The 144,179-nt window shown below is 37.4% G+C and overlaps 6 protein-coding genes, 3 long non-coding RNA genes and 2 pseudogenes across 13 annotated transcripts; 3 read left to right on the top strand and 8 right to left on the bottom strand.

Annotated features, from left to right (window-relative positions):
• The first annotated feature begins 10,790 nt into the window (after positions 1-10,790).
• LOC147483750 (uncharacterized) lies at positions 10,791-12,428 on the top strand. Its single transcript, XM_086579634.1, has 5 exons — positions 10,791-11,392; positions 11,535-11,679; positions 11,882-12,010; positions 12,285-12,292; positions 12,407-12,428. Exons 1-5 carry the CDS (start codon positions 10,791-10,793, stop codon positions 12,426-12,428), a joined length of 906 nt encoding a protein of 301 aa, XP_086435760.1.
• A 1,727-nt stretch (positions 12,429-14,155) lies between these two features.
• On the bottom strand, positions 14,156-15,459 carry LOC147483751 (uncharacterized). The gene is made up of 3 exons (XR_015205609.1): positions 15,269-15,459; positions 14,907-15,184; positions 14,156-14,456 (listed from the first exon to the last, which is right to left on the bottom strand). It is a non-coding gene; the product is annotated as an uncharacterized LOC147483751 (long non-coding RNA).
• Positions 15,460-46,474: 31,015 nt separating this feature from the next.
• Positions 46,475-55,258, bottom strand: NAP7 (non-intrinsic ABC protein 7). Its single transcript, XM_086575687.1, has 7 exons — positions 54,924-55,258; positions 54,752-54,802; positions 50,068-50,289; positions 49,306-49,428; positions 48,378-48,554; positions 47,277-47,372; positions 46,475-46,845 (listed from the first exon to the last, which is right to left on the bottom strand). The coding sequence occupies exons 1-6, from the start codon at positions 55,227-55,229 to the stop codon at positions 47,286-47,288; spliced, it is 966 nt and encodes a 321-aa protein (XP_086431813.1). The 5' UTR covers positions 55,230-55,258; the 3' UTR covers positions 46,475-46,845; positions 47,277-47,285.
• LOC147483753 (uncharacterized) lies at positions 50,525-54,742 on the top strand (annotated as a pseudogene).
• A 7,784-nt stretch (positions 55,259-63,042) lies between the features above and the next one.
• LOC147483754 (uncharacterized) lies at positions 63,043-65,634 on the bottom strand. The gene is made up of 3 exons (XR_015206992.1): positions 65,429-65,634; positions 65,255-65,326; positions 63,043-63,365 (listed from the first exon to the last, which is right to left on the bottom strand). It is a non-coding gene; the product is annotated as an uncharacterized LOC147483754 (long non-coding RNA).
• Positions 65,635-68,341: 2,707 nt separating this feature from the next.
• LOC147483755 (uncharacterized) lies at positions 68,342-75,812 on the top strand. Of its 4 annotated transcripts, none has more exons than XM_086575688.1 (11): positions 68,342-68,505; positions 69,084-69,285; positions 70,176-70,361; positions 70,497-70,608; positions 70,696-70,729; positions 71,784-71,821; positions 71,943-71,965; positions 72,063-72,215; positions 72,388-74,957; positions 75,190-75,276; positions 75,364-75,812. In XM_086575688.1, the coding sequence occupies exons 2-11, from the start codon at positions 69,215-69,217 to the stop codon at positions 75,429-75,431; spliced, it is 3,342 nt and encodes a 1,113-aa protein (XP_086431814.1). In that variant the 5' UTR covers positions 68,342-68,505; positions 69,084-69,214; the 3' UTR covers positions 75,432-75,812. The 4 variants fall into 4 exon arrangements, with proteins under 4 accessions (XP_086431814.1, XP_086431817.1, XP_086431816.1 ...); XM_086575691.1 differs by having other exon boundaries at positions 68,359-68,505; positions 69,156-69,285; positions 71,784-71,809; XM_086575690.1 differs by having other exon boundaries at positions 68,360-68,505; positions 71,784-71,809.
• A 6-nt stretch (positions 75,813-75,818) lies between these two features.
• On the bottom strand, positions 75,819-78,129 carry LOC147483756 (serine/threonine-protein phosphatase PP1 isozyme 2-like). The gene is made up of 3 exons (XM_086575693.1): positions 77,664-78,129; positions 76,369-76,928; positions 75,819-76,188 (listed from the first exon to the last, which is right to left on the bottom strand). The coding sequence occupies exons 1-3, from the start codon at positions 77,836-77,838 to the stop codon at positions 76,012-76,014; spliced, it is 912 nt and encodes a 303-aa protein (XP_086431819.1). The 5' UTR covers positions 77,839-78,129; the 3' UTR covers positions 75,819-76,011.
• A 1,166-nt stretch (positions 78,130-79,295) lies between these two features.
• LOC147483757 (2,3-bisphosphoglycerate-independent phosphoglycerate mutase) lies at positions 79,296-83,122 on the bottom strand. The gene is made up of 10 exons (XM_086575692.1): positions 82,993-83,122; positions 82,726-82,904; positions 82,506-82,633; positions 82,227-82,377; positions 81,884-82,087; positions 81,128-81,552; positions 80,243-80,435; positions 80,046-80,141; positions 79,755-79,910; positions 79,296-79,610 (listed from the first exon to the last, which is right to left on the bottom strand). The coding sequence occupies exons 2-10, from the start codon at positions 82,885-82,887 to the stop codon at positions 79,446-79,448; spliced, it is 1,680 nt and encodes a 559-aa protein (XP_086431818.1). The 5' UTR covers positions 82,888-82,904; positions 82,993-83,122; the 3' UTR covers positions 79,296-79,445.
• A 1,407-nt stretch (positions 83,123-84,529) lies between these two features.
• On the bottom strand, positions 84,530-93,689 carry LOC147483758 (putative receptor-like protein kinase At3g47110 pseudogene; annotated as a pseudogene). Its single transcript, XR_015205534.1, has 3 exons — positions 92,710-93,689; positions 85,184-86,946; positions 84,530-85,038 (listed from the first exon to the last, which is right to left on the bottom strand). The product of XR_015205534.1 is annotated as a putative receptor-like protein kinase At3g47110 pseudogene (transcript).
• A 2,172-nt stretch (positions 93,690-95,861) lies between these two features.
• Positions 95,862-97,144, bottom strand: LOC147483759 (tRNA-specific adenosine deaminase TAD2-like). Its single transcript, XM_086577960.1, has 2 exons — positions 97,110-97,144; positions 95,862-96,690 (listed from the first exon to the last, which is right to left on the bottom strand). The coding sequence occupies exon 2, from the start codon at positions 96,688-96,690 to the stop codon at positions 96,127-96,129; it is 564 nt and encodes a 187-aa protein (XP_086434086.1). The 5' UTR covers positions 97,110-97,144; the 3' UTR covers positions 95,862-96,126.
• Positions 97,145-136,928: 39,784 nt separating this feature from the next.
• LOC147483760 (uncharacterized) lies at positions 136,929-141,304 on the bottom strand. The gene is made up of 2 exons (XR_015206522.1): positions 141,117-141,304; positions 136,929-137,064 (listed from the first exon to the last, which is right to left on the bottom strand). It is a non-coding gene; the product is annotated as an uncharacterized LOC147483760 (long non-coding RNA).
• Between the last annotated feature and the right edge of the window lie 2,875 nt (positions 141,305-144,179).

Here is a 144,179-nt window from a genome sequence, read left to right on the forward strand (position 1 = left end):
TGCATCTCGGACGTGTAGATGACTGGACTATGTTCCGATAGCTCAAATTTTCCCTTGTCGGCAAGCCATTTCTTACGACTTTCCATAAGAAGAGCTTCACCCGTTGAGCAATATTGAGGTGCCAGATGTAATTCCAGAATAAAGGTTAATTTTCTTGGTGATCACTACTAAGATACTTACACCAACTTAACTGTGAGTTCACCATTTTTCTCTCCTAACCATCTGATAGTGTCGTCATGAACATTCTGGCCAAGCGGGATCTTAAGGATTTCGTCTCCCACTACGACAATGAATAACTCGTTTATAATATCCAAGTTCCATACTCTGTTAATGGGATCAATAAGATCAGATCAACACAAACCTAAACTGGTTTGGCCTCAGTGGTGGCCCAAAGGGTTTATGGTCACGAATGGTAGGAATTCACAGATCCAACCAAATGTCAATGTTTGCACCATTTCCAACATGCCAACACAAGTTTGGAAGGATATCATTACGAGCTTTTATAATGTCATTCCAACTCTTGGAAGAATTAGTCAAGCTTTTTGCTCTAAGAATGGGTGTTCTAGGAGAATACTTTTTGATAAGGCTAGATGCCCACTTTTTTTCAGGTTCTTTGATCAATCTCCTGAAAAGCTTAGCCAGTAAAGTTGTGTTGTGGTTTGGGGCAAGTCTGATGCCTAGCCCGCCATGTGATTTGGGTTGACAAACTTTATTCTAGCAGATGAAATGGGTTTTGTTTGCATTGTTCTCGTTCTGGCCCCAAAAAAAATTTGCATTCATTGTGTCCAGTCTGGAACATGTGGCAACTGGTATATCAAATGTCGGCATAAGATAAGACGGTATGGCTAACGTGACTGATTTGATGATAGTGACTTTCCCTGCCTGGGAGAGGATCTTAATTAGCTCTCCAACCTTCCATCCTCTGAAAAACTCGAGTAGTGACTTCATTGAAGTTTTGTGTGCTTCGTCTGCTTAATACCAAGGGTGCCTGTAAGACCCCTATTTTCTATTTACATTATTTTTTGTAACAATATTTAGTATGTATGTATTTGATTGTATTTTTCTGGTCAACATGCTAATATGTGAGTTTGACTTTTGATAAAAAGAGAAATGAGGGAATACCAAATAGTAATTTCGAATAATGTTAATATAGGAAACAAGGTATTAACCTAAGGAACATAATCTATATAATACTTTTAATAGAAATAATATTCCATAATTATGATGTAAAAATATTTAGTAAAAATTGGAAGTTAAGCAGAATATAGGGTGTCTCCGGAGAAACTAGTTTTTCCTGAAAACCACAAACAACACACACAAGCAAAAAACAGAGAAGAACGCGGATTTCACGAGCTAGCTGGGATTGGTTCTCACATTAGTTTCTTCGATAGTTTTCTTTTCACGGTAACAGGAAGTGTGTAGTTTATTTTTTTCGTATTTTTTCCCATATATAGACACAGTTAACTGTACGTCCAAAACCATGTTATGTTCATTTTTCATTTTCTGCTATTTTATCTTCAAAGAGTATTCTTATTGTGAATGTTTAAAACTTAGTAGATTTGTTAGGACTGTCAACACCATTAGGTGGTGGTAAAGGGAGGCGCGAGCCCCCAAACCTCCTCCCCCAAAAAAGCATGCATTCTTTGGATAATCGAGGGATTTGATATATGTATTTATTTTCGTGTTTGAACTACTATTTTGTATTGTGGGTTGGTGGTTTGATGTATGGTGGTGGTGGGGAGTTTGTAGGGGTTTGAAAGCTCCAAGAACATTAATGGTGGTCGGATCTAAGAATTTCGAGGTGATTTTTCTAACTGGAAATCTGGGGTTGCTTGGTGAAGTAAAGTTGTGGGGTTTTTCACCCACCCCAATTTCTCTTAGTTAGTTTTGGGTGGTGTGTGAAGGTTGGGTGGCCGGAATTTGGGGTTGGAGCGCTGGAGAAGATGAAAAGATCGGCCATTGTTCCTGGTGTTTTGTTTTGGTACTATTTTAGTTGGGCCGGACCACAGTAGTTGGGTTACCTTGGGCCGGACCACATCAGTTTTGTTTTGGCCCAATTCTTTAGTCTTTTATTTTGGGCCAGTTTAATATGTTTATGTGGGCTGGTCCCTAAAATTTTAAGTGGGTCGCATGAGAACTATTTAGTTTCGAAATTTTCAAGTTCGGCCAAATCAGTTTATGGGCCGGGTTAAACCGGGTCAGTTTAGCCAGTCGCTTAGGACCAGGGTTTGAACTCTTTTTAAATATGGGTTTGGGTGAGGACCGGGTGGAATGACCACCGGTTAGGACCGTTGACTCTTGACTTTTTTCCAAAAATGTTATAGATTGAATTTATGGACCAATCCGATGATAGGATGTGGGTGAGACTTGTATAAACTTGTTTGTCAGTATCTAATATAGATTTGACGTTGATCTTGTGTAAATATTGACACGTGAAGATAAGGAAATTTTAAGATGCATAGATATATACATTTGAATAATTTACGTAACGAAAATTCTAGAACCTAGCTACCACAACTCATGTGATTTGCCCTGTGTGGGCGTGTGTAATTTGATTGGCCCTTCGGGCATTTCAGTAAATCTGAATGGCCCTTCTGGCGTAGTCGAATAGTGGCTTGATTATCTCGTTCGCAAAACTTTAGAATGAGACACGCATTACTTTTATGCCGAATAGTGGCATTACTTACATGATGGCTTTCGTGTGAGGGTTACCTGGCGCGGCGCATCCATCCGCCTTAGGTAGTTACGCACGGAGTGATACATTATGTAAGGGGAGGCATGTGGATGTACATATTCGGCGTTGGGAAGCGATTGTGGTAGCCAGGAAAACTAGGTAAAACATAGAGACGACGGGTTACTAGGGACACTTGATAAATGTTACTGCCATGATATTTTCCTCAGGTGTGGTTATTGATTTAAGACTTTAAAGTTAAGTTTCATTTTTGTTATGATTATTACAAATTGCTGGCAGGAGAGTGGGTTCAACTAATTATTCTTGCAGAGATAACTCACTCTGCGATATAGCATGCATAAAGGTAAGTACTAGGCTGACATAAGTTATTTACTCTTAGTTAGAAGCTAAGGTGCTTTTACTAAGGACACTTGATAAATGTTACTGCCATGATATTTTCCTCAGGTGTGGTTATTGATTTAAGACTTTCAAGTTAAGTTTCATTTTTGTTATGATTATTACAAATTGCTGGCAGGAGAGTGGGTTCAACTAATTATTCTTGCAGAGAGAACCCACTCTGCGATAGAGCATGCATAAAGGTAAGTACTAGGCTGACATAAGTTATTTACTCTTAGTTAGAAGCTAAGGTGCCTTTACTAGGGACACTTGATAAATGTTACTGCCATGATATTTTCCTCAGGTGTGGTTATTGATTTAAGACTTTCAAGTTAAGTTTCATTTTTGTTATGATTATTACAAATTGCTGGTAGGAGAGTGGGTTCAACTAATTATTCTTGCAGAGAGAACCCACTCTGCGATAGAGCATGCATAAAGGTAAGTATTAGGCTGACATAAGTTATTTACTCTAAGTTAGAAGCTAAGGTGTCTTTATGAAGGAACTAACTACCTTAAGCTAAGGCGCCTCGATGGAGGAACTACCTGCCATGTAAAGAATGAAATATTTTGTATGTCTAAATGGTTTTACTAAGGCTACTCATACCAGCATTATTTATAATGCTTACCCGATTTGCATGTTTGCTAATCGGGTGTGTTCTTATATGAACATAGTCGATCAGCCTGGACAAGGTTAGCTGATGTTCGAGAAGGGTATGCGTCTTCGTCGTGATTGATGTTAGCATTTATTTTTAATAAGATGTCGTTTCATTTTTCCTCAGAGATGTAGTGGAATTTGTTGGGGACATATGTTTAATTTATTTTTCCGAATTCTTAAGTGAAGAAGTTTGTAACTTAATTTTTTGATCACAAATTTTCTTAATGATGAGTGAATTGTTTTGAGTATTTTATTGTTAGTTTTTCCGCATGTGTTATTATTCATTAGGGTTATGATATAGATTGGGTTGTGAGGTTGTTGTCACATCTCGGATATCGAGGAGTTGGATATCATTATTATTATTTGATTTATCGAAATTCGGGGTGTGACAGTGCCCCCAGGTACTTATCTAAAGTGATACTTTTGCCAATCTTAAGAATCCGTTTCACCAATCTCTGGTGTTTGCGGTGAGTGTTCTTACTGAAGAAAATGCCAGATTTTTGAAAATTTATTTTCTGGCCAGAGACATTCTTGAAAACGTCGAGGATATCTCTAAGCTTGTGAGACTCGTCGATGTTAGCCCTGCAGAAAATAAAATTGTCATTAGAAAAAAAAAATAAGTGGGATATGGGAGTATCCGATCGGCTTATTTTGATCCCATGGATTTGCTTGTTGATTTCGGCCTTGTCAAGGAGTCTAGAGAGGACTTCCGCGCATATGATGAACAGGAAAGGCGAAAGAGGATCTCCTTGTCTAATATCTCGCTCTGGTTTAAGGAACCCAGTAGGAAAAAAATTCAATTTGAAAGAGAAATAAGTAGTTGAGATGCACTGTTTAACCCAATTTCTCCATTTTTCACGTGAAGCCAAAACTTCTAATGTTTCCAGGAAAAAACTCCATTCAACTCTGTCGAAAGTTTTGCTCATATCTAGCTTTATGGCCATACAACCAGAGACACCCTTCTTCCGCTTGAGTGTCTTGATAATCTCATGGGCCAGCATGATATTGTCTTCCCTTGACAAAAGCACTCTGGGATGGTAATCTTATGGTAAAAAATTTGTCTTCCCTTGACAAAAGCACTATGGGATGGAGATATGATCTTCTCAAGAATTGGTTTGAGGCGGTTTGCAAGAATCTTGGTGATAATTCTAAGACTGACATTGCAAAGACTGATGGGCCGAAATTGATTGAGATTTTCTGAGCCCTGGACTTTGCGTATGAGGGTAATGCTTATGTGGTTTAGCTCAACCAGAAGATGGTTAGAAGTCATAAAACTTTGCACAGTATGCAAGAGATCTAGGTGGATGATATCCAAATATTTTTGGTAGAATAAGGCAGTAAAACCGTTCGGTCCGGTGCTTTATGTGGGTCCATGGAGAAACGATCTCGAATCTCATCGATAGTAACAGCCTCGAAAGTGAGATCAAGATTTTTCTTCATTAGTGATCGTATGCTCAATTATGTTTAAGTCAGCGACATGGATGTCAGGGTTTGAAGATGTGAAGAGGTTTTGAAAGTACTCAACAATGGTGTTGCTTATTTGATCTCTTTCTTCTACCCAATTGCCATTTGCGTCTTTGATCTTATTTATTATTGCTATGCGATTTCTTCGCATCACTGTAGACATGTGGAAAAATCGAGAATGGGTGCCATCACAATGAAGCATGGTATCTCATGATTTATCCCTCCAAAAATTTTCTTCATGTTTCAGAGCTTGACTCAAGTCTTCTTGTAGCTTGTTCACTTCTTCGAGATCATAATTAATATTCTGCTGACAAATATTTATATCTTCTCTTAGTTTTCTAATGCGGGAGTGAATGTTGCAGAACACATTACGATTCCAGACTTTGAGGTTCTTCTTCACCCGTTTAAGCTTTTAAGAGAAACAATATGCGTGCGAGCCTTTAAAGCGTGCTTTCCAAGATTTATCAATGATAATTTTGCACTCGAGGGAGGATGTCCACATAGACTGGATATAAAATGGTTTCGGGGTCGAAGCCAAAGGTGGCTTTAGGTGGACAATAATGGGTCCATGTTCCGATCTAATGATAGGAAGGTTGATAGTGCGAGCATCGGGGGACATAGTTCTCCAATCATAGTTCACAATAGCTCTATCAAATCATGCTCTTTAAGATCATCTTTGAGAGCTCCAAACAAGAGTTTAAAGCTAAGGTTTACATATAGTCATAAAAGAATTCTATATTGTCGTTCTTGCTCTTTAATTAAGATCGTCTTTGAGAGCTCCAAACTAGTTGCCTTGCCATCAGTTGTCGCTTTGATGAATACACTAGACAACCTGCGGCCCTTCTCCGATCCACAAGACCCATGATTAATATCCCCAGTGTAGCCTATGAATCTCAGTTGGACGTACGAGATTGTATACTTCCCGGTCGATCACGTACCAAGCCCAAAGTAACTGCTGCAAAGGAAAATAGAAAAAGAAAAAAGTGAGCAGTAACAAAAAATACAAAAACCCTTTACACCTCTACTACTCAACCACCTTTAAAAGACTGACAAAACAACAACAAAGGATAACATAAAAACTGTGAAATGGGGGGAGAAAGTAGAGAATCACATGTCAATTTCATGGTGTGTGGAGAGCTTAAGCGTCAAGCACTCAAGCCTTTTACACAATTGTAAGATGTGTCCTATAGCTCCAAAAATTCCAGATTTGCAAGTAGTATATGGACAGTGATATCTCGAAGACTTGTAGGGGCATTGAGGATGACATGGGCTTTAGGAGTTGGGAACCTCAAACACAAGCTAACTAGGTTAGAAGTAGATATCATAAGATCTTCTGCCATATCAATATCCAACTTCAAGTGGTTTAGTGAAGGACTACGAATGTGGAATTCAGTTAAGCCCACAAGATTGGAAAATGTGACATTTGTTAGATAAAGAGAAGTGCACAAGGTATAGAGTGAAGTTGGTTGAGAGAACTCGGTGTTTATAATCTCCACATGATTTAGCAGTTCAAGAATATCATGAGAAAAATGTTCAAGATTTCCACCATGAAGGTATAGGTAAAGGGTTTTAAGCTTACAATTAGACCATTTGCGGGGAAGACAAAATGGGTATTTGGCATCAGGTACAATGTCTAAATGGAGTTCGGTGAGATTAGTAAGACCTTGTTTAAGTATCCACATAAGGTACTTTATTATATCGGTAACCATGGTGGATACCATGCTTTGAATAGCAAGCCTTTGTAATGTCTTAGTATCATACCTATTGACAGGGACAGAGCCAGGACTCTAAGTCAGGGGGTGCGAGATTATGTGCCCACCCTACCCCACCCAAAAAAAAACGTATGCAATTTTTTTTGTCAGAATGTCTACACAATAAAGATTAACAAAATTATGCATTCATTTTAATTCACAAAACTAGAGTGTGTTGACTACTAAGAATTTAATATGGATTGATGAAGTTAACTACTTAAGTACTTACGCCCATTAATTGATACTACTATGTCTATATATATCTACATAATCTAGTTCACAAGTCTACAACAATTCAACAAATTGTTAACTTCCTATAATGTTATAAGTCTATATAACCCTACTATCATGTGGAGAAAACTATAAAAGATTAACATTGAAAGTATTTTTTTTAAGCGAAAATTTTATTGATAATGATAACGAGTTTTATAAATAATTATGACAAGTGTGCAACAAGCTGCTGCAAGTCATTTCTGAATTTGTTTTTTGTTTTTTGTTTTTTGTTTTTTGTTTTTTGTTTTTTTTAGTTGAGGTCTGACATTTGTTTAAGAATTGAGAGTGAAAGAAATGAGGGAGAATTTACAGGTTTTGGTGATTAGAATTATACAAACTGGCCTGTTGGGCGGCCTTTGGCTATTTGTTTTAGTCTGGTGATCTCATGATCTCATCAACCCATCAAACATTTAAAAATATATTTGTCCCTGTTTAATAGTTTTGGACTCAAAATAAATGGTAAATGCTAATTTTGTAAAGACAAAAAAAGAAGTAAAAAAAAAATTGGTTTATTGGAATGTTTTTATTAGTTTTTTTTTATAATATTTTTTTTTATGAATTCTATAGTTGTGAAAATTTTGGAGGTGCGGTTGTGGAAGTTTGCTAAAAAAAATATTATAATGTTATAAGTCTATATAACGGAATGACAGTTTTTGTTGCTACAAAAGATTGAAATTTAGGAAGAATCAAACTTAATCACTAATACTAGAAAAGATTAAAATTGCAATGCGAAAGATAAATTCAAACATTTAAAGTATTAGTCATAACTCATATAAGTGATACTGTAATAATGAAGCTAACTACAAGGTATAATGGAAAATTTGTGTTTATTATTAGGGGGTGTTTGGATCCGATTTATTTATTGCTAAAAAGTGTTTATTAGTGAAAAAATATTTTTTGAAAAAATAAATGTGTTTGGTCTCTATTTAAAAAAATATATAGTTTTTCATCCAAAAAACACTTTTTGGTCCCAAAAACTAGTTTTATGATAATTAGGTAAAACTTGTTTTTCAAGTTAAAAAACTATTTTTCTTTGAGGGAAACACTTTTGGGGCAAGGCAAATGAATTGTCAGGATATTTTAGACTTTAGTATTTTATGCCGCGATATGCCAAAATATATTGAGAAATGTAGTGTGAAATCTAATTTGATAAAATAACTTTTAAGAAAAATCATAACCAAACATGTTTATTCAAAAACTGTTTTTAGAATACATATTTTTTCATAAAAATATTTTTTAAGAAAAAATGATTTTTTGAAAAAATGAGACCCAAACACCCGCTTAAACTAAATAAACTAAATAAAATTGTACACTACCCACTTTTCCTTACCTCCACAAAAGAAACTTCTTAGGCCAACAACGAGAATAAACACAACACTGCCAATATGTCAGATTGCTATATACCCTCCTTGTTTAGGTTCAGACCTCAAAAAATTAAGTTTGTAAATGACAGTTTTGTTGGTAAGGGCAGGAAATAACTAAAACGTACCCACAAATACGTACTCCTCACTAATAGAATAGGAAGAATGAAAATGTTTTTCATTCCTGAAAACATAATGTTTACAATTATTTTTCCTGCTAATCTAATCAAGCTTAACTAACCTAACAAAATACAATTTCTTGAATCTTGATAATGAAGGTTCCGGGCTGTTCAAATTTAAACCCAGAGAGCCGTTGGAGATGTTTTGAGTACTGTTTTCTCCTTCTAATATTTTCTTCTTTTGAAAGGCTATTTGTTGCGTTATTTATGTCCAAACTCCAAACCAGCACTTCCCGTCCAAGCAGTGCCGGCTCATCCATTAGGCGACTTAGGCGGCCGCCTAAGGCCTCAAATTTGGAAGGCCTCAAAATTTCCTTGTTTCTCCTTGCACATGTTTGATATTACCATTTTTTTAAAAGGCAAACAAAACACAAAAAAAGACAATGTCGTCTATTTGTTTTCTTCAATTCTCCCCACCGCACTAAATTTCGGGAATTGAATTGGTTTAAAGGAAATAATATCTAGTGGTCCACTACATAATTTGTATCTCAAAACTATATATAAACAAATGGATGGCTAGAAACGCAGTAGTAGTAGTCTAATTTTTGTGGGAGTGTCCTCATCTAGTTAGACCTTTTAACTGGAAAGAATAAATGAAAATGGAAAATCTCACGGTTAATGCAAAATCTCCACATTCTATGGCCTTTCCTACTTCTTCTAAGTTAATTAAAGACAAATTTACCAATTTCTATATCAATTATCTCTTTTCTCAGACTCTCTCTCTCACTACTTCCATATTTCACTCCCAACCATTGATATCTTAAAATCCGTTCTCACAATCTCACAAATTGGTATTTAATACTTTTGTATTTGGAAGGTAATCAATTTATACTCTTTAATGTGAAATTGATAATTTCTTTTTTGATATGAATCTATTATTTACATATTATTCTCTGTTGTCAATTTCAGAAATGTTTTGCATTTTGGCGCATATTGACAGAGTTACACACTAAAAATATTAAAAGGGCGCTAATTTTCTCGTAAAAATCAGGTGATTTTGTTCTTTTCTCTTGTTTATTTTTTTTTATGTCCTTTTATTGTAAGTATGTCAAGAAAATTTGATTCTGGATATACCAAACTCAAAAGAAAGAGAAAAGAGGAAGAATTGATTCAATCGCAAAAAGGGGCTCTTCTTAAGTATGTCACTAAAACTAAAGAAAATGTGACAACTAGTTCTACTGAAAAGTTAGCAAATGAGCCACCAAGCAATTTAACACAATTAGAAAATAACGAAAGACCGGAACAAATTGATGGAGATGAAAATATTACTGATAATGAAATGCATAGTTCACATATTCGTGAAGAAAATGAAGGTCTTAATGACAATTTAGAATTTGGACCTTCAAATATATATGATCCAAAGCACTGGGAAAATGTTAGTACAAACTTAAGAGATTTTTTGGTTGAAAGAGCTCCAATTAGGGAGGAGTCGGTTTTAATTATCCTAAAATGAGAATGCTAGGCATTTTCCATGAGACATTAGCTCAAAAACCAAATAGTCGAGGGGCACCTTTGAGAGGACATGGCTTGTCTACTCAAAAGACTTAGATAAAGTGTTTTGTTTTTGTTGCAAATTGTTTAGTTCTAACAGTAGCATGAGTCAATTAGCTAGTAAAGGAAGTAAAGATTGAAAAAATATTAGTAGTAGTCTCCAAAGACATGAGTTAAATACGGAACATGTTAACTGTATGATTGCTTGGGCAGATTTAAAAGAGAGATTGAAAAAAGGTAAAACAATTGATAAAAAGGTACAAGAGCAAATTGAAATAGAGAGGCAACATTAGAGGTGTGCTATTGAGAATTATTGCCTTAGTGAAAACTCTTGCAACAAACAACTTGGCTTTCCGTGGTACAAACGAGAAGCTTTATGAAGAAAATAATGGAATTTTTTTAGGCATAATTGAAATGATTGCAGAGTTTGATCGTGTAATAAAAGAACATATTAAATTAAGTTTTCAACATGGTGAAATTCATACTCATTATCTTGGTCACAATATACAAAATGAATTGATAAGTCTATTGGCACTTGAGGTTAAAACCATGATAGTTAAAAAAGTTAAGGAAGCAAAGTACTTTTCAGTAATCCTTGATTGTACTCTTGATGTAAGCCATCAAGAACAGATGTCTCTTGTGCTACGGTGTGTGGATATTTCATCAATCCCGATAAAAGTTGAAGAACACTTTTTAGAATTTTTAATCGTAGATGATACATCAGGGAAAAGACTTTTTGATGAACTTACAAATGCAATAAAGAATCTTGAGCTCGATATTAATGATGTAAGAGGGCAAGGCTATGATAATGGAGCTAATATGAAAGGGAAAGAACGAGGAGTACAAAAAAGACTATTAGAAGTAAATCCTAGAGCATTGTATACGCCTTGTGGTTGTCACAGTCTTAATCTAGTGCTTTATGATATGGGTAACTCTTGTCCAAAAGCAATTTCATTTTTCGGAGTTGTGCAACGTATTTATACAAGTTTCTCTTCTTCGACAAAGCGTTGGAAAATCTTAGAAGAAAATTTAGGAAAAGACAATGTACCAGGCTTCACACTTAAGTCATGGTCTCCAACACGATGGGAAAGTCGTGTTAATAGTGTTAAAGCAATAAAATACCAAGCTCCTCAGTTAAGAAATGCTTTATTGTAATTAGCAAAAACTAGTGAAGATCCTAAAACAAAAAGTGAAGTTGAGTGTCTAGCAACTTATGAACTTGAAAACTTTGAGTTTTTATTGGGCATGATCATTTGGTATTATATTATTTGCTGTTAATTCTGTTTCGAAAAGCTTGCAATCTAAAGACATGCAAATTGATATTACTATAGCTCAGTTAAAGGGTCTTATTTCATTTTTTGAAAAATATAGGGAAAATGGTTTTACTTCTGCTATGATTTCAGCTAAAGAGATTGCACTTGAAATGGAAGTAGAACATGTATTTCGTGAAAAGCGTAAGATTCGTAGGAAAAAACAATTTGATGAAAATGACAATGATGATGCAACAAAATCAGCAGAAGAAGCTTTTAGAATTGATTTTTTTTCTATATATAATTGATCGAGCTCTTTCTTCCATTGAAACTAGGTTTGAACAATTTCAAATGTATGAAGATGTATTTGGTTTTTTGTATGATTTAAAGAAGTTGAAAGCATTGGATGAGACTAGTTTGAAAAAATATTGTCTAAATCTTGAAAGTTCTTTAAGACATGATATGGTTTCTGATATTAATGGCCTAGATTTGTTTCATGAGTTAAACATTGCGAAAGAGGTTTTACAAACTAAAATTAATTTGCCCATTGAGACTTTAAGTTTTTTTCAAAGAATTAATTGTTTTCCGAATGATTGCATAGCATATAGAATATTATTGACGATACCCGTAACTGTTGCTTCTGGTGAAAGGAGCTTTTCAAAACTAAAATTGATAAAATCTTACTTGAGATCCACTATGTCACAAGAAAGACTTAATGGTTTAGCTATGTTATCTATTGAAAAGAATATGTTTGAAAAACTTGACTATGATAATTTAATTGATGTCTTTGCAGCTCAAAAGGTGAGAAAAATAAACTTTAAATGATGCCTTGATTTGCTTGGGTTGGTTCATATTTATTTCCCTCTTCTGTTTTACTACTAGTGCTATGATATGTTTATTTTTTCCATTTTGCAGTTGTGTTGTTGTTGTATGTTGAGACTTTTAAATGATTCGAAAGTCTTTTATCTCAAAATGATGGGTGATTACCATCGTTATCTCGTTGAGTTTAAAATTGGTGTTGAACGTAAAGAAGCAATTGCAGAGCTGGATACCCTAGGGAGGAGTCATACAAGGACAACACTTTAATTATGCAGCTCTTGAGAGATAACCTCACTTTGTGGACCTCTGACATGTGGGATGATGGGCCAGACGAGATCAAGGGGTAGTTTGTTGTTTTTATGTGCTTTGATTGTTAGAAATATAAAGCATATGTCTAGCTGAGCTTGTTGCTGCTTCATTCTTTCAAGCTATTGCTCATCAATACTTGTCTTTTATTGGAATTATTTGTGAATGTATTGAGACTGTGAAATCAGCTTATTATGATTGATTTATGGTGTTTGTATGAATTGGATATGAAATGTTGGAATCAAAAAAAAAACTTGCCAATGAACTTCGAAAAAAAGGCCTCACTTTGGATCGTTGCCTAAGGCCACATCCACCCTTGAGCCGGCCCTGCGTCCAACTCTCCCGGTCCTGGTGTCCAGCCCAACCTCTAAACTCTAATAATGCACCATCAAATTCTTATCATCTTATGTACATCAAAACAGTTTATCGAAGAAAAAAAAATGTACATCAAAACCAAATTAAATGGAAAAAATATCGAGAAAAAAAATATATAATTGCCGAGAAGAATAAACTCATACACAAAAACCACACGAGATGAACGCGAGTACACACTAACTAGTTCATAAGAATAATGGGATACGATTCCAGTTAAAAAAGTATTAGGTAACCTGCTCAAGTCTTCTGATGTTTAGCCCAATGAGCGAGATCATGAGCATCACTATTGCACTCTCTGTTAATACATTGACACTTTTACAATACACAAAAGAGCTGAAAATAAACTTGAAAATAATTTCTTGGGCCTAGTTCAAGCCTTCAAGGGACGTTCCTAATCTGCTAATGCAGTGATGATCATGAATTCGTGGTGTTATCTCCTTGAAATATGTACTTTGTTTAGAATGGATGCATGAAAATGAAGTATGATTATACTTGGAGAGGAGAAGAGGACTGAGGAGTAGGACCAGGGCCACGCCCTGAGCGCCTCATACAGTCATTTCTTTCTTTTTGATGAAGAGCGCCTCATAAATTCGCTCCGAGTTTGGCAATTATATCAAGCATTAGTGCACAACATTTTTTTTTTGGATAATAAGTGCACAACATATTAAGTTTTCATACATGGATTCATGCTCATCGACTCCAATATCAGGTATAGGTTGAAGATCATTCAACTGAATGTGTACGAGTATATCCCCTTCTTCGAAATCCATTAAGCAAATGGCATAGGTTAATTACTTGTGAAACAGAGACACTCAATTCTCATGCAGCGCGCTAAGAAGGTTTAGATTTCGAGAGTTAATAATGTGTTTTTTAAAGTCAGAGGACCAAACTGAGATTATTTGAGAGTGCGAATCTGGCAATCCGCCAACAGAACGGTAAATAAGATCAGACGCCGATAGCTTATTCCACAGACTGAAAATTGAATGAGCCAAACACAGCATCGAACTTTTCCCTCAAGTCACACTATAAAATGCATGAAAGTTGAAATTTCAGCAACTCGTGGAAGTTAAAATTATAAAAAGATCTTGTACAACTCATGAAGTACAGAGTAAAACAAAACCTTTAGAAAGAAAAATGCACTATGCAATATTTGAGAAAACGCGATTGCTAAAAAAGTAATTGCCTATATTAATGTGACAATTATCAACACAAGGATCACGTGCAAGCACGTCCATGGCCGCATATAGACTCAGACCAAATATTCAGTCAAGCTTGATCACAAAGTACCGCAAATGCAAGCTCCAACAACCAGTGTAAACCTAAGTTGTATCTTATGTAAAAAAGCAGAGCAAAAACTGAGAATTTACAACTAAAACAATCATAAGCGATTCCCTCAACTGCGGTAACCGACCCATGTATTTGCCCAAGGAGATGCTTCCCAACTTGAAGATCAAGCTCTCATGGCCTGCAGAAAGAAAAGTTTAATTTGGAGGATTAGTTTTACATCATTCCAGTACAAAAGTTTGAAAACATCAGGTGAATAGAAAAACAGAAGATAAAAATCATAACAGGCATTAAAAATCAGCTCAATAAAAACCTGACATTGTCTAAAGTTCTGCTAGAAAGTAAACATTATCTTAAATATGGCATATTGTATGTGTATCTGTGCGTGTGACAAATTAGGACTGGTTATTTGTGAAGACAATCTCAATCATGCAGTTCTCCCTCACGGGAAAATAAGATTTTAATTTTTATTAGTTCTTGTGACCCCTTAGTGACAAATTTAAAATTTCTTAAATAAATATTCTAAAAACACGTTTTGACAAGTTCAGAAACGTATGGAATTAGGGAGAAAGAGTCAAAATAAAATGACAAAACCAAAACAGAGGATGGGACGAAGAGAAGGTTTACATACCTTGAGCAGTAACAAAGTCCTACTCTGGAGAATCCACTTTCTTCTTTGATTTTACGAACCCTTTCTACAACTCTTTCTCGGCCCCACATTCTTTCTGAGTAACCAACAACAAGTAATTGCAATTTTCTTCCATTGCAGATCAAATACTTCATTAATTCAAAGGCATTCTCTCCAGGGCAGCACACACTGATTTCTGTACACTCCAACTGATGAATAAATTCCAGATTTTGAGATCTCCAATATGAATTGGACACACTTGAAATGGGACAATTTGTGCACTGAAAAAAGAATTAGTATCTGTTAATAAAATGCAAGCCTGAATACAATAAAAGAGAATATCCTTTTAAATATATATTACTCACATCATTGCGGCATGATTGATTAACAGAGAGATACTTCAGATGCGGGGACCTCCCAAGAAGGAATGCTAAGAATTGCATTTCAAAGTCTGAGAAATGCATATATAGCTTCAAGAACTCGAAATTACAAAACGGTACTGTTGATATATCACCACACGATTTGCTTGACAGGCTGCACAAGTTATATCATGCTTAAAAACACCAAAACTACTAAGGAGATCATATAGGGGGAAGAAAAAAAGACTAGTGAGCCCAGGCGATCATAGGCGCTAGGCGATGCTGGAGAGGCTTGATGCAGGCACTCGTTAGAGGTTCTAATAAAAAAATGAGCCTAGGTGACTGGCCAGTTTTTCTTTCTTTCTTAATAAAAGGGTTTTTTAGACATTGGTCCTAGTCTTAATTATGGTAATTAGATTTTGGTCAAGAAATGCCGAAATATTAGGTTTTTAGTCCTATTTCTACTACTTGACTGTCAGTCAGCTGAGTTGATTGCAGTCATGCTGCTTGGTTTTGTGATATCTAAAATACTTTAAAGAACGCGACTGTTAGCTACAGTCCCGCAACAGTAGTTTATTAATTTTTTATGTAACTCTTGGTTACTTCGTCATTTGTTATTTGCCCCTCTATTTTTTATTTATTTACCTAATTTACCCCTATCTAAAAGAGAGAAAAGTTGTTGGGGGCTTTTGATGGACACGTGGAAGAGAGAGAAATGGTAGGATGAGAGGAGATAGAAAAACGTGCATAGCACGTGCACCATTCTAGTGTCCATAATACCCCTGCGTGTGACTCTCATACGTTTACTAGATAATACGGAGTGTTCATTTGGACCCAAAACCCGAAACCGATTTGAAAAATAGACCAAAAACCGACCCGTACCCCCCAAAACCCAAACCACCAAACATATTTTTCAGGTATATGTTTTCACATTGTATCAAATCAGAAAAGGGAGAGGGTCCGCTATACTCAAGCCCATTTTCAACAAAAACATCAAATTGAACAAGATCAGACTGTCCTCGATCTCAACAAGGTGAGAGAAGCCCATAACCCGAAGAGTGGAGAGTAGGAGCACCGATCTCAGGTTACATCAAGGTCTCTGCCGGTCTCAATGTCAGGTCTTATATGGCATCACACAGGGCGGCGCTGAGTTTCAATGGGCCCAATGCAAGGTCCACCAAATGAGGCCTTTATTTCCTTTTTCTTTATCTGAGAATGGACTTTTGTTTGGGCTTTTAACACTATAGTGGGGTTTTTATAGCTAAACGGGGCCTTTTGTTTTGCTTTATTTTTGGGGCCCTATGCAAAGGCTTAGACTACATAGCCTTAGGGCCGGCCCTAGCATCACATGCTGGAGCAATCCAAGCTAGTCGAGATCTTCAATCAGATAGTCTCATAATTGGATCTACTTTGCTTCTCTGGCCACTTTAATAACATTTCCAACGCTATTTCCCATTTATCAAATGTTTGGTTTCGGGTATTGTAGTGTCTATTTATAGGAGTTCATCATTTTTTATTTATTTTTTGATATGGGAGAATTGGAATTCTTTTTATTTTGATAATGGGTTTGGTGGTTTCTTGTTTGTTTTTAGTTGGAGAATTGGAAGAGTGTACTTTGGTCTTTTTCGGTGTTTGATTGTCTTGATTTACAATTGTAATTGTGATGAAACGGGTCCAAGAAAAGGCATAAAGTAAAATGGGTTTGTTTAAGTTATTGGAATTTTACTTGTTATTGGGCCGAAATTGAGTTGTTGTTAGATCACATTGATCTAATTACGGACCAACAAGTGGCAAAATCAACATTTCCCATGAATACATTGGTCCTACGCATACTATGATAATTAGACTAGTAAGCACATGAGACGTATGTTCAGGGGCATTCTTGCCATTTCAAAAGAGCAAGTAGCATGACTACAGTCAACTGAGTTGACTAACGGTCAAGTAGCAGAAATAGGACTAAAACCTAATATTTCAACATTTCTATACCAAAGTCTAATTATCATAGTAAGACTAGAACCAATGTCTAAAAAACCTTTAAGAAAATAATGATAATAATTTGTGCACGTATTTGGCTCAAGATACGTCACACATTAGGCGACACGTTGAGATAAAAATCCCATATCTACTATCTACTATCTATATATTAAAGTAGAGACCTCCAATGGAGAATTTTCTCTCTCCTAGGTGGCACTCTAATATAAGAGTTAGCCTTTTCTAATATCCCCTACAATATCACCATGTAGACTTCTCTCTCAATTAAAACTCTTGACTTCTTCAGAAACCTAAAGACCTCCAAATTGGCAAAGCTTTCTATACTGCCTCCGCTTATCTCTCTCTCGAGTCTTGACTTATATATATTTTCTTGATGGGGCATAAAATATTTAATACGTTGATAGAATTAATCCGTTGGAAAATAACAGCCGACAATTAAAGACGGGAAATTGGTGTGGTTACATTTTTTTTTAAGAAGCAATGTTTATGGGTTGGGAACTTTTTGATATAAACTTTTATATGGGACAACATGCATAAACGTCTTCTATTGGGATCTTCATAAATTGTTGACATTTAACTCTTCTAATTTTTTTTTTTAATCTTCACCACTGGTAATGCATAACCGATGACAAAGAAAAATTCATCAATATTAGTGATGATTATTAAAGATTTGCATTGTTTCAATTATTAGTTTGTTTGTTTACTTAAATATACACAACACAAGAGTCAATTAAAAAAATTATATTGTACGTTCAAAAATAGTCTAGACATTATGTTCTCTTCATTAATTTTTGCTTAACATGTTATTATTCCACTCAATCCGACATTACATGAATCACACATTATAAAAATGATATTTGAGGAGAGAGATTATGCAGATGAAGCAAATTGTTAGTAATGTTAGTAGTGGGTCATTGGGTTTAGTAGTTTATACTCCTAGGAAACTTCGGTGAAAGAGCCATATAATTTAAATTTTTTCCATCAAAAAGTGCTAGACCAAAACCACAACCGGAAATGGATGCCTTATCTAGACTGCATAGGACACATGTGATAGATTGATAGAGTACGCATTGGAGCATATAACACATTTGATCTTAATAGTGTTTCAGGGCATAAACAATGTTCGAATATTGCGATTTACCCAAAATACCTAAAAGATCTCGGGCGTATGCCCGAGCTCAAAATCTAGTCTATATACTAAAGTAGAGACTTCTAATGAAAGATTTTCTCTCTCCTATGTGGCACTCTAATATGAGAGTTAATTTTTTCTATTTCTTATGTGGCACTCTTATATGAAAAATAGTCTTTTCTAATAACCTACAATCTCATATACATGGAACCTCTTTGGAGAGTTTGAGTGTATTTATAATTCTTATATTTGAAGAGCTTGAGTTTATTTCCAATTCTTATATATTTTATCAAATAAAAAAATGGCTAAAAAATAGGTGATTTGTAAAAGGTAATTTCCTCTTACGAATCAAACACTTTTAGTGTTCCAATTCTGATATATTTGATCAAATAAAAAAAAAAATTGCTAAAAAATATGTGATTTGTATAAACTAATTCTCTATTACAAATCATACAATTTTAGTGTCTATGATAAAGCACCGACTTATTTCAAATATATCCTTAACACGACATCATAAAATATATAATAGAAAATAGAAAAAAAAAATAATAAATAATGGCAAAACAATAATGACAAATATTTTATAAAATATATAATACTAAATGAAACTAACGTCAAAAAACAATTAATGGGGAACCGAAAATTGGATGCAAATGCATCGAACTAACCTCAAATAATATTTAACGGGAAATCGAAAACTGAATGCAAATGCAAGCATTAAACTAATCTTAAAAATTAATTAATAGAAAATTGGAATATGGATACAACTGCATTAAACTAACATCAAAGAATAATTAACGAAAAATCAAAATTTGGATGCAAATACATCAAACTAACATAAAAATAATAATTGTTGGAAAATCGAAAACTGGATGGAAATGCATTGAGCTAACCCTCAAAGATTAAATTAACGGGAAATCGAAAACTATATGCAACTGCATTGAACTAACTTCAAAGAAAAATTAATTATAAATTTGAAACATGATGCAAATGCGTGGAACTAATCTTAAAAAATAATTAACGAAAAATCAGAAACCGGATGTAATTGCACTGAACTAATCTCAAAAAATAAACTGGATGCAAATACATTAAACTAACTTCAAGAATTATTAACGGTAAATCGAAAACTGGATGCAAATTCATTGAACTAATCTCAAACAATAATTAACGAGAAATCGGAGACTAGATGCAAATGCAACTTTATCAAATAATAAATGAGAAATCGAAAACTGGATGCAAATGCATTAAACTAATCTCACAGAATAATTAACGGGAAATCAAAAACTAGATGCAAATGCATTGCACTTACCTCAAAGAACAATTAACATGAAATTGCAAATTAGATGCAAATGTATTGAACAAACCGAAAAGAATAATCAACGAGAAATCATAAACTAACTGGATGCAACTGCATAGAACTGATCTCAAAAAATAAATAATGGGAATTGGAAATTGGATGCAACTGCATTGAACTAACCTCAAAATATAAATAACGAAAAATCATAAACTATAAGCAAATGCATTGAACTAACCGGCTTCAAAACATAGTTGGGTTATATGTTGTGGGAATGTCTCGATAAGTATAATTTTGTATTTAAAATGATATATATCTTATCTCTTTCCATATGATTGGGAACTCCTTGCTATTCAAGTAACTTCAATATATATGAACTTCACCTTATTAAGCAATCTTACAAAACTTCAATCAAACTTCTATTATTAAACAACAAAATGAAGTTGAAGGGTTTTATCAAATGTGAGTTATTTTTTTTTTAATGGAGAGTGAGGTTTTCACGTTATAAGAAATTTGGTTGAGTAATCAATATACTATTAATATATAATAGTTCTGCATATTTGCAAATATTTTTAAGAATAATTAATATAACAACACCCTATCGTAGATAATCTTTGAAGATTCCACATAGTGAGTCATGCATAATTTAAAGAATAATTAATGGAAAATCAGGAACTGGATAATCTTCGATGATCCCACATAGGAAATCAAATATAATTTATTTTTTATATCATGTTTGCAAGGACACTACAGATGGATCAGTAGAAGTTGGTATTACACACCACATTGGATAATTAAAAGAAAATCGGAAACTGGATTCAAATACATAACTGAGCTCAAAAAGTAATTAATGGGAAATCAAAAATTTTATGCAAATGCAATAAACTAAACTCAAAAAGTAATTAACTAGAAATCAGAAACTGGATGCAATTGCATTAAACTAACGTCAGATAATAACTAACATAAAATTATAAATTGGATGCAAATCCTTGAAAAATATTTAACGGGAAATTGGAAACGGTATGCAAATGCATCAAACAAACCTGAGATAATTAATTAATGAGAAATCAAAAACTAGATGCAAATGCATTAAACTAAACTCAAAAAATAATTAACATAAAATCAAAAACCGAATGCAACTGCATTGAACTAAACTCATAGAATAATTGGTGGGAAATCAGAATCTAAATGCAAATGTATTGAAATAATCTCAAAGGATAATTAACGGGAAATAAAAAATCGGATATAATTGCATTGAGCTAACCTCAAAGCATAAATAATCAGAAACTAGATGCAAATGTATTGAACTAACCTTAAAGAGTTATTAACGGAAAATCTGAAACTAGATCCAAATGTAACGAACTAATCTCAAAGACTAATTAATGAAACATTAAAAAATGGATGAAACTGCACTGAACTAACCTAAATGAATAATTAACGGAGAATTATAAATTTGATGTAACTGCATTGAACTAACCTCAAAAAATAATTAATGGGAAATTGAAAACTTGATGCAAGTTCATTGAACTAACCTCAAAGAACAATTAACATAAAATCGGAAATTGGATGCAACTGCATTGAACTAACCTCCAAGAATAATTAATGAAAAATTAAAAACTAGATGCAACTGCATTAAACTAAAATTAGGGATTAACTAACGGGAAATCAGAAATTGGATGCAAATGCATTGAAATAACCTAAAAAAAATAGTTAACTGGAAAATCGGAAGTCGGATGTAACTACATCGCACTGACCTCAAAGCATAAATATCTGCTTTTTTAGCCTTCTCACATGAGTAATTAGGAACCTAAAACGAAAGTGAGTTTATAAAAACAGACTCTTACATGTATGCAAACTGTATAGAAATTGTAAACTATCGAGCTAACCTAAAAAAACAATTAACGTGAAATCAGAAACAAGATGCAGATGTATTGAACTAACCTCAAAGAGTAATTAACGGGAGATTGGAACCTAGATACAAATGCAATGAACTAATCTCAAATACTAATTAACCAAACATCAAAAACTGGATGCAACTGTACTGAATTAACCTTAATGAATAACTAACGGGAAATCATAAAGTGGATGCAATTGCACTGAACTAACCTCAAACGATAACTAACGGAAAATCGAAAACTTGATGCAACTATATTAAACTAACCTCAAAGAATAATTAATGAGAAATTGGAAACTGGATACAACGTACTACATTAAACTAAACTCAAAGAATAATTAATGGAAAATCAGAAACTTGATGCAAATGCATTGAACTAATAACCCTAAAATATTTTTGTATTATATGTAGGGGGAATAAATGTCTCGACAAATATAGTTTTGCATTTTAAGTAGTGTTTATCACAATTCTTTTATTGTGATTGAGAATGTCTTGCTATTCAAGTAGCTTCAATATTATCTTCACCACATTGGACATTCTCACAAAAGTTCAATCAAACTTCTATTGTTAAACCTAACAATAAAAAGAAGTCGATGAGTTTTATCAAGGTTTGATGTTTCCTTTTTATAGAGAGTGGTGCAAGAAATTTAAATGAGTAATTAATATAATTTTCATATCTCATAGCTATGTATAGTTGCTAATATTCTTTATAATAATTTAATATAATGACACCCATTCGTAGGACACGTTCATGTGATAAATCTTTTCAAGTGGGAGTAGTATATTCTTTGAGGATATGAAAACAATCAATCTATTTTAGTGATTTGTACACATTAGTACGTAAGCCGAGCGGTGATGATTTACCGCTAAATCACCATAAATCTAATAAAAATATTATACAAACTAAGCTAGATCGAGTTTAAGATAATTCCATTTGAAAATTACGGATTAATATCCTAAACCACAAAGTGAAGAGGCTATCTCAATTTGATCCATTAGTTTCCAAGTACTTATGCACCATAATCGCTACTCATTAACGTATTTCGGTTTATTTTCAATAAAAATATATTATGATTTGAAAATTTGCCGCTAAATCACCATAAATCTAGGAAAACTATTATACAAGCTAGATCGAGTTTAAGATAATTCTATTTGAAAATTACGGATTAATATCCTAAACCACAAAGTGAAGAGACTATCTCAATTTGATCACTTAGTTTCCAAGTACTTATGTACCATAATCGCTACTCATTAACGTATTTCAGTTTATTTTCAATAAAAATATATTCTGATTCGAAAATTTGCCGCTAAATCACTATAAATATAAGAAAACTATTATACAAGCTAGATCGAGTTTAACATAATTTTATTTGAAAATTATGGATTAATATCCTAAACCACAAAGTGAATAGGCTATCTCAATTTGATTCCTTAGTTTCCAAGTATTTATGCACCATAATCAATGCTCATTAACGTATTTCGGTTTATTTTCAATAAAAATATATTCTGATTCGAAAATTTGTGTGAGACATTTTGTAAAGCCTTTTCAGCACACAAAATATTTAATAGATCCCGGGCATATGCCCGGATCCAAAATCTAGTTGGGCATCTAAAGTCTTGACATATTGCGAATCGGTTTTAAGTTGGACAGTCATAAATTTAATACATAATAAGTAAATAAATGAGCAACCACATTTATTAGTAACTAAAGTAGAAATTTCTAACCTTAATACGCAGCTTAGGGTTGGCACGTCTAGTCAGGTTGTGTTGCAATGTCAAGCCTCACAAAAGGACTAGTGTAGCACAGGTTTCTCCACAGTTTGGAAGCAACTCTCATCCTAGCCAAGTCTCTCATCGAGAGAAATGAGGCGATGTGACCAATAATGACTTCAGGAAGTTCAATGATTGTGAATTGACGACCAACATTTTCTTCATCCAACGTGTTTCTTTGTATCCCGGACATGGCCTCTAGTCTTTCCTAACCAATACACGCAAGGTATTAGAAAACCTGCAGATCTCAGACTTTTAGAAATAATAACACAGCTTAAATATTTAACGTGAAAGCAGGTTCCAACTAGCAAACTCTGTAAAACCACCAAAAAACTATTAGTGTTCAGTTTTTAACTTTTCATCTAATGGTATATATAGATAGATCTTACAAGCATCTCGGGGGAATTTGAAATAGGTTTTGGATGAGACCGAAGTTAGACTTGAGGAGCGAAGCGCCTCACGTATCTTACTCTTGGGTTTTGTGTGGGAGAGTAGAATCAGTGTGAGTTCATAGGAGAGGTATTTATAGAGATTGAGAGTGTATCCTTGCTCTCCACGTGTAAGGATGTCCTAAGCGAGGGGTGGAGATTAGGATTGCACGTGTGAACCGTTCTCATGGGTCGATGTAATGATGTGGAGTGGCGAAATTGTATAAGTAACTGCGGCCATGACCCGGTGGTACGACGGTCGATATGTACAAGTACATCTTTAGTCATGATTGCTTATGGATAGGGGGTCTGTGTCACTTCCTAGCGTAGTTCGCATGATATTGCGATCTGTCTGTAGCGTTCTACTGGCTCGTGAGTGCGACCTGTGTACATAGGTCGATGTGTTATTTCCACCATGTTAAAAGCGTGTTGGATAGAATATCACTCCCCTACCGCGCCCCCTCTCGATGGGGTTGTGATAGCGACTTGTGAGAGAGATCGGTAGTCTTGGCGTGGACTATGTGAGAGGTGGAAATCTCCAATGATCTGTGAGGAACGGCTCGTGTTAACCATGTGAGCTAGTGGGTGCGAAAGTTTGACGTGTGCGCGACGTGGCGAGGATACGGCGATTCATGAGAGAAGAAAACGTGGCGCCCGTTTTTCGGGATGTGAAAAACGGAGCCGGTTGGTTGGAAGTCGTGGGCGGCTAAGGCTAGGGTGTAATCATGATGCCTTGGAAACCGGAGGGCGGTTGTTTAAAAATTTTACTTTGCTGTTGAAACTTCATTTGGTTTGCCGATGCGGTAAAGCGGGGAACTTCACTACCGCATCATCCATCAGGTTAGTTCTCTGCCATTTTTGAACCTCTTCTTCTTGTTTGGTGCTAAGCCTCTGTGCTAGAGTTGTTAGGATACGCTGTTAGATACTAGTAGCTAGATTTGTTAGGTTTAGAAGAGAAAATGTCTGACTCCGATGACACTTGATCTAATGAGGTTCGTGAAGTGTCTCTTGGTTGGGATGACGACGGTGATGAGAAAGATGAGTCTGTGTGTGGGATGGGTGAGAGTGATGATGAAGGCGCGGGCGGTGAAATTTGGCGATGAGGAAGATGTGGCTCGATCGTATGAGCTCTTTGAAGCTAACTTGGTCGCGGTGGGGGTCGTCGTCTTCTAGCGGTCCGCGCCCTTTAGAAATTTTGGGATAGATATCTTTGCTAGAAGTTCCCATATCGAGAGAAAGAAATATGGGATAACCATGTTTATCGGAGATCCATGAGCTTGATCGAACGCTCACGGTTTTAGCGAGAGGTATACCCCTCCACATAATGGGGTGATCATCTGTGAGGGGACACCGGTATACATGGCGATACCGATTCTCCAAGCTCGTTTGCGAGTTCCGAACGGCCCGTGGCAAGCGCTGTTTTCAGTTTGTGGGGGAACCATTGGCGACTATTTAAGGTTTTGATCTCTTGAGCGCCCGATTGGTGAGTACGGATCGAGGTCATTTGATGTAATTGAAAGCACTACCGTAAAGCGATCTAGGTCAGCTGAACTTTAGCTTGCAAACCACGAGCTCTGTTGTCGGGCGTTACGGGCCGGTAAAAGAGTAGCGAGTCGTGGGACAAGCGACCATTTGCTCCTTGGGGACGCTCTTGTGCGGCTACGGGTTCGGTGTGAACCATAAAGTATGCAACTTCATGGTGGGTGGAAGCGTTAGCGTTGGCTGATTAGGCTATCTTGATTTTGTAGAACTTTTCTTTGAATTTGTTGTCTTGTTGGTTATGCACGGATATCCGCACGAAAAGGAGTCAAGTCGACAAATTGATCGAAGTTAAGCTTGTTTGTCGCGGGAGGAAAAAAAGGCTAAGCTACCAGAAGTTGCGCATTTCTTTGAAGAGCGTGGAGGACCTGCCATCCAGGAAAAAAGAGTAGAACAGAAGGCCCGAGCGCGGGGTAACTTGAGTGGGAATACGTCGAAGAAAGCTGTGATTGGGAGTATAGGTCCTCAACTTAGCGAGATTCGGAGAGGATTTGTAGGCTCTGGGAGGCTCGAGCGTTACGCGCGCATGAGAGCATGTATAGCCCCGAGGGCGTTTTATCTCGAGGCGTCCCGGCGTAGTTGATCCTAGGAGTATAGGTCCTCAACTTAGCGAGATTGGGAGAAGCGATCTTTGTAAGCTCCTAAGAGCGTCGCGCAAGCCAGGCGTATGTAGCCCCTGAGGGCGTATGTGTGATGCTTGTGGTGCCAATGGCTTAGCAGTTTATGATAACAATCTTGTTAGTTTTACACTTGAGCTTGTAGTACATGTGGACATGAATTACAATACCTAATGCTACTCTTGGTAAAACTGTTTTTAGTAAGTATGTGTTCCAAGGTCGTGGCGAACTTCCCTTCACGGGTTTTAATCAATACGGCTCCATTGCTTGCGACACGTTCTATTATGTAAGGGCCTCCCACGTTGGTGCTAGTTTAGAGTCATCTTGAGTTTTCTTCAACACGAGATCACCGGGTTGAAAAGATCGAGGATGTACTCATTTGTTGTAGGATCGCTTTAGGACTTGTTGGTAGAATGCTACTCGGATGGCTGCTAGATCACGCCGTTCCTCAAGGAGGTCGACCTCTCGAGCTAAGACTGAGTCATTCAGGCCTGACTCGACAAGCTCAGATCGGGTTGCCGTGATTGTCAGCTCGGTGGGGATGACAGCTTCTGTACCATAACATAGGGAAAATGGTGATTCGCCGGTGCTGGAGCGAGCTATAGTGCGATGAGCCCATAGTATGTTCTCGAGCTGATTTGGCCATTGGCTCTTCTTCTTTTCAATCTTTTTCTTCAGATTCTCTAGAATGGCTTTGTTGCTGGCCTCTGCTTGTCCATTGTTTTGGGCGCATCTTGGAGTAGAAGGCATGAGCGATCTTCCACTTGGCGAGAAATTCTTTGGTCGTTTTGCCTTTGAACCGGGAGCCATTGTCCATCACCCGATTGTGTGTGGTAGGCCAAACCGGGTGATGATATGAGTCCAAATGAAATTCGACATGTGATTCTTTGGCGTGGGCCAACGGAATTGCCGACCCACTTTAGTGAAATAATCTGTGGCAGCAAGGACGAAGTCGGAAGTGGTGCTTCCGAGGGATGAATGGTCCCATAATGTCCATACCCCACATGTGGAGCGGCCGAGGGCTCGCTCGATGATGTTGATCAATTCGCGGGTCGGTTGGATGATGTTCATGACAAATGTTTGACATTTGACACACTTGAGGACATCTGACTTGGCATCGATCCGCATACGAGGCGAAGTATCCTTGGGAGATCGCTTTGTGGGCCAATGAGCGACCTCCGGCATGATTGCCACACTCTCCTTCATGGATCTCGGCGAAAATTAACTGACCTTGCTCTGGACTAATGCACCTCAGATGAGGTCCTCCTGCGGACTTGCGGAATAACCTGTCATTTAACAAACAATAGCTACGTGCCTGGTGAGGGACCTTTCTGGCTTTGGAACGCTCATCTAGAAGGGTGCGTGTTAGAATATCTTGTATAATAGGCTGCATCCATGTTTGACTCATCGATCTTGAGAGTGGGCGCAATTGATTGCCAAGACATGGTCGCTTGGTAAGCTGGTCGATCGACCACTTCAATGGTCGATTGTCTCAGGGGGCACAATTGATTAATGCGAGTGTATGCTAAGCTATCTGCGTGACGGTTCTCGTCACGCAAAGAATGGTGTATCGTAGCTCTGCTAAAGGAAGGAAGCAAATCATTAACAACTTGAAGGTACTTGGAAAGGTTACCTTCACTGGTAGTGTACTCTTTTGCGACCTGGCGAACGACCAGTTGCGAGTCACTAAAGATTTGGATCTCCTTTACACCGAGCTGGATTGCCGCACGCATTCCCATTATTAGTGCTTCGTACTCCGCTTCGTTATTAGAAGTTGCGAAGTTGATGCGGACTGCTTTCTCTACCATAGTTCCCTCGGGGGAAACTAAAACGATTTCGATACCACTGCCGCCTGGGTTGTTGGAACCATCGACGTAGAGGGACCAGACTGTTTTTATGTTCGCTTTGGTGGGTGCGACCTCTGTTTCTGATTCCCAATTGGGGTCGTCGACTGGAAAATCTGCTAGGAAATCTGCGACGACCTGACCCTTCTGCGACGTGCGGAGGACGAAGTCCATGTGGTGCTCGCCCAGTTCTTCTGCCCATATTTCCATCCTAGTGGTCTTATTTTCTTTGTGAAGGATCCTCTTCAACGGGAGATCGCTGAGTACTTTGATTGGATGAGCTTGAAAGTAAGGTCTGAATTTTCGTCGTGCGAGTATAACAAAGCAAGGGATCGCTCTCTCTATGTGGGAGTAATTTCTCTCTATTTGGGTGAGTGTCTTACTTGTGAAGTAGATCGGCTTTTCCGAAGGGTGTTCTTCTTTGAATAGGACCGAGGCCCGATGGCGAAATCCGATCTTGCTAGATAAAGGCCGAGTTTCTCCGTCTGTCGGCTTTAGCTAAGGCGGGGGTGTTGTCGGTATTCCTTAAGAGTGGAGAATGCTTGGTGGCATTGATCGTTCCATGAAAACTGCTTTCGCCTTTCTTTAGTATCAGAAGAAGCGATCGGCATTTGTCGATGCTCTCGATATGAATTGGTTGAGTGCCGCGACCATACGACAACTTTTGTATCTGTTTCTTTGTTTTGCTTGGTCGGGCATGAGGAGGCAATTTGAAGTGCGGATTTGCCGATACCTCGCTGCGAGACACGATAACCGAGAAATTTTCGGATGACGCTCGAAAAAAGACACTTCTCGGGTTCGGCTTCATTCGGTTAAATGCGTAGTTTGGAGAACGCTGCTTTCGAGGTGAGTGAGAGGTGGTCGCTGCTTTCTTGCTTTTGACAACCATATCGTCGATGTAGACCTCCATGGTATCTCCTAACATGTCCTAGAACATGTCAGTTACAAGTCGTTGATATGTCGCCCCTGCATTTTTTAATCCGAATGGGAGAACGTTGTAACAATAAATTCATTACTCAGTGGTGAATGAGGTCTTCTCGATCTTCTTGACCAAGTGGTATTTGGTTGTACCCACTATATGCATCCATGAATGAGAGTAGCTCGTGCCCGCAAGTCCTGGTCGACTAGTTGGTCGGTTCGGGTAGTGGAAGTTTGTCTTTTGGAGTTTCTTGGTTGGCGTTGGTGAAGTCGGCCACGCGCCGGGTGTACCATTCTTTTTGGATTGCTACTATGTTTGCGACCCGCTCCGGGTAATCGACCTTCGGATGAAGCCTACTTGTTTGAGTTTATCTACCTCATCGTTGATTGCTTTTTGAAAGCGTAATGTGATCTCCTAGGTCATTTGTCGAATTGGTTTGGCACCGGGATTGACGTTTAACCGGTGGCATGCCACGTTAGGTCTATGCCGAGCACGCGTCGATATCGACCAAGCGAACACATCTTTATTCATGGATGAGAAAAATTTATAAGATGAGCTTTAAGTGTGGGGTCGAGGTTAGCCCGACATATAAGCGAGTTTAGTGGTAGATCTACGTTTCCCAATTCACTTTGCGCTTTTTCCGGAGTCGGTGTTTGGTTCCCCGCGTTACGAGTGCTCATTTGGAGGATTGCTCTTTGCCAATCTTTGGGCTGGTCCGATAACTGGTTGGAGTGGTCGTATTAGGAACTGGAGCGTCTTACGTGGTTCACGACAACGAGGTCGAAGTGGATCTTGCTGTTGCCGTGACAATGGCTGGGGTAGTTCATTTGCAACTCCAGCTGGTTGTATGGGGGGTGGTGGTGCGGGAACTTCGAGACTTTGTTTGCATGTGACGTTCGCCACTAGGGCGACCTCATGGGTTTACCTTCTGGCGATACGTCTGGCGCTTTGGTAGTGGTTGGGATCGGGGCTGGTGAGCGGAAGTTCTTGTTAGAGCCCCCAGCGTTCTGTTTTGGTGCGCTGGCTCTCACTTCAGCCACTAAGTCTTTGGCCATTGTATAGCTGGTGGGCTCGTTGCTGACGGCGATAGGAGGTTCAGCGGTCTTGTTTGCTGCGATGATCTGGTTACAATGATGGGCCTCGGTGGTTTGCTTGAAGTTCCATCATTCCCCTTGGGCCAGGAAAATGGATGACTTGTTACAACGTGGACGGTACGGCCTGCATCTGATGTATCCACCGTCGTCCTAGAATGGCGTTGTAGGACGACTTGGTATCTAGAACGCTGAAATGCGTGTTGAAGGTGACCTTTGTCTTCCACGGAAGCCATTTGAGAGGCGGGGAGTATGATGTCTCCTATTGGATCGACCCTGGAGCCATTGAATCCGAAAGAGGGTGCGATGGGGTCTATGAAGACCGACCGGCAAGTTCATCTCTTGGATCGTGTGGTAGAACAAAATATCGCAAGAGCTGCGGGATCGATCAAAACTTCGCTTGGCCGGTCCAGTCACCGATTTTGATGTGGACCCGCGAGTGCGTCGTTATCGCGGGGAGGCAAACCTTGTTGAAGGTCGGCCTCGAGAAGGTGATGTCTCCGTGTTTGCATACGAAGCTGCGTGGGCGGGTGCGGCTTGTGACGAAAAGTTGTACACTTCATGGAGGGCACCGAGCGCCTTTTTTCCCCGCAAACTCGAGGCGGAATCGTCACGGGTGTGATCATGTGGATGGTTACATGCGTGCTCGCGACCTCTTGATGGCGACGGCGATCTTGACGGACGCGTTCTGGAACGTCCTCGCTATGAAGGCGACTTTGAGACCGCAGGTCGCTCCGTCGGGGTGGGGACTGCCGTGATTCTGCGGGCCATGAGTTTGTCGCGAATTCGCCGTCATATATTGTAATCTTGCTTGATGCCCGGCCGACCGGAGTCTTGCAAATAATGCTTGAGCCCCCAAAGATATCACGTCGGTCTCATGGCAATTGGCACGATGGAACAGCGAGTAGGGCTGTTGGTCGGGGCGATCTGCCGTTGCGATCTCGGGTCGGTAAAAGTAAATTTCGCTTGATCTTCTCTAGTATGTAACTAGGAGATCTGGTGAGCCTGGCCGAATTCTCGATCATTTCTTGGTTTGGGTTTGGGGGGTTGCCCTTGTTGTCGGGGTCGTTTCCTAGAGGATGATGCTACCTCGTAAACCTCTCCTTCTTCTATTTCTTCTTCTTCTTGGTTCTGCTTTTGCAGACCCTCCTGCAGCTTGATGTATTTATCTACTCGAAATACCATTTCGGCGGCGTTTACATTTGGTCTTTCGGGGCGATGATCCGGTTAGGTCGGTGTTCGCGGGTCGCGGTGCGGTTGTGAAAGCCACTGCGGCAAATGATTCTTTGAGGCCGCTCTCCATGTCCAAGAGTTCTGTTTTGAACCGGCTTAGGAAGGAGCTGTAGGTTTCCTCCTTGCCAAGAGCGAGCTGGAAGAGTGAATTGAGATCACCCTTCTTACGTCTGTTTTGGTATGCGTCTTGGCTTGCGAGCAGTCGGTGGAGTTTGTTGAAGTTGTTATGGAGTCTGCCTCGAGGGAGAAGAACCAATCGAGTGGGCCATCTTTTAGACTCGCCGGAAATAGTCTGCAACGAAGATGGTCGAACTCTGGTGCGCTGTAGAGTGCAAGACTTTGAGCATATCGTGCTATATGCTGGCCTGGGCATGTGCGACCATCATACATCGGAAGCGTGGTTGGACAAAGTCCGGAGGAGAGACTTTGTGAAGTACTTCGGCTGAAGAAAATGGAGATCTTGCGGTAGATTTTCAACATCTTTTGCACTATCTGGGTGGAATCTTTCTTAACCGCATTTTTGTCGAGCCTTTGGTTCAACTCGGTGATCAGTTGACTGACGTTGATGACGTCGTCGTCTGCGGTGACTCGATGGGTCTCGGTGTCCACTTGTGCGCTGGAGTGTGATGTTTTCTTGCTGAGCTCACCGATCCGCTTCGTTCACCGTCCCTAGTTGGCTGCTAGAAGGTGGAGTTGAGAGCCGAGGCTTGCCATGCCCGTGGGCTTGAGAGTTTTGGCTAAAGATTTTTGTTGAAATGGTGTGGTTACTCAAGTAATCGATCCCCACAGACGACGCCAATGTAAAGGTGTGATTTGGTTTTCCCTTACAAACAGTCTCTGGGGGACTGAAATAGGTTTTTGGATGAGACCGAGTTCGACTTGAGAGCGAACTGCCTACGTATCTTACTCTTAGGTTTTTGTGTGGGAGAGTAGAATCAGGTCTGGCGTAGTTCATAGGAGAGGTATTTATAGAGATTGAGAGTGTATCCTTGCTCTCCACGTGTAAAGGATGTCCTAAACGAGGGGTGGAGATTAGGATTGCCGCGTGAAGAACTGTTCTCATAGTCTGCTGTAATGATGTGGAGTGGCGATCAGCCTACAAGTAGCTTGCATGACCATGACCGATATCGACGGTCAGGATATGTACAAGTACATCTTTAGTCATGATTGCTTATGGATAGGGGGTCTGTGTCACTTCCTGGCGTAGTTCGCATGATATTGCGATAAATGCGTAGCGTTCTCATCGGGCTCGTGAGATTAAGCTTTGTGTACATAGGTCGATGTGTTATTTCCACCATGTTAAGCGCGTGTTGGATAGAGAATATCACTCCCCTACAATAGATATTAAATTAGATTTGGGGTCCCATTAGATTTCCTAATTACAAGTTACTCTCTGTTTTCTAATAAAAATCGAACAAGTTGAAAACAGAAAAAGTGAAGAGAAGAAGATGTTGATTCTTTATAACTTATTTTATGATCCCCGGATCAGCTGGTCCTCCGGCCATCTGCTTTTGGATGGAAACCACCGATATTTTACGGATTGCTTTTGGTATATATTATCTATCAAAAATTTATCCGATATATCAATCATATATTTTGGTATCGGGCAACCCGAAATATACAAGATTTTCTTTTACTTTTATCTCTACAATCTTAAAAATTCTGAGCTACAGTCCTACAATGTGAAATATTAATTAAAAATGTGACTCTTGGTCACTTTTTTCTAGACGGTTTTGTCTCTTATTTCTATTTTAAAATTTCAATATTTGTCATGTAAAAACAATTAAAGTATTTTGAAGGTAGTTGGGGCATAATTATAACTACAAAAAAATTTCTTTTGTTGTTTAGTGAGTGGAGAGTGGGTCCATGAGTGTAATTTAATTTATTTTTGAGGTCGTTTACTCCGAGAATATCCTCATAGGGACAAGATCGAGACCGTTGGATGTGTGATCCAACGGTCCGAAAATAAAAAAACAAACTCACATTCTCTCTCTTTCTTTTTGTTTTTTATTTTCGGACCGTTAGATCACACATCCAACGGTCTCGAAACCCTCATCCCTATGAGGATATCCTCGGGGTATCCCAGACCTTTATTTTTTAATGAATTAGGTGTGGGTTATATACATGTGCGTAGCACGTGCACCATACTAGTATATATAACTATTAACTAGAGATAGGTTTGACCTCGTTGTACCACTCTTTTTACGCGTTGCCATTAATATATACTAGCATGATGCATGTGCTCCATACATGATGTTTTGGTGTTTTTCATGACTAATTCGTAAATAAACAAAACTATAGGGACAATTTAGTAATTGTTATATGGGCCACACGTTGGAGCCAAATACTGTGGGAAAAGTGTGTTGAGTCTAAATGACATAATTGTCTTTATTATTATTTCAAATTTACTTTAACATTTTGATTGGGTGTTTTGTAATTTAATCAATTGGGTATGGGCAATTCCGTCCAAACAAAATGGTTGAAGAGACCAAGAGTTACATAAAAAAATAAAAAAATATTGTTGTGGGACTGTAGCTAACAGCCGCGTTCTTTAAAGTATTTTAGATATGTTAGGAAACTACTTATTTAGGTAGACTCCTAAATCCTAATGGCTTATTTTCAAGATGGCCAACTTGTGTGAAGATCTCGTTGAAGAAATCCTTCAACATCTTCCCATCATACAACTCATGAGGATCAAGTGTGTAGCAAAGGGTTGGTGTAGTTTAATTTCACATATTCGAAAATCAAGGCACTCAGCTCACACACTTTGTTAGTAATTCGGGATACGGCAAAAATTCGGTACAGGGAATAATCCGAGAATTATTCGGTGATTCAAAAAAATGGTACACTCAAATATTAGGTAAAAATTAAGCAATCGGCAATTATCGCGGTGTTTAATTAATAACGCATTTTTAAGCGTTTTATTTGCGAAAATTTGGAAGTCAAAAATTTGTGATATTATGTTAGTAAATATTAATAATAGTTGTCATTCTTTACAACATAACAAACATATCTAAACAATTTAGATACAAAAACATTGAAACCAATTGAATTGTCCACATAGGTATCTTAATTTATTTGTTCTTGGATTGAAATTACTGTTCAAATCTTAAAATACACACACACCATGACATGACAATTTAAATATTGCCCAAAAAGTGTAAAAGCAAAGCTTTTGGGATTAATTTATCACTAAAAATGTAAGAATTGGAGACTTAAAGTAAGAGTGAGAACACGTACATAAAAAATAATAAAAACGCAACCGAATTTTCATTCATTTTTTTTTAAGCCGAATTTTTCAGCAAAATCCGTATTATTCGTTTCAAGGCAAAAAATCGCTGAATTATTGCGAATCTTTCAAACATTCAAAAGTATTATACATTTTGCCCTTCAAAAATTCGATTCGCGAAAGGCTGAAATGCTAACAAGGCTCGCACAAGTGTTCAGTGCTCCTTTGCCAATCCAATTTCTCAGACGATGGGCATATACGAATAGACCTACAGGTAATGTTTATCCATGCAAAAGAACAAGATGAAGAAATAACAACGTTTTGAAAACATATAAAATATATTTTGGGTCTTGGATTTAAGGGTTTGTGGGCTGAAAAATAGAAGGCAGGAGAGAAGTCTCGCAGGGGTTCCCTCTCTCGGGATCAGTCTCTCTCTTGATTTCTTTTCTCCCTCTCCCTCTCGGTTTTTTTCAAGCTTTCTCTCTCGGGTTCAGAGGGAGAATCTCAGAGAATAAATTGGGTTTGAACAAAGGGTAGGTTAATTTGGTTATGGAAAATTAGTGGGTATTGATTGTTTGAAGGAATTGGGGTTTTCGCTTAATTTGATTTCAATTGAAATCAACTTGGGATTGGAGCTATTATCTACAGTGGAGGCAGAGCCAACCAAAGATATTTGATACCAAGAAGTTTAATTTGTTAATACTACTAAAGGAGTTGATGGAGTCGTAACCTTGTACTCTAGAAGGTACACTCTCGAGTAAGCCTTGTTGTGGCAAATCTAGTTATGTCATGAACGCTACAGTTTAGTTATGCAATATATATTGTTTGTCATAATGTTTGTTTGATAGATGTTGAACTGTTGAGTTCTAATATTGAATTGTCGAGTTTTAATTGAAGAACTACGTATGACTTGATCCCTTGAAGGGTACGTAGGCAGCCACCCGGCACAACCGCTTCCTTAGGTAGATACCCACCCCGTAGAGTTCTTTGTTTATAATGTTTGATCGTTGTTTTATTTCGTAACTATATATGTTAGAGTATGCTTAGTGTGATCTGTTTAATATTGAATTCTTACGTATTTTTGCTTAGAAGAACTGAAATTAAATGATTCAAGTTTAATGTTTTACGTATGTCATTTGATTACAAATAGACATGCAGAAATGACACTAAGACCCCTTAAATATTTATTACTATGAGTGTCATTATTTCTAGTTGTGTTTGTGTCTACCCGGTTGTTATATTACATATATCTTTATTTGTTTAATTTGTTTAGTCGATATTAGTTTAGTACTTAAGTGATTTGGTACTTGTCAAGACGCTTTAGTATTTTTCTTTTTTAGAAAGTTTTATAGAAAGTACTTATTGTTAAGGGCATAAACTTTTTGATAGTTATGTGACTTGGATGTATGTATTTAACTTGTGTTTTCGATAATGACTTTGTACGAGGTGCTTGGATGATCTAGCATTAGTCCAGACATTCAAGGACTTTGGCGTATTAAGTCCCAATGTTGAAGTGTTCTCATTTTTGAAAGCCGGTTACTTAACTGTTTTGGCATTGGTCGAGACAGTTAAATAGCTGAATTAACCAATGTGATATATATATTATTGTAATTTTTAGGTTATGACAGATTATTATATTTATAAATGTTGGATACAGAAGAGACTCTCTCGAATTTTTTCTAAAAAAGTCATGTATCTTAGTTATTTAATTGTTTTTTTTTTTCTGCAAATTTAGTGAGTTCCCACTAGAAGTTTTTATCCATGTTTGTAATCCCATGCCTAAGGCTGAGTCCAATGGCTCCCTATATCCTTTAAATTTGTTAAAAGTCAATAAAAGAGCTAAAATCAACAAAATAGAGGCTAAAAGTCAATAAAATAGAGCTAAAGTCAATAAAGTAGGGCTAAAATCAAAGGATTTTTTTCATCTCTATTTTACTCTCTATAAAGAGTAAAATAGAGAGATAGAGAAAAAAATCATTTGATTTTAGCTCTCTACTATTGATTTTTTAGCTCTACTTTATTGACTTTTAGCTCTATTTTGTTGATTTTAGCTCTACTTTTATGACTTTAACACTACTTTTAAAATCCCATGACTCCTAATCAATGGATTTCCCTTCCTCTAGTATCTCACCAACTCAGCTTTCGAGAAAATGTCCAGGACTAGGCTATGATGGTGTACCACATCACCATTATAAAGTGGTATACTATGCTCTTAATAGAAAAGAAATATGTTCCTCAGGGTACGTGGAAGTCGGAATATTTTCTTCTGACACTGGAAAATATAGAATACATCCAACAACATTCTTGAACTCTTCACTTCTAGCCGACAATAGAATATACATTTATACTCCTATTTCAGACTAGTTATGGAAAGGATAGATGATTTGGATACTGAATGACTGCTTGTTGGTATATAGTATATACCATATTCAAAAGAATGTATTCAGGCTCACGAAATTTGCCCAAGATAAGTGGAGATGACAAAGTTAAACCTCGGTTTTATGGATTATTGTGGGAGTCAAAAGAATGTTTACATTATTGTTACTACTACAAAGATGGTATTCGTATTTGGAAATATATCCATGACAAATTGACAATCCATATATTGGAAATGGATCATACTACTAACGGAAAGTGGAAGTTAAAGCACACGGCAAAGCTTGTGAAGTTCATAAAAGAACACCCCGAAGCCTTTGGTCCCACTGAATTGGATTTCGGTATATATACTCCTTGATCCTGGTGGTTTTGATAAAGACTTGCAAGCTTTGTACATTCAACTCCCAAGAACTATTCTTTGTTACAATCTCGAAACCCAGAGGTTAAGAAAAGTATAGACATCAAGAGAGGATTTGTCTCCTTTTCAACGATCTTCTTTCTTGTATACAATTCAGTGGACTGAATGTACTCTTAGGAGGTGATTGCAAGTTTATAAAATGTTAAATTCTATGTTTGTGGTGATGCTAGAAGAGTTGTAACATTGATATATTAGAGAAACAAAAAAAAAGAATAATAGAGAAGACTAGAGATTAATTAGGATTAGAGTTCAGAGTTCTTAGATATGAGAGTTTTTGTTTTCTACCTAGAGTTACATATTTATACTAACCTAAAATATGATAATAGAAACTACTAGATATGGATGTCCACACTTATAGAATCGTGGGACTTTATATATATGGGATATTCTAATACTCCCTTTCAAGCTGTAATTACACAAACTATGCAAATTACAACTTGGAGTGAAAATAAAATAAAATATAAGAATATTGCTCCCCCTTTCACATAGAACTGTCTTTAGTTGAAGAACTTGAACAACTGTTGAGACGTTCTGGAAAGTGAAACAGTCGGTGTAGGCAATGGCCTAACCTAAATACTGAAGGTGTACCACAGTTACAAACTGAAATCATAACACCGGTTTACTGGCGCGCTGCTTGGCTACTACTCACTCCATTCGCTGTTATGGTTGTTATAATATAAATTGAAAACAATAACACTAATTTGATGTACACTTCTTAGCTGCTACTATCAATATCACTGTTAATGTCAACAAAATATTATTATGGGTACTCCTAAATACTGAATACTGGTGCAGTTATAACTTGACTGCTACCTGAAACATACGTGCAGTTTATGTTTGACTGCTACCTAAAACATACGTGCAGTTTAGGCGTGACTGCTATCTAAAACATACTTGCAGTTTAGGCTTGACTGCTACCTAAATACTGATGAGTGCATTTTAAATTTGACTGCTACTTGAAACATACTTACAATTTAGGCTTTACTACTACCTGAATACTAAAGACTAAATGGTGGATATGCCTTGTCATGAAGAGTTCGCCAAGGCATGCTGGAATATGGAGACATGAGTACTCTTTCTCATACGTCTCCATATTCTCCTTCCCTCATATACTACTGAATGTCTTCATATCTACCTATTCCCCCTCTCAAGTTGGAATATACAAGGCGAAGGTGAAACATACCAAGACTTGTCTATTCCGGCTTGAACTTGGAACTAAGAAAACCAAATACCAACTTATACAACCAACCAATGCCCACTTAAAAAAAAACAATATTTCATACTCCATTACAAAAAAAAAAATTCTAACAGAACATGTATCAAACAATACTCACTATGGAGGGTGGAGGGTGGGTTGCGCTTTTTATGACTGCGAACCTCTGGAGCAATGGAAGATATAAAGAATAATTCCTCGTAAGATAGAGGTCGTGTGCTCCTATAATACTTCAAAAATCTTGGAACCTGATGTGTGGAGGCTAGAGCGCGTGCGCACCTTGGGCAAGATATATTGGGCGCGCGCGCCCTCTACTTTTCCAACTTCTAGTACTATTGTTTTGCGAAAGCTGGAAAAAAAAACTAACTTTTTTTTCACGCATGGGTGCATACGGCCTAGCTATAATTGGAGCGCTTGCGCACCTCCTTTGAATGAAAAATGAACAATACAAAGAAAACTTACTTTTTTTTCACGGCATGGGCGCGTGCGCCCCTTGGGCCTGGCTATAGTTGAGTGCGTGCGCGCCTCGTCCAATACTAACTGTAGAGACTGCGAGATATAGAGAGATTGTACCCCTCTTATCAATACTAAGACAGAGAGATTGTGGAAGACATAAACTGCAGAAGCGAAACAATACTAAGAAATCAATACTGAGAAACTTCGAATATCTCTCCTAGCATTCTTCAAACAAACTTTAAACACCAGCGAAATCTTGAAAAGAGCCTTGAACATGACAATGAACAGTACCGGTGAACAATTAACCTGTCCAGAGAAAGATTGAAACTTGAATCGAGATATAAACACTTCTTCTTGTGAGAAAGATTAAAACTTGAATTGAATATTATACTGAAAACTAAAAAGGATTGATTTTTTTATTGTTAGTGAGGGATTCCTCTCCTAGCATACCACTAAACTTTGATTTGAACCTGATGCTCTGATACCATGTTAAATTTTATATTAGTGGTGATGCTAAGAGAGTTGTGACATTGATATATTAGAGAAACCAAAAAAAAAACAATGAAGAAGACTAGAGATTGATTAGGGTTAGAGTTCAAAGTTTTTAGATATGAGAATTTTTATTCTCTATCCAGAATTACATATTTATACTAACCTAAAATATGATAATATAAACTACTAGATATGAATGCCCACACTTATAGAAACACTTAATTGGCATAGTATACAACGTACTATACATGTTTTTGCACTTTGGATACTATACAATTTTCTAGGCATTAAACTACATTGTACTATCAAAAAAAATTCAAGTTGCGACCTGGGCAAATATTCTGGCCAAAATCTACTGACGTGGCCAAATTTGGAGGTTTTATAATCCTATGTGGAGACATGTCATTTTATTTATTATAAAAAACGTGTGTTGACATTTGCCACACAAAATTGAATAGCCAACAAGTTGAATGTCATTTCGTGATTTTCCCTCTCCAACTTTTCCCTCTCTTTTTGATTAGCCAAAAATTGGAGATTTCATCAAAACCCTAATTGACCAAAATTTGTTGTCTTTAAGATTAAATTGCCTAATTCACACAAACCCTAATCTATATAAAACACTAATCCATAGGAATCTAGTCCAGATTAAAGTAAGTTAATGTTTTTTATTCTTAAGTTAATGTTTTTTATATTGTTTTTTGTCATATTGTTGTCAGCTATTATACATGAATATTATACTATGATTGTTGTTATATTATTGATATATTGTTGCTAAATTACTGCATTGGAAACAGTTGTAATTAATCTCCATCATGGGGGTTCATTTGTTACTAGTCCAGACCTTCATTACCTTGGTGGTAGGATATAGTGCTTGGACAATATTGATCCAGATAGGTTTGGATATTTTGATTTAAAATCAATGGTGGAAGAGTTGGGGTATTATAATGTGAGTAAAATGCACTATGGTCAAGCCAGCAGTAAGGGTTATATGTTAATTTTTGATGATACTAGTATTATGAAAATGCTGCAAGAAGCTAGGGCTGGGAATAGAATTGAGGTATACATTGAACATGATGTTGAGGTGGATTCAAGTGAACAAAATGTTGCGCATGATATTGAAGTAGTTAAGTTAGAGAATGGAGAAGACATCGAGATACAAACTCCGTTACAGAGTGATAAGGTTTGTATTTCATATGATAATGAGTCAGATGAGGAAGATTTTAGGTTTGAGGATTTGCCTGAATTGTCTGATAATGATGAGGAGCTTATTGAAGTTAGGAAAATGATAGAAGAAAGGAAAAAACGAAAAAAAACTTGAAAGAATGAAATCAATTTGGGATGATGGTGATCATGAACCTGAAGTGAATGGTACTAGAGCTGAGCAAGCAATGAATGCTGAAGGTGATGATGATGTTGAAGCAATGAACGCTAGTAATCGGTGTGTGTAGATGGATGGGCTTTATGTTGATGAAGGCAACAATGTGTTTATTAGTGATGATGAAGTTGACCATGGGGATGTTGATAGTGACTATATAGATTCAAGTGATTATGAAAGTCCGTGATAATCGATGAGGATGATGGTATTAGAAAAACCAAGAAGTTTAGGTACCCTAGTTTTGATCCCAAGATCGATGTATTTCATGTGCAACCAAGACTAGGGATGGTGTTTGCATCCCCTAATCAGCTCAAAGATTGTTTGAAGGATTTTGCAGTTGCTCATGGGTACCAACTTTGGTTGAAGTTAAACAACCGAGAAAAGAATCCTTGCATTATGCGGCCGAGGATTGCCCATTTAGACTATATGCTAGTTGGATGACAAGCAAGAGAAGCTTCCGGATAAAGTCCTATATAGAAGAACATAAGTGTTCAAGGATATTTGATGTCCAGTTGCTAACCGTGTAAAATGGATTGCTAGGATATATGGAGAGAAGATCTTGAAGTATCCTAAAATGAAATTGAAGGATTTGAAAGAACATATTATGCACAAGTTTAAGCTTGATGTGACATTGTGTCGGTGTAGCAGAAGAGCTAAAGCATAAAAGTTCTAGATGCACGATGGAAAATAGGTTACCGGTGTATATGCAAAGTTGTGGGACTACCAATTTGAACTAAAAGGAGTAATCCAGGGAGTACTATTGAGATAGAATTATTTCATCCTACACCTAATGAACCCTGCAGGTGTTCAAAGCGCATGTATATAGGGTTTTTTGCACTTATAAATGCATGGAAGAGTGGTTCTGGAGACCAATTATTGGAGTTGATGGATGTTTCTTGAAGGGGGTATTGCAAGTGGGGAGCTACTAGCGACCATTGGTAGAGATGCAAACAATCAAATGTTCCCAATAGCATGGGCAAGTTGTAGAAGTGGAAAACTTCGGATAGTTGGATGTGGTTTTGGATTTCTTTGATGCAAGACTTGGGTTATAGTGAGGTCGAGGGTCTTGGGTTGACTATTATTAGTGACGATTACAAAGGGTCTTGTACAAGTGATAAAAGACTATTTGCCTTTTCTTTGAGCACGAAATTGTGCCGGACATGTATATGCCAATTTCAAGAAGACATTCCCGGTTTACGGTATAAGTTTACATTTTTGGAAGGCTAGCAAATGTGGGACTCCTCAAGAGTTTGAACAAAACATGGATGAAATGAAAAAGTATTACGAGGATGCATATCACCCTTTGCATGGTGAAGCAAAACCCAAGACGATTGGTCAAGAGCTTTTTTTAGCATGTTTCCTTGTTAGGATTCTATTGACAACAACATATCGCGAGACATTTAACTCAACAATAGTGGAAGCAAGGGAAAAGAACATCATAGAAATGCTTGAGGATATCATATTGCAAAGTAATGGCTAGAATGCAAAAGAAGATTGCAAAGAATGGCTAATGGAAGACTGCCTTTTGTCCTTTTATAATGCAAAAGTTAGAAAAAAAATAAAAAGATCATAGGTTTTGGGCTGCACATTACAATGGAAGCAACTCATTTGAGGCCAGGAAGAACAAATATGAGGCCTTTACTGTGGATGCAACTGCTATGAGATGCAGCTGTAGAATGTGGGAAATGAATGGCATCCCATGTCCACATGCCATTTCAGTTATGTATTATCTCAACATTGATCCATTGCAGTATGTATCTAGTTGGTATAGTGTGGCAGAGTACAAGAAGATATATAGTCATGTGTTACAACCTTTGAATGGTCAAAACATGTGGCATAGGACAAAAAGGCCTGCTATTTTGCCTCCCATAGCAAGGAGGATGCCTGGCAGACCCAAGAAGAATAGAAGGAAGGAAGGAGTAGCAGTGGGAACTGGAAGAGTGACACAAGTGGGAACTGGAAGAGGAGAAGACAAGGCTTCTCACCAACTATCACGAGGAAGGGTAGGAAAATGCATTGTTCTAGATGCAATAGTGAGAAACACAACATAAGGTCATGCAAGTCTACGGACCCACCACTTAGAAAGAAACAAGTGAGTATGCATTTGTCTTTTACTTTTATAAGTTATTTTTACAACTGGTTTTGATTGTATTTAAATATGTTAATATAATATTAGGTGAGGAAGAAGAAAGGAGAAGTGAATAATGTCCCAGCTGAGGATGCAACTAATGAAGGGCCAACTAATGTAACAGTTGAGAATGCCAGTAATGAAGGTAGGTGTACAAAAGGCAGAGGTACAAGGGGTAGAGGTCAAAGAGGGAGAGGAAGAAGGGAACCAGTCCCTATAGGCTTTGGAGTATACACTAGTCCTGAAGGAGAAACTTACATCAATGTGAGTCTTCTAATATATTTAATGTATTTTTCATTTATTATATTTTGTGCATTATCTTATTCATAGTGTATTATGTGTAGACTGCTTCAAGATTGACACCCTTGAATTCAAATGAACCATCTCCAAGTAATGAAGGGCCAAGTACTTTAATAGATGAGAGTGCAACTAATCAGCAACCAAGTACAAGGGGTAAAGGTACAAGGGGTAAAGGTACAAGGGCTAGGGGTGAAAGAGGAAGAGGAAGAGGAAGAGGAAGCAATGAGCCAATTACTGTTCCACTTGGTGTAAACACTAATACTATTGAAAGAGAAGCTAACATCAATGTAAGTGTTTTAGTTTAGTTTTTTCAATAAATTAGTTTGAGTGCATTGACTTATTCATTGTGCATGACTGTGTGAAGGCTTCGCTTCAAGATTTTGTTCCACTTGCACCAAGAGTAAGCTGTGTCAATGGGTGATGGAGTACACATATTACCTCCAACTGGAAGAAAATATTTTCATGTAAGTTATTACTTTAAGTTTTTTATTCATTTAAGTGTCTACAATTTAAAATTTAGTTTAGTTTATGTCTTTATTCTTTAGTTTAGTTTGGTAAGTTTTTATTAATTATGCTTTATTTCTTATATAGCCACCACAAGAAAGGAGAGTTGTACAAAGGAAGACTTCAAGTGCAAGTGATCAAGTTGGAAGTAGTCAAGGGTCAAATAATACACCACTTGGAACTCATGAATCAAGTACTGCAAAGAGTACAGCATAAGGCATCCCATGAATTATTTGGTAAAATTGATCTAGCTCATTTTGGTGTTTTAAGAGTGTATTAATGGTTTCAAATTTGTTGCTTTAATGAACAAGTGTCACGTTTTGTATGTTTCTCTCAAACATGGTCATGCAAAGAACAAGTGTCATATTTTGAATGTAAGAAAATAGTTTTTTTTTTTTTTTTTTTTGTCAAAGAGAATGCTTTAATGAACATATTGAAAACTGATTTGACTAATGTCTTGTAAATAGTGTTATAGTTTTAATTTTGGACTTTATAGTTGGTGATAATTAATGGTGTTTGGTATGCAATCTATAAAACCATCCTAGAAGGGTAGAGGTTGTATGCAATAGGTTTAGATTCGAAAAAACAATGCCCAAGGGTCAGATGATCCATGTTGAGGGTAAGGGAGAACCCAAAACTTTTGAAAGAGCATTGGTTGCAGTTTGGGACCTCATCAAAACAAAGGAGGGGAAGAGAGTGTTCATGGAGGTTGTTTATGAGAATGATGCCATTAATTTGAAGCCTTGTGACGACCGTGGAAGGGTGTGCATCATTGAAATGCATTGGAAGAGGGAGAGTCAAGTCGACCTAAAGAACCAAGTCCGAAGTTCCACCGGATTGAACATAAGCTCGAGGAAATCTCCAAGGTTACCGGTAGTGATAAATGAAGCAAATGAGGGAATCGGACCAACACCATCCAAGCAAAGAAGTTCAAGAGGTTATCCTGGTCTTTGCTGGCTGGCCGCAGCCTTATCCCGGTTTTGTATGAAGTCCAAGAAGTCTAAGAAGTGAACTGATGTTTGATGTGTTGTTTGATGTGTTGAAGTGTTGAAGTGAACTGATGTTAGGTTTATCTAGGCAGTGTCTTGTGTCTTGTTCTTGTTTCTATGTTTTGATGTTTTTTTAGCTTGGTTGTCTTGTTCTATGTTAAATTATCAAGTCATGATGTAGTGTAGTGATGTTTAATGTTTGCTTTTGCTATGTTAAATTATCAAATGCATTTTTCATTACATACATACAGTGACATAAACACAGAAACTAGAGAACTCTACAATTTCATTCCATTTTTATTTTCATTCAACTCATTACATTATAAAACCATGTTCGTAACATTACTGTAAACACGTAAAACCAGATAACTCTACAACTTCATTCCATTTTCATTTTCATTCAACTCATTACATTACAAAAACCATGTTACAGAACATTACAGAAACACAGAAACCAGAGATTCAACTCATTACATTACAAAAACCATGTTACAGAACATTACAGAAACACAAAAATCAGAGAACTCTATAATTTCATTCCATTTTTATTCAACTCATTACATTACAAAAACCATGTTACAGAACATTACGTAAACACAATGCACTTCACTTATTAACCAAACAAATACTTGTAAAGCAAGAATACAATGACCAAAATCAAACAAGTTTTCTTCATCTTATAATTTCGCATTCCAAAGTCATGCCACCTTTTTCTTCAACTCGTTCTCTTCTTCTTCCGAGTGAACAATTACATTCAATTTTCCTTGCAACTTCACCTTTTTCATGTTAGCTTCCTCCAAACTTTCTTTCAATTGTCAAATCTCTTTGTACAAATCAATGAACATTTGCTTTGTTGATTTTGGAACTTTGTCCTCCCAATCAAAGTAGCCACAATCGTGAGTTTTGTAATTTGTACAACCAAAAATCTTCTTCCCAAATTTCCAAATGTCTTTGACATTACCAAAGGAGAGCTCTCCACAAAAGCATGAATGATTGAATTGATAGAGGTGGGCGACATTTTGAACTATTCAAATTGAGAGTTAGGGTTTCAAATTGAGAGTTATGGTTTTCAAATTGAGAGTTAGGGTTTTCAAATTGAGGGAAGAAGGTTAAACTTGCAATTGAGAGTTAGTGTTTCAAGTTTTCAAATTAAGGTACCAGGTCACGTGTATTTCAAAAATGTCACATGTCTAGATGGCCGGACACGTGGCATAGGCCGGTGGCCACATCAGCAAAAATTGACCGGAAATACTTCCAAGTCGCAAAGTGATAATTTTTTGATAGTACAATGTAGTTTAGTGCCTAGAAAATTGTATAGTATCCAAAGTGCAAAAACATGTATAGTACATTGTATACTATGCCAATAAAGTGTTATAGAAACGTAAGACTTTACACATATGACATTCTAATACTGACATATTCTAATATATATAAAAAAAGAGGTGATTGCAAACTGTTGCTTCCTAAAATGGAGTTTATGAAAAGCAGCCGAGGAAGACCTCATCTTTTACTTGAAGATGATAGTTCTGATGTTTTACTTTAATTATATGATCATTCTATCTTTGTCTGAGTTATCCAGTGCATCTGCTACAAATCAAGTCACCTGTCAGTCTGTAACAAAAGTTTCTGTTGGGGCGTGTTGGGTGCCGATATGGAAAGTCACAATATAATTGCGACAAGATTCACTAGATATGAATTATTGGTCCCAGTGCATCAGTAGAAGAAATTATTTTCATTGTAAATTCTACTGGCAGCTAGTAAATAAATCAATAAATTCCATGGATCAGTGCTGCTCACCAGTATCTCAAGTCAACTTCAAAATATGGAGTCTATTTCTTCCTTAAAATGTTATTTCACTTGTGTCATCCTTGCCGCAACTTCCTTAAAAAAGCACTGTATATGAGTTTACAGCTCAATGTTGAACCATATCAGCCCCAATCTCCTGAAAGGTGGGCACTTGTTTAAACGGTGAGGGCAAAAAGGATCTAGAAAGTGTTCTGAATTGTGATTGACTAAACTGATAAAGAAATCCATCATGTGCAGAACAATGTACAACACGATCTTAGTAAAACTGTTTAAACAGTTATTTTACAAGGACTTAATAATATGGTCTATCACAACGAAGTAAATGTTTTTGCAGGGAACGGTGCGAAGTTTAATTAACTTGAAGCCATGTCAGTTGATATCTATTCTCGTTCCCTAAACTGAGTGGCAGTGTTTAGCATCCCGCAAAAAAGAAAGGAATAAATAAATGAATCTTTTGCCCCTCAGTGCTCTCTCCTAGTGTCTGGGTATTGCATACAGCCAACAGCCACCAGATGTCCTTTGTCAAGGTTCAATGATGTCCTTTTAACTGCAAAGCCACAACATAAACATTATGTGTTTATACAATCATTTAAGTTTAATCACATACCTGGCAAAATCTTATAAGCAGGTTCCCTCTGCAAAAGAACATTTGCGTGTCTAATATATTTGCATGGCTAGAGGTAACTACAAACTTGATCGTGCAGGGTTCACAAAATTGAGACTAATTCTCTGTTTTAGGTTTTAATTAGGTTTGCATCTAGGTATGCATTATCATGTTCTCTTTTGATATTTTAATAAACTGGTAGGGGTCTGCCTAACCTTGATCGTGCAAGGTTCACACATACAAAAACAAAAAAAAAATGTAATGTTATTTGCATTTGTTATTATGTTTACGACTGACATGTCTGAGGGACACAGACCTCTACATACTTCAGATAACAAAATATAATGTAAAACCAGAATAAAAGGTCTACATACTGGTTCTTGCTATGCGCTAGAAATTGCTTTGTATCCCTCCTTCTCAAGGAGTTCTGCTATTGAGATGTCACCAGTCTTTATGATTCTGCCATCGTCCTGAACCAATATTAAGCTTCGGTTAAAGGAAATCAATCTCTAGACTTACAAATTAAAATGCAAGATTCACAGTCAGACTCTCGGGCAAAGAGTCTTTCTGGTAATTTAACAATTATTGGAGTATCTCCAAGTAAAATTACAACGTCCAGTTCTAGTATGGACAATTTCAGGAATCAAATCATAGGATATTCTTAATGAATCCATAGTAATATAATAATTACATTTGTAACATGGGCTAGTTGTAAAAAGAATAACACGGAAAAAACCTAGAAGTACAAGGTTTATTTATTTATTTGATGATAAAAGTACAAGATTCAAACACATTTACAAATGGAAAAGTTATTAACAAAAACAATTTTAAAATATCAAATAATAAATGGATAGTAATGGCACCAAAAAATATTTACATTATCTGAGATGGTGGGGGATTCTGTAGATGAAGGCAAAAAAAAGAGCATTGATGGAAATTTACTGCCATTGTGGCATGTATACAAGTTAAAAAAATAAAGGTTAACTAGTATTACCCCCCTACTAGATGAGCCAATTAGGATTTCCCCCAACTAGATGGAGAAATTAGGGTCTCCCCCCTGAGTACACACAAAAAAAAACACGGTCAACCTAATTGACTTTTTTTGTGTGTATTCAGGGGGGAGACCCTAATTTCCCCATCTAGTTGGGGTAAATCCTAATTGGCTCATCTAGTAGGGGGGTAATACTAAAAGATCCAAAAAATAATATAGGTGGATGTGCATTTTATATTATGCCATACAAACAGGATCCTTTTCTACAATTATAGAGGTTTAAATTCATATTGGGATACATGTCGACAATCTAAAGGCATAGTGATTAGCTAACTGAAAATATAAAAATAAACGTTGTAAACTCAAGAATCCAATCAATATCCTACCAAGGAATTATTTAAAAAGTATTTCTTACAATATTTCAAGTTACAAGTGTATCCTTTCAAAAATTCGATTTTTTATTAATCATCTCAAAATTACTCACCATGATATGGACATACTTGGGCTTGATATAATCCAAAAGCCGCTGGTAATGAGTTACCATTAAAACAGAATTCTTGGAAGTCAAAAGCCCGTTGACTGCTTGTGCTACAACTTGAAGTGCGTCAACATCTAACCCAGAATCTATCTCATCTAAAATACCCACATCTGCGCCAAGTACCTGAAGTAACAGGAAGGTTGTATTTAGAGGGAAAAAAAGCGTAAGAAAAGTTGTGGGATAAAAAATATATGGAAGCTTTTCGAACTCATAAAACATCATCAAAGGAGCATAAGCATATTTCCGCGATAACAAAACCTAGAATGTATGATGAAAAGTGTGTGAAAGTGAAATCAACTTGAAAAGTTAGCGATCTCTGGTTCTTGGAAAATTCAATAAATGGATTGGATATAGAGCTATAAGAACTTTCATGCTTGGAGAAGCAAAATTTCACGAATTACACCAATTACACCAATTGTCATTCCTTGAAGGTGTCAGTGGCCTACTGGTAAAAAAAAAAAAAAAAAAAAAAAAACTTTCATTCCTTGAGAACTCTTATCTTATTATGAGATGTAAAAACTCTTAAAAGCATTCTGATGTATTAAGTTGACAATTTTATCTCTGTCATGCAGGTTGGCTGGAATCACCATGTCAGTATTCCATTTAGGACAAAGATTGCAATGGACTTGATTAAGATCATAAAAATCTTTGGTTCAACAAAATTCTAGCTTTGAATTACTAAGCGTACACATTCACAGCTATAAGAGAAAAATGATTGCAACAGAGAAACCCCAACTTCTCCTTGCTTTTTCAAAACTATGCACATACTAGTGTTATGCTAGATAAAATCATAAAAACAAAATGCACTTACATAACCTTGAGCAGAATTAGTTTAATATGTGAATAAAATAATCAAAGTTAACAAGACAAATACCGCAAGCTGCAAAATCTCATTGCGCTTCCTTTCACCACCACTGAATCCTACATTCACATTTCGGTCCAAAAAGGTCGGATCCATCTTCACAACTCCAAGCTTGGTAGAAACGATTTGATAGAACTGCAAACAAAGTGGGGCCAATGATACTGTAAAACACAACATAGTTTGCCTTTGCAAAACTACCTTGAGCAAGAGTAAATATCAATGCATCAGACCAAATAATTTGGAGGGGAAAGAAAATAATTGTTAAGCTACTGCACAATAGATGAATAATTTAAGTAACTACTCTTTTTAAACAAAGGCCCTACATAACATTCCAATTAGAACTTAGAAGCACTAATCTCAACTCCTTACAACATTATTCCAGTTGCTTTTATTTATCATGTATATTTTGTATCCATTCGAAATATGCTTTCATAATGAAATCTAATTAATAAAAACCTAGATCATACAGATGGTTGGACACTGTTGAGCACCGAATGCCAGCTGTCAACTAACTCAACTAACCTCCAAGGACTTGAGCCCGAGGGACCGAGCATATATTCATGCACTTGTTCTTACGATCTCATGAGAATGGTAACTAACCCATGCCTCAACTAAATATATCGCTTAAGATAAAGTTCATTGGGGAAAGAGGATGTGCATTGTCAACGGCACAACATCAAACATAGACAATATACATGCAAGCAATAATGAAAACCCATCATCAAATTGATAAAGTCCAGGCAATAAACAGAAATTCAGCCACCGGATTCATACCTCTAAAGTACCAAGCTCTGGAAGACCTTGTTTTTCTTGTCGAGCATTGTAGGCCATATGCAGAAAATCAAAGTTACTCACACCAGGGATTTCAACTGGGGATTGAAAGCTCATAAAAATCCCCGCAAGAGACCTTTCCTCAGGTTCCATGTCAAGTAGATTTTCCCCTTTGAATATAACAGTACCTCCTGTAACCTCATAATCGGGATGGCCAACAAGAACCTGAAGACAACAAATACAACTTTAGGATTTCTAACAAGAAAGTAGGGTTCGCCTAAATTAATTAGGTTTATGTAAATAAGGAAAGTCAATTCCAGAATATAAGGTCTCATCTCTATAGGTGCTTCGGGAGAGCTTGAAGTGAATGGCAGGACCACAGGAGCATTTGAAAATCATCGTTTTATGAAATTGGCAGAAAACTATTTGACAAAGTTATGTGCATGGTCAAAAAGTTGCTTTCTTTGTACCTCTTTTATGTTTTTGATCCTTGTAATTTGTTACGTAGTAGTTTTACGGCTTATTACATACTGGCAACTAACAATGAACTCATTTGTTGGTCTGAACTCCAGATCACGTCAGCTGATGCTACAAAGTATGCTCCAACAACCCTGTTTATATTCTATGGGCAACACTTCTATTTTTTCTTATTTTCTAACTACGCAATGTACTTCCAGAAATGAGCTGCTAAGAGCAATGGACTTCAGACTTGCAGCGTTAAGAGATGAGTTGGTTGGTGCTTTTAACCAGGTGTCAGATGGTACATTCTCCTATAATCAGATCACTGATTTGGTCTCTTCTCCTCAGTTCTTTGAAGCAGTAGATTTAAGGTATCTTTTTTGGGACATAGAATTTTCAGTCCGTTTCTGTTATTATCTTTCCAGAAAAAAAAAATATCAATTCATTTTAAGATCATTTTATTACCTTAGCTATTGGGGACTGTAAACGCTAAGACGATTTTCTGCCGTTTGACATCTATTTTCTCAGGAATTCTCTGTCCAAGTATTTAGAGCTAAGCCATAAGAACCAGGATGCTTATCCCCATAACGTAGAAACAAAGTTTTCACAAGGTTTAGGGAATGAAAATCGGAAACTGAATGAAGGAACAGCTCAGGTGTGTTTGCCTGTAGTCAAACCTACAAGTTATGGTGCCTCCCCAGCCAAGGCTGCACAAGCTGAGTGCCAGAGTTCCACTGAAAGTGAGGATTCTTCTAACTCAAGTTCTGAAGATCAACCATATATAGAAAGAAGTCGCTCCCTGATAAGATTAGCATCCCATAGACAATCAGCTTCTCCAATGTGGAGGATTCAAATTGGTAAATCTGGATCTCGCAGGGCTACTACACTAACCTTAAGAGCCTAAGCTTTATTCCTGCCATCAAAAGGATATCTTCCAACGAAGATCCTGCTGAATACAGCATTGATGAAGGATCTGCTCGGCCATTCAAGAAACCTGTAAGCAATGCAAGCATCATGAGTGTTAAAGATGCAATCAGTCTTTTTGAGAAGAAGCAGAGCGATCAACGTCCCGATCTACAGAAAAAGAGGTTTCCAGCTGATAACAATGTTAGTACGAATAAATCTGTCTTGAGAAGATGGAGTGCAGGTATGGGGGATTCGTCCACCCAATGACCACCGGAGAGTTCTAGTCAAAATGCTCGTGAGATAAGTAATAACGATATAGTGGGTGGAGAAATTCAGAATACACCAGTGAAGGTGAAGCAGGATTGTGATTCGACCGGTGAAAGTACAAATGTTGCAAAAACTGCTGATGAGAGTGCATCACTAACAACGGGGGAAGAAAAGTCATCTTATTCAACGGGCAATCTGAGCGATAGTGGTTCAGCCCAAGCAGTTGATACTACGAACAGAGTAACGGTCTCTGCAGATTGGACTCAGCAGAAGGAAGATGAACTGAACCTTATGATGATGAAAATGATGGAGAGTAAGCCTGTAAGGAATCGTAGCACGGCAACTGGAGTTAGTAAAAGCCAAGAGCTTCATAGTGGGCAGAGGGGTGGTTTTTATGATCACTACAGGAAGAAGAGAGATGAGAAACTTACCAAACAAAAAAAAAAAATTCTGGGAAGGGGCGGGTAGAGAAGGAAGAAAAAAATTCAAAACATTGCAGGGCATCCTTGACCAAAGAAAGGTCGAGGTGGCTTCCAAGAAAGTGGGTATTGCAGGAAAGCAAGATTCTATTGGCAGGCCAAAGAAACCTCAGAAAAATCCATCTCCACCTTTGCAACCTAAAAAAGAATCTTCAAGAAATTCATCTCCACTTATGCAACCCAAAAAGGATATCTCCAGACCAGCTGCTCCAAAGAAGAGTTCACCCAAAGCATCTCCTCTACCTGCAACTCGCAAGTCATGGCCATCGGCACCATCCCCCAAAATTTCTTCTATCACCCCAAATAAAATATCTAGTGTAGTCTCCTCTTCTGGCACTACACCAACTCGTCGGAAGTCCAAGCCCACACCATCTCCAATTCAGTCAAACGGTGGAAAGATCCCAGCTGAAGCATAAGGGTGACAAAGGAACCACAACTGAGACTAAGCTGGTCTCGAAAGGCGTGGAAGGGAAGAAGCAGCGGGTAGTCGGAAGAAGCGGTGACGTTTCAGAAGCAAAAGCTCTGCATGCTTCTGGGGACAGTCCAGCTAAACCGAGTTTCTACAACAAGGTCACTAAAAAGGGTTCTGTGGTGCCTTTGGAGACAAAGCCGTTTCTACGTAAGAAATCAGGAACTGTCCTTGGTGCTATCCCAGTCAAGACAAAAGTTTCTCAGATTGATGAATCTTTAAACTGCGAGAATCTGATCCAACCTGAAGAGGCTGTTACTGAAACTTCCGAGCCAGTCAGTCAGAAACAAGAGAGGGATTCGGTCTCACCAATAGATAATGTTACTAATTTAGAAGCAGAAGATCCCGTAATTAGCAACCAGAAGTATGAATGCATAGAGAATGATGATCAATTTGTTTCTAAAAGTGATAATAGCTTCAAAAAGACAGTGGAGTTTCCTGTAGAGATTCAACCTGAAATTGAATTGTCCATCTCTCTGACTGCCTGGGTGGAAATAGGAGAGCATCAAGAACTGCCTGTTTCTAATGACAGCCTCTCTCATAAGTCAAATAAATGTTGAACCTGTAGCATTGTCAAGCCCACGTGTTCGACATTCATTATCACAAATGCTGCAAGAAGATAGTGGTGAACCTGAGATTATTGAGTGGGGAAATGCTGAAAATCCTCTAGCTATGGTATATCAGAAGGATGTAGCGAAGGGATTAAAGGAGACTTCTAAAATTCACTAGAAAGAGCAAGGGAGAGGCTGATGCAACTGGTTGGTCCAGCCCATCAGTCTTCTCTGATGGGGAAGAGGATGCCGAAGAACCTAAAGCAAGTAGTAAGAGGCACGCAGATGCTATATTGAGAAAGTCTTCTCATCAAGCAAAAGGCTTTGGTCATCTGAAGGCTTCGCTCGGGGCCAGCTGTGATGGTGGAAATTCAAGCAAGAATACAGACTCCACAGCTGTTCAAGATCTCCATTCAGGTAATTTTTGGTCCTTCATAGGATAAAAGATCTTGTGACTAGCTTGGATTCCATGTGCAATTAACTGTAAATTAATTAGATTTATGTAAATAGGGAAAGTCAATTCTAGAATATAAGGTCTCATCTCTATAGGTGCTTCGGGAGAGCTTGAAGTGAATGGCAGGACCGCAGGAGCATTTGAAAATCATCATTTTATAAAATTGGCAGCAAACTATTTGACCAAGCTACGTGCACGTATCAATGTTAGAGTACTGAAACTGACATATAGTGGCACAAAATAAACCCCCACCCACACACATAAAAAAAAATTCAAAAACAGGTACACCAATATGGCCTAGGAAGAGTTTCAACCAACTACTCTACACCAAAAGCCCAAGCTGATGGAGAGAAGACAACAATGTATGTCAAAGGGACTATAAGTCGACCAAGTGGTATTACAAACACACACCAGAACACGCTCCACAAAGCTAAAGCCGGACTACTCTGTTGCGGGGTACCTACATATTTTGTGCCACATTCCGTGTCTGTGTTTGACTTGAACACTAGACTCAGATACAACATTGACACTTCTAGATGAAGAGGTGGATGATAATGTAGTGTACCTTAAATAAGATATGACCCAATAAAACACAACATATTAGAGTTATGTTATGTTTATCTCGGACACTTGTACCCGTACCATGCAACACAACCAGACTTGCACTAAAACCAACAACCTCATAGGATCTACCACTTTGAACTGATGGATGAAGACAACAATGTATATCAAAAGGGCCACGATTTGTATGTAGAAGTAAGCAACAAAAGTGTAACAACACATGAAGATAAGAGGCGAACTCCAAAAAGAGGAATCGAACATTTATTGACCGATGTTAGGAAGTCTCTTGGGATTAGGGCGCCAAAATGCATTTGGGAGCCAGCCTCCATAGCCCACAACAACAAATTTCCATCCCCTTTATCGACCAAATAAAAGCTTTCGCTTCTGTCGGGCCTAACTCTGGTTTACACCACTAGCCGGTTTTCTAGTTTGTATTACTATTTAGTAGTGTAATAAAACAAAAATATCACACAACAATTAACATGTCCTCCCTATCTTTGTTGCTTATATCACACTTGTCTGCAATAAATGTATTACTAACCTTAGAAAACGTGCTCTTTCCAGAACCATTCTTCCCCATCACTGCATGAACCTACATAAACACAATATAACTAAATAAATCCTTTGCCTCAAATTAACTAATAATTCAGTTAAATTTTTATGAACTAAGCTAAAAAAACCAATATTTAATAGTTATAAAAAGTGGCCATCACCTCTCCTTCACGCATGATGAGGTTAATGCCATTAAGAATAGGTTGGTTTGTTTCTTTAACCACAGCTGTCAAATCTCTAACTTCTAGAAGTATCTTAGGAGATTCATCTTCGTTTTCTTTAGTGTAACTAGACGTTTGTACTGAGTCAACGGTTAAGCTTGACTTATTTGTTGTTAAAACTTGACGTTTGTGGTGATTCAAGTGTAATGAAGAAGAATGGGTTGTAAATAAAGTTGAAGTTGAGGGTAATGCTTTGAATGTAGAGATACGAGGTGGAGGAGTTTGGAAGTGGAGAGAGAAAGCCATTGGAAGAAGAAATGAGGTTAATCCTCTGTAAGAGGTTTAGTGTTTGACTTATGAAACGAAGATCAACAGATCAGTGGGACCGGGTCATGGGCAATTTGTAAGTATTATGGGCTTTTTTATGGACTACCCGATGAATAATTAAACAGTAACGGATCGGTTTTTTTTGCCTGAGGGAGGTTTTCTAATTATTTTAAAATAATATTAAAACTAATTCTAATTTTAGGGAGAAGAGGAGAATGCCATGTCAGCACTCCTTTATATAAGACTCCTTTCTTTGAAACTTTCTAATTAACAGTCCCCGTACAACTCTAATTAACAAGGAATCAACATCGGTAAGTAAAAATGTATATTCTCTCGTTATCTCATTAAGGAAATCTTAGTATGTCTGTTGCTTTTTAATGAACACCTTATGTTTTTTGTAAATATGTATCGATGTGCATGTATATGAATATTTCTTCTTAAGAAGTCAATCCAAAATAGTATATAAATGTTTCCAATTACATTATTGGAGATCTTTTGAATAGAAGTGGGAGGAGCAATTCGTTCTTAACAAGATTCCTACCAACTTTTTTAAAAACTTTGATCAATCAACCATCAACGTTAAGTAGAATACGTATGTATATGGCACTGACTTCTCAACAATGTTCAATCAACAATGTTCTCTAATCAATTGTAGTGATTTTTTTCCCCCAACGAGGATGTCTATCTCTAACTTCAATGTATGTGTTCAAAGTGAAATAGAGGACAAAATTGAGATGGAAGATCATTATCTCTTTCGTCATGTAAGATCACGAAGCATTACTCACTTTGATACAAGCATACAATGAGGTCTTAAGAAAAGTGGCATGTACATCTTCCCACCATGTAAAACCATGTGCATCAGTCCATTGAACTCTTGCTTGAGCACATGCAACCATGCAAGTTGTATATATTTGAGTAACGTAGATTTAAGATGTGAACAATAAAAAGAATTAGTATCTTAATTTCAATTTTAGTTAGATAGATTCAATGCCTATGAGCAATCAAAATGATGTTTATCCTATTTAATTCCACTTTCTGTTGCATATATACTAACTCTCTATGAATTAGAAACTTAGCGTAAAGTTTGTTTTCTGAATTTCTTCAGGTGCACATTTGCGTTTGCTGAGATCTTTTAATTATCCTTTCATTCATATGAGTGGTGTAGTTGCGTTAGTCATCCCTGATTGTATTACTCTTGCGGTCTCTTGCCAATCCGTTGGAGGTGTATCACAAAATAGAAAGCATTCACGGTGGTGCTGCCCTTGAGCACTAAATAAAGTACGTTAGGACAAACAAAAGTATGTAAATGTTAGAACGATAACATGTTTTAAAACATATATGATTGCCTAATTGATTTGGTAATGAATCTTCAATGGTACAACTTAGATAGCACACACTATATTTGCTCCAGTGTTGGCGTTTTGTAAAGAGTTTTATTAGGAATTTCTAATACTTGTTAATATATATGATATTTCAGGTTCAAGAACTGGGGTGGTAAAGACCCTCATAGGACTGCTGAGGATGTCAAATATGCAGTTGCGCGCTTCTTTCAATGTGGTGGCACATTCCAAAATTACTACATGGTTTGTACAAAAGCAATGAATTATAATCAACTGTACCAACCTTATTTGATAATTTTTATAAAATGTTTGTTCTTATTTTTAAAATACAATCTTTTTGGTATGTTAGTATCATGGTGGAACAAACTTTGACTGAACTACAGGTGGTCCATTATATCGCTACATCTTATGACTATGATGCACCTCTTGATGAATATGGTAATTAAGGAACCTCCAAACATCTTTTTTTTTTTTTTTTTTTTTTTTTGTAAGGTCCTTAGTTGCATAAAAAACATGTATGAAATTTTATAGGTAATTTGAATCAACCGAAATGGGGACATCTAAAGGAGCTCCATCTTCTACTTAAATCAATGGAGAAGGTTCTCGCCTATGGTGAACTATCAACCCAAATCTTCAATAGCAATGTGAGTTTTTGTTCTATTACATATACTAATTTTCGTAAACATGGATACTACTATTCTAGTATTGAAATTTATTTAACTTGCATCAATTTTTTTCTTTATTTAGGTGACAACATATTATGATAAAAAAAAATTGAAACTTCTAGTTGCTTCATTAGCAATGCCAATGAAACAAGTAATGCTACTATCACTCTCAATGACACTTTATATAAAGTTCTTGCTTGGTCTGTCAGTATTATTCCCGATTGCAATAAAGTAGCCTACAATACAGCTAAAATGAGATCCTTCTTTTGTCTTTGTTTTTTAGTTTTACATCATAATGTTGTTTATTGGTTTGATAAATTATAATAAATTATAAGTATTGCATCAATATACTAAACCGTGATTCATGTTATTATTTCCAGGTTAATAATGAAGGTGTGGAATAAGAAGGAATTTGGTAATGTTGCTTTGGAGATCATAAATGTTAAAAAACAACTAGAGAAACTTATGTTAGGAGAGATGGATAAACTTAAGTACAAGAGAATACAAGTTTTAAAGGATAAGTTAGCAAATTCATATTGTAGAAGAGACCAAGTATTGCTTACTCATATTTCTTTTTGATAAACACAACAAATTCATAACTTAAGACCAATTTTCAGCTCCACTCCCACCATATGTACACCATGCATTTTTGACAGTTAAAGCAGACTGGACAATGCACTTTCTTCCTACATAACCAAAAAATGGTATAAGAAATGCGGTAGAAATGTATTATAAATGTATATATTAGAAACATAACACGTACCTAGATTTTTTGGGAATATGTTCGCAATTTTTGTAACTTCATTTTATGTGACATCCTTTGCATATTAGAGGATATTCGTCTACTTCATCGATCTAAATATCGTGCCCCGGTTTTAACTTCATCTACACCACTCATGATAATGATTGACCTAATACCTCCACAATGTGGATCCCTTACTCTCGCGAGGTTCACTCCTAATACAACCCTTTCAATTAATTTGTTTATCTCTATGTTAGGAAAAAATTCAACATCTTCAATATACTTACTTCCTGAACCCATCACTTTATGATATACAATTTCCTCAACCTTAACATTCCCCAAAGTCACAAAAAAAAAACTTGTACTCAGAAGCTTCATGCCATATCAAAAGTATGGAACATGTAACTACCAAAAATTTGATTTTCCCTAACAGTCGAGATAGAGCTTCCTTGATACTCATCTATCGTTGCTACCTAGTAACGCTTTAAGACTGCAAGTACTACTAAATGATCATCACATTTTATAATTGCAACTCTTTGACATTCATTTTTTTGTCGAGGGAATAGTATCACATCATAGATGTCGGTAATAAAAACTGATGCATTGTTATCCTCGATAGTTTTTTTAAGTTTCCTTGATATACTTTAGTCGTCAGAGTTAGTAATTGTTCCAAATTGTTATGGAAACTACCGCAAATATTCTATTATCATATTGTTTTCTCTCAATTTCTTTTAATTGAAATTAAAACCTTTTTCATTATTATTATTATTATTATTGTTTTTCGAATAGAAAAAACATAATTATAATAATTTTGAAAATGGGACAAGATTTAAGATGACAAACATTATTATTGAGACTACAAATACAACATTAGACTCTTTTAAATATATTCAACCAAATTAACACTACAACAACTTTATGATATGACAACACTTTTTTAACATTACAAAAAACATATATATTTTTTAAATAAGATCCAAACACCCGTTAGACTAGAAAGAAAAGTTATTTGACGCCATTTTCACATTTAACGTTAACGTGTGCGAACTTAACCCCTTACATATGAGAGCATGTGATCAAGCACTTGCTTGACTCTCTTATATAAATATAAGGACATGTGTGGGTCAAAGAGTGTAATTTTAGATAGCTGAGAATAATGGGCAAATTAGTCTTTATGCTGTAAAAGTTGTTGGTCCGAGTAGAACGAACAGTAACAAACCATTTCCTTTTTCTCGCCAGTAGCTTATGCCAATTAAGAGAAATGGGATTTGTCTAATCAACCATCACTCCACCTTCAATTAAGAGATGAATTGAAGATTGAATAGAGAAGAAATACGCTACTGTGACAAATACATGCATATGCATATTTTTGGACAAGTATACATGATTCTTATTTTGTTTTGGCCGTTTCATATCTCATGTATAAAGTTACAAAGTTTTAGTAAATGACTATATACTGGAAGATGTTTTAGAAAAACAAGTTGAAGGTAGAGAATAGCTAAAGAAGAAGATAGTTGTGGAAAAACCTGGTAATCAATGAGGCTGATCTACTTTTTTTCCCCCTAACTACATGTACAAGTTAAAGTAAGATGAAAAGGCAAATTCTATGATATTTTCAGATTATCATTTACCAATAGTATCTTATATTCCAATATGTGTAAACATGGTTTCTCAGTAGAGGCGAAGTTTCAACATTAACATACAAGCTGGAAGCAGTATTTTACAATATGCAAATTAAAATGAGACCTTTAAGCACTTGTACCAAGTGCTGATCAATTATTGTTTTGAGAGTACCTTTACAATAGGGGACCATAAAAAGGGAAAAAACATGCTCTTTTTGCTACAATTCTTACCATCCATTTGCTATATATGTGCTTTAGAATTACATTCATCAGATTCATACAATCCACAGGTGATAACGACTCTATCCGTTTGTTAGTAGTTGTGCATGTATATTTTTTTTCATTAATCATGGAAATCCAGTTTTATCACGGCCTATTGAACTATTCAAACAGGTAAGCTTCTTATGCCATGGATATGTTTTAGATTAATTGAGATTCTCATACCCATACTAGACTAAATTATCTGATTGTGTTTATTTTTTTTTGCGTGTGTTTAATATAAGCTGGAAGCCTTATATCCTGATGTATATGAAAATTCCTTCCACGAATATGGAAACCAATTCTGCAAGGGTGTAAGTAGAATTCCTCTCTCTTTTTGAATTACTATCAATATATACTAATCAATTGTTTACTTTGTAGAAGGTAATTCTTTTGGTCTTGTTATAATGAATTTTTCCATGGTATATTTGGGGAATACCAAGGTGCAAGTAACCATGAAGAGATGCATAATTTAATGAAAGCAACAGTAATGATCCGTAGGCTTAAGAAGGATGTTCTTTCCTACCTTCCTGTAAAGTGCAGACAACAGATAGTACTATTGACTACTTCTGCTATATTTTGGTTGGTTTGCTATGTGTTTGAGCCTTGTTGTCTAATCATTAAAGGATGTGAGTTAAATTGGAAAAAACATTTAGTTTGTATGTATATAATTTGTTTTCCTGTAAAATTATATGTATTCTTTCCTCATGTACAATTTAGTTCAATTTTTCTCTCTTTGAGATGGAACAAAGCAACTATAGCCATTAGGGCCCTATAGACAAGCCAATAGGTCAATTGGTTGGTTGGTCTCTCAGATATGCCATTTGTTAACTATTGATAAAGTGTAAAACAATAGTTTTACCTACTCTTAACTATTTATATTACGAATAAGTAAAACTAAAGCTAGTTACTGTTATGAGCAAAGTTATCTACTATCGGTTATCGTGAAATATGTGGAGTAGAAATTCATTCCACTCCTAGTTGTTTAGGCGTAAGTTTTCAAGGTTTAAACGATTCTAACAAAACGTAATAAGAGTAATGGAATTTAATTATACTGATATGGTGATTGTAATTATGATAATTAGATTATACTAACGGTAATTTAATACTAATATGTGAATATGGATAAGGGATGAAGGGGATTTGATTTCACTTAAATAAATTCATAATATGCTAGTGTAGATTATTGCAATCCTAACCAAATAAGATTAAGTAATTGATTCCTAATTATTCATGGCAGTCTCTGCCAACTAACAATTAGCATGTAAGAAAGTTCAACCCATTCTCATGGCGAATCAACTAACCTACTAGAGTGAAACTCTTAAATGCAATAATTCTAACTAACACATTAAATCTTCATCAAACCCCTCTAATGGAGGTTTAGCTAGAAGTCAGTAGACTATCATTAATATATAAATAAAAAGAAGACATAATGAAAAACAATAACTTGGATTTTATTAATCTAATGGAATAATGAAGAACAAACAACTAACTTTAAAACTAATGAAAAACTATATGAATTAAAACCTAGATAGTCTAAACTAAATAATAACTAAGTACTTCAAAGTTATACCTTAGTCCTTTATATATAAGAGAGGGCTAGGTTTACAATTTCGTGCATGGGCTTTGGAGCCATGTTTTGGGGTATGAAATCAAGCCCAAAACCTAATTATTTAAGTTCAAAAAGGGTTTTTATGCTGAAAATTACTACAATAGTCTTTTTGTCCAATTCTGCTCCTTTGATTGGGTTAAGACGTGGACCATTAGAAAGCTCTTTTCAACCCGATCGTTTTGACATATAATAGGCCTAATTCCGAGGTCTGAGTCTAAAGATACGACCTGCAGAAGTTCTATTGACTTTTCTGCTGTATTTTTGCCCGCGTTGACTTTGATTTTTTAGTTTTGATCAGGCTTTAAAAAGACCTTTTCTCCTTGAATTTTGGCCTTTAATCATAGAACTTCTTAGAAACCAACCCTTGCTCCTTTATCTCGCAAAAGTGACATATTTCTTCACATATTTGACTCAATAACTGAAATACACAAAAACACGTAAACATTACTAACTCTTATTTATTATACACATAATTGGTCTAAATGTAATATTATTAAGGGGTTAAAACTACAGTTTTGGGCTTTTATCAACTATACTAAAACAATTTTTCATTGATAACTATAAATAGATAGCATGCTGCATACATACATGAACTGCATACATATTTGAATCTATTACCCAACACTTGGAAAGTGAAAAACTTATAAAGTTATAAACCAATTTGCATATGCTACTTAGATCTAATCACTTATCGTTTACACTTTTGTGCATGCTATTTCCAAACAAATGTGGAGGAAATGAAGTAGGTTTTTGACAGGTTCAATGCATGGTTGGTAAAATATTTAAGGAAAAATACTACCACATATAGTGTTGAGGCCATTAGAGAAGCAAATTTTGGAAATGGAAGTGACTAAAGCATTCGATGCAGATGGAGATGGTTTTATTGACTTCAAAAAGTTGAAAATTTTGCATGAGAAAGGATACGGGACTTTTCACAACATTTGATTTTGATATAAGGACAATATGTAATCATACTATAATTTTGGTTTATTGAAGTCAATAAATTATGTTCAACAACGATTGTCTTGGTGCAAAATCACCAATCTCTTACTTTTCTAACTTGGTGTCTTTAGATGGATTAATGCTCAAATTAAAATATTGTTGCCATTAATATATATTATGTTCAAAAGATACAACAGAATAATGACGGTTCAAAGACTTTAAAGTAATGGTGCGTAGCAGAGAGTTCACATACTAGTCAAGAATTCAAGATGTAGTAAGTAGTAACAACTTGTAAGTTATCGTGGGATTTCAACCAGTCCACACGGCCGTAGGCCATAGCCATTTATATTTTTTCCCGGGTCAGATTGGATTTGCCGGTTTAAATTGATATAATATAAGCTAGGTCCAGTTCATCTATTAATGTCTTGATTGTTAGTTACTCGCCTATATGAATTTTGCGTGTTGGGCTTTTTTACTTTTTGTCACGCCCCGAGACCCAACACACATCCCGAGGACGAGGAGTGAATCTCGAGGCCGACACCATCCCAATTCTAACGAAATTTCAGCAGAGTTTCCTTTGTTCTATCGACGTTCGTATACAAAAAACACTGTCATAACCTGGAAATCATATACTACAACCTTCCAACAACCATATCTATATAAAACCAACCTTATACACAACAGTATATACATCCACCAAATGTTTAAGTGTAACTGCTACTCAAATACATCAAGTATTACATCAAAATGAGCGAAGCTCTCTCTATACAACCAAAAGATACTATACTCCCTCTATACAACAAAATGAGCTAAAATTCAACCTATACGACAAAATAACTTGACTTTGCCCCTCGTCAAGCATAAAGGAAACCATCCAAATCCCCATAACTATCATCCTCGGTGGTAGGGAAAGTCTCCTCCGCAACTGGATCGGCTGAAATGTTAATGTAGGATGAGCAAAACAACTATGCCCAGTAGAAACGCACATAACCAATAAATAGTCTACTTATAGAAAACATTTAAAATATGCAGGGTTTCCATAATAATATCTAAATATCGTGACTATATAATACATCACTAACTAGTAGAAATCATTTCGACATGCTTCGTTAATATTCAAAATATAGTTTTCACAATCATCATACAACTATTGTGGCCGCTACATCCTATTAGAATGGTGAGGGAATGCGGTATTACTTCGGCCCGATCCCGGGCATATTTCGGTTCAGTACTTTTCAGTGTGAACCATGCACCGTTGTTTTCCTGATTTTACCGGCACGAAGCTGAAATATCGTTATTGTGTTCGTACACACACAAAATCCCCAAAGCTTTTAGGGCTCAGGTGGGCCCTGTGACCACGACCCCCATACGGGCTGTCACCTAACTTACGGTGGTCAACCGTTCGGACGATCCGCAGCTTTCGGGATCGACACACATCCAAGAGTGGACTAAACTCTCACTCCTCGCGTCTAAACCTCATCGAGGTAACATGTAACCTCACACAAGCTAAGCACCATCTGGTGACATTGCATTACAAGCATGGTTATCTAGAAAAGTAGGAAGGGAATTCCCGGACTACATCCGTGATGCATCCCTTTAAAATGACCCATCACCTCGAAGGTGTACACCACGGTTGGAATCCTAGAAGCTGAACCGGCCGTCTCGAAAATCGACAATAGTTCCTTCTTTATAGGAATTCACAATTCATTTTCTAAATTATTGATAATCGTATATATATATTATATATTATATATAATATATATATATATATATATATACGAATATATATATATATATATATTATTTCCAAATACTATAGATACATATTTAGTTTTTTTCTTTTAAAACTGTTGGTTCTGTATGTGTGAGTTCCTGGATTTCCAACAATCGAGTAATGCAACCTATGACTCTCTTATGGGCCAGTCATAGTAAATGATAACCGATGATTCCCAAACGGCGAATCATCGTAAATAACAACGAACCATCCGTGGAACAATCCAGAACCTCACACATAGTTACAAACAACTGGGTAATCCTTACCTGCATTACAAAATTCATCTCTCTGTCTCCTTACTGAGACAAGAGACGATAACCCCCCAAACCAGTTTTACTCTTTTAACAAAGAAAATAATCCCCGCTACCCAGATTTCGCAAAACTATTTCACATGAAAGCTATCCATATACTTAATTTATATCGAGGTAAACTATCATGCAAAACATGAATATCATATATATACATACATGGTTGATACGCAAACTATATTTTCCAATTTAAAACAATCAAATCATGCATGAAAATAAGCATGCTATATATTGGTATGTAAGTTCCTACCTTAGCAAACTCCGTTCTCCTCAAGCCCACTTAACCGAATCGAGCCCGCTTAACCGAATCCACTCTTATTTAACTCTTATAACAGCATATACACGTAGGTTATTAGAATTTATCGAACGAACGCGAAATTCTTATCTAACGTCGAGAAGAATCTCGACGCTAAGAATTCAGTTTAAGGTAATTGTTCCTTTAACTACAGTTAACAAAGCTATAGGCCATTTCTAGCACTGTACCTCTGACAGGTCTCCGCAGGCTATTTCCAGCCACTGCAGGCCCTCACATCAACGCCAATCATATCACTTCCATTAACAAGTGAGATTTTTCCCAACTCCAACAACAACCAAGTTCCACACCTTTCCATTCACATTAAATCTAGTAATAAAATAGGTGTGCGTTCATTCTCATTCAACCCATAATCAACATAATCTTAAACAAGGTATAGAACCATCTTGACTTCTCAAAAATGGAGTGAATGTATATATGATTCTTACCAAGTCAGTAAGATTAGCTCCTTAGCTATCTGCTCCACCAATTTCGCTAAGCTGTCTCTCCTCCAACAGCTACTGTCGAATTTAAAAACCTCCAATTCAATTAGTTTTCATCAATATATCCAATTCCATCTAAATCGAGTTTAAACTATCTAATTGAGAATAAAACTAACTCACCTTTCACTTTGGTATGACGGAAATTATGGGAAATTCGAATCTCCCGTTGTCGCGAGAAGAAAACCCGATAGCCACTCCAGCACGTCCACAATTTCTAAACTTCACACTTTACTTTAGTGTTTACAAGAGATGGGTGCGAAAACTGAAGGTTTTAATCGCTTGAAATTGGGCGAATTGGTTTTCTCTCTCCTAGGTTTTCAGTAGTGGGTGAAATGAAGAAGAAGAAGAACTTGGGTGCGATAGTTTGGTTTTTTTTTTTTACTTGTTTAAGTTATTAAGGCCCAAGCCCAATATGCCCAAATTAGGCTTAAAGTATAATTAGACTTCTAATCACTAACTAATTTGACTTAGCGTCGTGATTATTTTTTGGCCCATCCAGCTTAATTTAATCTCCTACATTCTATTCCACCGCAGGCTATAACGATAACCCACTCATGCGTGTAAGCTGTTAACTTGTGCCAGCTTCGAACGCAGAAAAGCCGTTAACCGATATTTTTGTCAAATTTTCGTATGTGAGTTGCTTACTTAACGTGGCTTATGAGTCGGAGTTAAGTTTCATTAATTTATGCCGACCGACCAATTATATAAATGTCCATTGGTTTGCTATACAATTTATGAAAATACCCTTAATGAGAATTTGAGTCTTTACACTTTTTTACATGTATGCAAACTGTGCTGTGCATCAGTTTTTTTTCAAATATTTAAACATGTCGCTCTAACATATTTAAAAAATAATATAAAAACATTAGAAGGGGTTAATTATAATTTCAGTGTGACGTGAATGATGTTTTCTAAATTATTTTAAATAACATGAAAGCTAATTATAATTTCAATGAGATGACGGAGTTTTTTTTATAAATTACTTAAAACAAAAGAGCTTATTAAAATAATTGAGAAAGGTATTTATAAATTGTAAAACATGAGATATTAGAAATAGCCTATTTAATTGAGAAATGTGGTTCCTAATTGAGTGTAGATAACTAGAGATATAGTATAGAGATAGATCTAAAGACTAATTCTCTATCTAATCAACCAACAGATTATCCAGCAATTGCGGCGAGGAGTTCATTAGTTATTAAATATTTAAATCAGTGTACTAATAGGACAGCTTCAATCACAGACATTTGTAGTGGACTTTTCTATGTAGACCCAGTGTGATTTGACACTAATTAAAAGGTCCCTAATGATATTATTATAATGAATTGACCATGTAACTCCCCTTCCCCCCATGAAGCCAGAAGACTGGAGGTCGCTACTGAATTACAGATTAGCTTCTTGGAACTTGGAAGTTCGAATCATATCAAGGCGTTCATTCCTTCGAGGCTTCAAGGGTAACCTGGAATCTAAAGCATTATGAATTTGTGGCTCATGTACCTTGGAAGGAAAGCTTGTTGTCAGTGGAAGTGGTGTTAACACAGTTGGAAAAGTTTGTAGCATAAGGCTGCATTGACTTTAAAGACACTTCTCTGTTACTGCAAAAGAATAATGCCCATACGGTGGCTCATCATTCTCAAATGATGCTTTCTCTAATAACTGTTTCGTGACTTTCAGGGCGGCTATAGCAAGAATAGATATATTCTACCATGTGAAATGTTGTCGTTCACAAGTTTCACAGCTAACGCCACCGACTTTGATTGTCATAATCAGTATTAAGTCACAAAATTCTTTCCATTTTCTGATGTTGGCCGGTGTATAACCATGCAACACTGTAACTACCTACCATAACAAACTTTTCGTTCTTTTGCTGTAAATGTAATCCCATTTTATAAATTTAATTTGTTCTTCGAATAGACAAGCTGATCTATTTTATGTTTTAGTTATATATTTTCATTTTATTCGTTTATTTTCTCTAAAGTTATTTAAGCTTCGGGTCCAAAGACAAAAGCTGATGCCCAAGCAATGCCACAGTATCCTCAATGATGTATCCACTGAACCACAATGGAACTTGAACCCACATCTTTTTTTGTCTTCCCAGTTCCCACAACGTCTCTTCATGTCCTTCTAGTGGTCCTCTGGCTGCCCTTCTCTACCTCAGTGCTCTAGCTAGGTACGATTGAGGATGTACCATAACCTGCAACATCACAATGGATATGGAGTTTTTGTTTTCTCGGGTACAACAACCATACAAGAAAAAGAATAAGTACCACATGGATATATAAAGGAAAAAAAACGGATTACCAAATATAACTCAAGTTGTGACATTTGAATAACAGACGACTGATATCATTTCCATACGAGGATAACGGTATTTCTGTAATTTAAACCTAAACCATACCAGATTAGAACAATCTAACGGGAAAATAAAAGCGGCAGACCGGCAGTCGCAATATGTATAATTGAGAATGAAAATGATACTGTCAAAGTCTCTAAAGAGTTGCACCGTACAGTTCCAAAATTAGTAAAATGTGCCAATAAATATATATATATATTATTGGCAATAAAGTGAGATAAATAATTTTTTGATCATGTCGAGATTTAAGTTTCTAGTCAAGTGAGCACAAACGTTTTGGGGCGAAGAGTGAAATATGTAGTTAAAATGTGATTTGGTTGGTTTCTGTCTATGTGTCTATCATTATTTTTCTTTTTTCTTTTTATGTCTTTTTCATTTTTTTTCTCCCTCTCCGCTTACGCTCCTACTGCTATGAATATACTAATATCATCACCTAAATACTCGTTCTTTCAATAATCACTTCACAAAAAAGAACTTGAAAAATGCATATCATTCTAAGTATCTAACTGCTGAAAAATGTATAAAATGGTCGAAGAAAATAACGACTTACACCGTACAACTCTATAAAAGAGGTCGCTTGTAGACAACTCTATTATAAAAAAGACTTTTCATTTCAAAGTGAGGGGCAATAACGTAATCTAAAACTTATATGTAGATGACTGTTTTTAACTTCACTGCCACCCACCCAACTCACTCACTCACACACACTCTCTCTCTTTGAAAAAAAAAAAAAACATTTCGTTTACACTTGAAGCTCCATCCACTTTTTGGCAAAAAGAGAGAAACCCCAAGCTCACTCACCACAATCTATTTACAAAAGTTATATTCTTTGAAAGATTTTAATAAGGTACATCTATGTTTCCAGCTTGTTTTTTGATCTACATTATGTTGTTTTTTACAAATCAAACAATGCATGTTAGATTTGTTACATGTTTGGTTACTTTTCTAGATTGTTTTGTTAATATTTGAGCTTTTTTCTCCACTTGGGTGTTGGTTAAATGTTGTTTTCAAATTAAACAATGCGTGTAAATATTGGTTTTTTTTTTTATGATAGATTTTTGAGCTGAATTGTTTAGATTTAATATGATGCTTACTTGAAAGTTGTAAGGGGAAAAAAAAACAAAATTTGATATGTGTTATGTGTTTTTTTGCAATTTTTTAATCCATATTTTTATTTGAAAAGATTTGTTTATTGTCCAAAGTTTTGAGTGGCATTTCTGTACTATACTGAATTTTCTCGTGCGGGATATTGTCTGTTCCACCTAATGATTTGTTTTTTGAGAACTTGCATATTTCTAGTAACATATGTTCTTTAATAGTTGCTATCTTGTGAAACTTTGTCTTGATGTAGTTCCCTTCATTACATTTCTAGTTCTATTATTTGACATATAAAATCGAGATTACAGTATGGTGATATCGGTGCAGATTTGACCTTGTTCAGCTATGACTGTTTTACGGATGTGTGGAAGTAACATCTAAGTGAGCCACTTACTGCAGGAATCGTGTGAAAACGACTAGTTATCGGGTTCATGTGCGTCTGAGTCGTAGAAATTAAGATGGAGGGGGGATTATCTGCTGATGTGCTGTTGGAGTATGCTTCATTTCGGATTTTGCCAACTCAAAATAGGTATGGAACTTGAAATCACCCAGATTAGATTATTCCATGAGTTATATTTATGTTATTTGCACTGGTAAAATGAATTTTGTTGAAACAGAGGAAGAACAATGTTGAAATTCGATATGATTACAACAAAGAAACAAAAATTGAATGAGAAATAAATTTTTATTGAATAAGAAATTATACCTGGATCCTGCATAAGGTGCTTTGTACAGAGGAGGTAATATTTTCAGCTTAAAATTTAGATTTATTGAAGCTGGCGAACATCTGACTGGACAATCTGAACTGGTGACCTCCAGAACGCAAGGTTTCATTTGACTATACTGTCTCAGTTTTTACTATAATAAGAGTCAAATCACATTGGGTACCTCTGCATAAAAAAATCCATTACAATTGTTTTTGATTGTATTGGTCCTTAGTGTAAAGATTTGATAAAGAGAGAATTCCTCGGGAAGATTTGACTTTACCTTAAGCTCATCACCTGCTGGGATTTTTATGTTATCACGAAAGGAATAGTTCCTTATCGTTCTTGGTTGGATACTATTTGTTTAGTGACCCTTACCAATCACAGAAATACCATAAAACAGTTCCCCCTACTAGTTATGAATGGATTCCACATATTAAGACATCACAGTAAAAAGAACAGAATTATTTGAGTTCCCCAACGGAAGTTTTGGGTCTGTGTCCACCCTATGTTCAAATGAGTGACATACTAAAAATCACATATTCATAAAAAAATAATAGGCAAAGCATGGTGTCAGAGCTCAAACACGATGCATTTGCCATACTTTTTCATGTCTTCGTACTGATTACTGATGTTATCTTCTCAGTTATCTTTAGGAGGTTTGGATGCTACTCTTTCGATTGCTTCTGACTTTTACTTTTTTATATATCTTCAGGTTTGAAGCATCTGTATGTTACAACAACAAAGTAGAGAAATTGGCCTCTGGTCTTCTGGAACAGCTTGTGTTACAATTGCCCCAAGTGAAAGGTTTTCACCCTAAGGAATTGGGTGACTGTTTCAAACTCCAACTACCTGAAAATCTGAAGGGATCGACCTGGTTCAGCAAATCCACTCTGTTGAGGTTTTCTTCCCACGAAAGCATGGACCTTTTTTTATTTCTCAGATGTTTCGCTCCTCTTATATAGACAATAACGATTTAGTTTTACTAATATTATCATATTCTTATCAAAAAAATTATCATATTCTTTCGATGCAGTTTTTTGCACATTGTTGGTGTGCCTGAATTATTGAAAAAAGCCAATGCAATTGGAGATGAGATTTCTCAGTTAGAAGAAGCCAGGAAGTTTCATCTTGCTTTATATACCCAGGTATGATCTAGTGTTCTTCTTTGAGAATTTAACCTTTGTAAACCAGGTTTGTTTTTTAGCTGCAACATAAATCTTCTCTTTTCTCAGGGTCATCAGGTTGAAGCTCAAAGCAAAGAAGCAGGTATGGAACATGAATTATAACCTTTCAAAGCTTTATGAAAATGAAGTACTAAATAACCTAAGTTAAATGTTGACAAGGACACGTGTGTCACAAAGTGTCTGACATGGCGAAATATTACAAATCGAGGTATATTACTTACAATATGTGTCCGTTTGTGTCCGACACGGACACGTGGATACGCATCTGCCACGGATTATTTTTGAAATATAGTGTGTCCATGTAACATAAATATAAATCAAATTTGTGATTGTACAGTGAGATAAGCCACAATATTTGCCTTCTCTTCATCATTTAAGCTTTTTTGCATGTAAATTAATTGTCAATATTTGCATGCTGAAGGTGTTTTCTTCATCACTTACTATCTTCGGGGGGAAATGCTGCACAGCATCACAGCATGTTCTAGTAATACCTTGGCATGGGGCAGGTTCCACATTTTACATGCTAAGGGCTTTACTGGATATGCTACATCCACATGATGAATCCTGTCCGCTTCATTTGTCTCTACCAACAGTTATCTAAATGATTAACTGTTAATGGTTTTAGTTGGGCACGGCCACACATGCATAACCAGCAAAGATACTCCAAAGAATACAAGTGCTTGAAAAAACCATCCCACAAAATTAATTTGGTAGTTTCTACCACACCATCATTTCTAGAAACAGTTTGCCTATAATTTAACTATCCCTATATTGAGCGCTTATGGTGTTAGATATAGAATTCTTTCTTCTTACATTATGTTAGCCGAAGATAATTATTCAGGAAAATGATCACTGGCAGTCCATCAAATATGTGGCACACCTTTCCTGAAGCCTGAGAACTTGAAAACTATGTCACTTATGAAATTTGTGCCAATGGCAAGCACACATCTCATTTTGTTTTTATGCACTCTAATTTGTGTGTTTTTCAGTTATCACTTTTAAGTATAATAAAGAAAATCACTTGTAAAATGTATGCCAATTGGGCAATTGTCTGTTCGTACCTACTTTCTGCTAGCACATATATAAGTGGACACTCTTGGCAGAAACTAATAGTTTCTTTTGTTCCTTTCCAACAGATGGCCACAACTCAAAAGACCTAGAGGTAACCACAAAAGTAATTGCTTTCTCTGTACCTCTTTTATATTTTTGATCTTTGTAATTTGTTATGTAGTAGTTTTGTGGCTTATTACATACTGGCAACTAACAATGAGCTCATTTTTTGGTCTGAACTCCAGATCACGTCAGCTGATGCTACAAAGTATGCTCCAACAACCTTGTTTATATTCTATGGGCAACACTTCTATTTTTTATTTTTATTTCCTTCTACTTATGTTCTAACTACGCAATACTTCCAGAAATGAGCTGCTAAGAGCAATGGACTTCAGACTTGCAGCGTTAAGAGATGAGTTGGTTGGTGCTTTTAACCAGGTGTCAGATGGTGCATTCTCCTATAATCAGATCACCAATTTGGTCTCATTTTCTCAGTTCTTTGGAGCAGTAGATTTAAGGTATCTTTTTTAGGACATAGAATTTTCAGTCCGTTTCTGTTATTATCTTTCCAGAAAAAAAATAATCAATGCACTCACACATACATTCATTTTAAGATCATTTTATTACCTTAGCTATTGGGGACTGTAAACGCTAAGACGATTTTTTGCCATTTGACATCTATTTTCTCAGGAATTCTCTGTCCAAGTATTTAGAGCTAAGCCATAAGAACCAGGATGCTTATCCCCAGAACGTAGAAATGAAGTTTTCACAAGATTTAGGGAATGAAAATCTGAAACTGAATGAAGGGACAGCTCAGGCGTGTTTGCCTGTAGTCAAACCTATAAGTTATGGTGCCTCCCCAGCCAAGGCTGCACAAGCTGAGCGCCAGAGTTCCACTGAAAGTGAGAATTCTTGCAACTCAAGTTCTGAAGATCAACCATATATAGAAAGAAGCCGCTCCCTGATAAGATCAGCATCCCCTAGACGATCAGCTTCTCCAATGCGGAGGATTCAAATTGGTAAATCTGGATCTCGCAGGGCTACTGCACTAACCATTAAGAGCCTAAGCTTTATTCCTGCCAGGGAAAGGATATCTTCCAACGAAGATCCTGCTGAATGCAGCAGTGATGAAGGATCTGCTCGGCCATTCAAGAAACCTTTAAGCAATGCAAGCAGCATGAGTGTTAAAGATGCAATCAGTCTTTTTGAGAAGAAGCAGAGCGATCAACGTCCCGATCTACAGAAAAAGAGGTTTCCAGCTGATAACTCTGTTAGTACGAATAAATCTGTCTTGAGAAGATGGAGTGCAGGTATGGGGGATTCGTCCACCCAATGCCCACCAGAGAGTTCTAGTGAAAATGCTCGTGAGATGAGTAATAACGATATAGTGGGTGGAGAAATTCAGAATACACCAGTGAAGGTGAAGCAGGATTGTGATTCGACCGGTGAAAGTACAAATGTTGCAAAAACTGCTGATGAAAGTGCATCACTAACAGCAGGGGAAGAAAAGACATCATATTCAATGGGCAATCTGAGCGATAGTGGTTCAGCCCAAGCAGTTGATACTACGAACAGAGTAACGGTCTCTGCAGACTGGACTCGGCAGAAGGAAGATGAACTGAACCTTATGATGATGAAAATGATGGAGAGTAAGCCTGTAAGGAATCGTAGCACGGCAACTGGAGTTAGTAAAAGCCAAGAGCTTCATAGTGGGCAGAGGGGTGGTTTTTATGATCACTACAAGAAGAAGAGAGATGAGAAACTCCGAATAGAAAATTCTGGGAAGCGAGTAGAGAAGGAAGAAAAATTCAAAACATTGCAGGGCATCCTTGACCAAAGAAAGGTCGAGGTGGCTTCCAAGAAAGTGGGTATTGCAGGAAAGCAAGATTCTATTGGCAGGCCAAAGAAACCTCAGAAAAATCCATCTCCACCTTTGCAACCTAAAAAAGAATCTTCAAGAAATTCATCTCCACTTATGCAACCCAAAAAGGATATCTCCAGACCAGCTGCTCCAAAGAAGAGTTCACCCAAAGCATCTCCTCTACCTGCAACTCGCAAGTCATGGCCATCGGCACCATCCCCCAAAATTTCTTCTATCACCCCAAATAAAATATCTAGTGTAGTCTCCTCTTCTGGCACTACACCAACTCGTCGGAAGTCTAAGCCCACACCATCTCCAATTCAGTCAAACCCAAAGGTGGAAAGATCCCAGCTGAAGCATAAGGGTGACAAAGGAACCACAACTGAGACTAAGCTGGTCTTGAAAGGCGTGGAAGGGAAGAAGCAGCGGGCAGTCGGAAGAAGCGGTGACGTTTCAGAAGCAAAAGCTCTGCATGCTTCTGGGGACAGTTCTGGTGCCATTCTAGCTAAACCGAGTTTCTACAACAAGGTCACTAAAAAGGGTTCTGTGGTGCCTTTGGAGACAAAGCCGTTTCTACGTAAGAAATCGGGAAATGTCCCTGGTGCTATCCCAGTCAAGACAAAAGTTTCTCAGATTGATGAATCTTTAAACTGCGAGAATCTGATCCAACCTGAAGAGGCTGTTACTGAAACTTCCAAGCCAGCGAGTGAGAAACAAGAGGGGGATTCGGTCTTACCAAGAGATAATGTTACTAATTTAGAAGCAGAAGATCCAGTAATTAGCAACCAGGAGAATGAACACATAGAGAATGATGATCAATTTGTTTCTGAAAGTGATAATAGCTTCAAAAAGACAGTGGAGTTTCCTGTAGAGATTCAACCTGAAATCGAATTGTCCATCTCTCCTACTGCGTGGGTGGAAATAGAAGAGCATGAAGAACTGCCTGTTTCTAATGACAGCCGCTCTCATAATGCAAGTCCAATAAATGTTGAACCTGTAGCATTGTCAAGCCCACGTGTTCGACATTCATTGTCGCAAATGCTGCAGGAAGATAGTGGTGAACCTGAGATTATTGAGTGGGGAAATGCTGAAAATCCTCCAGCTATGGTATATCAGAAGGATGTAGCGAAGGGATTAAAGAGGCTTCTAAAATTCGCTAGAAAGAGCAAGGGAGAGGCTAATGCAACTGGTTGGTCCAGCCCATCAGTCTTCTCTGATGGGGAAGAGGATGCCGAAGAATCTAAAGCTAGTAGTAAGAGGCACGCAGATGCTATATTGAGAAAGTCTTCTCATCAAGCAAAAGGCTTTGGTCATCTGAAGGCTTCGCTCGGGGCCAGCTATGATGGTGGAAATTCAAGCAAGAATACAGACTCCACAGCTGTTCATGATCTCCATTCAGGTAATTTTTGGTCCTGTATAGGATAAAAGATCTTGTGACTAGCTTGGGTTCCATGTGCAATTAACTGAAACTTACATTCACAGAGCTTCCTAATTCCCAACTTGAGTTTAATTATAGTATTGCACTACTAGTATGATATGTTTTGTTCACTGAAAAAGAAAAATAGATGTCACATAATCAACTTACCGTCCGAGCACATTTCATTCTAATACTTGATTCTTGATTGGAGCAGGCCAAACAAATACGAGAAAGTTTTCAATTCAGGGTTCTGAGAAATTACCAGAGGGACACATCTCCAATGCAGCCTCCTCAACTAAAGGTTAATTTTCTCTTGTTCCAACATCCCATACTCCAAATCCTGAAAATTTCTTACTAACGGCCGTCGTCATATTCTTTACACTTTCAGCAACTAGATCATTCTTCTCTCTTTCAACATTTAGAAGCAGCAAATCACAGGAGACAAAGCTTCGTTGATGCAGGAAAGCTTTGAAGGCGATGTGCATTTATTCTCCTCCCCGGCGATGTTTGTTTTGAAGCTAATTGTGCTTTTATACTTTTTCCTATTTTATTGTTTTTTTAGTAATTTTGTCTAATCATCCCCGGCGATGTTTGTTTTGAAGCTAATTGTGCTTTTATACTTTTTCCTATTTTATTGTTTTTTTAGTAATTTTGTCTAATCATTTACGGTAATGGTTATGTTTGTTGTGTCAGAGAGTTCTTGTAAATGTAATGTGATCAGAAGAAAGATAGTTCTGTGTCAAACATTTAGAACGTTGTATGTAACTGTGATACTAGAACTGACATACACTTTCTTTACATAGTCTGTTTACTAAATGCATGGCATTTTTGGTTGAATGGACATCGAATCAACTGGTCTTTTTTATTCACTGAGATACAAAGCAACTGCACAGTTTCTTTCCCCAATTTCAAATGATTTAAACTTTACCGAGGAGGAATTATGTACAGAGTGGCTACGTTATGACCCGCCATAAAACAAAAACAAAGGGATTCTGATGCGTGGAAATGAGAATTTCTTATGTCCACTTATCAATGTCTATTCCAGCTGAGTTGGTTTTGCTCTCCATGGTTTGAGGATCTGGAAAGAGCAAAGTAGACTTGCATCCACGCTCATTAGTGCACCAGCATTGTTGAATTCTCCACAATAGTTGGGAGCAGAGAATATTGTAACCAACTGCCTATCTGCGAAGAACTCGTATCCGTCTTCGACTACCTGCTCAACATTTTCAATAGAAGAAGTTATACTGGAGTGGTAACAACCGAGTTAAATGGTGTCGAAGCAGACATATCACTGATTTCAGTTATCAAACAGGTAATTTCTTGCAGGGGATGAGGAGTCCAAAATACTAGTCACGGAAACTGTATGCAATACAGGGATGAGCAAGTATTATACCTGGTGAGCACGGCATATGAGATCAAGATCGTGTTTCTTCAAAAACTCGGCAACTTTATCAGGGCCAAAAGTAAATGAAACACCTCTATCATTCTCACCCCATCCTTTAATGTCTCTATCAGGATCTGCCCAAAGTAAATCACATAATAGACCTTGATCAGGTACATCAACTGGTCTCTCAATAGCTCTAATTTGATTCAGACTATCCATCTCAGGTGAAAGTCCACCATGCATGCATAGTATTTTATCATCTATGACAGCCGCAACTGGCAGACAATTGAAGCAGTCGGTGAAGATTTTCCACAGACGAACACTGAAACGACGCTTGCATTCGTCGTAGAATCCATAGATTCTGTTTATTGAGGCACATTCATGGTTCCCTCTGAGGAGGAAAAAATTGTCTGGGAATTTGATCTTGTAGCAAAGGAGAAGGCATATGGTTTCTATACTTTGTTTCCCTCTATCTACATAATCTCCAAGGAACAAGTAGTTTGCATCTGGTGGGAATCCCCCGTATTCAAATAGTCTTAGTAGGTCTGAGAACTGTCCATGTATATCGCCTGGTCAAATGCAATGGGCAAGTTGTTAGTGACTTAAATTATGATGTTGCATTGCAAAGTCTTGTCGACTCGATTATTTTACTGTTAAAAAAATTTTAATTTAAAAAAAATTAATGAATAAGTTACAAATCATGCTAATATATGCTTTCATTTTGGTTTTCGCAAAACTCCACACATTCTTTCTCTAGGACCACTATGATCCCTAGTTTCTCAGGGGTCTCCAAATGTAATTCACATGTAGTAGTCTCCCAAACTTTTTTGTATAGACACAATAATCCAAAGACAACCAAACTCCTCCTTGATTGTAATAGATGTGCAAAAATACAGAGTACTTCTATGCACATACATGAACAGATATTACAAATAATCTCAATTTAACATCATTTATTTTGAACTTCTGACTCAAAGATTCCTCTATCAATTTTCAACTGTTTAATTTCATACCGCTCGACTAAAAAGCCAATCTGCGCTGTAGAGAGGGTCGACATTGGTCAAACGATAAGATTGCTCATGTGACCAGCCACATCTCATGCGTGCTAAGGTCGAGGACAATTGACCCTCCCCCTAGACCCTGCACTGGCTATGATTGTATCGACGTTAATCATCTCCATAACAATTTTTTTCATTATCTAATGCACAACCTATGATTAAAATCATCAAGATGATTAGGATGGACAAAATAATTCAAGTGCCATGAAAAAGGAAATGAAGAACATGACAATATATAGGACATACCACAGACATTAATGGGTGCTTCTAGCTCCAAAAGATTAGGTTGACGTAGGAAGATCTCTTTAGAAACAATACAAAGTTGACGGATCTCAGCTTCTTGAAGCTGAATTCTTTTACCTTTGGTTTTCCTACCTTCTAATAACCTCTCGATCAAGTTATCCAATGCACTTCCATCCATATTATGCCTATGATCTATGTTTCTTTTTTTCTTGTCACAAAATCCCACCTCCACAATAACAATATCTCTGAAAAATCCTAAGTGGGCACTGAAGAAAAAAACGAACAAGATTAATCAAGCAAGAAAGTTGGACAATGGAGAAATGGAGAAAAATCTTGTTGTTTTGGCGGAATGATAGTTTGTTTGTGTGTATGTATGCGATGGATATGTTTAGAGTCTTCCTAGGCCTTTCATTTCATCCGTAATATTCGTGTTTACCAAGTTTTGAACGCATGTACTCCCAAAACTTGCGGTTTGGACTTTTAGACTATTCTGAGATGAGTTTGAAGAGAATTTAAGATTGACAAAAATGACTCAAACCCATCATCATCTTGTCTACTTTGTGGGAACGGTCGAACGGAAGAGAATAATTCAATTTTTCTAAGACATGTGGCACATTTCTTAACCTTTTTTCTTTTTTCTTTTTTTATAGAAAAAATAGGAAGACACTTCCAAAGCTATGAAAAAAGCTCCATACATTTTAAAATCTTAGTGGACACCCATGCTAGTTTCTACAACCATAACAATGCAAATTTTTCTTCCCAAGTTTTATTTTTGGATATTTTTCCCCATGAACTTTCGGAAAGTGTAGATATTTTATCCTTGCGTGGGCAAATTGCAACTTTAGACTCCCGAGTCCCGACGAGCTGCGGGTTTGTGGCTATGGTTTCAGTTGTTTTCCAATGCCATTTTGCACAATTCTATAGAGGCCACGTACCTTAACAATTTGCATCAGTACGTTATTGGCAAGTGGCAACTCTAACGTCTAATCATCTTTGAAGGTGATTACGACATTGTGGCGCTAAAAATTAGAAACCTCGAGTAAATTCTCCGTGCCATTTTAGCCAGCCTCAAGTGTAAAGTGCTCTATTTGGCAGATGCAGGCGTGCAGCTGGCAGCATACTCAGTTAACGATCCCATGCACGCCTAAGGCTGCCCAAGGGGCCAAGAAGAGAGTTCGTTGCTGTTGTCCTCCTACTAATGGAACCACCAAGCTTGCTTTCCTATCAAGGCATTCTACTAAGGTCACCCCCAGTCCATCTTCGTGCCCTGTTCTTGATAGTCCCCATTGTTCCCCTGTGAAGGGGTCTGATCAGAACTTCTAGTTTTTGCAACACAAGTGGTTGTTCTCATCCAAAACTATTGCAAATTGCAATGACTATATGCTGACTCCCAAAAGCCACCCTGACTAACTAGCATCTCCAATGTACTTCGGGAGTTGGCTTTTGGGGAGTTTATTATACAATAGGGTAAACATAAGATGGATGTGTAAAGGAGATCCAAAAGCATGTTTCTAAAATTTCCGATAAATTCCTGTTAACCTACAACAGCTTAGAGTGGGATTATAAATTCCTTGTAGCACATGCCCAACACCCAGGTCCTTTTATCAAAGAAACTGTCATCACAATACATCCATCTACAAAATTATATTCCAATACTCAATTTCAACAAAATTTTAACGTCAACTTGTAATTTCTGACATGGCAGACTCAATGTCACAATAATTATTTCAATATTCATTAAATCCTCAAACTGCACGTGCAGTAGCAAATCAGGGTTAACAACACCTAATTATCAACAACCTCTATTAAGGTTGTCTCATAGTCATCTGGAGCAACAAATCCATGGAGATTCATCACAGTCGCTGCAACGTTGGCGAGACCACCAGTTGGGACGTCGTTCCTGAATCTGACACCAGAAGCCAAACCAGGGCCTCCAATTGCAACAGGAACCTGTTTAAGAAAAGGAAAAAAATTACCAATATAAGTAACTTCAAATTTTTGTTGGGGAACATTACAAAACTTATGATTGGTATTTGCATAACCACATTACTACCACTACAACTTCTAAAGAAGTGTAAAACACTATTCACTTACAGGTTGAAGAGTGTGTGAAGTGAGGATTTGAATGTTGCCTTCTTTATCTAGAAGAGGAGTGCCTTTTTTGTTTCTCTTCACCATATCCTCGGCATTTCCGTGATCAGCAGTGACAACATAAATTCCACCAACCTGTTCTATTGCATCAAGAATCATCTGCATGATACAGAACAGGAAAAAAACCAATTGTTAGTTTGAGCTTAGAAGAACCATAGAACAAGAAAAATGAAATTAGAACTAGTCAAGTCTTGAAAACTGGGAAATGTCTTGTTTTCAGGCCCAAATGGTTACCTTGACAGCTTGATCAGCAGCCTTACAAGCAACGACTGTTGCTTCAATATCACCAGTATGTCCCACCATGTCACTGTTCGGTAGGTTCACACGAATCTGTCGTGCATGGGAAAAAGTAAGTTAGAGACTGAAGGGGATCCAACAAATGTATTGCCAAAATTGATTGCAGGAATAACAAATTAACATTGTGATGTTACCTGGTCAAACTTGCGACTAAGAATAGCATCCCTGGCTTTCTCAGCAATCTCTAGTGCCTTCATCTTTGGCTTGACATTAAATGTAATTCCACTATCACTTGGAACTTCCACATATTCTTCCAGTTCTTGGTTGAAATATCCAGAACGGTTCCCATTCCAGAAGAAAGTGACATGGCCGAATTTGACAGTTTCACTGTTGAACAGAAGAAATTAAATATGAGTCTAAATGCTGTACAAGTCAACAGATGGCCAGATGGGATGTAAATGCTGCACAAAATGGATGGGTCAAGGACAGCACCCCAGGAGACAATTGGGTCATATTAATGTGCTCAACAGGATAAAGAAAATAGTTCTATAGCTGATTATATACCATAAAGTATCATCTCTCTCACACTTTATCCTCAATCCCCCATCAAATCATATATAGCCTAAAAGCTATGGTGAGACATGAAGTTCCTAGATCAAGGAAGTCTTTGGATTAAATGGTAGGCAACCAAAATATAACTTTAGGTCATTTCCTTAACAAGCTGTACATATAAGTAGCCAAAATATAGTACATGTTCGAAAAGTTAACGAGTAAAAACACAAGGAAAGTCTCTAGCTAAGACAGTAAATGAGTTTCTTTAAACTCCAATGAAGCCTCTAGGCACTTAAAACCAAGGAAACAAACTCCACAAGGCTAGATAAGTAATATGATGATTTCAGAATTTTTTCTCCACAACTCTATCAAGTACTTCAAGTATCAAGTTATCATTATTCAGTATGTTTAAAATAAAATTTGTCTTCCTGATTGATTAATACAGATAATTCCACGACAAGCTGAAGTTCTACTAAAAATATAAATAATTTAAATGAAGATATGAAAAAGATGGCACGCCACTTCACCTGCATGCAAAAGTACGAACTCCATTGTGCACTAGATATTCACCAGATGTTCTCTCAATTAAAGGAGGAGAAACAAGGTACTTCTTTGGAAGCAACAATTCACCATCATACTGGAGCATTCCAGCATAGCGAATCTTTGGGACACGAACACGATCAAATTTATCGAAGTCTTCATACTCCAGAGCCTTTGCAAGCATTGTCATGCGATCTGCTCGAAAGTTGATTGTCACAACAGCATCACCATCCACTATAGGACCCACTGGTTTTCCACTGTCATCAACTATAACAAATGGGGGTAAGTACTGATCGCTGGTGTTTGGAATCTCCCTGAGCTTCTTCACAGCTTCCAAGGCGCTCTTAAACTTATATGGTGCTTCACCAAGAACTTGAGCATCCCACCCACGTTTCACTACACCCCAGTCATTCTACAAGATATAATCAGGCAAAATCTTTAACTCTATAACTTGATATATATGATGATATGTTTCACTAATCTAGTCTACGTTTGTACCCTGATAATCAGTCTACATTTGTACCCTGATAATCATCCAAAATTCAAAATAATGTAGCATTCCAAAACAGTATAACACATGTTGAGCCACATATAGGAGATGTACATCATGGGACCAACGAAATGCTGGTCACCACTCACTGGATGTAGCCATGTAGTGTGCCACATTTCACATGGAAACTTAGAATTCCAATTTTCATTTATTTGATAACAAACTCCAATATGGATAAATCATCATCAGATACCTCATAACGATCCATGGTGACATACATACGACCTCCACCAGATGCAATTTGAGCATCAACGCCTTTCGCCCGTAACTCTGCAAGGTCCTTCTCAAGAGTCTCCACAAACCCTACACTTGAACCATCGAGAACATCACGCCCATCCGTGAGCGCATGGATACGGATTCTTTTGGCACCCCTCTCACTAGCTCCTTTAATAAGCAACTGCAGAGACAAAAATAGAAATAATAATTTAAGGACAATTGCCATTGGCACAATTGACAAACCAATATTTTGTTTTTGTTTTTAATTTATTATTCATTTAAAAACGAAACAAAATTGACTTCAAGAAAATCGAACATACCTGCAATTGATCGAGCCTGGAGTGAACACCTCCATCACTCAATAACCCTATGAGGTGCAAAGTTCCAGTAGAAAAGCACTCTTTAATGTAGTTAAAACCTTCTCCATCATAGATGCTTCCCGTGGCAAGCGCAAGGTCTACAAGCTTGGCACTGTATTGATCATATATAGGTATCACCATATTTAATCAGACCATAGTCACCGTATTTTTTCATCAAAAGTTGTAATTCATCCCTAATCAGATCACTAATCAAGTATGCGTTGACAAAAATAATCTTACCCCTGAGCGTAAATCCTTCCGGCACCAAGTGCATTATGACCTACTTCACTGTTACCCATATCATCCTCAGTTGGAAGCCCAACAGCTTTACCATGTGCCCTAACCAATCTCCATTTTTCTGGTGCACCCTTTAGTATAGACAAAATGCAAAACTCAATAACAGAAAATACAATTACTCAAATCAGTAGTAAAAATCTACTAAATCAGACAAATCATCTACCAGCTTTAGGGAATCCATGGTAGGAGTTTCAGCAACATGAATACAATTATATTTATCAGGATTAGCTTCACCCCAACCATCAAGAACAATCAATGCAATATGTTTTCCCTTTGGCAACTTTGGGTGATCCGCCAATTTCCATGAAAACTCAGAACTTCCCATTCTCTCTCTCAACAATTCTGAAAAAAACAAACAGAGCCCACGTATTAGAATCAATAAAGTTACAATCTTAGATGTTTAGAATAGAGTTCTGAGATCTTTTCTTACCGAGTTACGAACGATTTTTGGAGTGAGTCAGATCGGTTGTTAGAAGTCGTGAAAGAGTTGGTTATGAGGATGGTTGGGTGTATTTAACTATTTTATAATAGATTTTTTTTCCACTGTTCACTAGATATTTTAAATTAGGGTAAGACTGTTTTATTCTATAATAAGCGTGGTTAGTGATGTTAAATAAGTACATTCTAGATTTTTATTTTTATTTTTCTTCTTTTCCAAGTCAAAAAAATAAAAATAGTTACTATTGTTCTTGAAGAATCCATGGGTTTTAGATTTGTTACCTATTATTTTTAAGTCACCCAATATAGGTGTAAATAAAAAAAATAAAAATCAACTAGGATTCTTACATTTTTGCATAAAAATAAATAAAGCTAAAGTAATACTGAATGTATAAAGTATAGTTATTGTGGTAAATAAGAGCATTTGAGTTCATGTCACAGGAATCATTATTTCAGCAACAGCCCACGGTAATGAGATTATGAAAGCTATGTAAATCTGTAAAAGTGTTACTTGCATACTCATGAATCACGGAGGAATGAACAGTGTATATGTATATAGATCAAAGATCTATATGTAGAAATGAAATGACAAATGCCCACAGTTTATATGTATATATAGATCTTTGATCTTTCTTCCGTGGTATAAACCAATGGGATATTCCTCTAGTTAACTCCACACATGCACTATGACCTCGTATCTGACAACAAAAACAAATGACCCAATACGCTGAGCTAGTTGCCTAGTTGTGGTTGGAGGTCATGGGTTCCAATTGTGGAAACAACCTCTTGCGGAATTAAGACTGCGTAAATCTGACCTTCCTCAGGACCCTGCATTGACAGGAATCTCGTACACTGGCTGACATTTTTTTTTTCTTTCCCTCACATATTCAACTAGTTGGTAGAAATGACTGCTACTGTGCTATATATGCCTACATCACGGCATTTTAGTCTAAGGTGTCAATAATGCTTATTTGCTTTCAAGTTTGAATGAAGAACACAGTGTGGGCAAGACTAATCACAAGCATATTGTTGAAGACTTGTAGCACGTACTTCTGTAATTTCCCAGTACGCATGTTTTTGTTAAAGTCAACTCGCGCATGAACTGAGGCGTCAACTTCCAAAGGATGGGAGTTAAAATAATGCATCCCTTTGAGCATCTAAATGGCACGTAAGTGTAGACTCATACAGGCATGAATAATGTACATTCAAAATAAAGCCGATTCCTGCCCAGGATATATATGTCATCATATTTCTTACCAGAGTTGACCTTAAGATCATTGATTAATACAGTAGTTCAGTTCAGTTAAAGAAACATGTGTATAACACTTCATTAAGTACAACAAATAGCCCTTCTGTACACATCAGCTCACTCCAAGAATCGTTTTCCACATTACACCTCTCTTCACAGTATAACTGTCAATGAAACATGATGTAGATTTACAGATTTAGCTTTCAATTGCCATTTTGCTTCAAGGGTTGAAGTTAAACAGGGTTCAAATTTTGGTTAATGTAAATGAGCATTGAAAGTCTTAAAGTTAAAACATCTTCAACTTGTGTACTACATTTATACATATATAGTGGATACAATCAACACAATTTACATAAACTAAAATGCTAAAGCCGTACTTAAAAATATATGATACAACATTCAGAAATTCATCTCTAGTCATTCATTGACGCCTGATATTGAAGTAAACTTCTCTAATTGAATGCAGCTCCTTGAGAACATCTTTAATGCCTTTCCTCTCATTCATTGATTCCTCCGAACACGCTACTCCGATTCTCATTAAAGAAGAAAAGAATTCTTTCATTTTGTCTAAATCATTGGCAGCTTCACTTTCAGTATCTTCGGATAACAAGCGTACATCTATGATGTCCATCTCCTGCTGAGGTAAAGCCATTTTGCAAAAAGCATGTAGACTAAGTCCATCCTTGAACATGGCATCAGTTGGTCTCTTTCCTGTGAACATCTCCAACATAAGTATACCATAACTGTATACATCTCCTTCTGACGACACTTCCGCACCTATGCCATACTCTGCAATTCATTCACAAACTTGTTAAGATGGACAATGACTTCCGATAATGCATAAGCAATTTTAATGCATTTTATTTATTGTAAACATGCAACTTGTAAGGATATTGTAAAATAAAGAAATTACGATAGTAGAACAAAAACACACCTGGAGGAATATACCCAATAGTTCCTCTTAGTCCGATCGAATTAGTTTCATTTCTGTCGGAAGTGCTATTGCTCTTGGGAATAAACTTTGCTAATCCAAAATCACCAACATGAGCAATCATGTCATAATCAAGAAGAACATTACTAGACTTTAGATCACAGTGAATAATAGGCCTTTCACAATGATTGTGAAGATAATCCAAAGCTGATGCAACATCGATTGCAATGTTTACTCTTTGGAAAAGGTTCAAACTTCTTGGTGGATGTTGTCCATCTGAACTTGTATAAAACCAGCTTTCTAGACTCCCATTAGGCATGAATTTGTAGACAAGAGCTTTAAAATCATTCCTGTTGAAATCCACACTTGAGCAAACAGTTATGATCTGGAGTAAATTTCGATGTCGAACTCCTCTCAAAGTTTCACATTCGGCCATGAAACTCTTCAAAGCTCCACGTTCCATAAGGTTAAGTACCTTCACTGCAATAGGACCTTCATCTTGTTGAAGAATTCCTTTGTAGACAGATCCATAACTTCCCATACCAATCAAATTTGCCGAAGAAAACCCCTCGGTTGCTTTATGAAGATCATTGTAAGAAACCCTTCTAAGCTCACCCAGTAATTGTTCAGAAGAAGGTTTTGCTTTAGGTTGTTTCCTAAAATAAATCACAAGGAACACTGCCAACATCAAAACTGATGGGAGAAGCACACAAAGTATCACCTTTAAAGCATGAGAAATTCCTTGTTTCTTAGAATTCTGGATGCTTTTGCATTTTGGTAACTTAAGTTCAGGAATGCCGCCACAGATTTTGAAATTTCCGACAACTGAAATCGCACTTGCATTTTTAAAGATTCCTTGTATTGGTACCTCGCCCTCAAAGTTATTGTAAGATAGGTTTAAATTCTGCAAAAATGAAAGATTTTCTAATGCTTTGGGAATTTTTCCAGTCAAGTTGTTGCGGGAAACATCTAAAACTTGGAGGCCTTTTAAAGAACTAAGTGACGGAAGGGATCCATGGAAGAAGTTACCTTGAAGATAAAGGTACTCCAAACTAGAAAAACTACTAGATGCGAGAATAATTTCACCCAACAATTTGTTCTCGGAGACATCCACATATTCAAGATTTCTTAAGCTACCCATTTCCAAAGGTATGGAGCCATTCAACAAGTTATGAGCCAAGTTAAGGTTAATTAGACTCGAGGAAATACCAATCTCTTGTTCTGGTATGGTACCTGAAAATCTATTGTGAGACAGATCCAACATTTGCAACATTTGATTATCCAGACATGAAGCAATGCTTCCTTCCAACATGTTGTATGGCAAATGAAGAAGGTACAAGTGAGACATGTTCCTTATGGAGAGAGGAATCTCTCCAGATAGTTGGTTGCTACCTAGATACAACGCTTGAAGGTTTTGAAGATTACCAATGCCAAACGGAATACTACCAGTGAAGAAGTTGGCGTGCAAATCCAAAAGAATCAAGTTATTTAGATTCTCAATTTCACTAGGGATGGTTCCAGATATTAAATTTTCTTCCAGAAACAATTTACTCAGCTGGTTTGAGAAATTAGCTACAGAGATGGGTAGCGTACCTCCAAATTGGTTGCCGCCTAGACTGAACTCTTGTAGATTACTACAATTGGTGAGAGAAGTAAAGAAATCAAAGTCTCCAGATTTCCCACTTCCAAGATTGTTCTTATGCAAAGCCAGTCCTTGAAGACCCTTCAAATGGCCCACACTAAGAGGAACTTGTTGGGAGATTTCACTAGAAAGTCACACCTCAATCTAGTTACTTTCTATCCCAAATGATTTCAACTTGGAGTTCACACCAAGGAAATCACCCACCCAAGACTTTGGTAGTTATCACAACAACCTCAACAAAGCAAAACCACTACAATATCATCACAATCCATAGAACAATAATAATGGAATAATGCAAAAAGAGACACAAAGATTTAGGTGGTTAGGTAAATGTTACCTACATCCACACACAAGAGCCGAAGTTTCCTTTATAACAAAGATTGGAGAGTTTACAAGAGATCAAGAATCAATAAGAAGAGGCCTCCACTCAAACCACAGCTCAACAGAGCTCCCACAATACCCTAGAAATGAATCTACCAAAGTTGTACTTCAAAACCCTAATCTATTTCCTTTATATAGGTGTACATAGACAAAGGGAAGTAAAATGGGCTTGGGCCGCAATTCGACGGAGCTTGGTGGCTACCATAGGAAGTGGCCCAGCGCTTCATTAAAATTTGGAGGCTGATGCGAGTCGTCTTAGGTGGTGCGCCCTCTTCAATAAATTTGGAGCGAGTCGCGGCGCTTAGGTGTATGGCCCTCTTCTTAAAATAAAAGGAGCGAGAGTGCGAAAAGGTTTTTATGCGCGGCGCCTCTTTGAAAAAAGGCTGGAGCGCGAGTCGCGGGGGCAGGTGGTGAATGGCGTATATTCTTTAGGCATCGGCTGTTGCCGAAAGCCGAAGGCCATGGACGGTCGGCGCCTCTTCATCGATACCAAGGTGAGTGTGGTATCACGGACAACCCGAGCAAAGCTCGGCGGTTCCACCAACCCAACAATCTCCCACTTGGAACCTTCGAGATTCTTCATGCACATCACATCTCAATTGTAATAACTCAATCCAAATCCAAAAACTAAAGAAACACTTTCGGCTCATTCATCATGGTCTTCAAGCAAGAAGACCACCGGTTGAACACAACTTCAACTTCGATAGAGCACGGCCTTGGTCAACATATCGGCCGGATTCTCACTCCCTGGATCTTCTCAAGTGCCAAAACCTCATCCTCCAAAGAGATCGGATAAAATGATAAGGAGACCAATGTGCTTGGTCCTAGAATGAAAAGCGGAATTCTTGGCAAGATGTATAGCACTCGACTATCACGTGTAACACACTGGCTTCTCTCTTGCTTCATCCCAAGCTCTTCCATCAATCCTCGAACGGATCATCTCTTTGCTTTGCCTCCTCAGAACGGCCACATACTCGCCTACGTGGTAGACAAAGCAACAATCTTCAGAATCGAGAAATCCAACTCGGCTGCGGTAGCACCTCTTTGTAAAGACATAACCGAGTAGTGCTTCTTTCATGATCTACCTCACCGCAAAAAGTCGGCATCCACATACCCTTGCGGGTTCACAACACCCCTTCCATAACATAGGCATTTTCTCGTAGTACCTCTCAGATATCTCAATATCCACTTCACGGCTTCCCAATGTTGCTTGCCAGGATTAGACATAAATCTACTGACAGCTCCCACTGCTTGGGCTATATCCGGACGTGTGCAAACCATGGCATACATAAGACTTCCAATGGCGGCGATGGTACCTTAGCCATGAAGTTTCTTTCTCCTCAGCGATCTTGGGAGAGTGTTCCTTGGACAACTTGAAGTGGACTGCCAAAGGTGTGCAAACTGGTTTCGCACTACCCATACTGAACCTCTTCAATACCTTCTCAATATACTCAGCCTGAGACAACTCCAGAATACCTTTCTGCCTATCTCTTCGATCCTCATCCCTAGAATCTGTTTATTTTGCACCCAAATCCTTCATAGAGAACTCACTTGCTAACTTCTCTTTCAATCTCCCAATTTCGACATATCGAACTCGCTACTAACATATCATCAACATATAGCAGCGGGATGATGTAGCCGAGTCGAACCTCTTGAAGTAGCAACAATGGTCACGTTGCACTTATAGTAGCCATTTCCTTGCATGAAGTTATCAAACTTCTCGTACCCGCCCTAGGGGCTTGTTTCAAACCATACAAGCTCTTTTCGAGCCTACGCATACCATATTCTCTTTACCGCTTCTTGATGAAACCCTCCGGTTGCATATAAATTTCCTCAACTAGGTCACCATGGAGGAAGCGGTTTTTAACATCCAACCGCTCAAGATACAAATCTTCCGGCTGCAACAATACTCAACATGACCAAGAATAGTATTCGGTTCACCCCTGGGGAGAATATCTCTGTGAAGTCAATGCACGCTTTCTCTCTGAAAACCCTTGACTACTAGCCTTGCCTTGTATCTCGGGAACCATCATGTTCCTCTTTGACTCTATACACCCATTTGTTCGTAGAGCCTTCTTGCCCATGGGTAGTTTGGCTAACTCCCCACGTGCCACGGAGATGAGGGACTTCATCTCATCTTGCATAGCAAGCTCCCACTTGCTTGCATCACTCACCTCCAATGCTTCATCATAGCATTGAGGCTCGCCACCATCGATGAAAGTAGCAAGTAATTCACATAGGTGGAGGCGGATATCTAGAACTTCGGTACATGTGGCCCGGATGTCTTCCTTGGGGCACGAGGTGGAGATGGACTTCGGTGGTGTAGTATCCTCATTATTCTCTCGAGTCACTACTCTTTGTCATCCTCATTTGTGGGGCTCCCACTATACCCGACTTACATCAAAGTCTTCCAACTCAACATACTACGTGCGGCTCTCTGTACCCGATTCCTTGGTTTCAGGCTTCATCTCCGTCCTTGTACATCACCTTTTCATTAAACACAACATCTACTACTACGAATGATTTTCGATTTTGATCATCCCAAAAGCGATACCCAAAATCATCACCGCCATAGCCGATGAAGGTGCACTTTAGTGACTTAGCATCAAGCTTGCTTCTAGCTTGGTCACTAATGTGAACATAGGACACACAACCAAACACCTTCAAATGGGAAAGGTTCACATCCTTCCCGCCTCCACACTTCCTCCTGGAATCTTAAAATCCAAAGGCACCGATGGTCCTCTATTGATCGGGTAAGGCTGGCGTGCTAACACTTTCTGCCGAGAACTGCTTGGGCAAGCCGCTAGTGTAATGCGATACACCTAGCTCTCTCTCTGTCGTTGTTCTATTCATCCGCTCTGCAACCCCATTCTGGCGAGGTGTCCCCCGGCAAAGTCTTTTTCCATCTTGATGCCATTGTCGAAGACAAGATTTCTTAAAACCTGAATCCTCATACTCTCCACCGTTGCCGGATCTCAACTTCTTTACTTTCAAGCTTGTCTCATTCTCAACCATGGCCTTCCAAGTCTTGAACACTTCAAATACCGACTTGTGTCTCAAGAAATAGACCCACACCTTCCTAGTATATGGTCATCAATGAAAGTCACAAAATATGACTTTCCGCCAAGTGAAGAGACATTAGGCGCCCCCGGACATCTGTATGTATCAACTCAAGCCTTCTAGCTTTGAGTCGACCCATTCTCGAAAAACTCACCCATTACGCTGCTTTCCAAATACAGTTCTCCGAGGAAGTCAATTTTTCGGTCGTAACTTTGGGAGTTTACCGGAAGAGTGAAGGATTTTCATTCCTTTCTCACTCATGTGACCAAGTTCTGCGGTGCCAAACATTGGATCCTCTTTGCCATGTACCACGGCAATCGACTCACAACCATAATGCGGTCATGTAGAGTACCATCTTTCTTACCATTTGCAACAATCAATGAACCTTCGAGACCTTCCAAGTATCACCCGGTAAAGACGTAACAAATCCTTCACTTGCCAATTGCCCCACGAAATCAAATTCTTCCTCAAATCCGGAACATGTCCGACGTCCCTCAATAACCATGACGAGCCATTCATCTTGATATGCACATCACCGCTTGCCGACAATGTCACAAGGTTGGTCATCACGAGAAAGACCGTTTCAAAGGTCACCTTCGGTGTAGTTCTCAAGGAACTCGATGTGAGGTAGCATGGAAAGATCGCGGAATCAAGTACCCAAGACTCCTTCTTGTGCTCCATCGAACATATCAAAGCGTCATCTACCATCTCAACAACATTAGCTTCTTGATTCTTTTTCTTGTTCTTATTAATGTTGTTGTTGTTTCTTGGTGCTTGCAATTGATTGGGGCTATAGTGGCCGGCCTACCACAATTATAGCACACCACTTCACTTATGTCTCGAGGTTTGTGTTCAACGCTTTGCAATTGGGAGGCTTGAGATTTCGATCTCCCCTCCACTTTTTTCTTACTACGACTCTGTTTGGCTTTCTTCCTTACTTTCGGTGCTCAATGCCGACCCGAAGTTGATCCCGAAGATGACGGACAATCCCCGTCTCGGATTTCCTCGGTTAGTACCATACTAACAACATGCTCAAACTTCAACTTGGTCATTCCCGCAGAGCCACTAATAAGCAGCCATAGTCGCCTTCCAACTTGGAGGCAATTGTCCAAGTATCGCCAAAGCTAGCACCTCATCACTAAATGTAATCTCAACCGACTCAATTGGTCCTTAGTTTGGTTGAATTCATTTAGGTGATCCTGAAGGAAGTCCCTCCAACATTTTCATACTAAGCGACTTGGTGATCAAATAGACTTTGTTTTTGCGGCGAGGGTTGTTCATACATCGTAGTAAAGTGCCTCCATGAGAGACTTAGCCCGTCTTCGGTTTTAATATTGAAGGCTACCGACTTCGAAAGACTTCAGCCGGATTGTGGCCAAGGCCTTTCTATCTTGCAAATCCCATTTATCTTGTGGAATCTCCTCAGGCTTCTCACTTATCAATGTTTCCATCAAATCCTTCTGATAGAGAACATCCTCAATTTGCATCTTCCAATAGCCGAAGTTTGTTCCGTCAAACTTCTCTATCTTGTAGCTTTCCTTTTCGGTCGTCATAACTTTACTGAATCAAAAACCTACGGTGGAGAACCTCTCAGAGGAATTTCCTCAAACACCACCACAGCTCGACCACGATCACTTTTATGCTCGATACCACTTGTTGGGAGATTTCACTAGAAAGTCACACCTCAATCTAGTTACTTTCTATCCCAAATGATTTCAACTTGGAGTTCACACCAAGGAAATCACCCACCCAAGACTTTGGTAGTTATCACAACAACCTCAACAAAGCAAAACCACTACAATATCATCACAATCCATAGCAACAATAATAATGGAAGTAACAATGCAAAGAGACACAAAGATTTAGGTGGTTCGGTAAATGTTACCTACATCCACACACAAGAGCCGAGTTTCCTTTATAACAAAGATTGGAGAGTTTACAAGAGATCAAGAATCAATAAGAAGAGGCCTCACTCAAACCCTAGCTCAACAGAGCTCCCACAATACCCTAGAAATGAATCTCTCAAAGTTGTACTTCAAAACCCTAATCTATTTCCTTTATATAGGTGTACATAGACAAAGGGAAGTAAAATGGGCTTGGGGCGCAATGAGACGGAGCTTGCTGGCGCTGTATGGAGTGGTGGCCTCTTCATTAAAATTTGGAGCCTTGAGTGCGGCTCTTAGGTGGCGCCCTCTTCAATAAAATTTTGGGCCTTGAGTCTTGGCGCTTAGGTGGTATGGCGCCCTCTTCAATAAAATTTGGAGGCGAAGCGAGCGCAGGCTTAGGTGGTGGCGCCCTCTTCAATAATTTGGAAGCGAGGCTGGGTGAGCAGGAGCCGCCTTCTTCTTTAGGCATCATTTGCCCGGAAGTGAAGGCGCCATGGATGGGCGGCCCGATCGGCTCTCCTCTTCATCGATTACCAAGGTGAGTGTGGTATACGGACAACCGGAGCAAAGCTCGACGGTTCCACCAACCCAACAGAACTTTACCAGTAAATTGGTTAAGACTCATATCAATCATTTGGAGGTTTGAAGCATTGAATAAGGAAATAGGAATAGGACCAGAAAACCTATTCATAGCAATGAAAAATATTTGAAGATTGGGAAGACTGATACCAATATCAGATGGAAGATTTCCACTTACTTGATTGTTTTCAATGGAAATAATTTCGAATGTGGAGAGATTATAAAGGGAGGGAGGTATCTCACCCGATAACATATCTGAACCAAGTCCAAGATTCTTTAGGTTTCTCAGATTGCCTAGAGTACTTGGAATACTTCCACCGAAATGATTTCCAGATATTGAAATAGATTCAAGAGATGTAAGGTTCCTCAAGAATGGTGGGATCCCTCCAGTTAGCTTGTTATTGTCAAGAGCCAACCTACCTAGTTTCGAAAGAGAACCAAAATCTACAGGTATCTTTCCAGTTAGATTGTTGCCAGTTAAAAAAAGGGATATAAGGTTGGAACAGAGGGAGATATTAACTGGAATTTTTCCAACCAAAGAATTGTTACTCAAAGAAATATGTTCTAATCTAAACAAATGACCAAGTTCTTGAGGAATTACACCACTTAAGTGGTTGTTCCGGAGGTCTAGTATCCTCAAGAAAGAGAGGTTTCCAATGTGAGGTGATATGGACCCCAGCAAATTTTTCAATTTAAGATTCAACTCTCTCACTCTTTGATGTCTATAACTGCATGTAACTCCTTCCCATTCACAAAAATGGCGAGAATCATTCCATGAAGCTGTAATGTTGTAAGGGTCTAGAATTATTTCAGATTTGAAAGCAAGTAAGGCAAGCTTATCTGTTTCATTTCCAAGAATGTTGGCAGTGGACGCTCTCAATGACGAATAGAGAAGGATGGAAAAGAAGAGAAAAGAACATAATACACTCATCCTTGAAGACGTAGACTGTATCTTGTTTTAGCACAGAAGGAGATTTCCGTTGGAATAGATCTTATGCATTGAAGCTGATTATAAATAAGAATGCTTAAAGTTCTTGCTTTCATATTTGCCAAGTCAACATTGTAATTTAATAGTTGTACTTGTTATGCCATTATTGGCTGTAGCATGGAACAGATGTGGATGAGAACATTAAAGTTTGTCAAACCATTTAGAGCATTCCCAATCCATGTGGATATGGTGGAAATGTGACAATATTCACTTTATTATGGTTCAACACTTTTGTCAAGTCCAAAAGTGAATATGGTGGTAACTATTTTTCCAAGTCAAAACAATGGTGAAACCTTCAATCGAGATAGTGGCTGAGTTGTGAACTTTGGACGGGATGTTGGATTCCGTATGGATTACAAAACTCATCAGATGGAATCAAACATCTCGTCTGTTGAAAATGGGCTGTTTTGCGTCTGTCAATATCAGACTCACCAGACGGGATGTTTCATTTTGTCTCGTTATAAAATATCAAACGGGATGTTACATTTTGTCTCCATCAAAAAGCCTCCAGACAGAATCCAACATCCCATCCGAGATTATTTTTCACTTTTGTATTGGGCATCCTCATCTTGCTTTTCACCAAAATAATGGAAAAGAGAGGAAATACTGCCTACATAGATGTGAATAATAGTGGTTTGCATTGGAAATGCTCTCAGAGGTGTGCATGGATAGATGTCAAGGTCAAGGTCTTTGGAAAGGGTAGGTTTACGTAGGTAGAGCTAAGCTTTAGTCGTAACTGGTAAGCCTTATACTGAATTACTGATGTACGCCCATCAAAACCAACATTGGATTAGAGACTCCGACTCTAGAGTCGACAAAGCTATTAAGTCAATAGCATAAAATATGAATATCCTACACATAAAGTCCTCACTCAATAACCATGTATGTATAGCTGGTAATAGGTCCTACCTTGCGTACGAACGATATAGACATGAATATGTTTGTGTGAAGACTCCCAACCACATATTGGAGAAGAGACAATGACTATTCAATCAACCTTGGTGAGCTTGGTTTGGATGCACAATGATTAGATAGTGGACGGTTCAAATTTTAAGTAAACAGTAAAATGTAAGACCACTAACCTCTGTATGGACACCATGGCTAAAGAAGCCGAATCAGTTTCCAGTGGTTCTTTTTGCTATGACCTATAAATCCGTTCCAGTTCATTCGCAAGAACGCTTATTGGTATACTAGTATATAGCCCATGCCCAAGGCACTGTTACAAATTAAATCCAACCCTAACCAATCAAATGATAAAAGTCCAAATTTTGCAAAAGTATTCATTTGTTATCAAATCAACAATGATCCAAGATTCTTTCAAATTAACATCAGACATACATACTCTATAAGACTTTGGATATCTTACGCCACAACTTTGTGAAATACAATAAGAAATTTCACTCATGGATGGGATCCCTATATTTCCTCTCCACACCAAGCCTTTTTATTAGATAGATTGGTATCTTAAAACAAAAAGAAAATAAAACGATATATAAAGAATTATCCTTAATTGCTGCACGATTTCAAATCACTCTGCCCACAGCAAATCATTCAAAAAATATGTAGTCTGAACTCCATCTGTCCTTTTGAAAGCAACACAGAAACCACAATTGGGGAAGTAATGTATAGTCAGTCTTATAGATAAGAAAATCAAAGATTGTGATCCTCTCCACATTAAAATATTAAATCAGGTTTCCCAGAGGACATGTTCATGGCAAACAAATAATCTTATATTGAAAAACACCATTATACCTATCTCCAGTTCACTACTAAAACCATAAATCTTCTAAGACATCTACTCATGACTCATCTATACTATTTCATTAATTCATTATATCCTCAGTAGCATTTCTTTATTCATATCACAAACGATTTCATTATATGATACTAGTATATGAAGACATACGTATCTGTAATCTACCTAAATAACATTATTACGAAATTCACTTTTGTGGTTTTATTCTACTAAACTCAGTCGCCATAATATCATTCCTCAAAGTTATCGTTTCAGCATTTAAGTTCAAGAATACCCCTGCAGCTTTTCACTTTTCCGATTACAAGGGAAGAGTATGAGGAGAAAGAAGGCAGTAGGCAATAAAATTCCAATGTGACGATATAACCAGTACAAATAAAAAAGAAAAAACGAAAAACGAAAATATGACCTGTCATCAAAAACTGTAATCAAATTTAAACACAAATTATATGTTAAATGTTCCCTTGACTCACTTTGATATTTGCTATGTTACATAGACACCATATTTCAAAAATAATCTGTGTCGGATACGTATCCACGTGTTTGTATCAGACACACACGGACACATATTGTGTGTGATATACCTTAATTTTTGATATTTCGCCGTGTCAGACAATCCGTGTTGGATATGGACACACGTGTCCGTGTCAATGTAACTCATATTTGAAGTGGCCTATGAGGCTTTGGCGCATTGGGGTTGCCTTGTTCATAAAAACTTCGTAAAAGAGAGATTGCTTCAGCTGCCATTATTCCTCCAGTGCATTTGAAACTCTTTCCTTGTGAAATGTCATTGCTATTAAGTTTATCAGAGCTACTTGAATGTAAAGACAAGATCGATCCGCATCCTCCAAATCTATCATTAGCACAACCATAATAGACAGCCCTTATTCCAATAATCGACAAAGCTGACGCACACATTATACACGGTTCACACGTAACATAAAGATCACATCTAGAAAACTTCCCTTCAATTTCTATTGCCGAAAGTTCACTCTCTTGCCAATTTTTTAGTAAACCGTCAATTGCTTCCATCTCCGCATGTCTTGTTGCATTTCGTGTCTCTGTAGTCCGGTTCCTCCCAGAGGCTATCACCTTCTCATCCTCGACAAACACACATCCTATTGGTACTTCTTGACTGTCCAAAGCAAGCTTTGCTTGCTGCATTGCAAACTCCATAAACACAAGAGTCACTGCAGAGTCCTCTTCCTCACGCGAGGCCATCTGCAATGTGCCAATGCAGACATAGAAATATGTCACTTCCATTATCTTTCAAGTAATTATATATATAAAAAAATGATATAATGGAAACTATTCATAGCCAAAAGCTCCTTATGTAGCATCATTGCTGCATACATTAAAACATGCTAGCAAATAAAACTGGAAGCCCACGAACATGGATGGAAAAAAGACTCGGTCATGCTAATGCTTAAGATCATCACTAAGATAAAAAAAATTATAACAAACAAAACGGAAACCAACACTCTCATGGGCATTTTATCAAACAAAAGTTCATGGTTGCAGTTTATAGTCTAACCAAAAGAATAATACGAACTAAATTCTAAATACCAAGCTTTATTATTCTTAATACCAATATTTCATATTCATAAAAGAGATGGAGTAAATTATTCAAAGAATATTACCTCGAGATTTGAACTTGAATCAAGATTACTTCTTTCCCTCCAAAGTTTCTTCTTGAAACCGTGAATAACAGAAGTTTTATGAGGGATGGAGTATGGGCCGACTAATGTGGAGGCCCATTGAGAAATTAAGGCCAGACTTTGAAGAAAGCCCATTTATTATATGGGCTTTTGTTATTTTCTTTTTGCATGTTCTCGGAATCCTTTTTGAGATTTTTGACATGGGAAAGCTGAGTGACAGTATAGGCCTATGAATCACTTTTCATACCCTTACAGGAACTGCATCTAAAAGAAACAATTGAAATTGTAAAAGAAGCAGCGGGAGAGGATTTTCTGGATGTGCTAAGGTGGCAACCATGAATGAATATAGTTAGACAAGAGAGCATAGTTGAACAACAGATTGGAAAGATGAGTGCAATGTAGAGCATCAATTGCTTTGAGTAGTATGGTATGTAGTACCAAAGTTCCTTGCAAATTCGAACAACCTGATCTATGCAGTTATTAGTAGTACGGAATTACCAAAGTCCCTCGCGAAATCGAACATTGCCAATCAAAATAATCCATAAATAGAACCACCAAGATTTTCGTCGCCAGAGCAGACAAACAGTTACTAGAAATTTATATTTACACATAATGTATTCGCATCAACAGGTGATACTAATAGTTTTCATTGCATGATGCTAATGATATCAGGAACAAGTACAAACTTTTTACAGTGCCCAAAACAAGCCAAAACTGCATCACGCCATTCAAAGAGGAAGAAAGCAAAAGATACGAGAAGAACATTCCTTACAAATAAAAGACAATGAAAGACACTCACTGCCTAAGACGTCTCGTGTGTACTTGAGCTTTACTACGAGTGTTCTCTGCCAAGTTCCAACAGTGCATCAATAGCTTGACAAAGTATCACAACTTCGTAATTTCCTCATTACCAACAGAAAGTCGATCTTCCGACTGAATCTGGACATTACCACCCAGCTCCTGCCTAAAATTTTCAAGGCGTTGACGAAGAAAATCCACTTGGAAACCAGAAGCCTCGAAAATTCTAAGCTTGAATTCCCAAGTTCAACCATATCCATACTAAGATTCGGAAAAGACACCCTCTCAATAGCCGTCACAACCTCAAATAGCTCCTTCAAAATAGTAACAAAAAAAATCCCCAAGAATGCTCAAGTCCCTGGACTCCGAGTGAACAAAATCACCAAACTCATCAACCAGGCGCTTATACAAATCCACATATCGACGCTCCATGCGAACTGATCCCACCAACACAACATCAGTAGAATTATGAGTAGGCTGCCTAGTATCCTCTTCTTGGTCCAGCAAGCTCCGAAACGTCTCAATATCTATTTCGAGGTCCTGGGTAGGCTGCATAGTATCCTCCACGTGTAACAAGTCATCAAGGTGCCATATTCCTTACAACCAAAATTCTATATCAACCGAATCTTTTGAACCGAATTTGTGAACACACTGACGTGGCACTCATCAGGCAGGGGGTGCGTGTGTATTGGTCAAAGAAGTACTGAAAATCAAGGTCTCTCTGCTTGCCGCGTCAGTGTGTTCACAAATTCGGTTCAAAAGTGTGAGTTGCTGTAGAAACACTCTTCCTTACAATTTTCAGTTTCGTAGAACGGTTCTAGATAAGAAAATAATAAAATGCTAAACTACGACTACTGTTTGCTTAATTCTGTATATGGAACTAAAACTTTACAAGCAGAGCAACCAACAAAGCCTTCTTCTAATGTTACGAAATCTCTAATTCCTAAAAACAGTCAGTTTATTAGCACAACAGTACGACTATACGACTATGATACGATTAATATATACCAGTACGCTTTGTTATGTATAACGATACTACTCAATCCAGATTCTAAATGACCAATAACTTAAAAAACATCAGCTATATGATACAAAATGAAAAACAATAACTTATAACTGCACATTCCATACAACTGCTTACTTCACATATACAGATATTATAAATCTGTACACATTTATAGCAAATTCTTTAACTTTTGGAACACAAGATTAAACAAAATCTTCCTGGGGTATGGTGTTATATCTCAAAGTGAAACTTCTAGTTTACATGAAGCTTTTTACACTAATGAAAACCATAAAAATCTAACTAAACAAGCAACTTGGTATGAGAAAAAATTCACAAATTTCTTCATGGTCATAAATATGAAACGGGTTTTTCTTGATTTAAAGTACAAACTGTTGGAATCTCCAAGAGTATTTCAAAATACTTGTGTGTGTGTGCAAAGTGGAGGAGATGAACTATGTGTGTTCTCTCCACTTTAGTGCATTGTGTTTAGTCCTGTTGTGAATATATGAGTGCGGAAACAACGTTACCCACAACAAACGGATCAATCCTACACAAAGATCGATCCTTCACACTAGACAAGACTTCAATACCCTCCAAAGTACTATCCCAACGCTTCTCATTAACAATTTAACAAACATATAAAGTAAATATAATAATACAAAAGAGAACCAACCACAAGACAAGGATATATCGTGGTTCGGCAATTTGCCTACGTCCACACTGGCGAGATCTAAGCTTTACTAGAAGTTCAGAGTAACAGATTACAAGAGCTCTCAATTCACTCACAAAGAATGAACACTCAACTCACTAAAAATTTCTCTCTTACAATCTCTCTCTTTCTTTCTTTTTGGAAAAGTTAGGTTTTCCAAAAAACTGATTTTGTTTTTATACTAAAAAAAAAACGCTGTGATTCTTTGGCGAGGCCCTAAAAACAACAACCTGCGCGATGCTCGTGCTCGTCTCAGCTATATAGAGGCTGGGCTCTCTTTGAGCCAGTCTTTCGTGCTCAGCTATAGAGGCTGGTCGCGCTCTCTCTGGCCAGCGCTCGGCCGTGGAAAAAAAAAATCCCTTTTTTCTCTACAAGTCCCACATTGGTGAACCACCACTAGCAAGTGAGGTATATGAGGAATTCCTCCATCATAAGGGCGTGCCCTTAGGGTACAAAGGCTTTTGTGTTAGGAGGGAGGACTCACCCAAAACCACACCTGCGCGCGCGCCCACACCAAGCCGAGCTTATTGTCTAGTGGGTAGTGGCTTACCAATTGCCTAAACTTGTTTTGCTTTTGCAGCAAGTTTCGACTCTACTTCGAGTTGGTTTCTGTCTCATAGCTGTTTTGTGAAACCGACTTTGAGGAGTCCTTCTCCCATCTGGTAACCGGCTGCTACCTCTATATAAACACTGCTGTGTGTGTCCATAGAGGGGTATCCATTACAGACGTAGAGAGAGATAGAACTCGAGTACAACAGCGAATCGAGTCCAGACGATAGAGAGAGAGAGAACTCGACAACCTTCTACCCACCCTATACAGAAACCAATACTTGTCTTATTCTTCTTCTATTCTTCCTGTCAGCCGCCAGAGAGAGTTATATTGTTGTTCTAGTCTGTTCTAGTGCAAAGTCGGTCATTGTTAACCATTGAATCTTGTGAGGAAGGCGCCATTGTTGCCTTTCGCACCATTGGAAGGGGCTTAAATCTTTCCTTAAGGACTGACCTAATCAGCGCCTTGGTTATTACATTATTATGTCCTTGTCTTCTATTGTTTTCTTTTATCCGCATACAACAATCTTAAGGAAAGAATTTAAGATGTCTACACCGTTGACACCGCCGATCAAAGAAACCAATTTCGGAGTCATGGAAGTTGCCGTCTATGAGAGATCGCACCTTCTTCGAATGCTCGCGAACTTACCCAATGTGTCAAAGATTGAATCCTTCAACGGTTCACACTTCAAGCGATGGAGAGAAAGGGTGTTCACAGCCCTAGATGTACTCAACTATGCAAAGTATCTCACTGATACAGCACCCGTGGAGGGTTCTAATGATTTCGAAAGAAATCAAGCTGCTTAGCTCAATGGGAATAAGGTATGTCGTCATGCTATTTTGAGTACCTTGTCCAATGAAATTTTTGATATTTATTGTTCAAATAAGAATGCACATGATATATGGGAGAGTTTGAACAAGAAATACATAATAGAGGATGCTGGTACTCAAAAATATGCTATTGGGACTTTTCTAAAGTTCCATATGAGAGAGGATAGAGATGTAACATCTCAAATCCATGATTATCATGTGCTGATTAATGATTTGAAAACTGAGGGTATTAATTTACCCGAAACCTTTGTTGCTGGATGTTTGATTGAGAAACTCCCCGAGTCTTGGAAACGCTATAAAAATAGTATGAAGCATAAGCGCAAGCGACGACTAATTTTGAGGATGTGATCATTCACATTCACATAGAGGAAAAGAACAAGACTTGGGATGAGGTGTTGTCTAAGGAATTCCATTCTAAAGCCAATATCATTGAAGGTAATCCCAGCAAATCTAACAAAACCTCTAAAAAGCAGAAGTCCAACAAAAATAAGAATTTCAAGGTTAAAGGCACTTTTTTTAAAATGAGTGGTACTGGCAATGGAAATTGTTATGTTTGTGGTAAACCTGAACATAGGGTTTTTCAGTGCAGACACAAGAAAGACACTGATGATCCTCCAAATGCTAATATAGTTGAGGGAGATGATATTATCGCTGCTGTGGTGTCACAAGTGTTTCGGCCCTTTGGGAAGAAGAACTAGGTACTAGATTCTGGTGCCACCCGCCACGTCTGTGGTGATGTTGAAGCCTTCTCAGACTACATACTAGTGAAAGATGAAAAGGTCTATATGGGTGACTCTAGGTTTGTTCCTGTTGAGGGAACATGCAAGATTCTTCTGAAGTTAACTTTAGGGAAAACCCTTTCACTTAGTAATGTTCTTCATGTTCCTGAGATTCGTCAGAATCTGATTTATGTGTCCTTACTGGGAAAAGCTGGCGTCAAGGTGACTTTTGAGAGTGACAAGTTCGTTCTGACAAAGAATGAGGGTTTTGTTGGTAAAGGTTATTGTAATAACAGTGGTCTTTTCATGTTGAATGTACTTGACAACATTATTATTAATAAGGATGAATCTGCTTTTGCTTACTTGCTTGACTCTTTTAATATATGGCATGGTAGACTAGGACATGTGAATGTTCAGTATATGAAAAGGATGAAAGCATGTGGTTTATTGTCTGATATTTCAGATTTTTCTAATGATAAATGTGAGATATGTGCTGAGACTAAAGTCACAAAGAAACCCTGCAGAACTGTTTCTAGAGATAAAACTGGATTACTAACTCTTATTCATAATGGATTTGGGTGAATTAGGAAAGTACCATGTCTAGAGAGGGGAAGTTTTATTATATTACATTCATAGATGACTTCTCTAGGTATACCATGATATATTTACTTAGAAACAAGCATGAGGCAGGTGAGATGTTTCTCAAGTACAAAATTTGAAGTTGAAAACCGGCTTTAATCAGAAGATTAAAAGACTTGGTCTAACAGGGGTGGAGAATATGAGTCTAACCCCTTCCAGGACTTTTGTGACAAGAATGACATTATTCATGAGACTACTTTACCATACTCTCCTGAGTCTAATGGAGTAGCCGAACGGAAAAACAGAACACTAAAAGAGATGATGAATGCTATGCTTGTAAGTTCTGGAGCTTCCCTGAACTTGTGGGGGGAAGCAATCCTATCTGCTTGCCATATACATAATAGGATACCCAACAAGAAAATAGGAAATAAGACACCATATGAGTTATGGAAAGGTCATGTACCTAACCTGACATACTTCAAAATGTGGGGGTGTCTTGCAAAGGTTCTTGTGAACGAACCTAAAAAGAGAAAATTGGGACCTAGAACTGTTGATTGTATGTTCATTGGTTATGCTCATAATAGTGTTGCATATAGATTTTTAGTAGTAAAATCTGATAATAACCTTGTCGATGCTAACACTATTATAGAGAGTAAAAATGCTGATTTATTTGAGAATTTGTTTCCTTTGAAAATTTGCATTGAGAGATTGGTTGCTCCTAGTGAACAACAATCAACAGATCCTGAAATTTCTGAACAAGAAATTCGGAAGAGTAAAAGAGATAGAAAATCCACCAATTTTGGTGATGACTTTTACACATTTCTTCTTGATGATGATCCTGTGACATATAATGAGGCAATCACTTCTTGAGATGCACCTTTCTGGAAGGATGCTATATACTCAGAACTATATTCGATTATAGCTAATCACACATGGGAGATAGTTGATCTACCTCCTGGGGCGAAACCTATACGTTACAAGTGGATCTTCAAAAAGAAATTGAAACTAGATGGTTCCATTGAGAAATACAAGGCTAGACTTGTAGTCAAGGGATTCTCGAGAAAAAAAGGCATTGACTATTTTGATACTTATGCTCCTGTAACTAGGATTTCTTCTATAAGAGTTCTAATGGCTCTAGCTGCTATTCATAATTTATTTATTCATCAAATGGATGTAAAAACTGCATTTTTGAATGGTGATCTTGATGAAGAAATATATATGATGCAGCTTGAGGGTACGATAATACTAGGGAATGAGCAAAAAGTATGCAAGTTAGTTAAGTCTTTATATGGGTTGAAACAAGCGCCAAAACAATGGCATGAAAAGTTTGACAGTGTCATGATGTATAATGGATATCACATAAATGATGCTGATAAATGTATTTACTTTAAATCTTTTGATGTGAATACATATGTGATTATCTGTCTATATGTGGATGACATGTTAATCATGAGTCCTAGCCTTGATGTTGTGAGAAACACCAATATATTTTTATCCTCCCAATTTGAAATGAAGGATTTGGGAGAAGTTGATGTGATTCTTGGAATCAAAATCATCAGAAACAGTGATGGTTATACGCTTTCACAAGAGCATTATGTTGAGAAGTTTTTGAAGAAGTTTAACTTTTATGATAGTAAGCCTGTGTCGACACCTTATGAGGCAAATAGTGAACTTCAGAAAAATGCTCAACATGGTGTCCTTCAGTCTAGATATGCCCAAATTGTTGGTAGTCTCATGTACTTGATGAATTGCACTAGACCTGACATTGCTTATGCAGTTAGCAGGTTAAGCAGATACACTCATTGTCCTAGCCAGGAACATTGGAGTGCGTTAGAGAGACTAGCCAAGTACTTGAGAGGAACAATGAATTACGGCATACGATTTAGACAAACTCCACCTGTGATAAAGGGTTATTGTGATACAAACTGGATATCTGATTCTCATGATATCAAGTCCACTAGTGGTTATATTTTCACCCTAGGTGGAGGTGCGATTCGCTTGAAAATCTTAAGCAGGACCTTGATAGCTCGTTCAACCATGGAGTCCGAGCTTATTGCTTTAGATAAAACAAGTGTCGAGGCCCGAGTGGCTTAAAACCTCTTGGCAGATCTTCCTATTGGTACAAAACCGCCTCCAAATTTTGTACCTATGCATTGGATTTGTCGGGCCGCGAATAGCAAAGGCAAAGAGCAAATTGTATAATGGGAAAAGCGGACATATTAAATGCGAGACTCTGATCTATAAAGCAGCTCTTTGGGATCTGGAGTTGTGGCTCTAGATTATGTGAGGTTAGAGTTAAATTTGGCGATCCTCCGACAAAACCACTTAACGAGGGAGACAAGTGGTTGAAGCGTCGAGGGGATAAAACTTTTGCCTTAGATAGAGGCGATCGGCGACAACCCACCTATGTGATTGGAGATCCCATGAAGTAGGTTCAAAGGGAAAAACAAGTCACCTTGTCGCTCTGGTATGCTATTGTCTTTCTTTGAGACGTCCCACCCTATGACTAGATAGCATTATTGTATACTTTGTATAACTTGAATTGCAATTAGAAAGGATGAGTTATTTTACTCTTAATGGAATCCATAGTCCATTATTTTTTATGAGATAGTGTATTCTAACTGCTCTGTACACTTGATGGATATCCACCTATGTGAATGTAGAACTGGGTCGGTTCTTATGAGTATTCAGGCAAGTACTCTAGAGCATTCATGGAACTTGAGGCGTATGAAGGGCCAAAAAGCATAACACCTTGAAACGGGCATATAATGAAAGAACAATGTGGGTGCATGTGCTCTATTTTACTACAAGGGAATGTTGGTTCAAAGATTTTTTAATCCACCACTTTCATGTATTATAAAACATGTTACCCTATGACTGGTTCAAGCCCGAAAAGCACCAGTATCTTATGCATTGTTTTTTCGATTCTCTCTGGCATTTGGTCACCCTTTTCTTTTGTAATATCCTATTCCAAAATAGTGGGGGACTATTAGTATTTTGAAATAGTGGGGGATTGTTGAAATCTCCAAGAGTATTTCAAAATACTTGTGTGTGTGCAAAGTGGAGGAGATGAACTATGTGTGTTCTCTCCACTTTAGTGCATTGTGTTTAGTCCCACATTGGTGAACCACCACTAGCAAGTGAGGTATATGAGGAATTCCTCCATCATAAGGGCGTGCCCTTAGGGTACAAAGACTTTTGTGTTAGGAGGGAGGACTCACCCAAAGCCACACACACAGCGCTTCCGCGAAGACCCCGAGCCGACCATTCAGGGCGTGAGAGAGAGATAGAACTTCGAGTACACCGTGAAAAGCCGCTTGAGGAGAGAGAGTTATATTGCTGTTCTAGAGGGTAGTCTGTTCTAGTGCAAAGTCATGCTGCTGTTAGCCATTGAATCCTGTGAGAAAGACGCCACTGTTGCCTTTCTACACCATTGGAAGAGGTGAAATCTTTCTTTAAGGACAGCCTAATCTGCGCATTGGTTATTACCTGTTATTCTGTCCTTGTCTTCTATTGTTTTCTTTTATCTGCATACAACACAAACAAGTATATGGACTTATATAAACATGGACATTTTAAGAGAAAGAACATAGAGAACTAACCAGTCTTTGGTAGCTGTCTTCAGGAGGTATACTTTGAAGAAGTGACAACCAACATTGGATGATGAAGACAATGTTCTCTTGTGATCTTTCACCATTCTACGAGTTCTTGAAATTTTTATGGGAAAGAGAAAAAGAAAACTCAAGGGAAAGAGAGATGATCACGAGACAAACACTTTTAATAAATATAAAAATCAAGCACCACTCCTAAGTCTTAAGCCAGGATTAAATATGAAAGATCTCGTTGGCGTGTGTTTCTATTCTACATTAATGACGCAAGTGCTGTGAACTGGTGACATAACTCATGGTAAGGAGTAAGGGCAAGTATTTACAACCCAATTGAGCAGGAACATTCTAGTTCATGTTGGATATGAAGATGATAACATGAAAGAATTCAAAGAAGCCATTTGAGTAAAACTTGAAGTCCTCACCTGCCAAACAGATCACCACACTAGCTAGTGACAACTGACAGGTATGATTTCTACATATTTTCTTTTGGGTTATTTAGCTTTTGGCCCCACTTTATATATGGATATTAGCGTTTGGCTCTCATAAGTTGGTTTATTCGTTTTTGGCCCCAGTTCCATTAGTTGACTGGGTCAGCTTTAACTGCTCTGTAGTATATTTTCAAAATAGCAATTTTACCCTTCACGTGAGTTGCACGCGAATCTTGTAAATACTAGTTTCATAAAATTTCGATTTTGAAATTCAATACAAATTTCGAAACATAAAGTTAGAAGTGGGGTGACATGATTTTAATCGGAACATCCAACGGCAACCCCCTCAAAGTTTCCCAGAGCAAATTCTTTGGAATTGGATTGGTGAGAGATCGCTTGCAATGATGCATTTCTCATTCTCTCATTTTCCCTCGGTCTAAAGTCTTCTCTCTTCTACATTTTCCCCAAATCTGAAACCCTAGTTACATTCTTACACCCAATCTAACGGCTGCTGCTCTTCCAAGAGCTATACCCAATCTAATGTCGGTTGTCCACTACTCCCTATTTTACAGAATCCCCCAACTATACCTTCGTTATCTTTTGCTACATCAAATTACCCATCTTTCAGATGAAATTCTATAATTGTGCTTAGTAAGGCTTCTTATGATTACTCTCATGAATGCAAGAAATGGAGATGCTTGACATCCACAGGTAGGTTCGTACGTTTGAGGCGAGAATATCAGACGCCATGGCTGTTCTTCTTTGTTGCTATAAAAGATGGTTACTGTTCTGGACAAATTCATGCATTTCACACATCTCTTGATCAATGGCATAAGATCAACTGTGATATTTTAAAAAGTCAGTTCTCTATTGCTACCATTGGGGAAGAAGTTTATGTTGTTGGAGGTTGTTCTAGCTTGAAAGCAGTTAAGATGGCAATACAATGGATTTTGTACTATAGCTGAAGTGAACCTCGGTTAACTAGCAGTATGCCGATTTGCGAATAGGATTTGTTCCATGTTTAGGGAAGCCACTTGTAGAAAAAAGTTTTTGCTTTGCTTTTCTCGGTCGGTCGAGAAGCCATGCGCCAAAGGGCGCGACTTCGCTCATCATGGTCGATGAATTAGAAAAAGCGACCAGCTCGAAGAAGAAGCAGCGCCAGCGCTCGCCACCAGCCTTCAAAGGGGGAGCGCAGCGCGGAGTCTTTTTGTTTGCGGGCCTCGCTTACTGATAACGCGATTTTTGTTTTTAGTATAAAAACAAAATCAGTTTTTGTAAAACCTAACTTTCCAAAAAGAAAGAAAAGAGAGATTGTAAGAGAGAAATTCTTAGTGAGTTGAGTGTTCATTCTTTGTGAGTGAATTGAGAGCTCTTGTGTCTGTTACTCTGGACTTCTAGTAAAGCTTGGATCTCGCCCGGTGTGGATGTAGGCAAATTGCGAACCACGATATATCCTTGTCTTGTGGTTGGTTCTCTTTTGCATTATTATATTTACTTTATATGCTTGTTAAATTGTTAATGAGAAGCGTTGGGATAGTACTTGGAGGGTATTGAAGTCTTGTCTATTGAGAAAGATCAATCTTTGTGTAGGATTGATCCGTTTGGTGTGGGTAACGTTGTTTTCCTTGATTAATTATTCACAACAATTGGTATCGAGGCGAGGTATTATCGACCTAGGATTTTGAGTTTTGGTAAAGAACCATAGTGCTTTCGAAATTTATGTAGACAAGGTGTTTGATAAAATTCACGAGTGAGATAATTTTTTAGGTTATTGTGTGTGACTTGAAAAATGGGTTCCCAAGATGTCAAATGCTAGATTTAAAGTAGAGAAGTTTGATAAAGAAGCAAAAGAAAAGATGGCGAGGGTGATGTCGAATGAGATGACTTCCACAAGCAAGTGGAAGGGTAGTTCGAGAAGAAGCCTTTAAAACATGTACGATGCTACAATTGCAAAGAAAAGGGGCATTATCTATGTGATTGCTCTAGCCCGAAAAAGAGTAACAAGATGAGTGGTAAGTTTGAGAATGAGGATGTTAGTGAAGCAAGTCTTGCTTCCGGCTTCGATGGGGATGATGTAAGTCTTTGGTGTCTACACACAGGCGACCACATGACCGATACATGGATTCTTGATTCGGGTGTTCCTACCACATGTGTCCAAATAGGAAGTGGTTTGCTACCTATGAGAACTTGAGTGGAGGTTCCGTTTTGATGGGCAATGACGTTGCTTGTAAGACGGTTGGGATTGGAACTATACGGGTCAAGATGCATGATGGTGTAGTGAGGACTTTAACCGATGTGAGGCATGTTCACGAAGTTAAAGAAGAACCTTATTTCTCTTGGTACCTTGGATTCCAAAGGCCACAATTTTGTGGGAAATGGTGGAGTCCTAAAGATCCTTAGTGGCTCTTTTAGTCATTATGAAGGGTCAAAGACATGGAAACTTGTATACTTTGTTGGGTAGTACGGTGATAGGTGATGTAGCGGTGGGTACATGTAGTGATGATTCCGAGTGCACAAAATTGTGGCATATCGCCTTGGGCATATGCCAAAAAAAGGATTGTCCGAGTTGTGCAAGCGAGGGCTCTTGAAAGACTTGGAGAAACCAAGTATGGAATTCTCATGAGCATTGTGTCTATGGCAAGCGGTCAGTCAAGTTCGGTACAAGCAAGCACAAGGCGAGGCATCTGGATTATGTGCATACGGATGTTTGGGGACCTTCTAGAGTGGCTTCTAAGGGGAGGAAACCGGTATTATGTCTCTTTCATTCGATGATTATACACGCTATGTGTGGGTATATATCTTGAAGTCCAAGGATGAAGTTTTTGAGACATTTAAGAAGTGGAAGGCAAAGGGTTGAGAATCGCACAAATAGGAAGGTGAAGACTCTACGGTCGACAATGGTGCTTGAGTATACCTATAGGCCTTTCCAAGAGTTTTGTGCTTGAAACAAGGAATTGCCGGACAACTTGGGCCGATGAGGGCATACATGAGAATGGGAATGGGTTAGAGAGAGAATGAATCGCCGCGTTGCTTGAAAGCTAGGTGTTTGCTTTCAATGCCAATCTTGGCAAAGAGTTAAAGGCGAATCACGGTGGCCATGGCGTGTTACTTGTATAATAGATCACCGGTTCGGCGATAGGCGCAAAACACCTTATGAGGGTGTGGACGGGGAAACCGGTGATTATGGTACTTTGCGAGTGTTTGGATCTAGTGCTTACTACCACATGAATGATAGTAAACTTGATTCTAAAGCTAAGAAAGCAATATTCTTGGGCTATGCAAAGGGAGGAAAGGGATCACGGTTGTGGTGTCTAGAGAACCACAAGTTCCGGTCAGTCGGTGATGAGGTTACCTTTGATGAGACCGGTGCTATTTTTTTAGAGGCGGAGAAGAAATTTGGAAATAGTGGTGATTCTATACAATCTCAAGTGATTGAGATAGAAGCGTCGAGGATGCTAAAAGAGAGTGAGGTTCTTAGTGTGAAAGAACTATTCAACAAGAAGTAGAGTTACAACAACCCGAAGCAAAGCAAACTTTGGCTAGATCAAAGCCAAAGAGAAGTGTGAAACAAGTTATGAAAGCACGGGCATGATAAGCCCGATTGAAGCATTATGGTCAACCGGACTCGGTTTGCTCACGCGACCTGAATATTGAAGATGATGAGCGGATAGTTTCAAAAGGAGTCATTAGAGATGCTCATTACTGAGAGATTGGTCGGTGGATATGCGAGAAAATGGTGGAGGCTCGTGACAAGTTTTGTACTTGGGGAATTTGTTTCATTGCCTAAGGGCAAAAGGGTTTTGGGTTGTAGAAGGTTCTCTATGGAGTTGAGTTTCAACATTGGTTGGGGGTACTCCACATATGGTGGAGGCTCATGCATTGTTGATTGATGCCTTTCGTAGGCATGGCCTTTTTGGGGCGTGATTGCTCTTTGTGAGCATGACTCTCTGTGAAGATAGCTCTTTGTGAGCAAGACACTCTTTGTGGGTGGCTCTTTGTGAGCATGACACTCTTTGTGGGTGGCTCTTTGTGAGCATGACACTCTTTGTGGGTGGCTCTTTGTGAGCAAGACACTCTTTGTGGGTGGCTCTTGGTGGAGCATGACACTCTTTGTGGGTGGCTCTTTGTGAGCATGACACTCTTTGTGGGTGGCTTTTGGTGAGCATGACACTCTTTTGTGGGTGGCTCTTTGTGAGCATGACACTTTTTGGGTGGCCCTTTGTGGGCAAAGCCCGTATAAAAACAAAAGGCGGTTGGGAGAAGTTCGGATGGATGTGCTCTTGTTGGATGTGTTAAAACCGGTTTTATGTGTTAAAACCTCCTTGTCCGAGGTGGAGAATGTATGCTTGTTAAAAAAGGCGTTTTACGCTTTTCACGGTCTTGTCTATTGAGAAAGCAAGCTTTCAAAGGATTGAAGCGACTTCGTTGTTTCATGGTCCAATAATGAATTGGCGCGACCAGCGCTTCGGAAGAAGCGCCAGCAGCACCAGCGCTTCGAAAAGGCGGCCACCGCTCAGTCTTTTGTTTGCGGGCCTCGCTACAGTAACCGCGATTTTTTGTTTTTTAGTATAAAAACAAAATCAGTTTTTTGGAAAACCTAACTTTTCCAAAAAGAAAGAAAGAGAGAGATTGTAAGAGAGAAATTCTTAGTGAGTTGAGTGTTCATTCTTTGTGAGTGAATTGAGAGCTCTTGTAGTCTGTTACTCTGGACTTCTAGTAAAGCTTGGATCTCGCCAGTGTGGATGTAGGCAAATTGCCGAACCACGATATATCCTTGTCTTGTGGTTGGTTCTCTTTTGCATTATTATATTTACTTTATATGCTTGTTAAATTGTTAATGAGAAGCGTTGGGATAGTACTTGGAGGGTATTGAAGTCTTGTCTATTGAGAAAGATCAATCTTTGTGTAGGATTGATCCGTTTGGTGTGGGTAACGTTGTTTCCGCAATTAATTATTCACAACAATTGGTATCGGAGCGAGGTATACGACCTAGGATTTTGAGTTTTGGTAAAGAACCATAGTGCTCGAAATTTATGTAGACAAGGTGTTCGATAAAATTCCTGAGTGAGATAATTTTTTGGGTTATTGTGTGTGACTTGAAAAAGGGGCTCCCAAGATGTCAAATGCTAGATTTAAAGTAGAGAAGTTTGATAAAGAAGCAAAAGAAAAGATGGCGAGGGTGATGTCGAATGAGATGACTTCCACAAGCAAGTGGAAGGGTAGTTCGAAGAAGCCTTTAAAACATGTACGATGCTACAATTGCAAAGAAAAGGGGCATTATCTATGTGATTGCTCTAGCCCGAAAAAGAGTAACAAGATGAGTGGTAAGTTTGAGAATGAGGATGTTAGTGAAGCAAGTCTTGCTTCCGGCTTCGATGGGGATGATGTAAGTCTTTCGGTGTCTACACAAGACGACCACATGACCGATACGTGGATTCTTGATTAGGGTGTTCCTACCACATGTGTCCAAATAGGAAGTGGTTTGCTACCTATGAGAACTTGAGTGGAGGTTCCGTTTTGATGGGCAATGGCGTTGCTTGTAAGGCGGTTGGGATTGGAACTATCACGGGTCAAGATGCATGATGGTGTAGTGAGGACTTTAACCGATGTGAGGCATGTTCACGAGTTAAAGAAGAACCTTATTTCTCTTGGTACCTTGGATTCCAAAGGCCACAATTTTGTGGGAAATGGTGGAGTCCTAAAGATCCTTAGTGGCTCTTTTAGTCATTATGAAGGGTCAAAGAGACATGGAAACTTGTATACTTTGTTGGGTAGTACGGTGATAGGTGATGTAGCGGTGAGTACATGTAGTGATGATTACGAGTGCACAAAATTGTGGCATATCGCCTTGGGCATATGAGCCAAAAAGGGATTGTGCGAGTTGTGCAAGCGAGGGCTCTTGAAAGACTTGGAGAAACCAAGTATGGAATTCTCGCGAAAGTATTGTGTCTATGGCAAGCGGTCAGAGTCAAGTTCGGTACAAGCAAGCACAAGAAGCGAGAGGCATCTGGATTATGTGCATAACGGATGTTTGGGGACCTTCTAGAGTGGCTTCTAGGGGAGGAAACGGTATTATGTCTCTTTCATTGATGATTATACACGCATATGTATGTGTGGGTATATATCTTGAAGTCCAAGGATGAAGTTTTGAGACATTTAAAAGTGGAAGGCAAGGGTTGAGAATCGCATGGATAGGAAGGTGAAGACTTTTCTACGCGACAATAATAATGCTTGAAGTATACCTATAGGCCTTTCCAAGAGTTTTGTCTTGTAATGAGGAATTGCCGGATTAATTTGGACTGATGAGGGGCATACAATGAGAATGGGTTAGCGAGAAGAAGAATGAATCGACGCGTTGCTTGAGAAAGCTAGGTGTTTGCTTTCAATGCCAATCTTGGCAAAAGAGTTAAAGGCGGATCACGGTGGCCATGGCGTGTTACTTGTATAATAGATCACCCGGTTCCGTGATAGGCGCAAAACACCTTATGAGGTGTGGACAGGAAAACGGTGATTATGGTACTTTGCGAGTGTTTGGATCTAGTGCTTACTACCACATGAATGATAGTAAACTTGATTCTAAAGCTAAGAAAGCAATATTCTTGGGCTATGCAAAGGGAGGAAAGGGATACGGATTGTGGTGTCTAGAGAACCACAAGTTCCCGGGTCGTGATGAGGTTACCTTTGATGAGACGGTGCTATTTTTTAGCGGGCGGAGAATTTGGAAATAGTGGTGATTCTATACAATCTCAAGTGATTGAGATAGAAGCGTCGAGGATGCTAAAAGAGTGAGGTTCTTAGTGAAAGAACTATTCAACAAAAGTAGAGTTACAACAACACGAAGCGACAAACTTTGGCTAGATCAAAGCCAAAGAGAAGTGTGAAACAAGTTATGAAGCACGGGCATGATAAGCCCGGTGAAGCATTATGGTCAACCGGACTCGGTTGCCTACGTGTGAATATTGAAATGATGATGAGCGGATAGCTTCAAAGGAAGCCGTTAGAGATGCTCATTCTGAGAGAGATTGGTCGGTGGATATGCAGAAAATGGTGGAGGCTCGTGACAAGTTTTGTACTTGGGAATTTGTTTCATTGCCTAAGGGCAAAAGGGTTTTGGGTTGTAGAAGGTTCTCTATGGAGTTGAGTTTCAACATTGGTTGGGGGTACTCCACATATGGTGGAGGCTCATGCATTGTTGATTGATGCCTTTCGTAGGCATGGCCCTTTGTGGGCGTGATTGCTCTTTGTGAGCATGACTCTCTGTGAAGATAGCTCTTTGTGAGCAAGACACTCTTTGTGGGTGGCTCTTTGTGAGCATGACACTCTTTGTGGTTGGCTCTTTGTGAGCATGACACTCTTTGTGGGTGGCTCTTTGTGAGCAAGACACTCTTTGTGGGTGGCTCTTGGTGAGCATGACACTCTTTGTGGGTGGCTCTTTGTGAGCATGACACTCTTTGTGGGTGGCTTTTTGGTGAGCATGACACTCTTTGTGGGTGGCTCTTTTGTGAGCATGACACTTTTGTGGGTGGCCCTTTGTGGGCATGCCCGCCAGGCGGTGGATTCGCGAAGTTCGGATGGATGTGCTCTTGTTGGATGTGTTCGCCCGGTTTTATGTGTTAAAACCTCACCGAGGTGGAGAATGTAGAAAAAGGGCGTTTTTACGCTTTTCCGCGGTCGAGGCTGGCGCCAGCGCTCAGCCAGCGACTCGCGCTCATGGTCGATGAATTGGCGACCGACCAGCTCGCTGGCGAAGCTACCGCCACCAGCCTTCAAGGGAGCGCCGCTCGTGTCTTTTTTTGCGGGCCTCGCTACGAGAATCGCGATTTTTGTTTTTAGTATAAAAACAAAATCAGTTTTTGGAAAAACCTAACTTTTCAAAAAAAGAAAGAGAGAGATTGTAAAGAGAAATTCTTAGTGAGTTGAGTGTTCATTCTTTTGTGAGTGAATTGAGAGCTCTTGTGTCACATTACTCACGGACTTCTAGTAAAGCTTGGATCGCCCGGTGTGGATGTAGGCAAATTGCCCGAACCACGATATATCCTTGTCTTGTGGTTGGTTCTCTTTTGCATTATTATATTTACTTTATATGCTTGTTAAATTGTTAATGAGAAGCGTTGGGATAGTACTTGGAGGGTATTGAAGTCTTGTCTATTGAGAAAGATCAATCTTTGTGTAGGATTGATCCGTTTGGTGTGGGTAACGTTGTTTCCGCAGTTAATTATTCACAACACCACTTTTGAAGGTGAAGGGGACTACTGATGAACTTTGGGAGGGTTGACAAGACCTCTTTTAAAACACACAGATGGGTATTAGTGTTTAATTTAACCCCGTAGCTAGATTATGGCTTAAAGTTGCACCAATGAAGTCAACAAGAACTTCATCTATTCTTGGAGTGCTTGAGATCACTTATTGGGGGTCTCTTTGGCAAGATTTTGAAAAGATTTGGTGAGATTTGAGAGATAAACAAGATTTGGTTCAAGAGTAGCAATAGCTGTTGGATGGAAGTTAAGTGAACGAACAAGATTACACCACTCCTATTTCTTTTAGCCTTTAGTAATTTACTTAATCAGTTCAATAAAAAAAAATAAAAGATAAATTAATGAAAAACAAAGTCACGTGTGTCACGTGTGAGGGGTATTTAGGCCATTTTAAAATTATGATGAGCAAAACACACTGAACAGTTAAAGTTGACCCAGTCAACTAACAGAACTAGAGCCAAAAACGAATAAACCAACTTAGGAGAGCCAAACGCTAATATCCATATATAAAGTGGAGCCAAAAGCTAAATAACCCTTTTCTTTTTGTATGTCAACATTAGTGTGTACCCTTGAAAAAAACTGTAACTCAGTGATCAATGTGAATCTCCAAACGTTATTTGTAAAGGCATGCATGTACGTATCAGTTACCATCGCGAGTTTTGTCCAAAATCAAAAGTTGCCAAGAAAAGTTTTGTTTTCCAGCAGCCAGAACAAAACATAGGCTTTGAAGAACAAAAAAAAGATGATCATCATCAAATCCATATTAATTGTGCAATTTAGCAAACAGTGCATTTAAACTTCAGAACAGGTGCACACCCTCTACTAAGTACTGGATCAGCAACACGCATCCTTCTCTAATAGAGTTAGAGACCGACCAGATTAACTCATTCCGTGACCCGTTGACTTTTTTACACCGTAACTCTCTCTTGTGATATATTTTGCTACTTTCAGGCCAGTTTTACTGTACCATATAGAATGGAAGCAGGAGGATTCGATCAATCCAATTCCATCTCATCTTAATGCGCCAACCCTGGTATCAAACGCGGCAACATATTCTATATCATATATGTAATGTTGGTATTTCGATACGCCAATTTTTACACGTCTACATCTTGACTTGTGTCACCCAGAAAAAGTTCAAACAAGAATGAAAAGTGAAATAACAGAATATTTTCAATTACTTCTGTGTATATATATGAACTCTTAGCACAACATCCTTCCTCTTTATCTGTTCAAAGACACAAATGTCTCCAATTTTAATATGACTTTCCAATATAAAAAGATGAAAACCTTGACTGATTCTCAAAATGCCAGGAAACGAAGAGCAACGCACAAGCCATTTCTTTCTCCCATTTGCAACTTGAAGTGTTGAAGTCTTTAATCCTTCTGGCAGGTAGCTCCTCCAAAATGCGGACGGTATATGCTGCGAAATGAAGAAAAAATGCTTCTTATTGATACAAAAAAGGAATGCTTCTTATACTTAATCTCATAAAACTACACTCACTCAGATATGGTAAACTTTTAAAAGCAGGTGCAGAGCTAGGAAATTATGACAGGACAGGCTAAGATAAAGCAATGAAATAACCTTAGGCTTACATGGGTTTTCCTTCCAAGATCTACCTGGGGTCGAGCTTAACTTTTAACATACCAATATAATTCCAGTTATAGTCTTAACAAATCTACCCTGGTGTAGTCTGCGTCTAACTCCACCTCAGAGTGAAAACCATACAAGATTTTCAAGTAAAAAGCTCACCAGATATCCTTTATTCACATATGAAGGTGTCATAACGATTTGGAAAAAAGGATGTTTTGACTTGAATGAACTGGCTGTCTGAGTGACTCCATTTTTTCCTTTGATTTCTGCAGGTTTCCTTGTTCCTAAAGCAATATTTCTTATAGCATTTGAATCAACTCCATCTGCAATTAATCGATACAACAATTATATGAGAAAAAACAATGTATGTGAATAATAAGAGAGTTTGAAAGACTTAGTAGAGGGGACAAGAAGCATTCCAAAGAGTTTCCCTCTTCACCTTGTTTTGGCAGATGACATTTTTCTCCGTGAGTGAGTTGTCCGTTAGGGATGTAGTCTATCTCATTGCCACTCATATTGAATATATGAACATCAAACTGTGATTTACCATCATAGTCAAAAACTAAAAAATTCCCAACACTAATCGAATGATGCTCTATAAATTCCTGCAAACCATTTTGGAGCCAAACAACTCCGTTTTCGTCAACTCTTTTTACTTCAACACGCCAAACATCGCCACTTGGAACTTTCAAGACTACAACATCAGGTAGATACTGTTGTAAGTAGATAAAAGAAACTTATAGAAGACAAGGACAGAATAACAGGTAATAACCAAGGCGCGGATTAGGCTGTCCTTAAGGAAAGATTTAGCCCCTTCCAATGGTGCGAGAAGGCAACAAGCATGGCGTCTTCCTCACGAGGATTCAATGGTTAACAGCCAGCCTAACTTTGCACTAGAATAGACTACCCTCTAGAGAACAATATAACTCTCTCGGCGGGCCGACAGGAAGAAGAGAAGAGAAGAAGATAAAAGCAAGAAAAGACTTATCCGTTTTTCGAGGTAAGAGAAGAAGGTGTAGGGCGACTTCAACTTCTGTTTCGCTGGTTCTATAGTGGCGGTAGATATATGCACGCCTCGGTCGATGTAGAGGTAGTAGCAAAGACACGAAGTTCTATCTCTCTGCGTCCTCTCTCTCTCATTTCGGATCAATACCTACAATGAACATAGCCGTGTTTATATAGAGGCATGGATCAATCATAGATGGAGAAGGACACCTCTTTAATTCGGTTTCACAAAACCTAATCAAAGTAGAACTTTAGCTTAGCCGAAACTTGTTGCAAAAGCAAAAACAAGTTTAGGCAATTGATAATCCACTACCCACTAGTCAAACAGCCCAAGCCCAAGCCCACGCCCCATTACCTAATTTACCGGTTCGGCGGGCGGATGGCGAAGCGGGCGTGTGGCTTTGGGTGAGTCCTCCCTCCTAACACAAAAGCCTTTGTACCCTAAGGGCACGCCCTTATGTTAGAGGTTCACCTCAAATACCTCACTTGCTAGTGGTGGCTCATCAATGTGGGACTAAACAACACACAAGTATTTGAAATACACATGAAGATTCCAACAATCCCCCACTATTTCAAAATACTTATAGTCCCCACTATTTTGGAATAGGATATTACAAAAGAAATGGGTTAACGAAATGCCGAGAGAGAATCGAAAAAAACAATGCATAAGATAATGGTGCTTTTAGGGCTTGAACGGTCATAGGGTAACATGTCTTATAATACATTGAAAGTGGTGGATTAAAAATCTTTGAACCAACATTCCCTTGTAGTAAAATAGAGGACATGCACCCACATTGCTCTTTCATTATATGCCTTTTCTAGCGGTGTTTGCTTTTTTGGCCTTCATACGCTACGTGTTAAGTGAATGCTCTAGAATATTTGCCTAAATACCCATAAGAACCGAGCCAGTTCTACATTCACGTAGGTGGATATCCATCAAGTGTACATAGCGGTTAAAATACACTATCTCTCGTAAAAATAATGGACTATGGATTCCATTAAGAGTAAAATAACTCATCCTTTTTTCTCATTGCTATTCAAGTTATACAAAGTATACAAAAATGCTATCTAGTCATAGGGTGGGGCGTCTCAAATAAAGACAATAGCATACCGAGCTTGACTAGGTGACTTGTTTTTCCTTTGAACCTACTTCATGGGATCTCCAATCACATAGGTGGGGTTGCCGTCGATTGTAAGCCCTCTATCTAAGGCAAAAGTCCCATCCCCTCGGACGTATCAACCACTTGTCTCTGTTAAGTGGTTTTGTCGAGGAGGATCGCCAAATTTAACTCGACCTCACATAATCTAGAGCCACAACTCAGATTCCAGCATTTTGCTTTATAGGCGTAGTCTCGCATTTAATATGCCCGCTTTTCCCATTATACAATTTGCTCTTTGCCTTTGCTATCATCGGCACGACGATCCAATGCATAGTACATGCGGTGGAGGAGGCGGTTTTGTACCAATAGGAAGATCGCCAAGAGGTTTCTAAGCCACTTTCGGCCCTCAAGACTTGCTTTATCTAAAGCAATAAGCTCGGACTCCATGGTTGAAGCGAGCTATCAAGGTCTGCTTAGAAGATTTCCAAGCGCGCACCTCCACCTAGGGTGAAAATATAACCACTAGTGGACTTGATATCATGAGAATCGGATATCCGGTTTGCATCACAATAACCCTCTATCACGGTGGAGTTTGTCTAAACCTTATGCGTAATTCATTGTTCCTCTCAAGTACTTGGCTAATCTCTCTAACGTGACTCCAATGTTCGACTAGGACAATGAGTGTATCCGCTTAACACGCTAAGCTGCATAAGCAATGTCGGTCTAGTGCAATTCATCAAGTACATGAGACTACCAATAATTTGGGCATATCTAGACTGAAGTACACCATGTTGAGCATTTTTCTGAAGTTCACTATTTGCCTCATAAGGTGTCGACACAGGCTTACTATCATAAAAGTTAAACTTCTTAAAAAACTTCTCAACATAATGCTCTTGTGAAAGCGTATAGCCATCACAGTTTCTGATGATTTTGATTCCAAGAATCACATCAGCTTCTCCCAAATCCTTCATTTCAAATTGGGAGGATAAAACATCTTGGTGTTTTCTCACAACATCAAGGCTAGGACTCATGATTAACATGTCATCCACATATAGACGGATAATCACATATGAATTCACATCAAAAGATTTGAAGTAAATACATTTATCGGCATCATTTATGTGATATCCATTAGACATCATGACACATCAAACTTTTCATGCCATTGTTTTGGCTTGTTTCAACCCATATAAAGACTTAACTAACTTGCATACCTTTATGCTCATTCCCGGTACTATCGTGCCCTCGAGCTGCATCATATATATTTCTTCATCAAGATCACCATTCAAAATGCAGTTTTTACATCCATTTGATGAATAAATAAATTATGAATAGCAGCTAGAGCCATTAGAACTCTTATAGAAGAAATCCCTAGTTACGGGGAGCATAAGTATCAAAATAGTCAATGCCTTTTTTCGGGAGAATCCCTTGACTACAAGTCTAGCCTTGTATTTCTCAATGGAACCATCTAGTTTCAATTTCTTTTTGAAGATCCACTTGTAACGATATAGGTTTTTCGGCTCCGGAGGTAGATCAACTATCTCCCCATGTGGTGATTAGCTATAATCGAATCTAGCTCGAGTGTATAGCATCCTTCCGAAAGGTGCATCTCGAGAACCGATTGCCTCATTATCGTCCACGGGATCATCATCAAGAAGAAATGTAAAAGTCATCACCAAAATTGGTGGATTTCTGTCTCTTTTACTCTTCCGAATTTCTTGTTGAAATTTCGGGATCCGATTGATTGTTGTTCACTAGAGCTACCAACCTCTCAATGCCAATTTTCAAAGGAAACAAATTCTCAAAGAAATCAGCATTTTTACTCTCTATAATAGTGTTAGCATCGACAAGGTTATTATCAGATTTTACTACTAAAAATCTATATGCAGCACTATTATGAGCATAACCAATGAACATACAATCAACAGTTCTAGGTCCCAATTTTCTCTTTTTAGGTTCGTTCACAAGAACCTTAGCAAGACACCCCCACATTTTTAAGTATGTCAGGGTAGGTACATGACCTTTCCATAACTCATATGGTGTCTTATTCCCTGTTTTCTTGTTAGGTATCCTATTCTCAGATATGGCAGCAGATAGGATTGCTTCCCCCCACAAGTTGGGGAAGCTCGAACTTACAAGCATAGCATTCATCATCTCTTTTAGTGTTACTTTTTTTTCGGCTACTCCATTAGACTCAGAGAGTATGGTGGAGTAGTCTCATGAATAATGCCACTCTTGTCACAAAAGTCACGGAAGGGGTTAGACTCATATTCTCCACCCCTATCGGACCAAGTCTCTTAATCTACTGGTTAAGCCCGGTTTTCAACTTGACTTTGTACTTGAGAAACATCTCACCTGCCTCATGCTTGTGTCTAAGTAAATATACCATGGTGTACCTAGAGAAGTCATCTATGAATGTAATATAATAAAACTTCCCCTCTAGACATGGTACTTCCGAATTCACCCAAACTGTATGAATAAGAGTTAGTAATCCGGTTTTATCTCTAGACACGCTTCTCTGAGGGGTTTCTTCATTGGCTTTAGTCTCAAAGACATATCTCACATTTATCATTAGAAAAATCAGAAATATTAGACAATAAACCACATGCTTTCATCCTTTTCATATATATGAACATTCACATGTCCTAGTCTACCATGCCATATATTAAAAGAGTCAAGCAAATAAGGTATGCGATTCATTCTTATTAATAATAATGTTGTCAAGTACATTCAACATGAAAAGACCATTTGTTATTACAATAACCTTTACCAACAAAACCCTCATTCTTTTCCGAACAAACTTGTCACTCTCAAAAGTCACCTTGGCCAGACTTTTCCGGTAGGGACACGAGAAATCAGATTCGGCCGAATCTTAGGAACATGAAGAACATTACTAAGTGAAAGGGTTTTCCCCGGTTAACCGGGAAGAACCTTGCCTGTTCCCTCAACAGAACAGACCTAGAGTCACCCATATAGACCTTTTCATCTTTCACTAGCATGTAGTCCGAGAAGGCTTCAACATCACCACAGGGCGACGCATGGTGGCACCGTAATCTAGTACCCGGTTCCTCTTCCCGGTGGCTATGAACACTTGTGACGACGGCGGCAACAATATCATCTCCCTCAACTAGATTAGCATTGGGAGGATCATCGAGTGTCTTTCTCGGTGTATGACTTTGAAAAGCCCTATGTCGGGTTTACCACAAACATAACAATTTCCATTGCATTACCACTCCGTTTAAAAAAGTGCCTTTGACCTTGAAATTCTTATTTTTGTTGGACTTCCTTCTTAGAGGTTTTGTTAGATTTTTTGGGATTACCTTCAACGATATTGGCTTTAGAATGAAATTCCTTAGACAACACCTCATCCCGAAGTCTTGTTCTTTTCCTCTATGTGAATGTGAATGATCACATCCTCAAGAGTCATTCCGCTGCACGCTTATGCTTCATACTATTTTTATAGTGTTTCCAAGACTCGGGGGAGTTTCTCAATCAAACATCCAAAGAACAAAGGATTCGGGTAAATTAATACCCTCGGTTTTCAAATCATTAATCAAGACATGAAAATCATGGATTTGAGGCGTTACATCTCTATCCTCTCTCATATGGAACTTAAGAAAATTCTTAATAGCATATTTCGAAAGTACAAAGATCCTCTATTATGTATTTCTTGTTCAAACTCTCCCATATATCATGTGCATTCTTATTTGAACAATAAATATCAAAAATCTCATTGGACAAGGTACTCAAAATAGCATGACGACATACCTTATTCCCATCGAGCCAAGCAAACTTGATTTCTTTCAAATCATTAGAACCCTCCATGGTCTTTGTATCGATGAGATACTTTTATGTAGTTGAGTACATCTAGGGCTGTGAACACCTTTTCTCTCCATCTCTTGAAGTGTGAACCGTTGAAGGATTCAATCTTGGACACATTGGGTAAATTGCGAGCATTCAGAATAGGCACAGCATCTCTCATAGACGAAGTTACTTCCATGACTCCAGAATTAGTTTCTTTGATCGGCGTGGTGTCAACAGGTGTAGACATCTTGGTCTTTCCTTAAGATTGTTGTAAGTAGATAAAAGAAACTTATAGAAGACAAGGACGAATAGCGGTGTAATAACCAAGGCGGATTAGGGTGTCCCTTAAGGAAAGATTTAAGCCCCTTCCAATGGTGAAAAGGCAACAAGCATGCGTCTTCCTCACAGGATTCAATGGTTAACAGCCATCCTAACTTTGCACTAGAATAGACTACCCTCTAGAACAGCAATATAACTCTCTCTGGCGGCTGACAGGAAGAAGAGAAGAGAAGAAGATTGAAGCAGTAAAAGACTTATCTGTTTCGTAGGTAAGAGAAGGGTGTAGGACGACTTCAACTTCTGTTTCGCTGGTTCTATAGTGGCAGCAGTATATGCACGGCTTCTGCCTCAGTCGATGTAGAGGTAGTAGCAGCACACGAGTTCTATCTCTCTGCGTCCTCTCTCTACGTTACGTGATCAATACCCCCAATGAACATATTTTGTGTTTATATAGAGGCATGACTGAATCATAGATGGAGAAGGACACCTCTTTAATTCGGTTTCACAAAACCTAAGCAAAAACAAGTTTAGGCAATTGATAATCCACTACCCACTAGTCAAACAGCCCAAGCCCTCCACGCCACCATTACCCACTTCGCCTCGGTTCGGGTATGGGCGGCGGGCTACAGCGATGTGTGGCTTTGGGTGAGTCCTCCCTCCTAACACAAAAGCCTTTGTACCCTAAGGGCACGCCCTTATGTTAGAGGTTCACCTCAAATACCTCACTTGCTAGTGGTGGCTCATCAATGTGGGACTAAACAACACACAAGTATTTGAAATACACATGAAGATTCCAACAGATACTTCCGATGTTTACAAGCAAACTTTTTTGGAATCCCCTGCATGGTGCACATATCAAGTTAGTTTTTGAAGTATAGAATAGTGCATAACATGAATTCTGTTTTTCATGAGCCTCGAACCATGAGTCTAAACTGTTAGGCTAACAGATAAAAATTATCACATTCCTCCTATTTGATAGTGAATAAATAGGGTTCCTAAATATCCATGTAAAGTTTTGTAACACCAAAACAATCACGTTTCAAGCCCCCACTTTCTAGTTACTTCAATAACAACATATCTCAAAAAATGTGTACTAAACTTTTTGACAACAGTTTGAGCCCAAATCAGAACAAGCTGCGGGGCTATTTGTACCAAATTATTGATTTAATTTTTTTAAAATTTCTGCTTAACAAGAATAATTAAGGAATGGACACTCCTTTTTGGGAGTCTCGTTGAAAAAAAAAGGAGTGCCCACCTTAAAGTCCTAAACACTATCTAGTATAACTTGTACCCTATCGGAAAGATATGAAACTCCTTCTCGAACCCTTCGCCCAGATTTTCCATTGTTCTTCTTTTTATTTACGTAGGATTCCTCATCCTAGTGATGTGACGCAAAAAGCAAATTAAAACTAAAAAGGTATGAGAAAATCTCTGTAAAATTATAATATTGATGATTGAATGAATTGTTTACACAACTTATTCTCCTTTTAAAGAATTTACAAGGCTAATTGAAATAGAAACACTACTAAATGTAGAATAATGCCTAAACTATAACTCATAATCTATTTAGGAATATAAAGACTAATTCTACTCTAATTCTAGAACTAAAGAAGAAAATAGAAGCCTAATACTAGTTTACTGTCCTGCATCATACAACACCCTGTATTATTAGATTGATAACAAAATATATCAACACTTGTACAGCTTGAAATGTTAATCCACAATAACCTCTTAGATTACATAGGAATGTGGCCAAAAGACAGAATAAGGATGATCCAAGTGTCGATCTAGATTCTAGAGGCCAGGATCAGATACTAAAGGGAGAAAATTACAAGAGGAAATATACTAATCCAAAATTTCTTTGTATTTCGTAGGACTATACTACTAATAGAAGGCGACTCGAAAAAAAACTTCTTCGAGAAGGTATATCCATTGTTCATTTGTTCATGCCAAAGTTCGCACAATCCTTCGCGGCTACCCCACGACAAAGACCTTGTATATGAATGGTTTTGGCTAGAGTGCAGATAAATTATGAAGCCCCATTGGTTCTTAATTAAATATAATGGACAGCCATTAGTTCCCAAGGGATAAGGAGGGCATCAAATATGTCGTCTTGTTTATAACCGGATTCTCCTATTAGGGGTGACAGTGCCACTCCTGTTCCAACTAATAGAATGAAAACAAGAAATGAAGAAATAGAAAATTTTCATTAGTTTGTTTTGTCTAATTACAAGTATTTATATGATACCTTCTTACATTGACACCTGTCCTTACAACCTTGACTTACAATGACTGAGTCAATATTTAAATTAAGGCATTAAGCATTACAGAGTTAATACTCTATTACACCCCCTCAAGCTTTTGGTTGGCAAAGAATGTAAAAGCTTGGACTTGTGAAATTAAACCTTGTACTGGAAAGACCTTTGGTGAAGCTAGACATCTGCCACTTGGTCTTGAGTGCATATGTACTTGAGTTGAAGAGTGCCGCTAGTTACCAATTCCCTTGTGTAATGGTAGTCAACTTCAATGTGTTTTGTGCGCGCATGGAAGACAGGATTGGAAGCCAAAGCAGGTGCCCCAATATTATCACACCATAGAATAGGTGCAGTATGTAATGGAATACCAAGATCTTGCAAGATTTTACAGAGCCAATACAATTCAGCAGCAGTGTGAGCTAAGGCTCTGTACTCTGACTCAGTAGAAGACCGTGAGACAGTATTTTGCTTTTTAGCACTCCAACTAATAGGATTTGTACCAGAGAAGATGATAAAGCCATTAGTAGACCTTCTGTCAATTGGACAGCCTGCCCAGTCTGCATCACAGAATGCAGTGATAGCAGGAGATCCTTTTGTAAATTTGAGACCATGATCAATAGTCCCTTTCAAATATCTTATGATTCTCTTCACTGCAGCAAGATGAATAGTTCTTGGACTGTGAAGAAATTGACAAACTTGATTTACAGAAAAAGTGATGTCAGGTCTTGTCCAATGAGAGATCTTGAAGAGCACCAACCAATGACCTATATTAGGTTACATTTTGTAATGGATCACCATCAGAATTATTGAGCTTTTGGCTGTAGAAGACTGGTGTAGAGCATGGTTTAGCTCCCTCCATGTTTGCTTTCTTCAACAGGTCAAGAATGTATTTTGAGTGAGTAAGAAACATTGCTTGAGAGGTTCTCTTTACTTCAAGCCTAAGAAGTAATGTAGCTGTCCTAGATCTTTCATTGGGAATTTCAAACTTAACTGTTGAATTATTTGAGATTACCGAAGAAGAAGCGCGAGTTATTAAAATGTCATCTACATAGATGAGGACATAAGTAGTACACTTGGAATCCCTCCTTGTGAACAATGAGGTGTCACTTGGGAAGCAATGAATCAAGTTCGAAGAATCTGAGAGAAAAGTTCTTGGTACCAGGCTCGAGGAGCTTGTTTTAAGCCATACAAGGATTTTTGTAGTTTACAAACATAGGAAGGTTTTTGAGGATCAACAAAACCTAGGGGTTGAATCATATAAACTTGCTCTTTTAAAGAGCCATGAAGAAAAGCATTACTTACATCCAATTGTTTGATTGACCAATCATTATTTAGGGCAATTGAGAGAATGAGTCTGATTGTGGCGGGGGTTTAGCTCTTTGGGTTGAAAGTGTCAAGATAATCAAAGCCATACTGCTGGTGATAACCTTTTGCCACTAGCCTAGCTTTAAGTTTATCAATAGCACCAGTTGGCTTGTATTTGACTCTAAAAACCCATTTTGGTCCAACAGGATTCATGGAAGGATCATATGGTACAAGAATCCAAGTGTTGTTATTTTGTAAAGCACTAAACTCCTCGGCCATAGCATTTCTCCAGTTTGGGTCTTTGATGGCTTGTGTATAACAATTTGGAGTTGAGATAGTAGTGAGAGTGGTGTTCATCACATAATGACTGAGAGGGTATTTTGTAGTTGGTTTGATAATATTATTTTTAGCTCGTGTTTGCATGGTGTGAGCAACAGATTGAACTAAATTGTTGTTTGAATGACTTGAGTTGGAGTTTGAAGTTAATGCATTTGATGCGGAGGAGGAGGGGTTTAATGAAGATTGGGGACTATTATTAAAAATAGGTTGGTCTGAAATTTGAGGAATAATAGGTTGTAATACTTCAACGGGAATAGAATGTGTAGTAGGAACCATGGGTGCAGGAGGAGTGGTGACGTGTTGAAAAATAGGAACAACAACAGGGACTGAAGTAGAAGAATTTGGAACTGTAGAAGGACTTGAAGTAGTGTGACAGGGAAAATTATTTTCATGAAAGACTACATGTCTTGAGATGTAGACTTTGCCAGTTTTAAGGTCAAGACACCTATATCCCTTATGGTTATGGCTATATCCAATGAAAATACAATGCAGACTTCTGTTTTGGAGTTTATTTGAAATGTATGGTTTAATCCATGGATAACAAGAGCAGCCAAAAGATTTGAGAAAACTGTAATCAGGTTTTTGGTTAAAGAGTTTTTCAAAAGGAGAAGAATTTGAAAGAACTTTAGAGGGAAGTCTGTTAATGAGAAAGACTGAAGTGTAAAAGACTTCAACCCAGTACACAAAAGGGACATTGCTTTGTGCAAAAAGTGTTCTGCTTAGATCAAGGATGTGTCTATGTTTTCTTTCAACAATGGAGTTTTGCTCTGGAGTATGAGGGCAGGAAAACTGGTGAAAAATGCCTTTAGATTTCAAGAAATTTCTAAAGACATGACTAATGAATTCACCCCCTGCATCAGTTCTCACTGTTTTGATGGTGGTGCTTAACATGTTTTCAACCAAAGAAGTAAAAACCAGAAAAGCATTATAAAATTGAGATTTAGTTGTAAGAGGGTAAATCCAAGTATACTTGGTATAGTCATCAACAAGACTGACATAGTATCTATATCCAGAAATGGAATAGCAAGGTGCAGGACCCCATAAATCAATGTGTATAAGTTGAAGAGGAGCAGTAGAATGACATGCATTAGATTTAAAAGGAAGTTTTGCACTTTTACCAAGTTTACATGATTGACAGAAGAAATGAGATACATCAGTCTTACATGAAACAGGTAAATTGCATTTATTCAAAACAAAAGACAAAGTTGAAAGAGATGGATGTCCCAATCTTTGATGCCGGAGAGATGGGGTTGTTCTCTCTCCAATGAATGCAGTAGAATATAAAGTGGAGGCTTGAACAGAAGGTGAGAGACCATGAGGATGTTGAGATGAATGATGTGATGAAGATGCTTTAGGATGAAAAGGGTACAAACCATTCTCAGGATGTCCTTGGAAAAGAATCCTCCCTGAGAAGTTGTCCTTTACAAAAAGGGAATTTGATGTAAAAGTTAATGAGCAATTATTATCTGTTGCGAATTTATGTACAGAAAGCAAATTATGGGATATATGAGGAACATGTAAGATATTTTTCAACTGGAAAATAGTAGATGGAGTTAAGAGGGTAGAGTTACCAGTGTGAGCTATATTGAGACCTTGGCCATTGCCAATAGAAATCTTCTCATTGCCATCATAGTCAGAATAAGTGTTGAGATTCGAAACATGAGGAGTTACATGATTTGTAGCCCCTGTATTAGCAATCCAAGGTGAAGATGAGGTATGATAAGAAGTAGAGCCAGCATCATAATGATTAGAGCCATTGTAATCAGTAAAGCCATGATAACCATTGTAATCAGCATCAGCATCATAATGATTATAACCAGTGTGACCAAGTGATGAAGTGTTGGTGTAGCCATCTGAGAAAGAGGATTTATTTGCAACCATTGCTTGTAGTTTGGCTGGAGGATGCCTTCCAATGTATGCATGATTCATTCTTTGAAAGTAATCAATAGCCAGATGTCCAGGCTTATTAGATATCTGACAGATAGGTCTTGAAGAACTTGCAGAATATTGAGTTGAACTTTGACCATTTGAACTTGTAGAACCATTTGTATGAAAACCATTAGAACCTCTGTAGAATGATCTGCCACGACCTCTTCCACGAAATGGAGCTCTTCCTCCTCTATTAGAATTAGAATATAATTGATTTGAGGTAGCAACAAAAGCTTGAGCTGGACTAGATGAATCAGCTTGAAACATACTTGAAACTTCTTCATTTGTAGTAAGTTCTTCACTCATGAGTAGACTATAAAGCTCATCAGGTACAATAGGTGGCTCTCTAATATGAATTGATGTTGCAAAAGGCTTGTACTCATTTGGTAATCCTTTTAAAATATAGTAGATGATATCACTATCAGAAACTATTTCTCCAGAAGCAACAAGTAAATCACAGGTCTCTTTAATAGTTTGAAGATACTTTGCCATAGTAGAAGAACTCTTTTTGATGTTGTGAAGTGTGTTTTTAAGCTGCAACACATGAGTTCTAGTGACTGTGGCAGAGAAACGCCTTTCCAAAACACTCCATAGTTCAAAAGATGATCTTATACCCACAACATAAGGTAAAAGAGACTCTGAAATGGTAGCATTCAACCAAATTAACACCTGTTGATCCTTCTTCTTCCAATCGAGATACTTATCATTAACAACTCGAGTTGTATTGTTTTCAGTGGTTGTCTCAATATACTGAGCATGACAAACATTAGATCCATCGATAAAACCGAGCATATCAAAGCTAGAAAGGACAGGAATGAATAATGACTTCCATACAATGTAATTGTCTTTGGTTAATTTGATAGAGATGAAGTTATTGATGTTGTGGAAAGTGATGTTTTGAGCCATGATAATAAAAAAATTTGATGATGATGAAAAATTAGGGTTTCTAAATCAAGAAATTGAAAAGAAATCTATAATCAATCAAATTTATCAACAACAACATATGAACAACAATCAAGTGGAACAAATCAATCAAGTAATTGAAGAAAAGAGGATGGATCTAAAAAAAAAAAAAATCTTATCTCTGATGATGAAGGATCGCTTTCGTCGTGAGACTAAAAAGGCTCCGATACCATAATAGAATGAAAACAAGAAATGAAGAAATAGAAAATTTTCATTAGTTTGTTCTGTCTAATTATAAGTATTTATAGGATACCTTCTTACACTGACACCTGTCCTTACAACCTTGACTTACAATGACTGAGTCAATATTTAAATTAAGGCATTAAGCATTACAGAGTTAATACTCTATTACCAACTCCCCCCATTCCATTAGAAACTCCCACTATTAAGAGATATCAATGTTAGGTGCATAGCCGCTACTGATCGTCACTCTCACTCAGGGTCCCTTTCCACACTCTGGCTACTAAGCTTCGAGACTGTAAGTTGGTATTCCACATGTTAATGGTCAGTTTCGGATATCTACAATTCTATCACCAATGAGTTCCAATTCTGGTTAACTGTTTACTCCTGTAAAGCAAAAAATTTGCTCACATCACAGTAAAGATCACTCCCAATTAGGCAATTACCAATGATTAAAATTAGCACAGGTTCCACACAAATTTTAAAAAAAAAAAAAAAAAAAAAAAAAAAAAAAAATAAAAAATAATAATAATAAGTTCTCGCCAGGATAATTTCAGCCAACACCAACAATACTACATTACAAACTTTAAAAATTAACTACTGAAAGTATAAAATACCTAACTAATTTAGTAGTATTGTAACTATTACAAGTTCAGAAACACGCATAAAACACTAGATCGCCCACTCGTTCAATATTATGCCAACGAGGCAAAGTCCTCCCACTTTCCGTATTTTAACTTAATCTTCATTCTTTCCAAAAACAATACCCAAATTCGATTATCAATTATTGATGTCTACTAGTCAAATACCATGCATACAACTAAATCCTAATGCAATTTAACACATATGCATGCAACCCCACTAATTAAAATATCTAAACCGACATTATGTCGAACTGCAATACAACAATGCCAATAAACTCACAACACTTGTGGAATCCACATCGTCCACTAGAGTGGTTGCCCAGTGCTTCTCTTTGAAGGGGTTGCTCGGGGCATGTTGTATTGTCTTAAAGTTGCAAACCAAACCTTTAAACATCTAAATTCTGCCATGCATGCAAAATAGTTCACAATATTCAGTTGAACAAAGAACTAAGGATTGGTAAAAAGTTTTACTTGTTGTTGACTTTCAAGGATCGAGGAACTGATTATCTTGAAGAATGAGGCTACTGCTGAACTTTTTCGACTTTTGAGGTCTCTTCTGAACGCCACGCATTCTTTCTTGCAGGGTTTATGGCTTCACGTTTCAACTGTTTCTCGTAGGGGTGACTTCGGATCAGATAAAAAATTTCCCATTTTTTTCCAAATCCGATCCAATTAATTATTTTTTTGGATGACAATATTTTTTAAATTAAAATGGAAAATCAGAACATTTTCAGAAATTTTGGAATCTGCAAAATATAATATGGAAGTAAATCGGAAATTTAAATTATATAATCGAATTCTATTAAAATAACTATTTTTTATCCGATAATACATTTATTTAGCAATTATTTTGAAATGTATTAATTCTAAAAAACAACTTAGACCTTTTAACTCGTTTATACAAATTCAGTAAATAGGAATATAGGATAAATTAAAACATGTAGTAGAATGAAAATATTGATTTTTTGAAATTGTGAGAGAGACAATTTATATTTTTTTAGGGTTTTTATTTGGTTGGTAAACTATATATAGTTTTAATTTAGTAACTATATGAAATAGATTGGATATGTAAAAAATTCGGAAATTAATAAAAAATCGGATTGGATAGGATTTTGAAAGCATATGCAATTCCAATCCAATTATTTTTTGAAAAAATTAGATGTCAGAATTTCAAATATCGGAATATAAATATTATTGTCAAATTCGAAAAAATTAGATGTCAGAATTTCAAATATCGGAATATAAATATTATTGTCAAATTCGAAAAAATATCGGATTAGAATATAGAAAAATTGGGTTTTCGGGAAAAAGAGACACCCATAGTTTCTCTTGTGTCAGTTGTGAAGGGGTTTCTCTCGTATGACTTGTGGGGTTGGGACTTAAACTGTATTCAAAATTTCAATGCCGGTCGAAATGCCATAAGCTGAAATATTTGACATGTGACAAAATTTCAATGGCTGTGTCGATATAATAGAATATTTTCTGATGACAAAACTTTGACAGTTGACTCCATGGAAATCGGGATTTAAACAAATCCAACCTGTGCAAAATAGTTAATTAAAATTTCACAGTGGTTTGCGACCATTGTGTTCCTTGTTCCATAGAGGCATAGTGCGTTGTGATTGGAATTACTTTTGGCCTTTTGGGGATGACATAAATACGTTGACCTGTATGACAAGTACTGGCTTCAAACTAGCGTGGAATGGATGCCTTCATAAGTTCATAGTTCATACACATAATCATAGATGGAGACGGGGGCGCTCCCCAAGGTTTTGAAGAACCATTATGTTCTGTGTATTATCAGTATGAAAATTTCTGAATACATAGAGGTTCGTCCCCCCTCAAAATAAATTCAAATATTTTTACCACCGCCCTTAAACTTTTTGACTATATTTTTTAAACGTGAAACCACAACATAATCTTCTTATAATAGGTGTAGGAGCATTATATCAAATCCAAGTGTTTTATCATTAATCTACTCTTAGAGAATATAAAAGGACCTTTGGTATTGTGGTAATAATTAATTCTAGGCAATTAATAGTAATTTAATTGATTCTTTTGTATAAAAATGTTTGAACAATGAAATTCGTGGTTTGGTTTTTCACTGTCGAGGGTACGTTTGGGAACGGGAATTAGAATTCTAGTGAGAATTAAAATTCTCAGATAATTGAATTCTCAATAATAATGTGAGAAATAGGGTGTTTGGTTGTCCACGGGACCGAGAATAGAAGTCAAGTAACACACAATTAAGTCGAGCATAAAATCCTTGCAAAGTCACGGCTTACTTGCTCACTCCAAATATCAAAAACTAAGTCTTATTATACCATTTATTTATACCCTTTCTTTAATAAGGTCACATTTTGTCTTTACTATTCACTTTACCTTTCTGAGTTTTGAAAAAAAGAATGGGGGAAATCGCTCATTTTAATCCTTCCATCACTTCTTAAACCAATTTATTTCAATTCACAACAAGAATTTGCTAATTTCGATGGAAATAAGTCAAGAAATGATGTTATAATAAGATGTAAACATCTGCTATCACATCTCTCTATATTAAAACAGAGTCCACCTGAGGTGGCAATCACAATCCTAGGTGGCAATTTCTTATAACAGAGCTCTCCCACGTAGACTCATCTCTCCACTAAAACTCTGTAGATAGATAACATCACAATCTATTAAATATTATTAGAACAAATTCTATTAGCAATCGAATCCGTACGACAAATAGATAACAAATTCTATTAGCAATCGAATTATGATGCTCATCTTCTATATATTAACAATAATTTGTTCATCTGCCCAAGTTATCTGCTGATCTATCCGCAGCTTCGAGTCCACCCGAAAGTATTTGCCTTAATCTCAATTCTTTTGTTAAACTTGAAAATAAATAATGGAACACCCACCGTGTTTAATATATGCCACCGTGTTTAATAGATAAAAATAGTTGCTAACACCCACCATGTATATCAACATGGATAGCTTGGACTGGCAATAACTTCACCATCAGTCGATAAGAGGTTCACCTTAACCTATACACACAACATTGGTCGATAAGTCATTAAGTCAGACACACATATATAATGAACAACCATGGTGTACAATTAAGAATCAAAGAACCAAAGTTTTGATAAGGGTCCTTTGTAGTCTTTCTAAGGAAAGTTGTTCCCAACATGATGGAATGCAACAAGACAACGAAACTAGCATAAGCACGAAAAGCACATAAAACTTAGATCTACAGGCAGACAACAAAATCACTACACATAGAACGTAAAACATCTAACATTTTTTAAAGTGATTCAAATGTATATACCTGGAATCTCCAAGCTTATGATTGTAATCTAACTTCAACAACTTCAACGAAATAGCAAGATTCAAATTCTGATTAGGAGCAATAACACGCGATCCTACATATTTTTCAAGTTCAATATTCTCTTTACAATTCAAGCCACATGACACGCTTGGGCAAGACATGATGATGGAAATAATACTCTTGGTATAATCGAAGTTAAGGTTATCTGATATGTGAATCTGTTCTTCATCAAGGTAGTACATTGTAACACCACCTATAACGAATCCCAATACTAGCAAACCAAACAACAAGAAACACACATAAGCTGACCAGAAAAATCCCCAACAAAACCTTACCACCAACTTCAAAAGAAAACTTTAGTCCAGAAAACTTTAGTCTGAAACCATACCTCGCAATGCGTCAACATATGCAATTAGATTGGGCACATTCAACATTGTAAGAATCCAGTAGCACTAATCATAGCGTCCTTGATTTGTTTCATTAGATTTCTTTTGGTACTTTCGAGAGCCATTGAAGTGAATATGAACAGTAAATAAAATAGAGAGACTCGGGAAAAAGGCAAAAGTAAAAATAACCGGGTACTGCTGCTGCAAAATATTGTCTTTTGGGAGAAAGGGAAGTGAAGAGTTTGTTGAAGTCATCTGAGACTTGATCACTAAAGCATACTTGAAACTCAGGGGTTTGAGGGCCAAGGCCTTGCGATTGAAATATGCATTATATGGCTTCTACTATGGTCTGTATTGCAAGGAATGTATTATGTCCCTCTTGAACATCCCAAGTTTGCAATATAAATAATTGCCTGATGGAGAGGAAGAAGAAACATGAAGCTTCTCTCCTCCACCGCTTCTCTTATCATTCCCTTGGCACCATCCATTTGCCCCAGTATTCCACTGAATACCCATGTAGGCCTTTACATATGCAGACGAACATCTTGCTCCAACTGACTGCACATTAGTACAGTCACATTAGTGCACAACGGGTATTCCACTTTGAAATGCTTGGGCTCTTCTAGCCTTCCTTCAAGGCTGCCTCACTGAGGTAGGCTTCGAAATCGGTGGAGGCTCGATGACCTTACGACATAGTTGATACCAATCCCTGAAAGGGGGGTTTACTCTTTCTCCTCTTTCATCTCAATTCTTACTTTGAGCCTGAAAATAAAGAATGGAACTGACTTACCTGTGAAAAAATAAAAAATGGAACAATATTAATCTCAATTTCATTTCTATCTTATTGAACTTTAATCGTTTATTTCCGGTTCTTCTACGTCCATCCTGTATAATAGACGTCATGGATTAGATCAAGGAAGCTAATAAGTGTTTTTATTGTAGTCTGACCAATTACCATACCCTTATTAATGGAAATAATAGTCCTAGAACTGAGTTAACTCCTAGAACTATGAGTCCTCGAACTAGAAATAAATAGATAGACCTATATCCTCAATTACACTTGAATAAAAATTCCATTCCGAACCACCCCAACTCACATTGATTTTTTGTTCAAACAATTAGAGAATCCAAATTTGATTGTCACGTCATAAGAAAAAATTAAAGTAACTTATGTAGATAAAGTTCCGGAGAAGAAAAAATCAACATGCACAAATTTTACAAACAAGACAAGGTAGGAAATGTAACAACCTGATTGGTTTGACACATAGCCTGAGCTTCATAACATTTGGAAAGATTGGCAGTGAAACCTACGCTTACGATTCATAACAAATCCACAAAGCTTCCTCCATCTCTCGAATGTTTCATCTGATGAGTTTTCGTTGCTTATTCCTTATATATTAGATTGTGAGGCCTTCATAAGCTGATCTCCATTATTCATAGCACAATAACATTCATAGTAGCATGAGGAGTCAGCCATCCTGCAGAGAGCATGCCATATTAGTTTGTATATATATTTATTTTATTGACTAATTTATTTTACAGTGTAGAACTAAATGGATATCTCCAAAAAACTGAAGGCAAAACAAGCACGCATCGAAAGAATGTTTAAGTTGAGAGCAAAGGGAAACCATACACACAGAAGAAGAATGCATAACACACCGAGACAAAACTCACCCGCCAGTCAAGCATTTGGTAATTCTTATCATATTCATTTCCCAACAGCACAAGCACGTACAAGCACATGAACTAACATATCTTTATCTCACATGGATACTTTTCTTCATATCCATTATTTTTTCCGTACAATAGCAACGTGCAATCATCCCCCGTGATTTCACATTCACAATACCAATACTTTCCTTATGTTCAACATTCAAAAGCACAAGCACAAGCACATGGATTCTTTCCTTCGTATCCATTATCTTTTCAGTACAATAGGAACGTGCAATCATCACCTATGATTTCACATTCACAATACCAGTACTTTCCTTATGTTCAACATTCACCAGGTAAAAAAAATTCATATTTATATTATATTTATATACGTTTATGAGAAGTTAATTACATCATTATGTGTGCAGCAATTGGATATAACAATGTGCAGCCATCACATCCAATCTCACAATCATTATTCCAGCAGACTCAATATGCAAATCTTCCTCAATATCAATCAGGTACAATATTGAAAATATGATAATATATTTATGAAATAAAACTTTTAGGATTCTTACTTTTCTCATCTATACGTCCAGATATTGGCTCTTGCAATACACAAAGGTCACAAGAGGTTTCGACTGTATACACAAATGCCACAACCTTGGCAAGCGATGATCATATGGAAATTGATTACGATACAATTGGTAATACCTTATTAATGTATTTCTTAGTGTATATCACAAAATCATTTGTTAACACCTTATTAATGCTACAGACGATGACAATTTAGCAGACGAGATGTTTACGGATCAACAGAACAATCAAGACAAAGTTGTCACCAATAGTAAGTTCTAATTGTATTATTGTTTTGCTAAATTAATTTATATTATTAACATGTGTGCATTTTCATTTTCAGGAAAATTCTCTACGTCGTGGAATTTTGGAGGACCTTCAAGTGTCTACTCTCACTGTGGTGCTATACTTTGGCATGAGGAGAGGAACACAAAATATAAGAGACCCAAGAATCCAAAGTTCACCATCTGTTGCCAACAAGGGAAGGTAAAATTGTCATTACTAAAAGAACCTCCAAGTTTTATAAAGCAGCTCATGGACTACAATGGGAGACCTAGATCAAGAAAATTCAGAGAAAACATACGGTCATACAATACGATGTTTGCTATGACGTCTATGGGTGGAAAAATAGACAAAGATATAAACAAAAAAGGTTGTGGACCCTATGTTTTCAAATTGACTGGGCAAAAGCATCATAAAATAGGTTCTTTACTGCCAATGTCAGGCCAGAAGCCAAGATTTGCTCAGTTATATATACATGACACAGAAAACGAAGTTCAACACCGAGTGGATTTTTTGAAAAGAAAAGAAAAGGAAGATCCGAAAAACATAGATAAAGAAATTGTTGACGGATTGTGTCACACCCCAAATTTCCAGAAAAATTAAAACTGATATTCAATCATCTGGAAACCCAGGGTGAAACAAAACCCACTAACATATTATCAACCACAATATTTAAAATCTAAGATCAAATTAAAACTGAAAGAACAACGCTTCATTTACAAATAAATTTTTTACTAACCAACTCTATTACCTTTGTTTCAATTCAAAACTATACACTTTCGAAAAACTTAAACCAGAAGACTCCAAGAGCAAATCCAAGTCACGTGTCTTCATCCACTGCACTCCACCATCTATGTTCCCAAGAACATACCCACGTTGCAAAACAAAGCAAACATGGGTCAGCAAATTGAATTTGCTGGTATGAGTAGACTAACAACAAAATATATATAATAATCTTTCAAATGAATAATATAACATTACAAACAATTTCAACTTGGAAGACAATATAGTTCGTTTTTTTCCAAAAAAAGCGGTGTAGTTTCTTCCCAAGTAAGATTTCACCCCAACATACAAATTCCAAGAATCTCATATAATAGTACTCGTCATTCCCACTTTCCAAAATAACTCACAATACAATACCACTTACATTTCATTTATTAACTGCACATATGATAACCTAATTAAATATGAGTTTGGTATACCTTACCTTTAAGCCAACACGTCGTCTTAGGGTAGGATATTTACGTCCCTGCAGAAAAGATTAATAGATCCTACCCTCCTGCAAAACAGAGTTAGACATCACAATAAATTGATTTATCTCAGCCAGTCAAAATTTCATTCATGACCACACCTCCTTTAAGACATTTAAGTCTAATTGATATAACCTGGTTCGTCCCGCATATTCGGGGAATACCACTTATCATAATACCTATATTAAGGGTAGTCATTCATATGACATCATTACGTTATAAAGTTTGCGTGCATAATCATAGATCTCGGACTATCACAAGTCATTAATAGTTTAAGTAATAACATATCAAGTTATAGTCAATTCACAATCACATAGAACTCACAATCATTTACTAGTATTATTCACCGTCACACTTCATATCCATAACATCACACAATTCATATACTTTTACTTTTAGTATCACTTTCGTCTACTTATGAGAAGCGAGGAAAAGTCACAACCAAGGAGTACATTCATCCCCCTTGTGAGTATCAACTTATACAAACCATGTATATATTTCTCATAAGAAATCATATACATCACATACAATAACTCCATCACACGTAAAATCAATATTTTTACTTTGCTTATTAATTATCTTGTTGACTCCTTTATTCAAAGACACAATTGACCTTTAGTTCCTACTCCACGATTTGCACTACACACATTTGCCAAATCACACATATCCGTCTTCACTCACACCGAAAGTACCACTACAAGACATACGTCCCAAGCGGGATATAAGCCTCCGTGAAACATACTTTCATCTTGTAAACTCGTAACTTGTGAGTCCGCCACCATCTCGGGCTTTCCATACACATAATCACAAAGCCTCCTTTGGGCATAACAAAATATCAGGTCATTCATGGCACATTCAATGAATACCTTGGGTCATTCCCGCCACATTCAAGGAATACCCATCATCATAACACTAACGGGTCATTCATGGCACATTCAATGAATACCCCGAGTCATTCCCGCCACATTCAAGGAATACCCAAACCTACATTCCCGTACATTCAAGGAATACGACCAACCCATGGCTTAATACCTTAGTTCCTCTCTAGGGCAGTCAAACGATTGGGTCATTCATGGCATATTCAATGAATACCCCGGGTCATTCATGGCACATTCAATGAATACCCATCTATCACATGACATCACAAGTCATAAACATTTCTTTTCATTACCAAATCGAGCGTGGAGAGTTCTAAAGATGTGGCGACACATTAAAACATTATTATCACTTATAATTATACTAGCATTACTCATGTCAAAATAGACCACACATGCAAAGAGTCACTTTCGGCGTCAAGGCAAATCAAGCACTTAAATATCATTAAATGTAAAACGGACTTATAATCAAACAAATACAATTTATATAACCATACTCATATATACAATATCGTAAACAAATAGTTCATTAGCTCAAATTCAAGTCCACACACACTAATGTCTAAAACATATCCACATATACTAAAGTCTATATTCATATACAACTTCTATCTCCCACATATATATTTATGTAGTCTCAAAACAATGGTAATTTCTAACATAATCACATAGTTATCACACAAACTAATATATATATTATAGATATAGTGTAGTGGTGCACACTTTTGCTCAAAGTCCTTTCACATTATCCAAATCTTTCAAGATTGGAATCAAGCCTTCGTAGTTCTTACATCGTACATAATAAATGCTAAGGTTTTTCCTACATTCATCCAAATGACATGTAACTTAATTATTTAGAAACTAAGGTATTTAGATATACTTTTTTTTCATGTAGAACTTCGAAGTCCCAACCTTAGCCCATCTAAAAGAAAATTTAGGTTGAAAACGGTCAAAATCCTAATTTCAAAGAAATGGGATTTCGACGGGATATCTTTCGAATGGAACAACTCTTTCCACGGGGGTATCCAAACGATCGAAGCTTTTTTGTGTCGCGAAAAGCGACGATTTACGAGAACTTACTTTCTCTTGTTTAACATCAAATCTAAATTAGATAATTTACCAACCAAGTTATACAATATCCGACAGTATTTTATTACTATATATATATCCATATAAGCAAACATATGAAAAACTGGAAAAGTCAACATTCACAGTCAACGGTCAACAGTCAAAGTCAACGGTCAAAGGTCAACACCTCATGGTCAAGGTCAAACTCAACATGTCATGGTCAAAGTCAAACTGTCCTAGTCAAAGTCAAACTGTCCAAGTCAAAGTCAAAGGTGAAAGTCAACCGTCCATGGTCAAAGGTCAAAGTCAACGGTCGATGGTCAAAGTCAAACTGTCCTAGTCAAAGTCAAACTGACAAAGTCAAACTGTCCAAGTCAAAGTCAAAGGTGAAAGTCAACCGTCCATGGTCAAAGGTCAAAGTCAACGGTCGATGGTCAAAGTCAAACCGTCTAGTCAAAGTCAAAGTCAAACCTGGCGTTTCCGTGTGTTTGATGCGGGTTCAGAGTCATAGCCATGGTTCATGGCTAAGGTCAAAGGTGCATGGTTCACGGCTCGTGACTAAGGAAATGGTTCGGACCCAACTCGCCAAGCCCAAACCTTAGAACCCGGAGGTCTAAAAGCCCACTTATTTATTCTACCTGACCCAATTGGATCTATATTAAATTATATGGACTGGCCCAAGCAATATTAGAAACGGGCCCAAAAACAGTTAAGTGGTTCGGTCCAAAAATACAAATGAAACGGGCCCATAGACTAATATTAGAACTGGTCCCAAAACTTACTTAAACTGGGCCCAAACTAAACTTAATTACACTGGTCCAAAGATTACAAAACAAATAGAAAAGGGCCCAACCCAAACACTTAAACATTTCGGCCCAACAATCTAAACCGGCCCAATAGAAACAACCAAGGCCCAAGGCCCAAATCGAAATGGTCATCTTCCTCACCCATTTCTCCTCCTCCGGAAAGACTAAAACCGCCACCACCAAAACCGATCGTCTCCCCTTTCAACACATCGGTTTAACTTCAATTTGAACAACCCAACACCTTTAACAAAAGCAAAACCGAAAATCATAAAAACCACAAACTATTCCTAAATCTAGATTCGGAATTTCATTACCATTAGAGCTTGTTCCAAGCTCAAACCGGCAAACCCCACCACTCTACAACACTCAATCAAACAACAACCAACCCAACCTTTCTCAAACCAACAAAACCAAACCAACAAAATTACAAAGTTTGCAACCACAAGATGATGGCGGAATAATGGCGTTAGGCGCCATTAAAGCCTCCCTCAAATCTTCAACGCCCCTCGATCGACTAACCACCCCCATCCAAGTCACAATACACAATAATTTAACTAACAAGAAAAATTATCAATACGATTTCTCTGTTTGGCTTTTTAGCTATGAGCAGTGTATAATCTTCCACTATCATCGACCCACACGACCCACACTATTCCCATACCACCACGAAGATCGCAAAGATTTCAATACTGAGAGAAAGATTTATTGCTTTGAGGCTTTAGCCATTAACAACCAGTAGGAGTTTCGATGGTTTAATAGTTAAATTCAAAATCCGGAATTTAATAAAATTTAATAACACAATGGCACGAATTCCAATACAGATAATGAGCAGTATAAAAACGAAACAGTATACGTTGATGTAGGTAAACTACAAATCTGGTGAAATAGCCAAATAGCTACTCACCTGTATGAACAGCTCGACGAATCCTCCTAGCCCGATTCGTCGCGCTCCAATGCTCCAGCAAACCAGCTTCTCTCTGCCTCCATTTTTTAATATATTATATTATCTTCTGAACCCTATTTTCTAGAAAAAGTGTTTATATACTTGCGTCCGAAACCCAAGCCCAACACAGACTCGGGCCCAAAACCAGGCCCACGTATCCCGAGTCCAATCCGACGAATTTTTTAAAATAAACAATTAAATTAATTAATTAAATAGAAAAATACGTATAAAAAACACGGGGTGTTATAGATTGATAAAAATGTTCAATGTTGAGAATAATCTGATAAAATCTTTCAGAACAACAAGAGAAAGATTCCGAGAGTCTGATTTGATCCACGTGCGCTTGAGAATCATCGGAACACGAAACAAGGATGCAAGGCAGTACAACATACCAGAGGCAGCAAAAGTTGCTAGATTAATTGTTGGAGACGGACATGAAAATAATAACGGTAGAGACGTAATTGTCGAGAAAAGATCAGAAGGCTTAAAAAGGATGAATGAGTTACAACCAAGCTTTATGGCTATGTAGTATCCTATTCTTTTTCCATTTGGAGAAGACGGTTTCTATTTGCAGATTTTAAAAAATAATGTACGTGGAGGTAAGCTGACAAAACACAATACATTAAGCATTAGAGAATTCTATGCTTACAGGCTTCAACATAGAAAAAAAATGGAGGATTAATCGATGAGAGGTGGACGCCTTTTGAGCCGATTAGTTGTTGATGCGTAAAACAAACGTGGTGGAACTCCGCCTACGTTGGATACGTGATAACCATAAAAAGATCAGATCAGAATTGTACCAAGGTCTCCAAGATGCAGTTGTTGTCGGAGACACAACACCAACTTCAGTTGGAAAAAGATTAGTTCTACCTTTTAGAGTAGACTGTAAGATAAAAAAAATAAAATAAAATAAACGTGGATAACTAGAAAAAGAATTTACAATTCTTCAATGCTTCCTTTCCAAATTTTGAGTATATTTATCATACTCAAAGTCGTAGCATTGCTTGATGAAATTATCAATAATGATCAACCAAACCAGAAATAGCAGTACTGCCAGAGTGCCAATGGCGAGTGTTTTTGAATTGTTGAATAGTAAATAAATATCGCTATGTGGAACTCACGATATTTATTTAATATCGTGTACGTGTTTCTAATTAGTTGGAATTTGGATTACACGTACATGGAATTCAGATACTAATTATTATCATTGTTGAATATTAAAGAAATATCGCTATGTGGAACTCACGATATTTCTTGGCATATTACTTTAGCAGATATAATTAACAAATGTATTGGTAAATGCCATATCCGGAATATTGCATCGGCACGATAGTAGATATTATGCCAACATGTATATAAACTTATTCACAATTTAACGTACTAATTATGTTTAATTTTTTGTGCAGCAAAATGGATGATGATAAAATATTTCCTATTTCAAGGAAAGCAATATTGAATCAGATACTAATGCATAACGAAATTTATACACCACCAGTTTACAAAACGGAAATTATAGGCGATAGATTTGGATCTAATATGACTATAGACGTTCCTATTTTACAAGGAATATTTAAAAAATATTGTGACGACTATGATAATTTTTCAACATTGCAAACATGTTATGGAACTCTAGAAGAAACACAAAATATAGCTGAAAATCAAGCTGCACAGGCTGCTCTCATATCACTTCGTGAATTGTACCAATTCGAAGTCAGAGATTTCAACTTCAAAGAACTTAGCCATATACGACAACAACTTAAAGAAGCAAGGAGCGAAATCAATCATCTGCGTCAGATTCATGAAGAAGCTACAAACGAAATCATACAACTTCAAGAAGCCAATGAACAGTTTCATGAAATAAATCAAGAACTGCATGTTGATATTATGCACGTTGGGCAAGAAAATAGAGAATATATTACGAACATCATTTGCTAATGTTGACATGACGAGTGGTGAAGTTGTTAAGATAATCAACATTAGTGATGATGATGATCAATAGAATAAATTTTAATGGAACTATTACTTATTTTAGGAGTAATAATTAGGTTATAGATTGTGCCAAGTTTTAAGCTTATCAAGCACGCAAATATATGCTTAAATTTATTACATGTTTGTGATTTATTACGCAATAATTTCTTAATTAGTTAAATTACATGATAATACACTTACTCCTATTACACAATGTTGGAAATGAAATTTCTCAATTAGTTAAATTACATGATAATACCCTTACTCCTATTACACAATGCTGGAAATGAAAATTTCATAAAAGAACCCGGGCATATGCCCGGGTATAATACCTAGTCTATATACTAAAGCAGAGACCTTTAAAAGAGGATTTTCTCTCTCCTATGTGACACTCTAATATGAGAGTTAACCTTTTCTCTATTCTATGTGGCAATTCCACGTACATGGAATCTCTTTGGAGACTTTGAGTGTATTTATAATTCCTATATTTGGAGAGTTTGAGTGTATTTTCAATTCTTATATATTTGATCAAAAAAAAAAAAAAAATTGCTAAAAAATAAATGATTTGTAGAAAATAATTTCCTATTACAAATCAAACACTTTTAGTGTTCCAATTTTTATATATTTGATCAAATAAAAAAAAATTGCTAAAAAATAGGTGATTTGTAAAAACTAATTCCCTATTACAAATCATACAATTTTAGTGTTTATGATAAAGCACTGACTTATTTCAAATATATCCTTAACACATCATAAAAACATAGTTAAAAACAATTATACAAAAAATAACATCACAAAATATATAATAGAAAATAAAAATAATAATAATAATAACGGCAAAACAATAATGACAAATATTTTAAAATATGTATAATACTGAATAAAACTAACGTCAAAAAACAATTAATGAGGAACCGAAAACTGGATGCATACGTATCGAACTAACCTCAAATAATATTTAATGGAAAATCAAAAACTGAATGCAAATGCAATCATTAAACAAATCTTAAAAAGTAATTAATAGCAAATCGAAATATGGATACAACTGCATTAAAC

The sequence above is a fragment of the Coptis chinensis genome, chromosome 8 (genome assembly GCF_015680905.1).
Source record: "Coptis chinensis isolate HL-2020 chromosome 8, ASM1568090v1, whole genome shotgun sequence".
NCBI lineage: Eukaryota > Viridiplantae > Streptophyta > Magnoliopsida > Ranunculales > Ranunculaceae > Coptis > Coptis chinensis.

Coding starts and splice junctions, on each gene's coding strand:
- LOC147483750 (XM_086579634.1), top strand. CDS start 10,791: ATGATAGTTAAAAAAGTTAAGGAAGCAAAGTACTTTTCAGTAATCCTT. Junction 11,393..11,534: donor CAGTTAAGAAATGCTTTATT/GTAATTAGCAAA, acceptor TGTTTCGAAAAG/CTTGCAATCTAAAGACATGC. Junction 11,680..11,881: donor TTGAAATGGAAGTAGAACAT/GTATTTCGTGAA, acceptor TATGATTTAAAG/AAGTTGAAAGCATTGGATGA.
- NAP7 (XM_086575687.1), bottom strand. CDS start 55,229: ATGGCTTTCTCTCTCCACTTCCAAACTCCTCCACCTCGTATCTCTACA. Junction 50,290..54,751: donor GAAAGAGCACGTTTTCTAAG/GTTAGTAATACA, acceptor TGTTGTCTTCAG/GTTCTTGTTGGCCATCCCGA. Junction 49,429..50,067: donor CAGAGCTTGGTACTTTAGAG/GTATGAATCCGG, acceptor CTTTGTTTGCAG/TTCTATCAAATCGTTTCTAC.
- LOC147483755 (XM_086575688.1), top strand. CDS start 69,215: ATGGAGGGGGGATTATCTGCTGATGTGCTGTTGGAGTATGCTTCATTT. Junction 70,362..70,496: donor AGCAAATCCACTCTGTTGAG/GTTTTCTTCCCA, acceptor CTTTCGATGCAG/TTTTTTGCACATTGTTGGTG. Junction 71,822..71,942: donor ACCTAGAGGTAACCACAAAA/GTAATTGCTTTC, acceptor TCTGAACTCCAG/ATCACGTCAGCTGATGCTAC.
- LOC147483756 (XM_086575693.1), bottom strand. CDS start 77,838: ATGGATGGAAGTGCATTGGATAACTTGATCGAGAGGTTATTAGAAGGT. Junction 76,929..77,663: donor AGCACCCATTAATGTCTGTG/GTATGTCCTATA, acceptor GCATTTGACCAG/GCGATATACATGGACAGTTC. Junction 76,189..76,368: donor TCATATGCCGTGCTCACCAG/GTATAATACTTG, acceptor AATGTTGAGCAG/GTAGTCGAAGACGGATACGA.
- LOC147483757 (XM_086575692.1), bottom strand. CDS start 82,887: ATGGGAAGTTCTGAGTTTTCATGGAAATTGGCGGATCACCCAAAGTTG. Junction 82,634..82,725: donor CCATGGATTCCCTAAAGCTG/GTAGATGATTTG, acceptor TCTATACTAAAG/GGTGCACCAGAAAAATGGAG. Junction 79,611..79,754: donor CTTCACACACTCTTCAACCT/GTAAGTGAATAG, acceptor TTTCTTAAACAG/GTTCCTGTTGCAATTGGAGG.
- LOC147483759 (XM_086577960.1), bottom strand. CDS start 96,690: ATGGCCTCGCGTGAGGAAGAGGACTCTGCAGTGACTCTTGTGTTTATG.